The sequence below is a fragment of the Oncorhynchus clarkii genome, chromosome 33, assembly GCF_045791955.1.
Source record: "Oncorhynchus clarkii lewisi isolate Uvic-CL-2024 chromosome 33, UVic_Ocla_1.0, whole genome shotgun sequence".
In the NCBI taxonomy this organism is placed as follows: domain Eukaryota; kingdom Metazoa; phylum Chordata; class Actinopteri; order Salmoniformes; family Salmonidae; genus Oncorhynchus; species Oncorhynchus clarkii.
The window spans coordinates 12,230,466-12,374,644 of NC_092179.1; the positions used below are offsets into that span (position 1 = coordinate 12,230,466).

Sequence of the window (144,179 nt, forward strand, 5' to 3'; positions counted from 1 at the left end):
AATACATGTTAGGATTTCAGCCATTTTCCCAAAGCAAAGTTGTGTAGCCTCTCAGTAGCCTTGTTTTTACCTGCTGCAAACATGCATCCTGTCCTGATCTTGTCAACAGTCACATTTTCAGACATTCTTTCAAAATAATGTGTTTTTATTTATTTTAAGACTCATATTGATGCCATAAGTCAATGCTCCAACTTGTCAAGGATGTTTGAGTGCTGGATAATGATGATTTAAATGGTTTCACTGTCCAGATCTGTCTACACTTGCAAGCCTGACTACCTCCGGAGGTTGTCAGGGAAATCAGATCACAATCAGATCACAATGCGTCTTTTAATCTTCTACACCTGTCTAAAAATGTGGTCACAATCAGAATGTGGACAAGATCAGGACAAAGAATGCATGTTAGCACCAGTCACGGGGCTAGTGACAACACAACTAGCTCCCAGAACTTTGAGGGTATAATATGGATGAGCTGTTGTCTAGATCTTGGTCTCTCTAGATTTAAACCCTGGTTTTATGAGTCAGGTAGGTGTCAGGGTCACTGTAAAAGTCAACAGTCCATTGCAGCAGAGTCATTCAGACCAGTGTCCCGTGAGTGTTTAGCCCTACTTATAAACTGAATGAGCTCTCAGAGAGTTATTTTTTCGACCTGACCTGCTCTTCCCATGGGGAGATCTTGAAGAGTACATCACACTACATGCACTGTACCATGCTGCACAGCTGTGCGGTCTAATGTATGCAGTCTAGTAGAAGTAGCAGTACTATGATAAGGACAATTGACACTATTCAGAGAACATGAATCAGTGTGAAAATAATTGTAGTTATTACAAACATTACAATCACAAGAACACTTGCCATACTTCATATAAGCATGAGTATATGAGCTGATGCATTATTCACGAGAAAGAGCGTAATGTGATTGATCAGTTATGCACAGAACAGGATCACTTTTTGTTCTTCTAAATATGTTTTCATTGATATAGTCCAGTTATGAGTGTGAGGCTTCCGACCCACCATACTCGTCGTACTCCCTGTAGGTGAGGTAGTGTTTGAGTGTCGGGGGAAACGGGACGGTAGCCATGACCTGTGGGTCATTCAGTCTTCTAGGGGTCATCTGTCTCCTAATGACCAAACGACATTGGTGCTGCAGGGACCGAGGGTTGTCTGGGGATACACACACATGGACGGGCACACACACACACACACACACAAAAAGTCAGGTTATTCTGTTCATGATGATGGAGAGTTGATCTGTAAGATATTTCAGTCTGTGCATTCCCACTGTTTTCTGTCCACTACTATTGTTAATTAGCAATGATGCTGCCTTACCCAGAATGTCACAGATGTCTGGCCACTCTTTCTGTTTCTCCAGGACCCGTAGGAGGTTGGGGCAGATACGTGGGTGTCTGACGTAGTCCAGAAGCATCCGTACCACACTCCCCGCCAGGTTGACCACCGCCGACAGGGAGATGATTTCACAGAACTGGAGCAGAGAGCGAACAGGACAGCGAGACTGACATCAGAAGGACACGCAGTGGAACTGGACAAGGTATTAGCTACACTTGCTGTTATGTTCTAATTTAGACCAACACATTCTACATCAGTGGCGGCCAACCCTGGTCATAGAGGACCACAGCGTGCGCAGGCTTTAGCTCCAGCCGAGAACAAAAACACAGAACCTGTCTTCCTCCAGAACCAGGACTTGCCTACTTCCTGTATTCTAAATCAAAGATTGGGGGCCTACTCCTGTTGTACTGGAATAGGCCAGGAATAAGTCTACATGACTTACCGAGGCTCTGTAGTCCTGGTTATAAAATAATGTTCTTCTATGGTTATGTTGGTAGTCGACTCTGGAGTCGCAGTCCATATCCTGTACGTTGCCGTGGTTACACAGGAAGCACTTCTCTATGTCGTAGCCGTTGTTGAGCAGCAGGCGCAGAATCATGTGATCTCTGAGACAGTACTGCAACGCGGTGGGAAACAGTGTGTCACTGATCATTCTGAAGTAGCAGTTGACTTCGGCACCCCTGGACAATAGCAGACGCACCAGCTCATACCTGGGGTGGGATGGGACAGGGTTAGACAGGTGATGTCATAGAAGAGACCAGGAAGTAGGAAATATATGGGAGCTGGGTTGAAGATAAAAGGTTAAGACAACGTCATAATTACAAAAAGGAAGCTTAAAAAAAAAACAAATTCATCGGACCTAGCATGGGAGCCAACAAACTGTTCCAATATATAGAAGTTGGTGATGTCACTGCTGTGTTCCATTCAGTTTCATTTATACAGTGCATCTGAAAAGTATTCAGACTCCTTGACTTTTTCCACATTTTGTTACGTTACAGCCTTATTCTGAAATGTATTAAAATGCCACCCCCCCCCCCTCATCAATCAACACACAATACCCCATAATGACAAAGCAGAAACACTGTAAAATACTTTATTTACATACTGTAAGTATTCATACCCTTTGTTATGAGACTCGAAATTGAGCTCAGGTGCAACCTGTTTCCAATGATCATCCTTGAGATGTTTCTACAACGTGATTGGAGTCCACCTGTGGTAAATTCAATTGATTGGACATGATTTGGAGAGGCAAACACCTGTCTATATAAGTCCCACAGTTGACAGTGCATGTCAGAGCAAAAATCAAGCCATGAGGTCGTAGGAATTGTCCATAGAGCTCTGAGACAGGATTGTGTCAACACACAGAGGAAGTGGTACCAAAACATTTCTGCAGTATTGAAGGTCCCCAAGAACACAGTGGCCTCCATCGTTCTTAAATGGAAGAAGTTTGGAACCACCAAGACTCTTCCTAGAGCTGGCCGCCCAGCCAAACTGAGCAATCGGGGGAGAAGAGCCTTGGAGAGGTGACCATGAACCCAATGGTCACTCTGACTGAGCTCTAGAGTTCCTCTGTGGGGATGGGAGAACCTTCCAGAAGGAAAACCATCTCTGCAGAACTCCACCAATCAGGTCTTTATGGTAGAGTGACCAGACAGAAGCCACTTCTCAGTAAAAGGCACCTGACATCCCGCTTGGAATTTGCCAAAAGGCACTTAAGACTCTCAGACCATGAGAAACAAGATTATCTGGTCTGATGAAACCAAGATTGACCTCTATGGCCTGAATGCCAAGCATCATGTCTGGAGAAAACCTGACACTATCCCTATGGTGAAGCTTGGTGGTGGCAGCATCATGCTGCAGGGATGTTTTTCAGCGGAAGGGACTGGGAGACTAGTCACGGTTGGCGGAAATATGAACAGAGCCAAGTATAGAGAGATACTTGATGAAAACCTGCTCCAGAGCGCTAAGGACCTCAGACTAGGGCAAAGGTTCACCTTCCAAGGGGACAACAACCCTAAACACTCAGCCAAGTCAACGCAGGAGTGGCTTCAGGACATGTCTCTGAATTTCCTTGAGTGGCCCTGCCAGAGCCTGGGCTTGAACCCGATCGAACATCTCTGGAGAGACCTGAAAATAGCTGTACAGCGACACTCCCCATCTAACCTGACAGAGCTTGAGGGGATATGCAGAGAAGAATGGGAGAAACTCCCCAAATACAGGTGTGCCAAGTTTGTAGCGTCATACCCAATAACACTTAAGGCTATAATCGCACCAAAGGTGCTTCAACAAAATACTAAGTAAAGGGTCTGAATACTTTTGTAAATTTGACATTTCAGTTTTTTTTATTTTTAATACATTTGCAAAAATGTCTAAAAAAAGTGTTTGTGCTTTGTCATTATGGGGTATTGTGTGTAGATTAAGGGGCGGGGGGCAATTTAATCAATTTTAGAATAAGGCCGTAACGTAACAAAATGTGGAAAAAGTGAAGGGATCTGAATATTTTCCGAATACACTGTAGCTATTCCAGAGGTAGTTGGTGAAACACGGACTACTCTCAAGTGAGGAATAACCTTCCCCGAGGGAGACATTAAGAATTGCGTTATCCCAAAGCTAACACCTACTGTCGGCTTAGTTCAGTGGTCTAACACGGTCTTGAGTTACCCATACAGATACAGTCTCATACCTCCCAGCGCGTACAGCCACAAGGAAGCAGCGTAGCGGGTCCAGGTCAGTTTTTGCCCCGGCGGCTAGCAGCATCTCTGTGCAGGTGATATCACTGTTGGATACGGTGAAGTAGAGTGGACTCCGCCTCATGTCCCCGTAGCTCTCTGGTAACACAGTAATAACAACATGCTCAATTATCCAAAACATCCTAGGAACTCAGTCGGGGTTGAGAGTTAGAATAGTAGAATACACAATATGCCATTTTGAAATGTGGTTGTACATCGGCAGTTTTTCTCTTGTTATGTCAGTCACTCAATTAGCCCATGTCAACTAACATTTTTTAGATAGTCTAGACAGCATGTAAGTTAAGGGCACGTACCCAGGGGCCTTGATCTCCATTGGCCCACACAGGAATCAACCTCACAACTCTGAAGTTACAAGCACCTTCCTCTTGAGCAGGGCTCCCTTATGAAATAGATTATGTGTCCATGTGTTTGCCCAATTGTACTACCTGGGTTGTGTGTGTCCATGGATTGTACCTGAGATGTGTACGTCCAGCTGAGCGTTGACATCGAAACCTTTCTCTATGAGCAGCTCCAGACAGTCAACATGGCCGCCATCTGCTGCAGAGTGGACTGGGCTCTGGCCTGACAGACGGATGGCCCTCTTAGTGGTGATGGGGATGAAGGTCCTCAGAGCACTGGGACAAACACAGCATCATAGATCAGATTATTGATTATGTTGTTGAAACAGGATCTAGACTATGACCTGAACAACTGCTTCTAGACCCAGGGATGGATAATTCCTCAGGGGTAACACTTTCCAAGAACTGGATCATCAGATAACTCTCTAGCCGATGTCTTGATCAATTGATTTCCACAAAGACCAGCATGCTTTCCAGTAGTTGTTCTTGGCATCCCTGTTCTAGACTGTTAGTAATATATGCCATTTAACAGACGCTTTCACACAAAGCAATTTACAGTCATTATGTGCATACATTTTACATATGGGATCATCTACGTCCTGGGAATCGAAACACAGTTCTGGCGTTGCAAGCGCCATGCTCTACCAGCTGAGCTACAGAGGACCGCGTAGTAAGAGTCAGCCACTCACAGGATGTGTCCCTCATAGGCGGCTCTGTGTATGGGCAGCTGGCAGGCCAGACTGGCAATGTTAGGGTTGGCTCCAGCTTGCAGGAGGAGGTATATGCAGTCCAGGTTCCCTGAGCCGGCTGCATCGTACAGAACACTGTCTCCGTTATACGCCTGGGCGTTCACGTCGCCACCTGGTGGGCAAGGAGGACGATTAACCCTACTGTAGTCCTGTAGACTTGTGTTCAAGCCAAACATTTATGTAAACTGATATGAACAATCAGTTGATATCAACAATTTTTCAGTTCCTTGTAAATGTATTTTTGGCTGTTCTTCGAGAATGTTTATTTGCCTTTTGGTATGACAATACGTTTAAAATGTTTACATTATTCATCAAGGACAATCGAAGGCCTCTGATTGGCTCGTACCGTTCTTTATGAGTATATCCAGGACCTCGGCATGGGCGTACTCCGCTGCGATGCCCAGCGGGGTGACATTGTGCCCATCTACAGCTGTCACCTTAGCCCCATGTCTCAGCAGAAGCACCAGGATGGCACTGCAGCCCACCTGGCAAGATAACACACACACTTTTTAAGGAGAAGGGAATTACAATAAAACATTGTTTTTTATTACATGTTTTGGCATTCCTGGACCTTGATGATAGGGTATACGGCTGAAGAAGAAATATAAACAAGACTACAGGTGTAACTCAAACTCACCTTGGCTGCCTCGTGAATGGCCATCCACTTCTTTAGACACACCTGTTCCACGAAGGCCCCACAATTGATCAGAATGGACACCATGTCATATGATCCCTGTCTCACCGCTAACACACATCAACACAGGACGACACATAACAAAACAGAACTTGCATGCTTGATTGACGACATAGAACAGTGCTTGAATACAGTATTGTGTGTGTGTGTGTGTGTGTGTGTGTGTGTGTGTGTGTGTGTATCTATATATCTATATATATATATGACTGTGCGTGTACCAAGCAGCAGTGGGGACTCATTCAGGCTGTTGGTTTTGTGTGGAGATGCTCCATGCCGCAGTAGAGTCCTGACATTTTCCAGCAGACCCTCCTGAGCAGCCAGAATCAACGCTGTGTCCCCGCCTGCAGTCACATCATCCACAGTCCCATCACAGGAAGCTGCAGGATCACACACACAAAAGTAATGGGAATTAAACACGTGTTATAGAAGCAGTACTGTAAGTGGCTACGGGTATTTCAGGTACTAGTTGTGAGGTACTGCTGGTGGTATGTGGGCCTCTCACCCAGCAGGACCTGATCCAAGACCTGTTCCTGGGACTGCACGGCGGCTCTGTGTAGGGGAAGCCACCCTCTGCTGTCCCTCTCTGTGAAAGCCTGAAACCCAGACAGCTCCTGCAGGGTATACACATCACCTAGGGAGAGACACCACACAGAACCCTACGTTAGGATTATGGCTAGCGTTATGGCTAGGGTTAGAGTTGAACCCTGATGTGGACATAAAGCTAGGGTTAGGGTTGAACCCTGATGTGGACATAAAGCTAGGGTTAGGGTTGAACCCTGATGTGGACATAAATATAGGGTTAGGGTTGAACCCTGATGTGGACATAAAGCTAGGGTTAGGGTTGAACCCTGATGTGGACATAAAGCTAGGGTTAGGGTTAATAGCTTTAGGGCAAGGGTTGGGCTAGGCAGTTTGAAAGGCACGGTCGGTGAGGGGTAGTCCTACCTTGCTCAATGGCAGTCACTATCCTCAGATAGTCACCACTGGCTGTTGGCATGCTGTTGAGATATGGGTAAACAAAGTCAGGGAGCGGTGACAAACGTACTGCGGGATGTGCGAATAATACATGAACGTAATCCTCTCCATTTTCTGAATACCTGTCTATTGATAAGTCTCGAATACTCTCTCGAATGGCGTACTCAATAAGCTCCTCCTCACATCTATCGACGTCTTCCATTCCTACAGAGAAATCAAAAAGAGTAACCAAAAGGTTACCATGACCCTCAATACTATTTTATTGATTTTAACTAGGCAAGTCAGTTAAGAACAAATTCTTATTTCCAATGTCAGCCTACCGGGGAACAGTGGGTTAACTGCCTTGTTCAGAGGTAGAACGACCGATTTTTACCTTCAGCTCAGGGATTCGATCTAGCAACCTACCCACTAGGCTACCTGCTGCCCCCTCGATCTAGCAATCTTTGGGTTAACTGGCCCAACGCTCTAACCACTAGGCTACCAGTCTCCCCCAAATGACTCATGTCACTGCAGTCTGCAGTGATCAACAGACACATCCTAAACTATAGGCATGCAGACAGGAATGTCATTGCAATGACAAATTGAAAGGTTTTAAAGCACCTTGGTCGCTATCAAATATCTGAATGAACGGGCAACTCCAGTCTTACCTGTAAAATCTCCAGTGAAAGTCCCAGTCTCCGAAGGTTTGTTGGCTGCAAACTAACTTTTATGTTGGTGTATGCAGGAGTAATGGGATATTTTTAGACTTGACATGCCTATAATATCAGCCCCACACACTCTGAGAATGCCTGTCACACTGTCACATGCAGTGTTTCGCTATCACACTAAACACAGTTTATCATAATGAGATTTAATTGACTATAGGAGCCATACAGTATAGACAGGCTGTCCGGCTTACAGCACACAAGTCCTACATTATTTTGATATTGCTAGTATGTGTAGTGTACCCACTTCGAATGATTTTAAATTACCATTTGTAATACTTATTTTTCCAATCTAATCATTGAACATGTATGGTAGGATCCATTAATAAATAACATATATTTAGGTTACTGAATAATAGGACTCATGTCTACAGTCGTGGCCAAAAGTTTTGAGAATGACACAAATATTAATTTTCACAAAGTCTGCTCCCTGAGTTTGTATGATGGCAATTTGCATATACTCCAGAATGTTATGAAGAGTGATCAGATGAATTGCAATTAATTGCAAAGTCCCTCTTTGCCATGCAAATGAACTGAATCCCCCAAAAACATTTCCACTGCATTTCAGCCCTGCCACAAAAGGACCAGCTGACATCATGTCAGTGATTCTCTCGTTAACACAGGTGTGAGTGTTGATGAGGACAAGGCTGGAGATCACTCTGTCATGCTGATTGAGTTCGAATAACAGACTGGAAGCTTCAAAAGGAGGGTGGTGCTTGGAATCATTGTTCTTCCTCTGTCAATCATGGTTACCTGCAAGGAAACACGTGCCGTCGTCATTGCTTTGCACAAAAAGGGCATCACAGGCAAGGATATTGCTGCCAGTAAGATTGCACCTAAATCAACCATTTATCAGATCATCAAGATTTTCAAGGACAGCGGTTCAATTGTTGTGAAGAATGCTTCAGGGCGCCCAAGAAAGTCCAGCAAGCGCCAGGACCATCTCCTAAAGTTGATTCAGCTGCGGGATTGGGGCACCACCAGTACAGAGCTTGCTCAGGAATGGCAGCAGGCAGGTGTGAGTGCATCTGCACGCACAGTGAGGCAAAGACGTTTGGAGGATGGCCTGGTGTCAAGAAGGGCAGCAAAGAAGCAAATTCTCTCCAGGAAAAACATCAGTGACAGACTGATATTCTGCAAAAGGTACAGGGATTGGACTGCTGAGGACTGGGGTAACGTCATTTTCTCTGATGAATCCCCTTTCCGATTGTTTTGGGCATCTGGAAAAAAGCTTGTCCCAAGAAGACAAGATGAGAACTACCATCAGTCCTGTGTCATGCCAACAGTAAAGCATCCTGAGACCATTCATGTGTGGGGTTGCTTCTCAGCCAAGGGAGTGGGATCACTCACAATTTTTCCAAAGAACACAGCCATGAATAAAGAATGGTACCAACACATCCTCCGAGAGCAACTCCTCCCAACCATCCAGGAACAGTTTGGTGACGAACAATGCCTTTTCCAGCATGATGGAGCTCCTTGCCATAAGGCATAAGTGGCTCGGGGAACAAAACATCAATATTTTGGGTCCATGGCCAGGAAGCTCCCCAGACCTTAATCCCATTGAGAACTTGTGGTCAATCCTCAAGAGGCGGGTGGACAAACAAAAACTCACAAATTCTAACAAACTTCAAGCATTGCTTACGCAAGAATGGGCCCAGAAGTTAATTAACAACATGTCTGGGCAGATTGCAGAGGTCTTGAAAAAGAAGGGTCAACACTGCAAATATTGACTCTTTGCATCAACTTCATGTAATTGTCAATAAAAGCCTTTGACACGTATGAAATACTTGTAATTATACTTCAGTATTCCATACTAACATCTGACAAAAATATCTAAAGACACAGAAGCAGCAACATTTGTGGAAATTAATATTTGTGTCATTCTCAAAACTTTTGACCACTACTGTACTTACTACACAATCAAACATGCTGAGCTTTTATTTTGAAAAAATGAGGACGTGTTGACGTCATTTTTATTCGACAGAAGTGACCCAGAATCCGTAGCGCCCAAAATCATGGCTGGCGTTCTGAAAAAGGTACGAGTCGAGGTCATATTATGATGATGCTTTTGTGAAAATGTAATGTGCTTTTGTTTATTCAGTTAGTTTACTGTCACTTTACAATCGATATGAGCTTTTGTCGCTTCCTATTGACAAGCATGGGTGTCAGCTAGCTGTTAGGCTGGCTCGTCTCCTAGCTAGCTTGCTCATTTGCTGGAGGGTTCGTGGATATATACTTTGATCTGCTATGTCAGGGTTAGTTATCTAGGCCAAGGGCTTGTCCGTTGTGAAGTAAATATAGCCAATTTAGATGGCTGACACGATACGAACCCAAAGGTACATGACGTTTTATCCATATGTTCTGTAATGTTCCACCTTCCTTCTAAATGCCGTATGACTATTTTACCCAGGAGATTACTAACGTTAGCTATGTAGTCTCGCGTGCTAGCTAGCTATTATGCTCATTGTGTGTCATATTTCCCCCAGACAACAGGCTTGGTGGGACTGGCCGTGTCCCACAACCCTCATGAGGTGAGTCTCCAGTAATGGCCATAAACAGCAGTAGTGGACCACGCCTACTTTGGTATGATAATGTAACGGTCTGTGCGTGTGTCCCCTCAGCGCCTGAGGATCTTGTACAGTAAGATCCTGGCGTCTCTCCAGGTCATCCCTCAGGACGCAGCCTACAGAAAGTACACAGAACAGCTTGTCAATGACCGCTTTGACCTTATCAAAGCCGTAAGTTTACACTCCAACCATCCTCACTCTCACATCTAGGGTCAGGTGAAGTTTAACAGAGTAGACCAGCTCCCCTTGTTGACTTTTATATTTATGATATCATGTTACGAGACATTGTTTGGAATGGCATCTGTGTTTCAATCCATATAGATCATTTCATTATCTTTCTTCATTTCAATTGAAAGGAGCCTGATGTGGAGAAACTAGAGAAGAAAATCAACTGTGGTCAGATCGAGGAGGTCATTCACCAGGTACAGAGAGGAGCGTCACACTCTTTTCATTGCATCTTCCTCCTAAAGTTGCTTTCTCTAGCCACGTTTACACCTGGTTTCTACATGCGTCCGTTGTCCTGATCATGTCCAAATTCTGGTTGTGCCCACATAAGTTGACCGGTGTAGACACATTGTGATCTGATTGTGATTATATCTTCCTGACCACCTCCGGAGGTAGTTGAAGACGCATCTTGTGCGGATATTCTTGAAGTGTAAACAAATCCGGATAACAAAAGCGTATAAATTTGGCCAACGTTATGGTTGTCCCGCCCCCTCAAAAAATAGCAAACAGTTGAATTAAGATCATGGTCTTTAGAAACCAAATGCCAACTGGCACTGTGGTCGGATATGCCACAGTCCAATACCGCGTCCAGCTCTGCTTAAAATTGGCATATAGAAAAATATGTTTAAGAGATATTGCCCCGAATGAGAGAAAAAGGGTTCTCACATCTAATGCCAGGCCAAAATTAAATATTTGAAAACATCATAGGCTACAGAAAGGCCAAGGACTGTAATAGCAGAATTTAAACGTGTTGGGGAAGCATGCAGGGATGGACTATGATGGAGCAGAAGAGAGCAGTGTATAGATAGGCCTAATGTTCCCCCTGTACCTAGCCAGAATGAACGGTGGGCAGGTGGTGAATAGTCCATTTCAGTTGCTGTATCAGATATGAACATAATACAGTGATGTTATAATGCAGTCCTTTTCGGATGTCAATAAAGTGCAGAAGATTTCCAAACTGATGCGTCGAGGCACATAGCTTTCTGTAGCCTAAGCGTGAGCGAGGCTACTGTCCAATAGGCTAGTGTAGGCTTCAATTACGAAGGACTCTTCAGGCTACTTTTAGATTGACTCTGTTCCTTTATAAAGCCTTTGCTTTACATGCTTGCTCCTTTGCACTTTTTATAGATTGCTGCTTTTATCCATGCATTTTCATAATTTGACCACACGTCTTGCTATAGGTTATCATTTTGAGGTACCGTTAGCGAATTATCAATGATTTGGAGGAAACTAAACCACGGTCATTCTCCCAGCATGTTGCTTTTTTATTCCTTTAATACTGTTTAGGCCTATACTAAAGGTTATTTACAATATGTATGTAAACATCGATGCATAATGAACAACCCTATCCTGACTTATTTGGATAATGCGTTGCGCCATTCAGAGATGCACTTTGTAGCCTACTCTAACTTACTGTGCAATAATAGTATTTTTTACACACATCCAGATATTCAAATCGTTTGTGTGGTGATGTTTTTAGGGATTGGAGAGATTCTCTGAATATTGGACAAGTCGAGGTTATCGAAACAGTAGTCTGTTACGCCCAGTCTTAAATCATTGGATAACAAAAGTAGGCTGTAATGATGAGTATAAACTATTGATTATAAAAGCGTGCTGTTTTCTGTCATAACGGTAGGTCAAATTAATTTGCCACCAGGGAGGGACCAGGGAATCTGGTCACAATACGAAGTGGGCAGATAAGAATCCCATTTTATTACCGTGTGTAGACAGACACAACAAATCTCGATCGGATGACGACAGCCATGTTAATGGAAGTTCTAACCACGGCTACAAAAACCACCTTCCTCATTTATCATACATCTCTTGCCTTATCTGACCCACTCATTTCCTCTTCCCTCCAGGCGGAGTGCGAGTTGGCTCTATCCAGGAAGATGGCAGAGTGGAAACCATGGGAACCACTGATTGAAGAGCCTCCTGTCAACCAATGGAAGTGGCCCGTTTAAAGACTACTTGCTGTATTTGTCTGTTTGTGTCAGTGTAATTACTTCATTCCCAATGAAGCATGTACAAATAAAGCTGTGGAAATATTTTCCCTATCCTTGTAAAACTAATCTTGTACCTTTTTGCCTTGTGGGTACTGAGTGATGACAGCTCCATAAAAACACTCAGCCAAACCAAGGAGAATGAATGGACGTTAAATAGCAAGAGTTTGTGCTCATTTGTTGCAAACGGTTTGCATTAATGAATACACCATGTGTAAACCTTGAACAGAGTGATTGGATCATCTTGATCAGATCACGAAAAACACATTTAATTAATGCAAGGTGTAACCAGGGCTATAAATAGACCACCTGCGAGAAAAAGCATCGTCCTATCCTAGTGCACCTCACATAAAGATCATTTAAATGTAAGATTGGACAAAAGTCTGAACTGGCACCCATGTGGGTTGCAACATGCAACCAATACATTTATACTGGACTTCTTCTGGAGGTCAGGAAGATCAGTCATTTTAATCATCATGATACAAGCCTTCACAACTTGTTTAACTTCTCGTTTTATTATAACCACAACCTTAGAGCTTTACATCGACAAGACAACATATTAACAGTTCTATAGACCAGACAGGGGAAAGAGCTATGTGTAATAGACTAAGGGCTTTATTCAACCCAGATAGCACACTCTGAACCGACATCGTTTACCGTGAATGCAGTCTCCACTAACACGGCCTTGAAATTAAAATGACACTTTAATGCGGAATTTCCGCGATACGGATTGAATAGAGCCCTACCATCAATCATTCCTTATAAGTATTGTTCACCATAAAGCATTTAATAGTACAAAATTAGGTTAACCATAATAACTAGCTAGCGTGTATTTCCCATTCACTAGTATGAAGCACAGGTAACTGCCCCCTTGTGCTGCCCTCTGTGGCATAGCCATAGAGTTAGCAGAACAGACTTTTTCATACAATATTGTGGGTAGTTTTCCATTTGAATTGCTGCTCATCACATCCATAGAAACGAGCAACACTGAAAGTAATTTCAATAATGGAAACTCCTGTTGGGTGGCCCATAAAAAAAGCCAAAGGATTTTCATAGCCATGTCCGTTCTACTAATTCTATAGTCATAACATTCCTAATATTGGGATGTGTTCTTCACTGAGCCGTTCTCCATGCCCATGTGAAGTGCAGACAGTTGCATCATGCGAGCTGTAGTTCCCTCAGGTCCTGGAGTCCTGGGCTCCGCTGGTGGCCCTCTGCAGCAGCCGGACCATGATGGGGTACGAACTCCTTCCCCTGACGAGCCCTCACACTCTGCATGTAGGCCTCCAGAGCACCCCTAGCACACACAGAAGGAGAAGGAGATGGCATTACTAAAGACACACTACCCAATAGAACTGATAGGAATTTCATCATTTTACCACAAGAGGGTGCTCACTCACTCCTCTGAGTGATACCAAACAACCCAACAAAGCTGTCTCAAAGGCTGTACGACTTTTGTCGTTCTCCTGCAGTAACCTAATGAGTGTAAGGCGGTCTCTCTCTGAAGGGTGGTCATCCAGCCACTGGGAGTAGCGAGCGATGGACCACTCTGCTCTCTGTAGAAGAGAAAGAATTAATACAAAGTTAAGATAATGATGGTTGGAAGCAGAATAGATAAGTGTGTATAGGAGTGTGTGTAGGTACACTACATGACCAAAAGTATGTGGACACCTGCTCGTCGAACATCTCATTCCAAAATCATGGGCATTAATATGGAGTTGGTCCCCCTTTTGCTGCTATAACAGCCTCCACTCTTCTGGAAAGGCTTTTCACTAGATGTTGGAACATTTCTGTAGGGACCTGCTTCCATTCAGCCACAAGAGAATTAGTGTGACCAGGCACTGAAGTTGGGCGATTAGGCCTGGCTTTCAGTCAGCCTTCCAATTCATCCCGAAGATGTTTGATGGGGTTGAGGTCAGGGCTCTGTGCAGGCCAGTCAAGTTCTTCAACACCGATCTCGACAAACCATTTCTGTATGGACCTCGTTTTGTGTACAGGGACATTGTAATGCTGAAACAGCAAAGAGCCTACCCCAAACTGTTGCCACAAATTTGGAAGCACAGAATCGTCTAGAATGTAATTGTATGCTGTAGCGTTGATTTCTCTTCACTGGAGCTAAAGGGCCTACCCCGAATCATGAAAAACAGCCCCAGACAATTATTCCTCCTCCGCCAAACTTTCTCCTGGCATCCGCCAAACCCAGATTAGTTTGTCAGACTGCCAGATGGTGAACCGTGATTCATCACTCCAGAGAACGTGTTTCTACTGCTCCAGAGTCCTATGGCGGCGAGCTTTACACCACTCCAGCCGGCGCTTGGCATTGCGCATGGTGATCTTAGGCTTGTGTGGTGCTGGTCGGCCATGGAAACCCATTTCATGAAGCTTCCAACGAACAGGTCTTGTGCCGACCTTTCTTCCAGAGGCAGTTTGGAACTCGGTAGTCAGTGTTGCAACCGAGGACAGATGATTTTTACGCGCTATGCACTTCATCACTCGGCAGTCCCGTTCTGTGAGCTTGTGTGGCCTACCATTTTGCGGCTGAGCCATTGCCGCTCCTAGACGTTTCCACTTCACAATAACAGCACTTACAGTTGACCGGGGCAGCTCTAGCAGGGCAGAAATTTGACGAACTGACTTGTTGGAACGGTGGCATCCTATGACGGTGCCACATTGAAAGTCACTGAGCTCTTCAGTAAGGCCATTCTACTGCCAATGATTGTTTATGGAGATTGTAAGGCTGTGTGCTCGATTTTATACACCTGTCAGCAACGGTTGTGGCTGAAATAGCCGAATCCACTCATTTTAAGGGGTGTCCACATACTTTTGTATATATAGTGTGTGTCGGTGTGTTTACCTGGTGAGGTGATTTGAGCTCAGGTGAACAGGAAGTGTAGCAGGGTGCTGTATGGAATCAGATCCCCCACGGCTGGACTGCTGGCTATCAGCTCACTGTTCTGGAACAGCGGGTCCCTAACAACACACACACAAAATGTCTTGTCTACATTGAGGTGTCTAGCCGAAATAACATGTTCATTCTGTTACACCATTAGCCTTTACCCATTATCTTTAAACCATTCTCCTAGCGTCTAAGTAGAGACAGAGTCAGACGGCGGGGAGAATTACAGCTCTCTAACCCTCCAATAATGACTAACATCTTAAGATCCACCCTCACTCGGGAAACGACCGCTGCTGTTGAGGCGTTCCCCATCTCATCAAAGGTGTAACAGGAGTAGGTGTGACATAATAACAGATGTAATACACATACCGGAACGATCTCAGCACCCGGCAGGATTTCCCCCAGCTCAGACACTCTCCAACAGAGAGGAGCGACAGGCCAGGTCCATCTAAAAACACAGAGAAGAAATAGCACCGCGAGAACACGAATAGAGAGCTACTGGGTGAACTTCAAGATGCACAGAACACCCAAGAGACTGGCAAACAGCGAGGGAGAGTCGGAGGCAGACACGGAGAGAGACACTGATAACAACCTCACATACAGCCCTTCTCCTCACCTGAGCGAAGTCAGCCTGCCAGTCTCATCTTGCCTCCCTCCCCTAGGGGGGGGGCGCAGCAGGCTGGCGTGGAGGATGAACAGTGTGATGCAGCGCCGGGCGATGCTCTCCGTGTTGTCGTATGTGAAGTCGACACACTGGAAGTGGCGGAAGTCATCCGCCATCGCGCGGCCCACGAAGCCCTGTAGGTCGCGCATGTACAGGGAGCAGGGCACGTCCGTCTTCCCCGGAGGAGGACATAGACCTGGACACAGAGACATATATAGAACACACACACACCCTATGCTTAGTATAGGTCACAGACTAAGGGCCTGACTCATAACCTTGAACCTCAGGCCATTGACCCACAATGCTTGAGTGACTACACACTAGACCTATGCGTGTTACTGAATGTGTTTGTTTATGCTAATGTGTGTATGTGTGTGCTGCGAGTCGGCTAAGTCCCAGCAGGGCCTTGTCTGTGCAAGATCAGAGAGCGCAGAGCAGGCTAGTTTGTATTCAGAGCGCTGAATGTCAATCTGAGCTCTCGGTCTCTGTATGTATGGCCGTGACAGAATAACCAGCGTGTGCCAGGGGCCGATAACATTTAGCCAGCGGCAGGAGGCTACAGTACTGACGCAGGGACCCTTTGTGTGGCTCTGTCTAACGGGACCCTGCTAGCTGTGTGTGTGTGTGTGTGTGTCGTGACTGCAAAGCCCCAAGACTAACAGAGTCTACAGGTCCATTGGGAGCCTCTCTATTGTACAGAGACGAGTCTGGCTAATATGAATGGAGGGAGAATATCTGAATGCAACTGTAGAGGGTCTAAACCAAGTCTATTTCTATTGGCACAAGCACTGTTCACACCCCTCTTGTTAGCAGGGAGAACATTGCTTGTGCCCCCCGCACAGGCCACGTCGGGGGGGGGTTCCAAAGCTGGAATTGGCACAAGTTTAGAAACCCTTGTTTAGACCCTCTACAGTTGCAGGGAGAACATTCATATTAGCCAGACTCGTCTCTGTACAATAGAGAGGCTCCCAATGGACTATACATTTTGCCATGTCTAATGTGTACTCGTGATATTTGAGTGTCTCGAACTACAAAAAATAAAAATCCATGGGCTAAAAAGACTCAGCTGGAAAACGCTATCCGACATGGGCTTGTAACGAGCTCTCTGAGGTATGTAATGACTGACACGACAAGAGGAACTGATGATGCACTAACCAATTTAGACATGTCACCTTGTGCATTCTACTATTACAACTTTCAGGAGTAGGTAGAAAGCCGGACCCCGCCACCCCACCTAGAGGGCGCGCCCCACAGTTTGGGAACCGCTGGTCTAGACCATAGACATCGTATTAAATTCATTGCTAATTCTATAGTCTAGACTGGTTCTACTTGTGTGTACACACACATACAAGTGAGTTGCTGGTCTCACAGCTAGGTTTCACTGGGCTATTGCCTTGGCTGGCATTGTATGGATGCTTGGTGATTCAGACTTGACCTTTTTACAAAATTAAACCCCTCAGTCTTTTTTTAACACGTCAAATCGCTGCGGTTACTGGGGAGAAAGGGGGCAGGGGTGAGTTCATCCACTTAGCCATATTGTGTTTATCTGACCATGAAAGGCCATTTGGACAGGGGGCTGAAGAGACAACACACACACACACACACACACACACACACACACAGGATAATATACAAAAGCAGAGCGGTGTGTACAGTAGATAGATAGTCTGAGGATGTGTGTATGAGTGTGTAAATGTCATTCTTGTGTTACAACACAAGCTCAGGGGAAAGAGAGAAACACTGTAAATGTAAATTAGCAACAGATGCTGTTTAGAGCCAGGTGGAACACAGACAATCAGATAATAGCTTCACAGATAACTTATTGTCACACATAAAGCTCTGTAGCAGTATGTCACCAAGCCCACCTGTAAACATGACCCTTTATAACAACTTAAACCCCAACCTTACGCCTAGAAACCCCAACCTTACTCCTAGAAACCCCAACCTTACTCCTAGAAACCCCAACCTTACTCCTAGAAACCCCAACCGTACTCCTAGAAACCCCAACCTTACTCCTAGAAACCCCAACCTTACTCCTAGAAACCCCAACCGTACTCCTAGAAACCCCAACCGTACTCCTAGAAACCCCAACCGTACTCCTAGAAACCCCAACCGTACTCCTAGAAACCCCAACCTTACTCCTAGAAACCCCAACCGTAGAAAGGGGGCGACTAGCTTGAGGTGTCTTAAAGTGTGTGTGTATACTGACCCAGAGAAGTCTTCCTGATGCATAGTGATGTTGATGAAGTCACTGACCGAAAGCAGGAGAGGCTGTACTGCACTGGTCATCAGAGCCTGTGCTCCCTAAATGCACACAAGGCAGTGCATCATTTAATAAGGCGTTCACAAGGGTTGTGTCATAACTTTGAAACAACTCAGTCAGACAATGACATCTCAAATATCAGTGGACACATGAACTGAACAAACATTACCATAACTGCTTGCATCTGCAGGCCAGGTGTGTTGCTGAAGGACACCGTCTCCACAGGGACACACCTGACTGGCTTAAGTCTGCCATTGCCAAGCAACCCAAACAGACAGGTGGCTGCTGGTCGTCTTGGCTGAATGTGATTTGCTGATACGCGGACATTTGCAGTGTACTCTAGAAGTGTGTGTGAGACTGGTTGTGTGTTTGGGCATGTGTGTGTGTGTCGGTCGTGGGGTTCGGAGTGGTGCCGCCAGTTTATCGTCCATCTTTAGATCAATCTAAACTCAATAGACCTGACCCAGTGTGTGTGTGTTTGTTTGTGTGTGTTTGTGTGCTAGTCAGCTAAGCCCCTGCCAACAATAGATAACCAGATCTCTGTTCAGATCTCCTCTCTAAAGTTAACAATGTCCCCTCCGTTGTTGTGTGCGTGTGGGATTGGCGGAAAGCAGAGAGAAACAAGCCTCCGACCGTTTTCCCAGTTACCACAAAATAACTTTGTGAGAAAAAGCGAGTGATAGCCAAAGAAGAGTGGACACACTCCACTCAGTGTTTACCCTTTCACCTCCCAGAGGGAGGTGCAGCAGTAATGCCAATAGTTTCCATAACTCAGTTCCAAAAGTGCCCAATCATAATCCACAACCATCTGCACATCAGATAGAATGGAGAGAGAAAGAAGATGAAGTTCTTTTTTTGAATTCAAAAGATGTACGGTGTCCACAACGGAAGACGTTTTCACGTCTTTTTAACCTTATTTTCCTTTTTCGATTCCACAATTCTGACTTTTCCCCCTCCTTTTGGGGGACGAAGGGGGGTGAAAGTCGCGTGTACAATATACTCCTTGTACACGCGAAGGGTAGAGATGAGAGGAGGAGGAGTAGAGAGGGGAAAAGAGAAGATCAGTATGGGAGGAGACGAGCGTGTCTTACCTCTAGGGAAGCAGTGAGAGCATGTTCAGCAGCCGGAGGACATGACCCCAATCCCAATATCACCTGAGAACACGCACGCACGCATGCACGCACGCACACACACACACAGGTCAGCTTACAGTGAAACCTGACAAACCATAATCGTCTCTTTCCTCACATATCCCTCCCGTATTCCTCTAAGGGTTATTACAGCATTTATCCTCCCTCCTTCCTCTCCTATCCTCAACGTCCCTCCTTCCATCCCATCCTTCTTTTCTCCCCCTCCCTCCATCCCTCCCTCTTAAAATAACCAGGCGTTCTTGCTGAAACGGCCTCACTCTGCTTTCAAATTGTACAATTTTGACAATCTCCCAGGCCACTAAATATTTGATGGCAGAGTAATCTATTTTTATGCCACTATTAATCACGCAGGCCCCAGCACTAGGACACATCATACATCTTTAATGGGCCATATTAAGGAATAAGTTTCCCCATCTCTCCCTCTCTCTTTCTCTGCCACTCTCTCGCTCTCTCTCTACATCTGACTCCGTCCCTTCCTTCGTCATCCTTCTCGCCTCTCCTCTCCCCCTCTCGCCACCGCTCCTCTCCCCTCTCGCGCCGCATCTCTCCTTCTCGCGCCGCTTCTCTGCCTCTCGCGCCGCTTCTCTGCCTCTCGCGCAGCTTCTCTCCCTCTCTCCCTGCTTCTCTCCCTCTCTCCCTGCTTCTCTCCTCTCTCCCTGCTTCTCTCCTCTCTCCCTGCTTCTCTCCCTCTCTCCCTGCTTCTCTCCCTCTCTCCCTGATTCTCTCCTCTCTCCCTGCTTCTCTCCTCTCTCCCTGCTTCTCTCCTCTCTCCTCTCTCCCTCCCTGCTTCTCTCCTCTCTCCCTGCTTCTCTCTTCTCTCCTCTCTCCCTGCTTCTCTCTTCTCTCCCTGCTTCTCTCCCTGCTTCTCTCCTCTCTCCCTGCTTCTCTCCTCTCTCCCTGCTTCTCTCCTCTCTCCCTGCTTCTCTCCTCTCTCCCTGCTTCTCTCCTCTCTCCCTGCTTCTCTCCTCTCTCCCTGCTTCTCTCCTCTCTCCCTGCTTCTCTGCCTCTCTCCCTGCTTCTCTCCTCTCTCCCTGCTTCTCTCCCCTCCCCCTGCTTCTCTCCCTGCTTCTCTCCTCTCTCCTTGCTTCTCTCCTCTCTCCCTGCTTCTCTCCCTCTCTCCCTGCTTCTCTCCCTCTCTCCCTGCTTCTCTCCTCTCTCCCTGCTTCTCTCCTCTCTCCCTGCTTCTCTCCTCTCTCCCTGCTTCTCTCCCTCTCCTTGCTTCTCTCCCTCTCCTTGCTTCTCTCCCTCTCCTTGCTTCTCTCCCTCTCGCGCCCCATCTCTCCCTCTCGCCGCATCCCTACCTCGCGCCCCATCCGTCCCTCTCGCGCCCCATCCGTCCCTCTCGCGCCCCATCTCTCCCTCTCGCGCCCCATCTCTCCCTCTCGCGCCCCATCTCTCCCTCTCGCGCCCCATCTCTCCCTCTCGCCTCCATCTCTCCCTCTCGCACCCCATCTCTCCCTCTCGCGCCCCATCTCTCCCTCTCGCGCCCCATCTCTCCCTCTCGCGCCCCATCTCTCCCTCTCTCCTTGCATCTCTCCCTCTCGAGCTGCATCTCTCCCTCTCGCCCTGCTTATCTCCGTGCTTCTCTCCCTCTCTCTGTGCTTCTCTCCCTCTTGCCGCATCTCTCCCTCGCTCCTTGCTTCTCTCACTCTCGCGCTGCATCTCTCCCTCTCGCTGCTTCTCTCCCTCCCCCTCTCGCTGATTCTCTCCCACTCTCGCCGCTTCTCCCTCAACCACTCTCCCCGCTTCTCTCCCACTCTCGCCGCTTCTCCCTCTCCCACTCTCGCCGCTTCTCCCTCTCCCACTCTCGCCGCTTCTCCCTCTCCCACTCTCCCCGCTTCTCTCCCACTCTCGCCGCTTCTCCTTCTCCCCATCTCCCCGCTTCTCTCCCACTCGCCGCTTCTCCCTCTCCCACTCTCCCCGCTTCTCTCCCACTCTCGCCTCTTCTTCCTCTCCCCATCTCCCCGCTTCTCTCCCACTCTCGCCGCTTCTCCCTCTCCCACTCTCCCCGCTTCTCTCCCACTCTCGCCGCTTCTCCCTCTCCCCCTCTTGCCGCTTCTCCCTCTCGCTCGCTTCTCCCTCTCCCCATCTCGCCGCTTCTCCCTCTCCCCATCTCACCGCTTCTCCCTCTCCCCATCTCGCCGCTTCTCCCTCTCCCCATCTCCCCGCTTCTCTCCCACTCTCGCCGCTTCTCCCTCTCCCACTCTCCCCGCTTCTCTCCCACTCTCGCCGCTTCTCCCTCTCGCCGCTTCTCCCTCTCGCCGCTTCTCCCTCTCCCCATCTCGCCGCTTCTCCCTCTCGCCGCTTCTCCCTCTCCCCATCTCGCCGCTTCTCCCTCTCCCCATCTCGCCGCTTCTCCCTCTCCCCATCTCGCCGCTTCTCCCTCTCACCATCTCGCCGCTTCTCCCTCTCCCCATCTCGCCGCTTCTCCCTCTCCCCATCTCACCGCTTCTCCCTCTCCCCCTCTCGCCGCTTCTCTCCCTCTCGCTGCTTCTCTCTCTATCCCCCCCTCTCGCTGCTTCTCTCTCTCTTCCTCTCGCCAAATCTCTCCCTCGCGCCCCATCACTCTCTCTCGCGCCCCATCTCTCCGTCTCGCGCTCCATCTCTCCCTCTCGCGCCCCATCTCTCCCTCTCGCGCCCCATCTCTCCCTCTCGCGCCCCATCTCTCCCTCTCGCGCCCCATCTCTCCCTCTCGCGCTCCATCTCTCCCTCTCGCGCCCCATCTCTCCCTCTCGCGCCCCATCTCTCCCTCTCGCGCCCCATCTCTCCCTCTCTCCTTGCATCTCTCCCTCTCTCCTTGCATCTCTCCCTCTCGCCCTGCTTCTCTCCGTGCTTCTCTCCCTCTCTCTGTGCTTCTCTCCCTCTCGCCGCATCTCTCCCTCGCTCCTTGCTTCTCTCCCTCTCGCGCTGCATCTCTCCCTCTCGCTGCTTCTCTCCCTCCCCCCTCTCACTGCTTATTTCCCACTCTCGCCGCTTCTCTCCCACTCTCGCCGCTTCTCCCTCTCCCCATCTCCCCGCTTCTCTCCCACTCTCGCCGCTTCTCCCTCTCCCCATCTCCCCGCTTCTCTCCCACTCTCGCCGCTTCTCCCTCTCCCACTCTCCCCACTTCTCTCCCACTCTCCCCGCTTCTCCCTCTCCCACTCTCCCCGCTTCTCTCCCACTCTCGCCGCTTCTCCCTCTCCCCATCTCCCCGCTTCTCTCCCACTCGCCGCTTCTCCCTCTCCCACTCTCCCCGCTTCTCTCCCACTCTCGCCGCTTCTCCCTCTCCCCATCTCCCCGCTTCTCTCCCACTCTCGCCGCTTCTCCCTCTCCCACTCTCCCCGCTTCTCTCCCACTCTCCCCGCTTCTCTCCCACTCTCGCTGCTTCTCCCTCTCCCCCTCTCGCCGCTTCTCCCTCTCCCCATCTCGCCGCTTCTCCCTCTCCCCATCTCGCCGCTTCTCCCTCTCCCCATCTCGCCGCTTCTCCCTCTCCCCATCTCGCCGCTTCTCCCTCTCCCCATCTCGCCGCTTCTCCCTCTCTCCATCTCGCGCTTCTCCCTCTCCCCATCTCGCCGCTTCTCCCTCAACCCCTCTCGCCGCTTCTCCCTCTCCCCATCTCGCCGCTTCTCCCTCTCTCCCGCCGCTTCTCCCTCTCCCCATCTCGCCGCTTCTCCCTCTCCCGCCGCTTCTCCCTCTCCCCATCTCGCCGCTTCTCCCTCTCCCCATCTCGCCGCTTCTCCCTCTCCCCATCTCACCGCTTCTCCCTCTCCCCCTCTCGCCGCTTCTCTCCCTCTCGCTGCTTCTCTCTCTATCCCCCCCTCTCGCTGCTTCTCTCTCTCTCCCTCTCGCCAAATCTCTCCCTCGCGCCCCATCACTCTCTCTCGCGCCCCATCTCTCCCTCTCGCGCTCCATCTCTCCCTCTCGCGCCCCATCTCTCCCTCTCGCGCCCCATCTCTCCCTCTCGCGCCCCATCTCTCCCTCTCGCGCCCCATCTCTCCCTCTCGCGCCCCATCTCTCCCTCTCGCGCTCCATCTCTCGCGCCCCATCTCTCTCGCGCCCCATCTCTCCCTCTCGCGCCCCATCTCTCCCTCTCTCCTTGCATCTCTCCCTCTCTCCTTGCATCTCTCCCTCTCGCCCTGCTTCTCTCCGTGCTTCTCTCCCTCTCTCTGTGCTTCTCTCCCTCTCGCCGCATCTCTCCCTCGCTCGTTGCTTCTCTCCCTCTCACGCTGCATCTCTCCCTCTCGCTGCTTCTCTCCCTCCCCCCTCTCACTGCTTATTTCCCACTCTCGCCGCTTCTCTCCCACTCTCGCCGCTTCTCCCTCTCCCCCTCTCCCCGCTTCTCTCCCACTCTCGCCGCTTCTCCCTCTCCCACTCTCCCCGCTTCTCTCCCACTCTCGCCGCTTCTCCCTCTCCCACTCTCCCCACTTCTCTCCCACTCTCCCCGCTTCTCCCATCTCCCCGCTTCTCTCCCACTCTCGCCGCTTCTCCCTCTCCCCATCTCCCCGCTTCTCTCCCACTCGCCGCTTCTCCCTCTCCCACATCTCCCCGCTTCTCTCCCACTCTCGCCGCTTCTCCCTCTCCCCATCTCCCCGCTTCTCTCCCACTCTCGCCGCTTCTCCCTCTCCCACTCTCCCCGCTTCTCTCCCACTCTCGCTGCTTCTCTCCCACTCTCGCTGCTTCTCCCTCTCCCCCTCTCGCCGCTTCTCCCTCTCCCCATCTCGCCGCTTCTCCCTCTCCCCATCTCGCCGCTTCTCCCTCTCCCCATCTCGCCGCTTCTCCCTGTCCCCATCTCGCCGCTTCTCCCTCTCCCCATCTCGCCGCTTCTCCCTCTCCCCATCTCGCGCTTCTCCCTCTCCCCATCTCGCCGCTTCTCCCTCTCCCCATCTCGCCGCTTCTCCCTCTCCCCATCTCGCCGCTTCTCCCTCTCCCCATCTCGCCGCTTCTCCCTCTCCCCATCTCGCCGCTTCTCCCTCAACCCCTCTCGCTGCTTCTCCCTCTCCCCCTCTCGCTGCTTCTCCTCTCTCCCTCTCGCCAAATCTCTCCCTCGCGCCCCATCTCGCCGCTTCTCTCGCGCCCCATCTCACCGCTCTCGCGCCCCATCTCTCCCCTCGCGCCCCATCTCTCCCTCTCGCGCCCCATCTCTCCCTCTCGCGCCCCATCTCTCGCTGCTCGCGCTCCTCTCTCCCTCTCGCGCCCCATCTCTCCCTCTCGCGCCCCATCTCTCCCTCTCGCGCCCCATCTCTCCCTCTCTCCTTGCATCTCTCCCTCTCTCCTTGCATCTCTCCGTGCTTCTCTCCCTCTCTCTGTGCTTCTCTCCCTCTCGCCGCATCTCTCCCTCGCTCCTAGCTTCTCTCCCTCTCGCGCTGCATCTCTCCCTCTCGCTGCTTCTCTCCCTCCCCCCTCTCACTGCTTATTTCCCACTCTCGCCGCTTCTCTCCCACTCTCGCCGCTTCTCCCTCTCTCCCATCTCCCTGCTTCTCTCCCACTCTCGCTGCTTCTCCCTCTCCCCATCTCCCCGCTTCTCTCCCACTCTCGCTGCTTCTCCTCTCTCCCACTCTCGCCACTTCTCTCCCACTCTCCCCGCTTCTCCCTCTCCACTCTCCCCGCTTCTCTCCCACTCTCGCTGTTTCTCCCTCTAATCTCCCTGCTGCTTCTCTCCCACTCGCCGCTTCTCCCTCTCCCACTCTCCCCGCTTCTCTCCCACTCTCGCCTGCTTCTCCCTCTCCCCATCTCCCTGCTTCTCTCCCACTCTCGCCGCTTCTCCCTCTCCCACTCTCCCTGCTTCTCTCCCACTCTCCCCTGCTTCTCTCCCTCTCTCGCTGCTTCTCCCTCTCCCTCTCGCAGCTTCTCCCTCTCCCCATCTCGCAGCTTCTCTCTCTCCCCATCTCGCCGCTTCTCCCTCTCCCCATCTCGCCGCTTCCCTCTCCCCATCTCGCCGCTTCTCCCTCTCCCCATCTCGCCGCTTCTCCCTCTCCCCATCTCGCGCTTCTCCCTCTCCCCATCTCGCCGCTTCTCCCTCAACCCCTCTCGCCGCTTCTCCCTCTCCCCATCTCGCCGCTTCTCCCTCTCCCCATCTCGCCGCTTCTCCCTCTCCCCATCTCGCCGCTTCTCCCTCTCCCCATCTCACCGCTTCTCCCTCTCCCCATCTCGCCGCTTCTCTCCCTCTCGCTGCTTCTCTCTCTATCCCCCCCTCTCGCTGCTTCTCTCTCTCTCCCTCTCGCTGCTTCTCTCCCTCTCACTGCTTCTCTCTCTCTCCCTCTCGCTTCTTCTCTCTCTCCCCCTCTCGCTGCTTCTCTCTCTCTCCCTCTCGCTGCTTTTCTCTCTCTCCCTCTCGCTGCTTCTCTCTCTCTCCCTCTCGCTGCTTCTCTCTCTCTCCCTCTCGCTGCTTCTCTCTCTCACCCTCTCGCTGCTTCTCTCTCTCTCCCTGCTTTTCTCTCTCTCCCTGTTTCGCTCTCTCTCCCTGTTTCGCTGTTTCTCAATTTAATTCTGCTGCTTCTCTCTCTTCCCCTCTCTCTCCCTCTTGCTGCTTCTCTCTCTCTCCCTCTCGCTGCTTCTCTCTCTCTCTCCCTGTTTCGCTCTCTCCCCCTCTCACTGTTTCTCAATTTAATTCTGCTGCTTCTCTCTCTTCCCCCTCTCGCTGCTTCTTTCTCTCTCCCTCTTGCTGCTTCTTTCTCTCTCCCTCTCGCTGCTTCTCTCTCTCTCCCTCTCGCTGCTTCTCTCTCTCGCTGCTTCTCTCTCCCCCCTCGCTGCTTCTCTCTCTCCCTCTCGCTGCTTCTCTCTCTCTCCCTCTCGCTGCTTCTCTCGCTCTCCCTCTCGCAGCTTCTCTCTCTCTCCCTCTCGCTGCTTCTCTCTCTCTCCCTCTCGCTGCTTCTCTCCCTCTCGCTGCTTCTCTCCCTCTCGCTGCTTCTCTCTCTCTCTCCCTCTCGCTGCTTCTCTCTCTCTTACCTCTCGCTGCTTCTCTCTCTCTCCCTCTCGCTGCTTCTCTCTCTCTCCCTCTCGCTGCTTCTCTCTCTCCCCCTCTCGCTGTTTCTCAATTTAATTCAAGGGGCTTTATTGACATGGGAAACACATGTTAACATCGCCAAACCAAGTGAGTAGATAATAACCCAAAGAGAAATAAACAATAAAAATGAACAGTAAACATTACACTCACAGAAGTTCCAAAAGAATAAAGGCATTACAAATGTCATGTTATGTATATATACAGTGTTGTAACGATGTACAAATGGTGTAAAGTACAAAAGGGAAAATAAATAAACATAAATATGGGTTGTATTTACAATGGTGTTTGTCTTTACTGGTTGCCCTTTTCTTGTGGCAACAGGTCACAAATCTTGCTGCTGTGATGGCACACATATCAAAATCGGAAGTGTTTTCAAATTCTTTGTGGATCTGTGTAATCTGAGGGAAATGTGTCTCTAATATGGGCATACATTTGGCAGGAGGTTAGAAAGTGAAGCTCAGTTTCCACATAATTTTGTGGGCAGTGTGCACATAGCCTGTCTTCTCTTGAGAGCCAGGTCTGCCTACAGCGGCCTTTCTCAATAGCAAGGCTATGCTCACTGAGTCTGTACATAGTCAAAGCTTTCCTTAAGTTTGGGTCAGTCATAGTGGTCAGCTATTCTGCCACTGTGTACTCTCTGTTTAGGGCCAAATAGCATTCTAGTTTGCTCTGTTTTTTTGTTAATTCTTTCCAATGTGTCAAGTAATTATCTTTTTGTTTTCTCATGATTTGGTTGGATCTAATTGTGTAGCTGTCCTGGGGCTCTGTGGGGTGTGTTTGTGTTTATGAACAGAGCCCCAGGACCAGCTTTCTAGGGGACTTTTCTCCAGGTTCATCTCTCTGTAGGTGATGGCTTTGTTATGGAAGGTTTGGGAATCGCTTCCTTTTAGGTGGTTGTAGAATTTTAAAACGTCTCTTTTCTGGATTTTCCTTCTGATGGCATAGAAGGTCCTTCTTGCCTTGTCTCTCAGATCGTTCACAGCTTTGTGGAAGTTAACTTGGCCTAAACATCAGCGCCACAGGTATGTATAGTTTTCTGTGTGCTCTAGGGCAACGGTTGTATTTGTGGTCCTTGCGACAGGACCTTTATTGGAACACCATTATTTTGGTCTTACTGAGATTTACTGTCAGGGCCCAGGTCTGGCAGAATCTGTGCAGAAGATCTAGGTGCTGCTGTAGGCCCTCCTTGGTTGGTGACAGAAGCACCAGATCATCAGCAAACAGTAGACATTTGACTTCCCCTACCGCAGATCCTCTCCACCCCTCCCACTGCTCCTCTCCACCCCTCCCACTGCTCCTCTCCCCCCCACGCAGATCCTCTCCACCCCTCCCACTGCTCCTCTCCACCCCTCCCACTGCTCCTCTCCCCCCTACCGCAGATCCTCTCCACCCCTCCCACTGCTCCTCTCCACCCCTCCCACTGCTCCTCTCTCCCCCTCTCCATGCTCCTCTCCCTCCCTCCCTCTCACTGCTTCTCCCCCTCTTGCTCTCCCTCTCGCTGCATCTCTCGCTCTCCCTCTCGCTGCATCTCTCGTAAAATACAATGTTGACGGATCAAGTGGCCCGACAGCGCGCTCTCCTGGAGGTGACCCGCAGTACAGCCACTACTGATGAGCTCACCTGAGGCCAATTGACTGTGCTCTCTTTATGTTTGTGCTCTCTTTAGGACCTGACTAAAGGGGCAGAGTGATAATGAGCTGGAGACTATGGTGAATTCCAGCACAATACGATTCCCTGTTATAGGTTCGGCTCAAGCTGTTGGATTTGCGTTTTGTACCACTTTTTTTGTACGGCCCCGGGGAGAGTTGAAACTCCCAAAACAGTTTCCCAATACAGTCATGTCTCTGCGTCTCATTTCGTGCTGTCCCGCCTAGGATTTCGTCAGTGAATAGGTACGGCCTTTCACAATGTGTAACACATAATACGGACGTGTAAAACACAAGGTGGACGCGTAAAACATAATGTAAAACATAATGCAGACGTGTAAAACATAATGCAGACGTGTAAAACAATGTAAAACATAATGTAAAACATAATGCGGACGTGTAAAACATAATGTAAAACATAATGCAGATGTGTAAAACAATGTAAAACATAATGCAGGCGTGTAAAACATAATGTAGACGTGTAAAACATAATGCAGACGTGTAAAACAATGTAAAACATAATGTAAAACATAATGTAAAACATAATGCAGACGTGTAAAACATAATGCAGACGTGTCAAACATTATTCAGACGTGTAAAACATAATGCAGACGTGTAAAACATAATGCAGATGTGTAAAACATAATGTAAAACATAATACAGACGTGTAAAACATAATGCAGGGTGTAAAACATAATGTAAAACATAATGCGGACGTGTAAAACATAATGCAGATGTGTAAAACATAATGTAAAACATAATACAGACGTGTAAAACATAATGCAGGGTGTAAAACATAGTGTAAAACATAATGCGGACGTGTAAAACATAATGCAGACGTGTAAAACATAATGTAAAACATAATACAGACGTGTAACACATAATGCAGGGTGTAAAACATAATGTAAAACATAATGCAGATGTGTAAAACATCATGTAAAACATAATGCAGACGTGTAAAACATAATGCAGACGTGTAAAACATAATGCAGACGTGTAAAACATAATGTAAAACATAATGCAGACATGTAAAATATAATGTAAAACATAATGTAAAACATAATGCAGACATGTAAAACATAATGTAAAACATAATGTAAAACACAATGCGGACATGTAAAAACATAATGTAAAAATAATGCAGGCGTGTAAAACATAATGTAAAACATAATGCAAACATGTAAAACATAATGTAAAACATAATGTAAAACATAATGCAGACATGTAAAACATAATGTAAAACATAATGTAAAACATAATGCGGACATGTAAAACATAATGTAAAACATAATGCAGATGTGTAAAACATTATGCAGACGTGTAAAACATAATGTAAAACATAATGCAGACATGTAAAACATAATGTAAAACATAATGTAAAACATAATGCAGACATGTAAAACATAATGTAAAACATAATGCGGACGTGTAAAACATAATGCAGACGTGTAAAACATAATGCGGACGTGTAAAACATAATGTAGACGTGTAAAACATAATGCGGACATGTAAAACATAATGTAAAACATAATGTAAAACATAATGCAGACGTGTAAAACATAATGCAGAAGTGTAAAACATAATGCAGACGTGTAAAACATAATGCAGACGTGTAAAACATAATGCAGATGTGTAAAACATAATGTAAAACATAATGCAGACGTGTAAAACATAATGTAAAACATAATGCGGACGTGTAAAACATAATATAGACGTGTAAAACATAATGTAAAACATAATATAGACGTGTAAAACATAATATAGACGTGTAAAACATTATGCAGACGTGTAAAACATAATGCGGACGTGTAAAACATAATGCAGACGTGTAAAACATAATGCAGACGTGTAAAACATGATACAGACGTGAAAAACATAATGTAAAACATAATGCAGACGTGTAAAACAATGTAAAACATAATGCAGACGTGTAAAACATAATGCAGACGTGTAAAACATAATGCAGACGTGTAAAACATAATGCAGACGTGTAAAACATAATGCAGACGTGTAAAACATAATGCGGACGTGTAAAACATAATGTAGACGTGTAAAACATAATGCGGACATGTAAAACATAATGTAAAACATAATGCAGACGTGTAAAACATAATGCAGACGTGTAAAACATAATGCAGACGTGTAAAACATAATGCAAAACATAATGCGGACGTGTAAAACATAATGTAAAACATAATGCAGACGTGTAAAACATAATGCAGACGTGTAAAACATAATGCAGACGTGTAAAACATAATGTAAAACATAATGCAGACGTGTAAAACAATGTAAAACATAATGCAGACGTGTAAAACAATGTAAAACATAATGCAGACGTGTAAAACATAATGCAGACGTGTAAAACAATGTAAAACATAATGCAGACGTGTAAAACATAATGTAAAACATAATGCAGACGTGTAAAACATAATGCAGACATGTAAAACATAATGTAAAACATAATGTAAAACATAATGCAGACATGTAAAACATAATGTAAAACATAATGTAAAACATAATGCAGACATGTAAAACAATGTAAAACATAATGCAGACGTGTAAAACATAATGCAGACGTGTAAAACATAATGCAGACGAGTAAAACATAATGTAAAACATAATGTGAACGTGTAAAACATAATGTAAAACATAATGCAGACGTGTAAAACATAATGCAGACGTGTAAAACATAATGTAAAACATAATGCAGACGTGTAAAACATAATGCAGACGTGTAAAACATAATGTAAAACATAATGCAGACGTGTAAAACATAATGTAAAACATAATGCAGACGTGTAAAACAATGTAAAACATAATGCAGACGTGTAAAACATAATATAGACGTGTAAAACATAATGCATATGTGTAAAACATAATGTAAAACATAATGCAGACGTGTAAAACATAATGCAGACGTGTAAAACATAATGCAGACGTGTAAAACATAATGCAGACGTGTAAAACATAATGTAAAACATAATGCGGACGTGTAAAACATAATGTAAAACATAATGCAGACGTGTAAAACATAATATAGACGTGTAAAACATAATGCATATGTGTAAAACATAATGTAAAACATAATGCAGACGTGTAAAACATAATGCAGACGTGTAAAACATGATACGGACGTGTAAAACATGATACGGACGTGTAAAACATAATGTAAAACATAATGTAAAACATAATGCGGACGTGTAAAACATAATGTAAAACATAATGCAGATGTGTAAAACATAATGCAGACGTGTAAAACATAATGTAAAACATAATACGGATGTGTAAAACATTATGCAGACGTGTAAAACAATGTAAAACATAATGCAGACGTGTAAAACATAATACGGACGTGTAAAACATTATGCAGACATGTAAAACATAATGCAGACGTGTAAAACATAATGCAGACGTGTAAAACATAATGTAAAACATAATGCAGACGTGTAAAACATAATGCAGATGTGTAAAACATAATGCAGATGTGTAAAACATAATGCGGACGTGTAAAACATAATGCAGATGTGTAAAACATAATGCAGATGTGTAAAACATAATGTAGACGTGTAAAACATAATGCAGATGTGTAAAACATAATGCAGACGTGTAAAACATAATGCAGATGTGTAAAACATAATGCAGATGTGTAAAACATAATGCAGACGTGTAAAACATAATGCAGATGTGTAAAACATAATGCAGATGTGTAAAACATAATGTAGACGTGTAAAACATAATGCAGATGTGTAAAACATAATGCAGACGTGTAAAACATAATGCAGATGTGTAAAACATAATGCAGATGTGTAAAACATAATGCAGACGTGTAAAACATAATGCAGATGTGTAAAACATAATGTATAACATAATGCAGACGTGTAAAACATAATGTAAAACATAATGCAGACGTGTAAAACATAATGTAAAACATAATGCAGACGTGTAAAACATAATGCAGACGTGTAAAACATCATGTAAAACATAATGCAGTCGTGTAAAACATAATGTAAAACATAATGTAGACGTGTAAAACATTATGTAAAACATTATGCGGACTTGAAAAACATAATGCAGACGTGTAAAACATAATGCAGACGTGTAAAACATAATGCAGATGTGTAAAACATAATGCAGACGTGTAAAACATAATGTAAAACATTATGCGGACGTGTAAAACATAATGCAGACGTGTAAAACATCATGTAAAACATAATGCAGTCGTGTAAAACATAATGTAAAACATAATGTAGACGTGTAAAACATTATGTAAAACATTATGCGGACTTGAAAAACATAATGCAGACGTGTAAAACATAATGCAGACGTGTAAAACATAATGCAGATGTGTAAAACATAATGCAGATGTGTAAAACATAATGCAGATGTGTAAAACATAATGCAGATGTGTAAAACATAATGTAAAACATAATGCAGACGTATAAAACATAATGCAGATGTGTAAAACATAATGCAAATGTGTAAAACATAATGCAGACGTGTAAAACATAATGTAAAACATAATGCAGACGTGTAAAACATAATGCAGACGTGTAAAACATAATGCAGACGTGTAAAACATAATGCGGACGTGTAAAACATAATGCAGACGTGTAAAACATAATGCAGATGTGTAAAACATAATGCAGACGTGTAAAACATAATGCAGATGTGTAAAACATAATGCAGACGTGTAAAACATAATGCAGATGTGTAAAACATAATGCAGACGTGTAAAACATAATGTAGACGTGTAAAACATAATGCAGACGTGTAAAACATAATGCAGACGTGTAAAACATAATGCAGATGTGTAAAACATAATGCAGACGTGTAAAACATAATGCAGATGTGTAAAACATAATGTAAAACATAATGCGGACGTGTAAAACAAGGTAGACATGTAAAACATAATGTGAACGTGTAAAACATAATGTGGACGTGTAAATCAAGGTAGACATGTAAAACATAATGTGAACGTGTAAAACAAGGTAGACATGTAAAACATAATGCGAACGTGTAAAACAAGGTAGATGTGGAAAAAGAGCACAGTGCAAGCTAAGCGTAATATGTGTGATGGTGTGTGTGTATACGTGTGTGTGAGCGTATTGGTGTGTGTTACCTTAGCAACATCTTGGTGTCGTCTGTAGAGGGAGTTGACCACCTCCTCTGGCCTTCTGTGAGAGGCCCCATCACCTGACTGGCATCCCCCTGGGTAGACAGCCGGAGAGAAAAGAGAGAGTGAGAGAAGAATGAAAGGATGGAGGAAGAGAAATAGAGGAAGAGAGAGAGCGGAAGAGAGAGAGAGACAGAGAAAGGGAGAGGAGGGAGAAAGAGAAATAGGTGGAGGGAAGAGAGAGAGAAAAGTCAGGACACCTGTAGTACTCAGCAGACACACAGCATCAGTGAGAGCAAGGGCCCACAGGAGCCAGACGCCAGCTCCCACTGCTATAGGAGAGCGAGGAGGGGCCACACAGAAATGGGGCAGGAACCAGGATCCAGCTGTAGTAGCAGTTTGTGCTGCTGTCTTCAGGCCATGTTCCACAGGCGGATGGGGACACCTCACCACCACTCATCTCATAGGTGATGACAAGCAGGTCACACACACAATCTAATCCTCATCATACCTACTAGACTTAATCAAATGATTGGAGAGGAGAAAATAGGAGGGAAAAGTCATAGACAAGCTCTGAAAATAACATTGGGAGTGGAATGATCTGGAAGCAATCTGAACCTTCACACCGTAGACATAGTGCTGATTGGATAACATAAATAACAGAAGACAGAGAGAGAGGAATTGGGGCCATCTCAGGAAGACAGAAAGAGAGGAATTGAGGCCATCTCAGGAAGACAGAGAGAGAGGAATTGAGGCCATCTCAGGAAGACAGAGAGAGAGGAATTGGGGCCATTTCAAGAAGACAGAGAGAGGAATTAGGGCCATCTCAGGAAGACAGAGAAAGAGGAATTGGGGCCATCTCAGGAAGACAGAGAGAGAGGAATTGGGGCTCTCTCAAGAAGACAGAGACAGGAATTAGGGCCATCTCAGGAAGACAGAGACAGGAATTAGGGCCATCTCAGGAAGACAGAGAGAGAGAAAAAGCGAGAGTTCAGACAACATGTGCAAAGTGGTGCCATAGCAACGTTAACTATTGCCTCAGAGTGTAGTTGTGTGGATGGCAGACACGCACACACTGGCATTCATGACATGCACGTGCCCACACACACACACACAGAAAGGTGTCAGGGTACCAGCCCTGAAGACGCTTCCTGTTCACACCTGAGTATGTCTGTGTTTGTCAAATCAAATCGTATTTGTCACATGCACCGAATACAACAGGTGTAGGTAGACCTTACAGTGAAATGCTTACTGACAAGAGCTTAACCAACAATGCTTTAAGAAGTTAAGAATAAAAAAATAAATAAGTGTTAAGTAAAAAATAAAAAATAAAAGTAACAAATAATTAAACAGCAGCAGTAAAATAACAAGCAAGGCTATATAGAGGGGGTACCGGTACAGAGTCAATGTGCAGGGGCACCAGTTAGTTGAGGTAACTGAGGTAATATGTATACTACCGGTCAAAAGTTTTAGGACACCTACTCATTCAAGGGTTTTCTTTATTTGTACTAATTTCTACACTGTAGAATAATAGTGAAGACATCAAAACTATGAAATAACACACATATCAAATCATGTAGTAACCAAAAAAGTGTTAAACAAATGGGGCCTATTTGAGATTCTTCAAATAGGCCCCATTTGGCTTGATGACAGCTTGCACACTCTTGGCATTCTCTCAACCAGCTTCACCTGGAATGCTTTTCCAACAGCCTTGAAGGTGTTCCCACATGTGCTGAGCACTTGTTGGCTGCTTTTCTTTCACTCTGGGGTCCGACTCATCCCAAACCATCTCAAGTTGGTTGAGGTCAGGGGATTGTGGAGGCCAGGTCATCTGTTGTAGCACTCAATCACTCTCCTTCTTGGTCAAATAGCCCTTACATAGCCTGGAGGTATGTTGGGTCATTGTCCAGTTGAAAAATAAATGATTGTCCCACTAAGCACAAACCAGATGGGATGGCGTATAGCTGCAGAATGCTGTGATAGCCATGCTGGTTAAGTGTGCATTGAATTCAAAATAAATCACAGACAGTGTCACCAGCAAAGCACCCCCACACCATAACACCTCCATGCTTTACGATGGGAAACACACATGCAGAGATCATCCGTTGACCCACACCACTTCTCACAAAGACACAGCGATAGGAACAAAAAATCTCAAATTTGGACTTTAGACAAAGGACAGATTTACACACCAGTCTAATGTCCATTGCTCGTGTTTCTTGGCCCAAGCAAGTCACTTATTATTATTGTTGTCCTTTAGTAGTGGTTTCTTTGCAGCAATTCGACCATGAAGACCTGACTCACACAGTCTCCTCTGAACAGTTGATGTTGAGATGTGTCTGTTACTTGAACTCTGTGAAGCATTTACTTGGGCTGCAATTTCTGAGGCTGGTAACTCTAATGAACTTATCCTCTGCAGCAGAGGTAACTCTGGGTCTTCCTTTCCTGTGGCGGTCCTCATGAGACCCAGTTTCATCATAGTGCTTGATGGTTTTTGCGACTGCACTTGAAGAAACTTTTAAAGTTCTTGAAATTTTCCGTATTGACTGACCTTCATGTCTTAAAGTAATGATGGACTGTCGTTTCTCTTTACTTATTTGAGCTGTTCTTGCCATAATATGGACTTGGTCTTTTACCAAATAGGGCTATCTTCTGTATACCACCCCTACTTTGTCACAACACAACTAATTGACTCAAACACTTTAAGGAAAGAAATTACACAAATTCACTTTTAACAAGGAAAACCTGTTAATTGAAATGAATTCCAGGCTGACTACTGAAGAATCTCAAATCTCAAATACTGTGCCTTTAAACAGCTTGGAAAATTCCAGAAAATTATATCATGGCTTTAGAAGCTTCTGCTAGGCTAACTTACATAATTTGAGTCAATTGGAGGTGTACCTGTGGATGTATTTCAAGGCCTACCTTTAAACTCAGTGCCTCTTTGCTTGACATTATGGAAAAATCAAAAGAAATCAGACCTCAGAAAAACAATTGTAGACCTCCACAAGTCTGGTTCTTCTTTGGGAGCAATTTCCAAACGCCTGAAGCTCCCACGTTCATTTGTACAAACAATAGTACGAATGTATAAACACCATGGAACCACACAGCCGTCATACCGCTCAGGAAGGTGACGCGTTCTGTCTTCTAGAGATAGACGTACTTAGGTGTGAAAAGTGCAAATCAATCCCAGAACAACAGCAAAGGACCTTGTGAAGATGCCGGATGAAACAGGTACAAAAGTATCTATACCCACAGTAAAACAAGTCCTATATCGACATAACCCGAAAGACCGCTCAGCAAGGAAGAAGCCACTGCTCCAAAACGCCATAAAAATGCCAGACGACAGTTTGCAACTGCACATGGGGACAAAAAGCGTACTTTTTGGAGAAATTTCCTCTGGTCTGATGAAACAAAAATAGAACTGTTTGTCCATAATGACCATTGTTATCTTTGGAGGAAAAAGGGTGAGGCTTGCAAGCCGAAGAACAGGCAGCATCATGTTGGCAGCATCATGTTGTGGGGGTGCTTTGCTGCAGGAGGGACTGGTGCACTTCACAAACAGATGGCATCATGAGGATGGAAAGTTATGTGGATATATTGAAGCAACATCTCAAGACATCAGTCAGGAAGTTAAAGTTTGGTCACAAATGGGTCTTCAAATGAACAATGACCCCAAGGACACTTCCAAAGTTGTGGCAAAATGGCTTAAGGACAACAAAGTCAAAGGTATTGGAGTGGCCATCACAAAGCCCTGACCTCAATTCTATTGAAAATTTGTGGGCAGAACTGAAAAGGCGTGTGCGAGCAAGGAGGCCTACAAACCTGACTCAGTTACACCAGCTCTGTCAGGAGGAATGGGCCAAAATTCATCCAACTTATTGTGGGAAGCTTGTGGAAGGCTACCCAAAATGTTTGACCCAAGTTAAACAATTTAAAGGCAATGCTACCAAATAATAATTGGGTGTATATAAACTTCGAACCCACTGGGAATGTGATGAAAAAAAATAAAAGCTGAAATAAATCATTCTCTCTACTATTATTCTGACATTTCACATTCTTAAAATAAAGTGGTGATCCTAACTGACCTCTGACAGGGAATTTTTACTAGGATTAAATGTCAGGAATTGTGAAAAACTGTGTTTAAATGTATTCGGCTAAGGTGTATGTAAACTTCTGACTTCAACTGTATATACAGTGCCTTGCGAAAGTATTCGGCCCCCTTGAACTTTGCGACCTTTTGCCACATTTCAGGCTTCAAACATAAAGATATAAAACTGTATTTTTTGTGAAGAATCAACAACAAGTGGGACACAATCATGAAGTGGAACTACATTTATTGGATATTTCAAACTTTTTTAACAAATCCAAAACTGAAAAATTGGGCGTGCAAAATTATTCAGCCCCTTTACTTTCAGTGCAGCAAACTCTCTCCAGAAGTTCAGTGAGGATCTCTGAATGATCCAATGTTGACCTAAATGACTAATGATGATAAATACAATTCACCTGTGTGTAATCAAGTCTCCGTATAAATGCACCTGCACTGTGATAGTCTCAGAGGTCCGTTAAAAGCGCAGAGAGCATCATGAAGAACAAGGAACACACCAGGCAGGTCCGAGATACTGTTGTGAAGAAGTTTAAAGCCGGATTTGGATACAAAAAGATTTCCCAAGCTTTAAACATCCCAAGGAGCACTGTGCAAGCGATAATATTGAAATGGAAGGAGTATCAGACCACTGCAAATCTACCAAGACCTGGCCGTCCCTCTAAACTTTCAGCTCATACAAGGAGAAGACTGATCAGAGATGCAGCCAAGAGGCCCATGATCACTCTGGATGAACTGCAGAGATCTACAGCTGAGGTGGGAGACTCTGTCCATAGGACAACAATCAGTCGTATATTGCACAAATCTGGCCTTTATGGAAGAGTGGCAAGAAGAAAGCCATTTCTTAAAGATATCCATAAAAAGTGTCGTTTAAAGTTTGCCACAAGCCACCTGGGAGACACACCAAACATGTGGAAGAAGGTGCTCTGGTCAGATGAAACCAAAATTGAACTTTTTGGCAACAATGCAAAACGTTATGTTTGGCGTAAAAGCAACACAGCTCATCACCCTGAACACACCATCCCCACTGTCAAACATGGTGGTGGCAGCATCATGGTTTGGGCCTGCTTTTCTTCAGCAGGGACAGGGAAGATGGTTAAAATTGATGGGAAGATGGATGGAGCCAAATACAGGACCATTCTGGAAGAAAACCTGATGTAGTCTGCAAAAGACCTGAGACTGGGACGGAGATTTGTCTTCCAACAAGACAATGATCCAAAACATAAAGCAAAATCTACAATGGAATGGTTCAAAAATAAACATATCCAGGTGTTAGAATGGCCAAGTCAAAGTCCAGACCTGAATCCAATCGAGAATCTGTGGAAAGAACTGAAAACTGCTGTTCACAAATGCTCTCCATCCAACCTCACTGAGCTCGAGCTGTTTTGCAAGGAGGAATGGGAAAAAATTTCAGTCTCTCGATGTGCAAAACTGATAGAGACATACCCCAAGCGACTTACAGCTGTAATCGCAGCAAAAGGTGGCGCTACAAAGTATTAACTTAAGGGGGCTGAATAATTTTGCACGCCCAATTTTTCAGTTTTTGATTTGTTAAAAAAGTTTGAAATATCCAATAAATGTCGTTCCACTTCATGATTGTGTCCCACTTGTTGTTGATTCTTCACAAAAAAATACAGTTTTATATCTTTATGTTTGAAGCCTGAAATGTGGCAAAAGGTCGCAAAGTTCAAGGGGGCCGAATACTTTCGCAAGGCACTGTATATATCAAGTCAGAAGTTTACATACACCTTAGCCAAATACATTTAAACACAGTTTTTCACAATTCCTGACATTTAATGCTAGTAAAAATTCCCCGTCAGAGGTCAGTTAGGATCACCACTTTATTTTAAGAATGTGAAATGTAAGAATAATAGTAGAGAGAATGATTTATTTTATATATATATATATATATATTGCTTGAGCGCGATGAGCCAAGTAAAGCCCCCTGGCCAAACCCTCCTCTAACCCAGACGACCCTGGGTCAAACCCTCTCCTAACCCGGACGACGCTGGGCCAAACCCTCCCCTAACCCAGACGACGCTGGGCCAAACCCTCCCCTAACCCGGACGACGCTGGGCCAAACCCTCCCCTAACCCGGACGACGCTGGGCCAAACCCTCCCCTAACCCGGACGACGCTGGGCCAAATCCTCCCCTAACCCGGACGACGCTGGGCCAAACCCTCCCCTAACCCAGACGACGCTGGTCCAAACCCTCCCCTAACCCGGACGACGCTGGGCCAAACCCTCCCCTAACCCGGACGACGCTGGGCCAAACCCTCCCCTAACCCGGACGACGCTGGGCCAAACCCTCCCCTAACCCAGACGACGCTGGGCCAAACCCTCCCCTAACCCAGACGACGCTGGGCCAAACCCTCCCCTAACCCAGACGACGCTGGGCCAAACCCTCCCCTAACCCAGACGACGCTGGGCCAAACCCTCCACTAACCCAGACGACGCTGGGCCAAACCCTCCCCTAACCCAGACGACGCTGGTCCAATTGTGCACCGCCCTATGGGACTACCAGTCATGGCCGGTTGTGACACAGCTTGGGATTGAAACTGGGTCTGTAGTGACGCCTCAAGCACTGCCATGCAGTGCCTTAGACCGCTGCACCACTTGGGAGGCCCCTCACAAAGTGTATTTTTATCTGTTTTTTAAATCTAATTCTACTGCTTGCATCAGTTACCTGATGTGGAATAGAGTTCCATGTAGACATGGCTATATGTAGTAATGTGCGCCTCCCATAGTCTGTTCTGGACTTGGGGACTGGGAAGAAACCTCTTGTGGCATGTCTTGTGGGGTATGCATGTGGCGTATGTCTTGTGGGGTATGCATTCAACATGTCAATACCTCTCACAAATACAAGTAATGATCGCTCCTCCACTTTGAGCCAGGAGAAATTGACATGCATATTATTAATGTTAGCTCTCTGTGTACATCCAAGGGCCAGCCGTGCTGCCCTGTTCTGAGCCAATTGCAATTTTATTATGTCACTTTTTGTGGCACCTGACCACACGACTGAAGAGTACGTCAGGTGCCACAAAACTAGGGCCTGTAGGACCTGACCTGTTGATAGTGCTGTTAAGAATGTAGACCTGCGCTTTATTATGGACAGACTTCTCCCAATCTTAGCTACTGTTGTATCAATATGTTTTGACAGTTTACAATTCAGGGTTACTCCAAGTAGTTTAGTCAACTCAACTTGCTTATTTTCCACATTGTAATAAATACAAGATGTTGGTTTGGTTTGAGGGTTTAGTGAATGATCCCAAATACAAAGCTTTTAGTAAAAATATATTGTTCCTTGCCACCCACTCTGCAGCTCTTTGTTAAGTGTTGCAGTCATTTCAGTCGTTGTTGTCGCTGACGTGCATAGTGTTGAGTCATCCGCATACATAGACACACTGGCTTTACTCAAAGTCGTTAGGAAAGATTGAAAAATCAACAGCAGACTATGATCGACAATGTTAAAAGCTGCACTGAAGTCTAACAAAACAACCCCCCAAATCTTTTTATCATTATTTTCTCTCAGTCAATCATCAGTCATTTGTGTAAGTGTTGTGCTTGTTGAATGTCCTTCCCTATAAGTGTCCTGAATATCTGTTGTCAATTTGTTTACTGTAAAATAGCATTGTATCTGGTCAAACACCATTTTTTCCAAAAGTTTACTGAGGGTTGGTAACAGACTGATTGGTCGGCTATTTGAGCCAATAAAGGGGGCTTTATTATTCTTAGGTAGCGGAATGACTTCAGCTTCCCTCCAGGCCTGAGGGCACACACTTTCTAGTATGCTTAAAAAACATGGCAAATAGGTGTGGCAATATCGTCCACAATTATCCTCAGTAATTTTCCATCCAAGTTGTCAGACCCCGGTGGCTTGTCATTGTTGATTGACAACAATACTTTTTTCACCTCTTCCACGCTTGTCTTTCATCATTTGGTCAGATATAATTGGATGTGTAGTGTCCGCGTTTGTTGCTGGCATGTCATGCCTAAGTTTGCTAATCTTGCCAATGAAAAAAATCATTAAAGTAGTTGGCAAAATCAATATTTTGTGATGAATGAGCCAACTGATTCAATGAATAATGGAGCTGAGTTGCCCAAAAATGTAATTTAAGTTGCTCCAAAGTTTTTTTACTATCATTCTTTATGTAATTTATCTTTGTTTCATAGTGTAGTTCCTTCTTTTTATTCAGTTTAGTAACATGATTTCTCAATTTGCAATACGTTTGCCAATCGGTTGGGCAGCCAGACATTCTGGTCACTGGTCGCCATAGCAACACCCACCCGAGCACACACTCCAGCAGGTATATTTCACTGGTCATCCCCAAAGCCAATTCCTTATTTGGCCGCCTTTCCTTCCAGTTCTCTGCTGCCAATGACTGGAACTAATTGCAAAAATCACTGAAGCTGGAGACTCATATCGCCCTCTCTAACTTTAAGCACCAGCTGTCAGAGCAGCTCACAGATCACTGCACCTGTACATAGCCTATCTGTAAATAGCCCACCCAACTACCTCATCCCCATATTGTAATAATAATTTTTTTCTCCTTTGCACCCCAGTATCTCTACTTGCACATCATCTTCTGCACATCTATCACTCCAGTGTTAATGCTAAATTGTAATTATTTCACCACTATGGCCTATTTATTGCCCAGTATATAGATTTTTCTATTGTTATTGACTGTACGTTTGTTTATCCCATGTGTAACTCTGTGTTGTTTGTGTCACACTACTTTGCCTTATCTTGGCCATGTCGCAGTTGTAAATGAGAACTTGTTCTCAACTGGTCTACCTGGTTGAGAACTAGTTGAGAACTGGTTGAGAACTAAAATAAAACAAATTAAAATAAAATTCCTTTCGCCTCATCCCTCTCAACCACACAATTTTTCAAATCCTCAACAATCAACAGGGATTAAATCGTTTTTACAGTCATTTTCTTAATGGGTGCATGCTTATCTGGCCAAGGCTTTCGACTCTGTCAATCACCACATCCTCATCGGCAGACTCGACAGCCTTGGTTTCTCAAATGATTGCCTCGCCTGGTTCACCAACTACTTCACTGATAGAGTTCAGTGTGTCAAATCGGAGGGTCTGCTGTCCGGACCTCTGGCAGTCTCTATGGGGGTGCCACAGGGTTCAATTCTTGGACCGACTCTCTTCTCTGTATACATCAATGAGGTCGCTCTTGCTGCTGGTGAGTCTCTGATCCACCTCTACGCAGACGACACCATTCTGTATACTTCTGGCCCTTCTTTGGACACTGTGTTAACAACCCTCCAGGCAAGCTTCAATGCCATACAACTCTCCTTCCGTGGCCTCCAATTGCTCTTAAATACAAGTAAAACTAAATGCATGCTCTTCAACCGATCGCTACCTGTACCTACCCGCCTGTCCATCATTACTACTCTGGACGGCTCTGACTTAGAATACGTGGACAACTACAAATACTTAGGTGTCTGGTTAGACTGTAAACTCTCCTTCCAGACCCATATCAAACATCTCCAATCCAAAGTTAAATCTAGAATTGGCTTCCTATTTCGCAACAAAGCATCCTTCACTCATGCTGCCAAACATACCCTTGTAAAACTGACCATCCTACCAATCCTCGACTTTGGCGATGTCATTTACAAAATAGCCTCCAATACCCTACTCAACAAATTGGATGCAGTCTATCACAGTGCAATCCGTTTTGTCACCAAAGCCCCATATACTACCCACCATTGCGACCTGTACGCTCTCGTTGGCTGGCCCTCGCTTCATACTCGTCGCCAAACCCACTGGCTCCATGTCATCTACAAGGCCCTGCTAGGTAAAGTCCCCCCTTATCTCAGCTCGCTGGTCACCATTGCATCTCCCACCTGCAGCACACGCTCCAGCAGGTATATCTCTCTAGTCACCCCCAAAACCAATTCTTTCTTTGGCCGCCTCTCCTTCCAGTTCTCTGCTGCCAATGACTGGAACGAACTACAAAAATCTCTGAAACTGGAAACACTTATCTCCCTCACTAGCTTTAAGCACCAACTGTCAGAGCAGCTCACAGATTACTGCACCTGTACATAGTCCACCTATAATTTAGCCCAAACAACTACCTCTTTCCCTACTGTATTTAATTTATTTATTTATTTTGCTCCTTTGCACCCCATTATTTTTATTTCTACTTTGCACATTCTCCCATTGCAAATCTACCATTCCAGTGTTTTACTTGCTATATTGTATTTACTTTGCCACCATGGCCTTTTTGCCTTTACCTCCCTTATCTCACCTCATTTGCTCACATCGTATATAGACTTGTTTATACGGTATTATTGACTGTATGTTTGTTTTACTCCTTGTGTAACTAACTCTGTGTCGTTGTATGTGTCGAACTGCTTTGCTTTATCTTGGCCAGGTCGCAATTGTAAATGAGAACTTGTTCTCAACTTGCCTACCTGGTTAAATAAAGGTGAAATTATTAGTGACTGAAATAAGCAATTTCATAAATGTGTCAAAGTGCAGCGTTTGTTTGCTCCTCATTACACACCAGAGACCAACAAATATTCTGTACATCAATAACATAGGAATCACTACAAAACTTATTGTATGACCTCTTATACAGTCCCAGCCTTAAGAACTTTGGTCTTCCTAGATATGGCTATTATATTGTGATCACTACATCCTATGGATCTGGATACTGCTCTCAAGCTAATTTCTGCAGCATTAGTAAAGATGTGATCAATACATGTTGATGATTTCATTCCTGTGCTGTTTGTAACTACCCTGGTAGGTTGACCTACCCTGGTAGATGCCTGCACTGGTTACAGTTTGAAGCTTTTTCCTGAGTGGGCAGCTTGATGAAAGCCAGTCAATATTTGAAATCACACAGAAAATATACCTCTGTTGATATCACATACATTATCAAGCATTTCACACATGTTATCCAGATACCGACTGTTAGCACTTGGTGGTGCATAGCAGCTTCTCACCAGAATGTGCTTTAGGTGAGGCAGATGAACCTGTAGCCATGTTACTTCAACAGTATTTAACATGAGATCCTCTCTAAGCTTTACAGGAATGTGTTTCTGAATATAAACAGCAACACCTCCACCATTAGCATTTTATGTATTTTCTGTAGGTGTTATAACCGTGTATTGCTACCACGGTATCAAAGGAATTATCTAAGTGCGCTTCAGAGATAGTCAAAATATGAATGTCATCTGCTACTAGCAAATGATTGATTTCAGGAACTTGTTTCTTAAGTTACATACGTTAACGTGGGCAATTTTGAGCACTTTTCTTCTGGGATGCTTAATTGTTTTCATTGCTTTAATGGGAAGCTTAGCAGCAGCAGATGTGCTCATGTTATTTATGTTAGTGCAGGGTGAGCTGCTCACAGTGGACTTCCTCCTAGGACACACCACCTCAGTGTTAATAGTATAAATCTGGTTCATAGGCCCATGATTACTGCATACAATAGCTGTAGGATCAGCAGAGGCATTCAGGGCAGTTAGAGGGACATAAATGAGGTTATTTACATTGTGTCTACCAACGCTGGGATAATGTACATTTGCTGAAGCATTATGACAACTCAGTCACAATGGTAGGGATTAACTGAGCTGCGCTTGGGTCACTGATAAGTCATTGTCTCAACCCAGCCTTATAACACCGTGAAAGGATCATGAAACCCAAATGACTTGGGAGGATCCCATCCTGCTTATAAAATGTGTCTTGTTTTCAAAAAGGTATAGAAATTGTCAACAAAAGTTACACCCATTCAGCTGCAATAATCACGTAGCCAGAAGAGAAAGAATCCTGCTAAAGTGTTCAATGCCACGATTCAGAGAGGGCACAGGGCCAGATATGATTGTCTAGCAGAGAGTCAATCAGCTCTTTAAAATCCAGTTTCAACCCTTCCGAGCTGCCCTTCATAATGTCATTAAAACCCACATGGACGACGATACAATCGATTTCCATGTCCTGACTTAGTACATTCGGGAGCAGCTTAGTAATGTAATTTACTAGAGCTCCGGGACAGGACATTGTTTTTGCACCAGGTACGCTCAAAGTTCTTACCATAGAGCTGCCCAAAATCACAGCAGGCGAGAAGGACAAGGAAATCAACCCAATTCCACGGGTCACAGGATTTGGAGAACCCTTTATGGATGGCCGAGAGGCAGGATAACTTGAGCCCGTTGCTCCCGTCGCAGGCCTCCGACAGATGGAGAAGCCCCACTCGATCCAGTTTCTGACATAGGCTGGCGACCTGCGTGATCAAGGAAGCCACCTCAAGCCTAAATCCTTGGCAAGCAAACAATTACCGCACTGGAACGCTGAGTTATCCAGTTTGTCCGAAACAAAGCGCAGTAGATACAGCTCCCACATATGTGAAGAGCTGGACGACGGAGGGCTCCTAGGGTTGCAGGGTTGACTTCTAGTCCACTATATAATCAAGAGTGAGAGCCAGGGTGGAGAGATTGTCTCGACACATTTGTTATTTCTTAATGTTCAGGTTAACTCTACCTTTTGAAGACTACATTAGTAGGCAGGAGGAACCACCCAGACACTGTGTGGCTGTGTCCCAAATGAAACCCTATTCCCTATATATTAGTGCACTACTTTTGACCAGAGCCCTATGGGTCACTAACCCAGGCACTAGCCTCCTCAGTAACCCTCCTCATCCGACAAGCCAAGCAGCCCACTTGATGATGACCATCAGGGAAATTCTGAATGAGCTCTGACGACAATGGGCTGAGAGAGACATTCTCTGACCGGTCTGTACTATTCTACCCCCCTCTATTCTCCTGTTCTCTTCTCCTCGTCCCCTCTCATCTCCTCTCCTTGCGCCCACTGACACACAGGGCTGCCACTTAGCCACAGAACAGGGTTTGACTGATGGACAATTGGTTGTTGTGGTGACCTACCAGCTGCTCAGACTTGACGCAGAAGAGCTGGACGGTCTTGGCAGCGTTCTTGACCACCGCCAGAGTCAGACTTGTGTCTACCGACGCCACGTTCAGCTCGCTGTGGAGGACGCACACATAATAATATGACATGTAGGACATCGGAAAGATCAGCAAAAGAAAGTGCGATGAACAACAGATGTAAGAAATCATATTTCAGTTTTCTTCTCGGAGAATGTTGTCTGAGTGGAGAACAGTGTTTGTGTGGGTGTGTACCTGGTGATGGTCTTGATGGTGCTGTCCGTTTCGTCGTGGGAGGGCGGGGGTTACGTCCCCCCATGGGGAACACCAGGTTGACGGGGTCAAACAGACGAGACAGAGACTTGGAGAGGTACGCTGCCTCGTAGGACTGCAGAGAGTCCTTCAAAGCCTTTTCTGGACCACCCACACACACACACACACACACACACACACACACACACACACACACACACACACACGTTATTTATCTCATGAATGTGTTTACATACAATATACATTGATGGTTAATTATTTTCCTGGTTTAAACAAAGTTCTACATTTCGGGAACATGCCTAGAGACCAGATTCTCTGTCTATTTACACGTCTCACACACACTGATCTAGACCCACAGCGAGCGCACAGTGGACTCGTCTGTGCCGCTGGAGCGAGATAAAGACATCAGCAGTGACAGGCACGGCTACCCTCTCTTCCAACTCTCTCTCTCCCTTGCCCTCTCTCTTTTCTCTCACACTGATGAAATGGGAGAAGAGGTAGAGAAACCCAAACAAACAGCAGCCTGTAGGGCCGTCAAGGGACAAGGTTGGATATGGGGTTGCGCACGCACACACACACGCACACGCACTTCTCCAGCAGCGCTCCAAGTATTGGTTCATCTGGCCAGTCATTTATGCACCATAATTCACCAGACAGGGCGCCTATTGATTAATGGTGCTCTCTCGTTAACTGAAAGGTCGCTAAATGAGAATAATGACAATGACGACGAGTGATTTTTCGCACACGAGCAAATGTGCATTCAATGTTTGTTCTCAATCTCATCACCCTCTCCTCTGACTTATCCCTCCGTGTCAACCAGCCGATTCATCCATCTCTTCCCACCCGTCACTTCTCCGTCTGGGCTTCTTCACACTACCTCCTTCCATCCTCCTCCCTCACTTTATCCGTCTGTGCAGTTCTCCTTCAGCTTGTTAGTGGACCTTCTGTCCTTTCTTCACACACACCTCTCCCCCCCCCCTCCATCCCCCTCTCTCTTCAGTGCCCTACCACAGCAACAGGCACCTTGAGTAACAGAGGTAATTTGGCCCACAGCAGCGCCCGTAATTACAAGGTTAAACACTGAGAAACAACACAAAACACACAGGTTGACAGCTCTACATCAGAGAGCAAACAGAGAGACGGAGAGTGAAAGAGGGTATGGGGGTAGAGAGAGACTGGCAAAGCAAGGAAATGAAAGAGGTAGAGAGTGGGACGGAGTGAGGGACCCAAGAGAGAAAAGAGTACTAGAGAGAGGGAGAGAGAGATTTAATGAAGTCAGGGAGATAACCTGGCTCTCATGTACTCTTGGTTAATCAACACTGACTCAGCTTGACTGAGTGCCAGAGGGAAAACCAGCGGGGCCAGGCGCTGTAGCGTAGCCTGAGTACCCAGGGACATGATCTCCTACTGGGAAACAGGGAGCAGCAAGGGCCCCTGGCTTGGCCTGGAGCTTCACACCTTTGGGTTAATGTGTGACTCATATCAGGCTCCAGCAGTTATAGACAGACGCTAGAGTGGACAGGAGCCATTTCCACCTGTCTGGTCACCTAGCCATACCAACGCAATTTAAACAAACACTCAGGTTGTTGCATCTGTCACAAATATAGTTGATAATTCCAGACACCTAAGTTTACCCAGTAGAGAGGGTCTCGGTCCCAAATGGCACCCTATTCTAAAAATCTTGGTTGACGGAGTGGTCAGTTCTTTTGACCAATCGATTGTTCAACATTTTTAAACGTGTATTTTTCCACATATTAAATCAAATAAAATCCAACGTTATTAGTCACATGCGCCAAATCCAACAGGTGTAGTAGACATTACAGTGAAATGCTGAATCCAACAGGTGTAGACATTACAGTGAAATGCTTACTTACAAGCCCTTAACCAACAAGTTAAGGGCAGTTAAGAAAATAGAGTTAAGAAAATATTTACTAAATAAACTAGAGTAAAAAAACAAGAGTAACAAAATAACAATAATGAGGCTACATACAGGGGCTTACCGGTACCGAGTCAATGTGCGGGAGTACAGGTTAGTTGAGGTAATTTGTACATGTAGGTAGGATAGATAATAAACAGCAAGTAGCAGCAGTGTAAAAACAAAGCAATGCAAATAGTCCGGGTGGCCATTTTATTAAACAGCAGTCTTATGGCTTGGGGGTAGAAGCTGTTAAAGAGCCTTTCGGAACTAGACTTGGTGCTCCTGAGAACAGTCTATGACTTGAGTGACTGGAGTCTTTGATTATTTTTTGAGGCCTTCCTCTGACACCGCCTAGTACAGTATATAAGTCCTGAATAGCTTGGCCCCAGTGATGTACTGGGCTGTACTCACTACCGTCACTACCGTCTGCCTTACGGTCGGATGCCGAGCAGTTGCCCTACCTGTCAGGATGCTCTCGAAACTGCAGAACTTTTTGAGTATCTGGGGACCCATGCCAAATCTTTTCAGTCTCCTGAGGGGGTAAAGGTGTTGTCATGCCCTCTTCACGACTCTCTTGTTGTGGTTGGACCATTCTAGTTTGTTGGTGATGTGGACACAAAGAGACATGAAACTATTGACCCGCTCCACTACAGCCTCATCGATGTGAATGGGGGCGTGTTCAGCCCGATTTTTCCTGTAGTCCACGATCATCTTTCTCTTGCTCACGTTGAGGCAGAGGTTGTTGTCCTGGCACCACACTGCCAGTGGTCTGACCTCCTCCCTATAGGCTTTCTCATCTTTATCGGTGATCAGGCCTACCACCGGTGTGTCGTCAGCAAACTTAAAGATGGTGTTGGAGTCGTGCTTGGCCACGCAGTCGTGGGTGAACAGGGAATACAGGAGGGGACTAAGCACGCACCCTTGAGGGGCCCTCGTTTTGAGGATCAGCATGGCAGATGTTGTTGCCTACCCTTACCACCCGTGGTTGACCCGTCAGGAAGTCCAGGATCCAGTTGCAGAGGGAGGTGTTTGGTCCCAGTGCCCTTAGCTTAGTGATGAGTTTGTGGGCACTATGGTGTTGAACACTGAGCTGTAGTCAATGAACGGCATTCTCACATAGGTGTAATATAGACACCCTATGTTTGAATAAAATCAACTATACTAAAATCAGGTGGCAGAATCAGAAAAAAAACCTGTTCCCGACCCTCTTCCTCCCGCTGCCAGCTGACGTTCGCAGATTCTGCCATTAGGTTCCTGAAGTTGCCGGTAATAGGCCACACCAGCGGTCGGCAACCTTTTCCATTTGGAGTGCCAAGTCATCGTACCATTTCTACTGATCCGCGTGCCAGTTATGATTATCATATGCACATTTTCGTGGGTTATATTTAATTTCTGATAAAGTCTTTGTATCTCAAAGTCAATGTCATGTGGTTCATCAAAATGATATCTAAATGAAAATGATACAAATCCAAAAGTAACTTCTATTGCCAATATGTGTATATAGCCTACATATAAAAACATTGCAGCCTGCAGGTAGACCACATCCTGTTAAAAATAAATATCCTATTAATCACATTGGCTATGCATGGCCTGTCTGCAAGGAACTTGAAACATTGTATCAGCTACTAACTTGGATCCAGCCTGAAGCTCACACTAGCAAACTTGCAACGTTGCATAAAGTATGTGAACTCTTGAGAGACAGACACAGCTGTAGGATATTTGCATAAGAAGTTATAAGGTAGGTATTTTTTATGACATTTCCACCGGATCAAGCGGTGCATGACATTTTTTTCCCCTTTCATGCGGAGTGTTTATCGAAAGAGAGAGGCTACGTTGAGGAACTGTTGTCATTCTCAATGGATGTAAAAACAGACTTTGTTTACTTGCTTTTTGAGTCGAAGAAAGAGTATCAGTATCAGTATGAGTATCAGATTTACAAATGGGTACATTTATAAGCCTACATTTGCACGCAGGCCAGGTAGCCTAGTTCTATGCGTAATCTGGTGTCTGTGAGCACTCCAAACAAAAGACAATTAATAACTTGTAAATGGAATGAAATAAACCCAAACTTTTCCTCACAAGTGTAGCCTAGGTTGTGCACTCCTACAATGACAATGGTAAAACTACAATATTAAGAATATTTTGAATTCATCAACAGAAATAACCGTAACAAAATAAACATTGTAGATTAGAAATGATAGGAATTAGCGGTAAATGTACTCCTGTTGATACTGGTGTGGCATCCCCGCAGCCTCTGAAATGGATTAGTCCACTCAGACAGGCGTCTCGTGTGCCATACATGCCACTGTTCGACAAAAAAATTTATAATCTCGGTTTACAGCCTATCGACCAGTCGCCTAAATTAGGTCAGCCCTACCCTTTTCCCTATTTAGTGCACTACTTTTGACCAGGGCGATGGGAGGGTGAGTCTGGTCTAGCAGGATTCGAGAAAACTCTGATGTTGACGTTCCTTTATCAATCGTTTTCTTCAACTGTCCTTCAATCGTTCTCTGTTTTCTCCACTACAAAGCCCTGTCTCTCCTCAGCGAGGTGCTATATAGCTTTCTCTGGTCAGATAGCTACTGTCCTCCATGTCTGCACTCAAAGACTTCTTATACACTCACACTGGAGGCCTTTGGAAAAGCTTTATCTTTCTCCCTTCTTTCACTATTTCTGGCACTCCGCCCACACACACACACTCCTCCGAGCACTCTAAAATATAGCAGGTTTAATGGACGTTTACTTTCTGCTCCATCCATGCATACTAATCAGTGTGCTGGCTGTGACCGGTTCTGTGGCCTGTTTTAATTGCTAGTGGTCTCCCGTGTTTAAATTCTCCTACAGCTTTAGTACTGATGGAGCAGAATATAAAGAGACTTTACATTCTGAGATGAGCCACGCATCACGGAATGTGTGTGGGTGTGTGTGTATGAGAATCTTCATACTGAAATTATTTCTGACTATCACGGCAAGCTGGGCACAATCCCACACTGGTTGGTTGAGGTGAGATAAGGCTCTCTCTGTCTGTCTGTCTGTCTGTCTGTCTGTCTGTCTGTCTGTCTGTCTGTCTGTCTGTCTGTCTGTCTGTCTGTGTGTTTGAGAGAGAGAGACTCATCCCAAACCATTCGATCACTGTGAGTAGGATGTGAAGAGGCAGACTGCATACTGTAACAAGTTAGCTGAGAGAGAGAGAGACATGGAGAGAGGGGGATAAAAAAAAAGAGATAGAGAGAAAGAAGGAGAAAGGGGCGAGAGAGTAGTCTAGTCTCTAAAGTTTCGGAAGATTACATACACCTTAGCCAAATATATTTAAACTACAATTAATCCTAGTAAAAATTCCCCGTCTTAGTTCAGTTAGGATCACCTATTTATTTTAAGAATGTGAAATGTCAGAATAATAGTAGAGAATGATTGATTTCAGCTTTTATTTCTTTCATCACATTCCCAGTGGGTCAGAAGTTACAATACACTCAGTTAGTATTTAGAAGCATTGCCTTTAAATTGTTTAACTTGGGTCAAACGTTTCGGGTAGCCTTCCACAAGCTTCCTACAATAAGTTGGGTGAATTTTGGCCCATTCCTCCTGACAGAGCTGGTGTAACGGAGTCAGGTTTGTAGGCCTCCTTGCTCGCACACACTTTTTCAGTTCTGCCAACAAATTTTATATAGGATCGAGGTCAGGGCTTTGTGATGGCCACTCCAATACTTTGACTTTGTTGTCCTTAAGCCATTTTGCCACAACTTTGGAAGTATGCTTGGGGTCATTGTCCATTTGGAAGACCAATTTGCGACCAAGCTTTAACTTCCTGACTGATATCTTGAGATGTTGCTTCAATATATCTACATCATTTCCAGCCTCATGATGCCATCTATTTTGTGAAGTGCACCAGTCGCTTCTGCAGCAAAGCACCCCCACAACATGATGCTGCCACCACAGTGCTTCATGGTTAGGATGGTGTTCTTCGGCTTGCAAGCCTCCCCCTTTTCCCTCCAAACATAAAGAAGGTCATTATAGCCAAACAGTTATATTTTTGTTTCATCAGACCAGAGGACATTTCTCCAAAAAGTATGCTCTTTGTCCCCATGTACAGTTGCAAAACGTAGTCTGGCTTTTTTATGGCAGTTGTGGAGCTGTGGCTTCTTCCTTGCTGAGCAGCCTTTCAGGTTATGTCGATATAGGACTTGTTTTACTGTGGGTATAGATACTTTTGTACCTGTTTCATCCAGCATCTTCACAAAGTCCTTTGCTGTTGTTCTGGGGTTGATTTGCACTTTTCGCAACAAAGTACTTTCATCTCTAGGAGACAGAACGTGTCTCCTTCCTGAGTGGTATGACGGCTGCATGGTCCCATGGTGTTTATACTTGCGTACTATTGTTTGTACAGATGAATGTGGTACCTTCAGGTGTTTGGAAATTGCTCCCAAGGATGAACCAGACTTGTGGAGGTCTACAATGAAATAATCTGTCTGTAAACAATTGTTGGAAAAATTACTTGTGTCATGCACAAAGTAGATGTCCTAACCGACTTGCCAAACCTATAGTTTGTTAACAAGACATTTGTGGAGTGGTTGAAAAACAAGTTTTAATGACTCCAACCTAAGTGTATGTAAACTTCCGACTTCCACTGTATGTTCACTTACTTGTAGTCGTGTTTGGCATGTGTGAAGAGGTCCTGGTTGTCTGTCTCTGTGGTGGGCAGGTCCATGGCGATGTCCAGCCCTGCGCTGCTCGAAATCACCCCCTGGATGCTGGAGCTGTACTGCAGCAGCCGACGCCGCAGGTCGTTATAAAGACAGAGAAGCTTTTAGGGTACTCTCCCTCTAATGCCTGCTTGAGGAAGGATGAGGCTGGATAGAGAAAGAGACGGCGCGAGAGAGAGGGGTGGGGGGGTGAGAAGGAGGTCACAAAAAGAGAAGATTGAGAAGGAGGACGAGCAGGAGAGTGGAGCCGTAAATGTCACCTTCTGTGTTTTAATGACAGCAAAGGTAAACATCTGCTTTGATGCACACGAACAGTCTTTCTGCTCCCGTGAACTAGAAACATCACATTATCCCCGAGTACCAGACTAGAGCATGGATGAAGGGATGAGACTGAAACAGAAAGACTATCCTGATTAAAAGAACAGAAAATAAACGGTGACATTTACCCGCTCATTATTATGTTAATCCCCTGACTTTGCGAGTGATTAGTTGCTCGTTAAGGGATGATATGCAGATTGTTTTAATGTAGATTGATTTGGTGAATGCATAATATAGCGTTTTAGAATGATTCATACAGGTTTGAACTGAAGTACTTTCAGGCTCTAATGAGGTCTGGAGGGAGCAGCGCAGGCAGGAGGAGAAAGGATATTGTGCATAGATAGCATTCATATACACTACTCTAATTCATATTCTCGTATACAGGAGGAGAAAGGATAATGTGCATACAGCATTTGACATTCAGTATATTTATTCTAATTATCATATTTCCATATGCTAATAGAACCATAGGTTATATTTCACCATAAGAGAAAGAATAAAGATAAAAAAATATTACAATATTTGGAGGAGTGGGGGCCACTGGCACAGAGACAGAGGGAGGAAGGATAGAGAGAGAGTGAGCCAGGGAGACAAAGACAGAGAGAGAGGGAGGAAAAAGAGATATACTGGGCCTGTGCGGATGAACTCTGTATTGACCAGTGAGAGTGAATGAGGAGCATCATTAACAGGTGATAACACTGAACTGTGTTAGAGCAGGGATCAATAGACACCGATTCGTCCAAGGCAGGCTACTGTGGGCTTTACGAAATGGTAAAGACACACACAATTAGTGCAACGGTGACTGGATCATCGCTCGACTGCTCTCTTTCTTTACCCTGCCAAGGGAGCACTTTGTATAGGTTGTGTTGCACACATTTTCCCTTCGTATCTTTTTCATGACATCTGCTATCAGTCAATGTTCTCGAGTCTCTCACCACCAGGGAATTAGATGCAGAACTCGGCAGGAGAAAAGACAATGGCGTCTATAAGAGTTTTTAGAAACAGTTCCATATGCAGTCAAAAGATCCTATAGGTAGGCAGCCCACAGATCGCAGTGTGAAAATAGAGTTAACAGCACCACAGGAGCCAAACACACCTCTCTTTAACTCACCTCTACATCTACTGACATTTATCCCTTCTGCTGAAATGGCACACTTACTGTAAGATAAGGAGGGGGCGGAAACGTTTCTCCGCGGTGTGTGTGTAGGGATGCTGTTGGGTTGTATCTCCCCCTTATATAAGGCCAAGCCCATGGAGGGGTATAAATTCAAGGTGTGTGTGCGAGTGTGTATGTGTTTATAGACCCTGTCCTGTCTGAAAGGTGGGTAATATATCATCAGAGAGGTGTAATCATACCCCGCAGTGGTTGGGATGGGACAGGGACGAGCGTTTAGGGTTTATAGGAGAAGGGAAGAGTGATGGCCCCACCGTCTGTGCTGTACCACTGATACACTCACACAAACGCACGGAAATGCAGGTACAGCATTACTTGCAGGCGACGTGGCATAACGCTATGCCTGAAAGAGAGAAGATGAAGAGAAATGTATGAGGGAGAGAGAGAGAGAGAGACACAGAGAGAGAGAGTAAGCACACACACACACACACACACACTGCTATTAGGGTGCATCAGCGTTACTCTGTGAAACAGACATTACTATGTAGCCTCACCAGCCGTTGCTCTCTGCAACTCCACTGAGAGAGTGTGTGTGACATCACTCCAAAACGTGTAGAGGATATCAGGCTGGCCGTCCTGCAGTGAGAAGAGAGAAACGGGGCCTCCTGGGTGGCGCAGTGGTTAAGGGTGCTGTACTGCAGAGCCAGCTGTGCCACCGGAGACTCTGGGTTCGCGCCCAGGCTCTGTCGCAACCGGCCGCGACCGGGAGGTCCATGGGGCGACGCACAACAGCATCGTCCGGGTTAGGGAGGGCTTGGCCGGTAGGGATATCCTTGACTTGGCGCACCAGCGACTCCTGTGGCGGGCTGACAGGTTTCCTCCGACACATTGGTGCGGCTGGCTTCCAGGTTGGATGAGCGCTGTGTTAAGAAGCAGTGCGGCTTGGTTGGGTTGTGTATCAGAGGACGCAGGACTTTCAACCTTCGTCAACCTTCGTCTCTCCGAGACCGTAGCGATGAGACAGGATAGTAGCTACTAAACAATTTGATGCCACGAAATTGGGGAGAAAAAGGGGTAAAAAATTCAACAACAAAAAAGAGAAGAGAGAGAGAAACAACTGAACAGAGAGGGACACACACACACATGGCTGTGATGAGTGCAGCCTGCACCCCACAGGCAGAAGGGCAGTGTGACTGTCATTAACATCATTATCTACCAGTGTGATCCTGGTAGATAATGCCACACCAGACGCTGCTATCGCCCCACACATTTATCTCACGGCAAATCAGCTAGAACCCCACCCCCACCCCACACACACACAAGTGCGCGTCCACCAAGCTGTGCCATAACCGTCGCCGTGGACAACAATGACAGCTCATCACCATGGTTACAAGTCATAGCTGGGTGTCTTAGGAGGTTAGTGCACACATGAGATCAGACAAATTCTGTCTCCTTGCTTGACATCCTGATTACAGATTAATGTGTCTTTCGGCTCTGTTTAATAGATCTGCATTTCCTCATGCTGTTTGTCTGTAGAGCTGAGCTAGCCCTACACTCATACTAATGACCTGCTCTGATCTGGTCCTAAGATGACAGGAACAGTGGACAGTGGAACAGGAAATGGTGATGATGGCGGTGATGATCTAATGGTGATGATGATGATTTTGATGATCTTAATGATGATGATGATCTTAATGATGAAGGGGTGATGATCTTAATGGTGATGATGATGATTTTAATGGTGATGGTGGTGATGATCTTAATGGTGGTGATGGTGGTGACGGTGTGATCTTAATGATGATGATGATGGTGATGATCTTAATGATGATGATGCTGGTGGTTATGGTAATGATGACTGTGTTGATGAAGATGGTGATGATCTTAATGGTGATTATGAAGATGGTGATGATCTTAATGGTGATTATGAAGACGGTGATGATCTTAATGGTGATGATGATGGTGATGATCTTAATGGTGATGATGGTGGTGATCTTAATGGCGATGATCTTAATGGTGATGATGGTGATGATCTTAATGGTGATGATAATGATGAGGATATTGTGATGTTAATGGTGATGATGATGGCGATGATCTTAATGGTGATGATAATCTTAATGGTGATGATGATGGTGATCTTAATGGCGATGATCTTAATGGCGAGGATGATGATGGTGATGATCTTAATGGTGATGATGATCTTAATGGTGGCGATGGTGGTGACGATGTGATCTTAATGATGATGGTGATGATCTTAATGGTGATGATGCTGCTGGTTATGGTGATGCTGATAATGACTATGATGATGAAGCTGGTGATGATTGTAGTGGTGATAATGAAGATGGTGATGATCTTAATGGTGATGATGAAGATGGTGATGATGACAGTGGTGATGATCTTAATGGTGATGATCTTAATGTTGGTGATGAAGATGGTGATGATGATGGTGATGATCTTAATGGTGATGATAATGATGATGATCTTAATGGTGATGGTGATGATCTTAATGGTGATGATGATGATCTTAATGTGATGTTCTTAATGTGATGATGGTGATGATCTTAATGGCGTTGATCTTAATGTTGATGATGGTGATGATCTTAATGGTGATGTTCTGAACGGTGATGATGATGATGATGATGATGGTGATGATCTTAATGGTGATGATGATGATGGTGAGGATCTTAATGATGATGATGGTGATAATATTAATGGTAATGATGATCTTAATGGTGATGATGATGGTTATGATGATGATCTTAATGGTGGTGATGGTGGTAATGGTATTGATAATGATGGTGTGATTGTATTGATGATGACGGTGTGATGATTCTAATGGTGGTGATGATCTTAATGGTTATGATGATGATCTTAATGGTGATGATGATGGTGATGATCTTAATGGAGGTGATGGTATTGATGTTGATGGTATTGATGATGATGATGATGATGATGATGATGATATTAATGGTGATGATGACAGCTGTGTGAGATGTGCTTCATTTCTAGGTAAACTGCCCCAGAGCCTAAAGACTGGATGATTTCCGCTTACCTTACAGAAACTAAAGTAAACTAGGCCTACTCTGCTTCATGTTCTACATGTCCTACAAAAAGGACACACACACACACAGTCGATCAATGCTAACCTGATAACGTTAAACCAACACAAAATAGACCATACTATGTCCATGTCCTCCTTCTGAACATACGCAAACAGGCATGGACACGCACACACACACACACACACACGCACGCACGCACCACACATAGACAGAACTAGACCTTAATTGGAGCAAGCTGATAATAGGTCCACTGCTCTCCTGAATAGAAAAGGCCAATTATAGGACTGTGGACTTTTATAGAGAATAAAGAGAGATGGAGAGACAGATGAAGAGAGCATGACAACGGAGGGAACGAGAGGGGGACAGAAACAGAGCGAAAGGGAGAGAAAGAGAGGAAGGGAGGGAGCAAATTAAAAGGTCCATGCTCCTCGAAGAAAGAAAATTGGCACAGCTGAATCTCTTTCAGCTTGTATTAGAGAACTTAAGTCCCTGCATGCTGTTCTGCTTAACAGCCCAGCATTCTGCTGATGCCAGCAGAGTCAATAAAGCCTGGGTAGGTCTGGTCCAGGACAGGCCCAGGTAATGGACCGATCAGTATGGAGAGAGGGGAATGGGAGAGGGAGAGGGAAGGGATGGGAAAGAGGTTGGCAGGGGAAGGCAAAAGAGAAGAGAAAGATATTGCCAAGAGCAGAGGGATAGATGTTGTGGAAGGGTGTGCTGATGACAGTCCAGGGGCAAGGACACACAGGCCTTTTACGAGGACATGGCGTCTCACCTTAATGATCTCATTGATGAAGCAGACGTGAGTGACAGGGTCTCTCTTCTTCGTCAAGAACTTCTGGAGGTGTTGCATCTAAACACAGAGAGATTACAGGTTAACTCAGTACTCCCTGACTAGGTACATTACTCTACTTCAGCAGGTAAAAGTGCACCTTTGCTTGGGTAAAGTATCTGTAAAGGTAAAAGCATACCTGTCCGCAAGCGGGCACTGATCTGGTCCATGAGTTTCTCTAGGTTGGTCCAGAGAGCAGCTCGGAACGCTGCCGTGTTGCCTGGGGCTCTGCCGGGCGCACGTCAGACACACACAAACACAACTACACGGGTTAAAAAGTTACACAAGACACGAGTACCTAAACTGAAACACAACTTTCCTCAACCCCTAACTCTCACTCACCCACCACCTACCTCTGTTGTCAGCTCACTGGGTGAGTCCCTTGATATCCAAGGCGGTGGTGACGTTTGTCCTGTATGGTGGTCCGGTAGCCCTCTACCACCAACACTGATGGTCTCCCTCAGACTGCCCAGATTACGTAACACCCGGAGGGACGTGCCCACCTGGGTCGGGTTCTACATGGGGACAGAGAGGAGACGGTCTCAGTCAGTCAACCCCAACACTGTCTAGTCTGAGACAGTCAGCCTCAGAGCACAGTGGAGTCAACCAACTAAATACACTTCAGACAGTTCTAGTAACCGGACAGACACACAGAATGGAGTGTACCTCACACTCTAGAATAGCACAGAGTGAAACACACGTACAGACTGACACACACACACCTCGAAGCTCAGACGATTGACGTCACTATACGCAAGGGAGGGGCTGGTCCCCAAAAATTGGTCATTTTCAACAATTCTCCTGACATTTTTGGGTGTGTGTCCGAGTGTGAATATGTGTGTGGGTGTGTGTGTGAGTAATTACTAACAGGGTTTGATAGCAGCTCTTATTAAGGAACCGGCACTCAGGACTAATCAGAGCTTTGTTCACTATCATCCAGAAACCGCTCACACCTTCCCTCCCCCCTCTCTCCAAACCCCCCCCCGTCTCTCCTTCCCCGCTCTCCTCGCTGTTGCACACGTGAAACTGAGATTGAGGTCAGACCCCAATCTTCTAGCTCCCTCCCTCTCTACCTCATTTCTCCGGCCTAACGAGTTCTTGGAAACACAGTTACAACTCTCTCCATTCCTAACTCAAGGCCATTTAGGAAACTGCCCCTAAAGTCAGCTCCAGCTGGGTCATAATCAGGAAGCCAGCGCCAGAGCTCACGGCCCAGTGAAGTGTCAGCTGGTGGATGTGATACTGTCAAGACCCTGTCATGGAGCCTCGACCCCAGCCGCCTGGAAGACGTGACACTATAAGTCTCGTGTCTGCAGTCCATGGATCAGTCAAATGAGGTGACACAGGTGTTGACTTAACCATGATGCTCTCATGTCCAAAGCCATGATGCAGTACTTCTAACGCCAGAGTTTGCTGTGGATAAAAAGGACGCGTCCGTGTATGACGCACACAGAAAAACACACACTGCCGAGGGGCGAGTTTTGATCAGTTCTTTGCATGCTTGAGCGTGCAGCATCCTTCCGGGTCAGGTGGGTGTGTATGTATGTATGTCATGCACTACATGACCAAAAGTATGTGGACACCTGCTCGTCAAACATCTCATTCCAAAATCATGGGCAATAATATGGAGTTGGTCCCCCCTTTGCTGCTATAACAGCCTCCATCCACTCTTCTGCAAAGGCTTTCCACTAGATGTTGGAACATTTCTGTAGGGACCTGCTTCCATTCAGCCACAAGAGCATTAGTGAGGCCAGGCACTGAAGTTTGGCATTAGGCCTGGCTTGCAGTGGGCGTTCCAATTCATTCCAAAGATGTTCGATGGGGTTGAGGTCAGGGCTCTCTGCAGGCCAGTCAAGTTGTCCCACACCGATCGACAAACCATTTCTGTATGGACCTCGCTTTGTGCACAGGGAACAGGAAAGGCCCTTCCCCAAACTGTTGCCAAAGTTGGAAGCACAGAGTTGTCTAGGACGTCATTGTATGCGGTTGTGTAAAGATTTCCATTCACTGGTACTAAGTGGCCTAGCCCGAACCATGAAAAACAGCCCCAGACCATTATTCCTCCTCCACCAAACTTTACAGTTTGCATTATGCGTAGAGGCAGGTCGCGTTTTCCTGGCATCCACCAAACTCAGAATTGTCCGCCAGACTGCCTGGTGGTGAAGAGTGATTCATAACTCCAGAAAACGCATTTCCACTGCTCCAGAGTCCAATGTCGGCGAGCTTTACACTACTGAAACCCATTTCATGAAGCTCACAACAAACAGTTATTGTGCTGACGTTGCTTCCAGTGGCAGTTTGGAACTCAGTAGTGAGTGTTTCAACCAAGGATATATGATTTTTACACGCTGTGCGCTTCAGCACTCAATGGTCCCGGTCTGTGAGCTGGTGTAGCTTACCACTTCGTGGCTGAGCCGTTGTTGCTCCTAGACGTTTCCAGCTCTAGCAGGGCCGAAATTTCACAAACTGACTGTTGGAAAGGTGTCGTCCTATGACGGTGCCACGTGAAAGTCAGATTTTACACACCTGTCAGCAACGGGTGTGGCTGAAATAGCTGAATCCACTCATTTGAAAGCATGTCCACATACTTTTGAACCACAGCTGTGTCTTTGTGAGCTGCAGAGTGGGTGAACGGATGATCTCCGTATGTGTGGTTCCCACCGTGAAGTATGTGATGGTGTGCAGGTGTTCTAAAACTTTTGACCGGTAGTGTATATACAGTACCGGTTAAAAGTTTGGACACACCTACTCATTCAAGAGTTTTTCTTTATTTGTACAATTTTCTACATTGTAGAATAATAGTGACGACATCAAAACAATTAAATAACCCATGGAATCATGTAGTAACCAAAACAGTGTTCAACAAATCAAAATATATTTTACATTTGAGATTCTTCAAATAGCCACCCGTTGCCTTGATGACAGCTTTGCACACGCTTGGAATTCTCTCAACCAACTTCAACTGGAATGCTTTTTCAACAGTCTTGAAGTTAGTGTGTATGTACACACACACATATACACTACCGTTCAAAAGTCCTTGTTTTCCATGAAAACACACATGGAATGAGTTGCAAAATGAATAGGAAATATAGTCAAGATGTTGACAAGGTGATAAATAATTATTTTTAATTGAAATAATAATTGTGTCCCTCAAACTTTGCTTCCGTCAAAGAATCCTCCATTTGCAGCAATTACAGCCCTGCAGACCTTTGGCATTCAAGTTGTTTGTTGAGGTAATCAGAAGAGATTTCCCCCCATGCTTCCTGAAGCACCTCCCACAAGTTGGATTGGCTTGATGGGCACTTCTTACGTACCATACGGTCAAGCTGCTCCCACAACAGCTCAATAGGGTTGAGATCCGGTGACAGTGCTGGCCACCATTATAAACAGAATATCAGCTGACTGCTTCTTCCCTAAATAGTTCTTGCATAGTTTGGAGCTGTGCTTTGGGTCATTGCCCTGTTGTAGGAGGAAACTGGCTCCAATTAAGCGCCGTCCATAGGGTATGGCATGGTGTTGCAAAATGGAGTGATCGCAAGATCCCTTTTACCCTGTACAAATCTCCCACTTTACCAGCACCGCCAGACCATCACATTGCCTCCACCATGCTTGACAGATGGCGTCAAGCACTCCTCCAGCATCTTTTCATTTTTTCTGCATTTCACAAATGTTCTTCTTTGTGATCTGAAGACCTCAAACTTAGATTGACTGTCCATAACACCTTTTCCAATCTTCATCTGTCTGTGTTCTTTGGCCCATCTTCATTTTTTCGTTTTGTTGGCCAGTCTGAGATATGGCTTTTTCTTTGCAACTTTGCCTAGAAGGCCAGCATCCCGGAGTCGCCTCTTCACTGTGGACGCTGAGACGGGTGTTTGCGGGTCTTATTTATTGAAGCTGCCAGTTGAGGACTTGTGAGGCATCTGTTTCTCAAACTAGACACTCTAATGTACTTGTCCTCTTGCTCAGTTGTGTACTGAGGCCTACCACTCCTCTCTGTTCTGTGAAGGGAGTAGTACACAACGCTGTACGAGCTCTTCAGTTTCTAGGCAATTTATCGCATGGAATAGCCTTCATTTCTCAGAACAAGAATAGACTGACGAGTTTCAGAAGAAAGTCTTTGTTTCTGGCCATTTTGAGCCTGTAATCAAACCCACAAATGCTGATGCTGCAGATACTCAACTAGTCTAAAGAAGGCCAGTTTTATTGCTTCTTTAATCAGAACAACATTTTTCAGCTGTGCTAACAAAGGGTTTTCTAATGATCAATTAGCCTTTTAAAATTATAAACTTGGATTAGCTACGCAACGTGCCAATGGAACACAGGAGTGATGGTTGCTGATAATGGGCCTAGATATTCCATTAAAAAATCTGCCGTTTCCAGCTACAATAGTCATTTACAACATTAACAATGTCAACACTGTATTTCAATTTGATGTTATTTTATTAGACATAAAATGTGCTTTTCTTTAAAAACAAGGACATTTCTAACTGATCCCAAACTTTAGAACGGTAGTGTATATATGCACACACACACACTTGTCCCCAGTGTAGAAGGTACCGAGGGGGATCTTTCTCTTTCGGCAAGACAAAATCAGGTTAATTGGTTTGTCTTGATTGGGCAGGCGCACACGCACACACACACACACACACACACACACACACACACACACACACACACACACACACACACACACACACACACACACACACACACACACACACGCACACACAGAGTAGTGAGACCTTCTCTGTCGGTGGGGAGGTGAGAGGGGCCGTCTAAAAACAGCCCCACTCAGTCTTAACGAGCATGTGCTGCATGTGGCAGTCCCAAATGGCATCTTATTTCCTACAAAAGTAGTGCTCTATGTAGGGAGTAGGGTGCCAATTGGGACACAGCCATACAGTACAGGGGAAGAAACCACCCTTCACAGACCATTACTGTATTGTTGTCGTCAGGCAGGCAGCTGCAACACTAAGCCAAGACTATTACCCATACACCCTGTATCCTTATGGACACCCTGTCAGATAACCTCATTAAACCAGGAAGGGAATGTAATATGCACAATGCTGTGTAACACAAACACCTGTCTAGGCTCTTGGCTTCCTTCACTGCTAGGCCTATACTTTGACATGAAAGTGATGCAATGACTGTGAGGCTGCTGTCATGGTTGCTGGACTTCTAATTTCAAGAGACATCCCGGTTAAATCAAATATTCTGATGTTCATTCTGACCACATGAGTGTAGCCAAGGGCATTTACATTCACTCAGTGTTACATATTCAGCCGGCAGTGCCTGCCTCTTTACAGATGGGCTGGGTCCGCAGTACTAAAATATGCCTGCTGCTAGTACAAGGTTTGGTGTGAACTGGATCCCACACACTCATTGAAGACTTCCAAAAAAGGTACATCATCACACAGAAAACAACCATTTCTCATTAGAAGTGAGGAGGATAGCAGGCCTGGCCATATGTGCAGGCATATTCACATTCACAGCAGGGAGAAAGGCATATTTTCGTGATTCCAGGATTAGAAGTGTTTCTCTAGAGGAAGGTGGGCAACCATGGAGAAGAGGCTTTGCATGCTGCGTCTCTATTTCGTTTCGGAGAGAGGCATGTTTTCATGTTTGCGGTTTTGTTCTCTCTAAAACATTACGGGCATGTTTAAATGTTTGTTTTTTGGTGTGCACGCATGTGTGTGTGAGTGTGTGTGTGTGTGATGGTGGGCTGGGGGGTCTCTTCCTGATAGGAAGTGTAATGTTTGACTGGTAAAAAGCAGCTTACAGGAGCAGTAATGTGAGCAACAGAGGGCCTAGCCATCAACAGTATTAATCCTTGCAACCAGACACATACGTTCACACACACAATTCATTATACAGAATACATACCAATGACCATGACTGACTCAAACTCAGAAACGTTCCTCTTTCATGTACCTCTGATAGAATGAATAATTGAATAAGTAATCTCTAGTGATCTCTTTTATTTTCCAGAGGATTTGAGGTCAGTGGTTTAAGGCACTTCTGGGAGTAGTTACAGTGGCTTCCGTGACAAACCTCTGCTTTCTACTTCATTGGTTCCGTCCTACAGACAGACACCTGTTGGACTGAACCACTACTCACTGTCCATATGCCCTGTTAGCTTTTACCAGAGAGTGGACATTTACTCACCTCACTCACTCACTTGAAGGGTATGACAAGAAATTGGTCAAACAAAGCAAATCGCTGAGAAGAGGATGGGTGAGATGGTTTACACACATGCTGGTGGGTTATGTACCCTCTGACGTTTGCTTTCCTGTAAGTGTGTGTGTGTGTGTGTGTGTGTGTGTGTGTGTGTGTGTGTGTGTGTGTGTGTGTGTGTGTGTGTGTGTGTGTGTGTGTGTGTGTGTGTGTGTGTGTGTGTGTGTGTGTGTGTGTGTGTGTGTGTGTGTGTGTGTGTGTGTGTGTGTGTGTGTGTGTGTGAGAGTGAGTGAGTGAGTGAGTGAGTGAGTGAGTGAGTGAGTGAGTGAGTGAGTGAGTGAGTGGGTGAGTGAGTGAGTGAGTGAGTGAGTGAGTGAGTGTGTGTGTGTGTCTCTCTGTCTCTCTCACGGTTTCATGACAAATGTCCAATCTGCTTTGAGGTAACAATATCAAACAACACAAGTACAAGCCTTTGACATATAAAGGGAACACTTGAGTAAATGAGGGATACAAAGTATATTGAAAGCAGGTGCTTCCAAACAGGTGTGGTTCCTGAGTTAATTAAGCAATTAGCATCCCATCATGTTTCGGGTCATCTATAAAAATGCTGGGCAGGCACAGTTGCCCATTATTTTGCCTACAATGGCTGTGTCCCCATAGAATGACAATGCCTTCATCCACAGTGCACAAGTGGTCACTGAATGGTTTGATGAGCATTAAAACAATGTAAAGCACATGTCATGGCCGTCTCAGTTATCAGATCTCGAGCCAATTTAACACAGCATTTTCCATCACAATCAACAAAACACCAAATTATGGAATTTCTCATGGAAGAATGGAGTTCCAGACACTTGTAGAATCTATGCCAAGGTGCACTAGAGCTGTTCTGGTTTGTGGTGGTCCAACACCCTATTAAGACACGATGTTGGTGTTTCCTTTATTTTGGCAGTTACCTGTATGTTGGTGGGTTAGGTACGCTCTGATGTTTTCCTTCCTGTAGCTGTGTGTGTGTGTGTGTGTGTGTGTGTGTGTGTGTGTGTGTGTGTGTGTGTGTGGTGTGTGGGTGGTGTGTGGGTGTGTGTGTTATGGGAGTAGTTCCAGCTACAGCAGCTTCCAGGTAACATCACCTGCCAGAGAGACTGAGGCAGAGTCACACATATGACAACCCTCTGCTTTCCACTTCATTGGTTCCTTCCTACAGACACCTGTTGGCCTGAACCATTACCCACTAACCATAGCTTTTACCACGGAGTGGACATTTACACACGCATGCACACGCACACACACACGCCGTGTATTTGTCAAACAAGCCAATCGCTGATAAGAGGATGGGTGAGACTGTTCACACACGTTGGTGGGTTATGTACATTCTGATGTTTGCGTTCCTGTAAGTTTGTGTCTGTGTGTGTGTGTCTGTTTGATGACAACAGGTCCAATCTACTTCGAGGTAACAATATCAAACAACACAATAACAAGCCTATGACCTAACTTGACTCTACAGCTGTCAGATTTCCTCACAAAGTAGTATTTCTAAGTTGCTGAGCGGGACATTTGTTTTAACTAAGGTTAACGAGAGGGTTAAATGCACTAAATCATTCAGGAGGAAAGGAGATAATAAAAAGGGCATGAAAGTAGAGCTTCTAAAAGAGAGATGAAGAAAATAGAGGGCTGTTAGGCAGCAGAGCCAGAATTAAGGGAGAAATACATTCTGACTTCTGCCGCGTAACCAAGGCAACCCCACAACAAACATCAGGAAGGCCTATTCAAGTCTTTTAGGGCTGGTTGTGTACATTTAACAGACAGACCCAAAACGACCAGGAGAAAGAACACACTTTTTAGGAGAGGAGGATGGGAAGGAGACAGACGGTGGGGAAACGACAGAGGAATGGAAAAGGTGACAAACAGTCGCATGTAGAGCGGCGTCACACGTGAGTCAATGAGAGAGGACACATTGGAGAAGTGTAAGAAACAAAAATCACTTGGCAAGCAACCCATTTAGTGTCTATTTGGACATCACAGTACGGACTCAAAACTGCACTCAGAAGACTTACAGTGGGGCAAAAAAGTATTTAGTCAGCCACCAATTGTGCAAGTTCTCCGACTTAAAAAGATGAGAGAGGCCTGTAATTTTCATCATAGGTACACATCATAGGATCTGCATGGAGGAATGGGCCAAAATACCAGCAAAAGTGTGTGAAAACCTTGTGAAGACTTACAAAAAACGTTTGAGCTCTGTCATTGCCAACAAAGGATATATAACAAAGTATTGAGATAAACTTTTGTTATTGACCAAATACTTATTTTCCACCATAATTTGCAAAAAAATTCATAAAAAATCCTACAATGTGATTTTATGGATTTTTTTCTTCTCATTTTGTCTGTCATAGTTGAAGTGTACCTATGATGAAAACAGGCCTCTCTCATCTTTTTAAATGGGAGAACTTGCACTATTGGTGGCTGACTAAATACTTTTTTGCCCCACTGTAGGTAATTGGCTCATTTCTTCAAGGTTGGGAGAGATGTAATATCGTCAAATATGGATATAAAATGAGGACTTCATCAATGTGCATGAAGCGCACGCACGCACGCACGCACACAGAGAGAGAGAAATAAAGAGACTAATGAATCTTTGGGGAGACGATAGCTCAGTACTGTCATATTTATGGCAGCTTAAACTTCCTGTTGTTGTTAGATGACAAACCTCTTTCCCTCTGCTAATGTCTTGAGCACGAGGTAACTTGTGTTTCCCCCAACATCACTGGCAATTAGTTTCCCTTGATTTGACATTCAAACTAAAAAAGGTCAACATTTGAATAGATGCTGAAATGCTATTCAATATTCAAGACGTGTAACAATAGCAAATGATGCCCATTAATTATCATACATTTACCACCAACCAGAGTCTTTCTGCTCGATGAACCAGAACTCAAAATAACAGGAAGTGGTCCTGTGGTGCTCAGTTGGAAGAGCATGGTGCTTGCAATGCCAAGATCGTGAGTCGATTCCCACTGTGGCCACCCATGTGAAAATGAACGCACGTACGACTAAGTTGCTTTGGATAAAACCACCTGCTATATCGCATATATCATATACAGTATTATAGAAGGAAGAAGTGTCCGACTCGGTACATCTTCCACAAAACAAGTGTAAAGTGGTTTTTATTGTGGATCAGTATACATCTCCGTAGAGACAATCACCAGGTAAGCACAATGGCTTGTTCTGCTCTCTTTCCACCCAGAGCTCTAACTAGAACACATTTTAACTCGTGGGCCTAGTAATGTAAAACAGAGAGTGAAAGTGTTTTTTCCAGCACAGAACACTTGTCTCCCCTCTGGTACACAGAAGGAGCAGCTTCCACATCCTGACAAATTGGTCCTCACAGAACACTGAGCAACATCAAAGCAAATTACACTGAGGAAACAATATCGCTTTGTTTCAGACAACTTGGCCCGCTGCCAGATATAGCCTGTAGCTGACAGAGTGTGTGTGTGTGTGTGTGTGTGTGTGTGTGTGTGTGTGTGTGGTTGCGTACAAGCATTTGAGCATGTGTGCGTTCTGCCGCGTGTGCGTGTTCTGTCGTATGTGCATGCGTGTTATGTACACGCGAAGACGGTGAGCTAAAGAGCTCATTCCGGGATGATCTCTCCTCATTTACTGACAGGCCACACTAGGAGCTTTGAACAGCTCTGCTCTGTCTCGGTCTGTATGAGGAACAATCCCAAAGTCTCAACAATTAAATCATGAAGGGACTGTAGCATGTCGGTAGGAGGACGGACTCCCCAACTTTCTGAGAACTAGCGAAGAGACCACAGTATGGTAGTAAAATACCTTGGCAAAATGTTCCATAAAAAGACAGTACCCAATCAGTCCTTCTGGGGCAATAGTTATAAACACAAACACCACCACACTGACTCTACTTTATGGTGCCTCAAAGGTCAGCTCACAATAATGATAATGAAACCGTCATTACCATGCCATAAATAACCAGTCAAATGAAGTGTTGTAAGGTTTATGCCGGTCCACACACGATTATCGTCACTCCCGATTTCATTGTTGTCGTTTCAGTCAGTGACCTTTTTTGAAAGACAAGGCCATACTTTTGACCAGAACTTTCCCTCGTGTGGTCTTTGTGCCTTCAAGGAATACAAGTCGGCCTAATACAGATGTGTGAGCGCATTCTCTCGAGTCCTGTCTCTACTTAACCAATCAGCTGGGTGTAGCACCCAATCAGATTGAGGATGTTTTTTTCTAAAGCTCGTTACCTTGTTAGTGTGCCAAACGGGACACTATGTATTTTTTTTTACCTAAACATGCAAACACCATCAGATGGACTGAATAGCAAGCAGTGCACGGGAATGACATTCACTCTCATGGGATGAGAGGTCAAAAATGACTAACTGAAAAGCCACACGCCCCATTACTACCACACAGAGGCATATGTCACTGTGCTTCTATGGCTACACGCATGCACACGCACGCACACATGCACACACACACACACACACACACACACACACACACAAACGCACACACGCACGCACGCACGCACGCACGCACGCACGCACACACACACGCACACGCACACACATAATGCTACTGCCTACTTTGTTTGTTCATTTAGCAAACAAGACAGCTCATAATCCAATGCCGTTGTCACAGTCAGCACACCTATATTTTTGCTCTAATTAGCTTTAAAAATAAAAGCATCTCTCTCAGCATCATGGAAATGTTGAATAGCATCAGATTAGCTATACAACTGGTCATTTTGCTCTCTGCCCCATGACAAAATGTTTAGAGTTGCAGGTAATTAGCTTTAAAAATAACATTTTCTCTCCGGCCTCATGGCAAAATGTGTAGAATAGCATGAGATTAGCTATACAACTGCAAAATGTTTCTCTTTGCCCTATGGCAAAATGTGTAGTTAATTACCCACATTGTGAAGTTAATTACCCACATTTCTGCAGACCCACCCACCAATGAATTTCTGGCTACGGTACTGCAGTGTAGGCTAATGATTTCCTAGAAAACGTCACTGAAGGATAATTTAGCTGTTTAAGGGAGATGTTAAAGCATACAGTATATGCATGGTGACAAGACTTTCAGCCAAGTGTCTGACGGTCACTTGTCAACTGGTGAAGGATAGCGAAGACAAAGTTATGCAAAGGTTATAGGTGTGTGTGTGTGTGTGTGTGTGTGTGTGTGTGTGTGTGTGTGTGTGTGTGTGTGTGTGTGTGTGTGTGTGTCTGTGTGTGCGAAAGCCACGCCTCAAATGATCCCCTATTTCCAATACAGTGCTCCACTTCTTATACAGTGAATAAAGTCATTTGCTATTTGCACACAGTCTTCTGTATGACAAAAACGGGAATATATCCTGGTTGTGATTGCAGGACGGGGTGTTAGGTAAGTGTTCTGTTGATCTAGCTGCAGGCCAATCAGAGCAGTGGGGTGCTGCCATTAAGAGAGGAGAACATAGAAACCCAGCTGGGATTGCACCATCACATAACAGTTCTCCTGTTCATCTCTCTATCCATCCAGAGATGACAGAGGGGAAAGGAGAGAGAGAGAGATGGTTGCAAAAGAAGGAGAGGATCATGGAGAGGGAGGGAGGCAGAGAAGGAACAAGAGAGCGCGTGTGAAGAGAAAATAAAAAGGAGAAAGACACAGAGTAGTGACAGCTGCTGTCACTACAGAGAGCATGCGCTGTAGAATAGAACCTTTTCACACATTCTGTCTGTTCCTCTCACCTTTTCTATCCCTCCCTCCCTGCCTTGCTCTCTCACTCTCTCTCTGCATGTCTTCATGTCTCCTGTGGTTCTCATGACACACGCAGACACAGGCGGTCAGATAGACTCACACAGACACACACTCACGCCCAGGCTGAGGGGCCATCTGCTCCCGAGTCACCTCTGATCACGTCTATCCCACTCTCCATCCTTTAATTCTCCGCCTATTCCCCTCTCATCGTCCCTTCGTCCTCCTCCTGTGTCTCCAGATCCTCTCATCTGCTCTCTCTCAGAGTTCAGGTCAGTAAGAGACAGGTCTAGGAATGATGCTGGTAATGGCTGGCTGACATTTCAGGACTGTAATTCTAGACCATTAACAGGCTCTGGGTTTGGATAGAAGCTCATGAAATGTCAATTTCTTGATTGTGCTAATGAACTCCAATGAGGATAAAACTGTGTCTACAGGTACAATGGGAGAGGGCTGCAAGCACATTTCTTCCTGTTGTGCTGACAGTGTACTTGTTTATGCCTTTTAATACAGAGGTTTCATACCAGTTCCCAGTGTAACCACAGCAGAAAGACAGAATTAAGGTGCAACCAGCGTGAAACTAGCTTTCATCTTCTCGGTTTCTGGTGATTATATAACAGCTATAAATAAGTTGAGTACTGCGCTGAGCCACAGGCAACAAAATAGACACATAATAATATGAGGGAGAGAATTGGGGGAGGGGGGGGGTGACTGAACATAAACGCTTCTTCCAACCTATTCCCCCCCCCATTCTTCACCCACGGCAACAGAAGCAGAATAGCACCTTTTTTGTTGTTGTATTTTCTGAGTGAGCTAAGTGAGAGAAACAAGTTGACACTGATTTCCTTCAGGTTTAGCTGGAGGGATACACAGTCAACGGCCATTTGTAGCATCAGACAACGACACTTCAGTAACATCAGAATGGATTTAGATTAGGGCTATTCAACTGGGCCTCCAGGACCACAGCTCTGCTGTTTTTCAACTGGCCCCTGATTCAGCCCTGGGGACACCAGGTGAGTGGGCCTCTCTGGGCAATCAATGATAATACATCTATGGGGATTGAACGATAATGCATCTATATAATAGCATCTAGTATGATTAGGCTCTGATCTAGACAACACACTATTAAAAGCGTAGGTAGGTAATCGTGTGTGTGTGTGTGTGTGTGTGTGTGTGTGTGTGTGTGTGTGGGGGGGAGTTATACACTGCTCAAAAAAATAAAGGGAACACTAAAATAACACATCCTAGATCTGAATGAATGAAATATTCTTATTAAATACTTTTTTCTTTACATAGTTGAATGTGCTGACAACAAAATCACACAAAAATTATCAATGGAAATCAAATTTATCAACCCATGGAGGTCTGGATTTGGAGTCACACTCAAAATTAAAGTGGAAAACCACACTACAGGCTGATCCAACTTTGACGTAATGTCCTTAAAACAAGTCAAAATGAGGCTCAGTAGTGCGTGTGGCCTCCACGTGCCTGTATGACCTCCCTACAACGCCTGGGCATGCTCCTGATGAGGTGGCGGATGGTCTCCTCAGGGATCTCCGACCTGGACTAAAGCATCCACCAACTCCTGGACAGTCTGTGGTGCAACGTGGTGTTGGTGGATGGAGCGAGCGAGACATGATGTCCCAGATGTGCTCAATTGGATTCAGGTCTGGGGAACGGGCTGGCCAGTCCATAGCATCAATGCCTTCCTCTTGCAGGAACTGTTGACACACTCCAGCCACATGAGGTCTAGCATTGTCTTGCATTAGGAGGAACCCAGGGCCAACCGCACCAGCATATGGTCTCACAAAGGGGTCTGAGGATCTCATCTCGGTACCTAATGGCAGTTAGGCTACCTCTGGCGAGCACATGGAGGGCTGTGCGGCCCCCCAAAGAAATGCCACCCCACACCATGACTGACCCAACGCCAAACTGGTCATGCTGGAGGATGTTGCAGGCAGCAGAACATTCTCCACGGCGTCTCCAGACTCTGTCACGTCTGTCACATGTGCTCAGTGTGAACCTGCTTTCATCTGTGAAGAGCACAGGGCGCCAGTGGTGAATTTGCCAATCTTGGTGTTCTCTGGCAAATGCCAAACGTCCTGCACGGTGTTGGGCTGTAAGCACAACCCCCACCTGTGGACGTCGGGCCCTCATACCACCCTCATGGAGTCTGTTTCTGACCTTTTGAGCAGACACATGCACATTTGTGGCCTGCTGGAGGTCATTTTGCAGGGCTCTGGCAGTGCTCCTCCTGCTCCTCCTTGCACAAAGGCGGAGGTAGCGGTCCTGCTGCTGGGTTGTTGCCCTCCTACGGCCTCCTCCACGTCTCCTGATGTACTGGCCTGTCTCCTGGTAGCGCCTCTGGACACTACGCTGACAGACACAGCAAACCTTCTTGCCACAGCTCGCATTGATGTGCCATCCTGGATGAACTGCACTACCTGAGCCACTTGTGTGGATTGTAGACTCCGCCTCATGCTACCACTAGAGTGAAAGCACCGCCAGCATTCAAAAGTGACCAAAACATCAGCCAGGAAGAAACAGGAATTGAACTCTGGGTCTGTATTTCCCTGTTCCTCAAATGAGACTCAGCGTGGTGGTGTTTGTGTCAGGAGTCATGGCGCGCGCGCGCGCACACACACACACACACACACACACACACACACACACACACACACACACACACACACACACACACACACACACACACACACACACACACACACACACACAAACTAATTAAGGGGAATTACAACCTACACAGATGCATGTTAACATGGTAAAAATGTATGACCTGGACGGTGCACATTGGTAGCCTTGGGCAGATTCACTCTAATGAAGGAGAGGTGGTCCCTTACAGAGACCTGAGATACCGTGCATAGCCTCAACCTATACACAGACACACTTCTATCTTTATCATGGTGGGCCGAACAGAACGTGGCCCATTACAGACTACGGAGAACAGACACAGGCCCAGATTGTTCTATTATGTTCTCACCTGGGCTTTACAGGCACAGTTCTTTATTATGGTCAAAATCATTCCATTCTGGTCCCCGGGTGAGACTGAGCAGACTGCCTATAAGCATCCCCCCTAATCTCTTCTCTCCTGACCTCCTCTCACCCCCCCGAGTCTCTGAAACAGGACACCGTTCCCCTGAGAATACAGCTTTCTGGGTCACGGACAGGATTTACACACTCTGCTCTGCGTGTGTGTGTGTGTGTGTGTGTGTGTGTGTGTGTGTGTGTGTGTGTGTGTTTGAGAAAGAGGAGGTAGCGAGACACACTACAGTTCAGAGAAACAGAGGAGTTTGTAATGAATAAGAAACTCACTTCAGACTAAAGATGAGGAGATTAAGCATTTAAAACGCTCTCTACCTCCATCTCTCCCACACTGCCGCCGTCTTTCTCCCTGCCCGTCTCTCTCTCCCATTCTTGTCTGAGCTGCAGTTTTGAGAAGCCTGTCTGTCTGCCTGTCTGTCTGCTGTACTGCATAAGTGAATATCTCAGAGGGAGAGAGAGGCCTGCTGCCTGTCTGATAGCAATCTGACCCTGACACGTTCACCTTGAATTCCCCTCTCAAAACAACCCTCCACCCTCCTCTGTCAGCTACCCTACCCTCTTCTCTGGTGAATAACAAGTAGAGCACTTTACTCCATTCTCAACATCAAACCATAATAATGCTTGATGAATTAAACAAATTACCATGTGCGGGGAGAATGTAACAGTACAAAAGAAAACAAAACTGGAAGCAGAGTTTGACTGTTTCAAGGGCACCCACGCACTGCACTCCGGACGGACGGACAGACAGACAGGTTCCTAACTTCCTACTCCTTCAGAATAATACCTCTGTAGAACTATATCAGTCACCGACACACAGGTACAGGTACTCAAGCAGTTGGAGGTGGCTGTTCTCCATTCCTGCCAGCATCGGTCTACTGTGATCGCTATATAGTGCACTACTGTTGACCATATATAGGGAATAGGGTGACATTTGGAACGTAGCCTTAGTCTTCTATCTGAGCTGCTTTGATAAGAACCAGGGACTGCGCAATATAGCGTGCCACAGTGATGCTCTGACCATGCAGACACACATCTATGTGCCTCACTCTCAAATTGCCAAGCCAGGCCTGAAATTGCAGGAGTCGTCGATATAAATATTAGATGATTTATTAAGCAGTAGAAACAAAAAGACAAACAAAGTCCTTGAGGGTTTGACTATTCTCCAGAGGAGTTTTCATCTCTAGTATAGGAGGAAGGAAGGAACAAGAGGATAGTGTTTTTATGGGTAGGACGAAACAAAAGAGGGCAATAATTGGAGGACTATAAATAAATGTCTCATAAAATGTTTACACACACAGGTGAGAGGCCACAAGGAATCATGATAGGACTAGAAAAGTTTTCCTGGATTTCAGAGCATCCGGCAATAGGAGTCAGTTTGTTTAGCCTTGCAGCACGATCACATTCCAGGTCACGATGTAAAAACATTTTTACTTAATAAATCATTTTGAAAGTAACCCTCCAAAAAGTAACCTTTTTCATTTCTATATGCACTAGAAAGCTAAGTGTTTGTTTCTTGGGCTTCAGGAATGTGACTGAAAAAAATTGCCCCAGGTCTTGAAAAATAAAACAATTCAACTGATTGAAAGTATAAGGGGGATATCGACTAACAAACCCTGTGGTCAAGGCTAGGAGGGAGCCAGAGGAATGAGTGGAACTTACTCAGGTGTTCAAAAGCTCTTATCAGACCGAGAGCCTAATTGTTCTTATGTAGTTATTTTTTGGAGTTTCAGTTTAGAACACTATCTATTTGCAGAAGTGACAGTTACAGGGATGATAAAAACAGCTTGGTTGCCGTAGCAACGTCAAGGAAACTGTGCATCAAATACAGCAGTTCTGTAGCATCTTTAATTGAGCCTCTCATTCTCCTTAATTTCCGGCTACAACACGTTATGGAAAGAGATCTCTGGGGACAGGTCGTCAGGATACTTGACAACCAATAAATTGCCAGATGCAAACAGATGATTCTATTTAGCGGACAACAGTTCTTGAGGGCTTGAACAGAAAGGGAAAGGGGGATGCCCAGTCAGTTGTACAACTGAATGCCTTCAACTGAAACGTGTCTTCCGCATTTAACCCAACCCCTCTGAATCAGAGAGGTGCGGGTGCTGCCTTAATTGACATCCATGTCTTCGGCGCCCGGGGAACAGTGGATTAACTGCCTTGCTCAGGTGCAGAACAACAGATTTTCACCTTGTCAGCTCGGAGATTCAATCCAGCAACCTTCTGGTTAGTGGCCCAAAGCTCTAACCACTAAAAAGAGGTTAGTGATCTTTGTTCATACTGGTGAACCGGTGTTTGAGTTGTGTGGTTGCAATATCAACAGTCCCTGATCTCTGGTGTATCTTTGCATGCATCAAAATGAGTTTCAATTGTTTGAAGCTAATTTAAATTAGGCCAAATTAAAAATATATTTAGACCAAATTTAATTTGGATTTAGGCCTAAATTATTTTACCTTGAATATTGCAGCACATTTGTGTATACTAGCCAGACAAAACCCGCTGAGTTCAACAATAGTGGCAGAATGTATCCTCAAGCCTACTACTTTCTTCCTCATTGTTAGGCTGATGTGTAATTTTCATAAAATGTTTATAAATAGCACATACATCGCAGATAGTACACTGCATAATGAACCAATCCCTTGTGAGTTGGTGTTTTGAGGGTGGACTGACTATTATTGGCATTGATGCAGAGAAACTGCGCTCCGCCAGTGTTCCAGGTATGATAGAAATACAGGGCTGAGGCCAATCGAGGTCGGACCAGGCGAGGACAGTGTTATTTTAGCTGCCGAGCGGTGCTGTGAGGGTCAGTATCAGAGATGTGTTACATTCAGAGCCTTGACCGACTGCAGGGCGTGTTTCCCCGATAGCCGTACAGGGGGGGTGGACCCTGGCCTCCAACTCAAGGCTTCCTGTCTAATATAATGTGAGTTTCCTGCCAATCATTTTTTATTAATAGTTCTGTGGCCAACCTGCTCGCTGGGGTATGGGTTGACAAATTACACTTAACCTTGGAGAACTCCTAACATTTCCAGTAATACATTTTTAATAGAAGGTTAATATTGATTCAACTCTATTGAAAAAGCATTCTCTCCAGTATCCGTTCTGTGAATCTAAAAGTAGATTTTAAATCTGAAACTGTACACTGACCAACAGAATGAGAGAGAGAGAGAGAGAGAGAAAATAACAGAATTCTTTAACCAGGGGCGGAGCCTTCGCCAGGGTTGCAATCTGAGCCCTGCACTCTTCAATATTTACATCAACAAATTGTCCACTATTCTAGAAAATCCTCAGCCCCTGGTGTTAGTCTCCAGAATTCAGAGGTTAAATGCCTGCTCTTTGCAGATGACATATGCCTGCTGTCACCCACAGCACATGGCCTACAGCAGAGCCTGGACCTGCTAGACCAGCACTGCCAGACCTGGGGCCCTGGCAGTAAAACCCCAAAAGACTAAAATAATGATTTTCCAGAGAAGATCCAGATCTCAGGGAATTAAACCAAAGTTTTCAATTGGTGCAAAATATATAGAGTACTGCACACACCACAATTACTTAGGTTTAAAAATAATCTCAACTGGACACCTTAATGATGCAGTGAATGAACTGAGGGAGAAAGCACGCAGGGCATTCTACGCCATTAAAAAACTCATTCAAATTGAAAAACCTATTAGAATTGTGTCATTGAACCAATTGCACTGAACCAATTGCACTTCATGGCAGTGCAAGACACGATTTGGGACAAATGGGACAAACACCCCCATTGAAACCCTGCATGAAGAGTTATGTAAGATTTTCCTACATGTCCAGAGGAAAACTACAAACAATGCATGCAGGGCAGAATTAGGCCAAAATGCACTAATAATACAACTCAAAAAAGAGCAATTAAGTTTTGGAAACATCTCAAATACAGTGACCCCCTCTCATATTATTACCAAGCCCTGCAATGACAAGAGCTGAGACCCCAAAAATCTAAAATAAATAAAGAGTCCCATCATCCAGCTGTTCCTGAGGCTGAGTTCACAAACCTGTTCTACTAACACACTGAAGGATCAGGACCAGAACAACCAATCAATCAGAATAAACCAAATTACAACACAGACCAAACAAAACGATATTGCAGTGCTATCTGGCCCAAAATGCAGTGCTATCTGGCCCTAGCTCGACAGTACACCGTGGCTAACTATTTGACCATGGTTACTGATCAAAACCTTAGAAAAACCTTGACAAAGTACAGGCTCAGTGAGCACAGCCTTTCCTCTACAGGGAGTCAGGTTTTCCTGTGTCTACCCTTCTCAATGGCAAGGCTGTGCTCACTGAGCCTGTACTTTGTCAAGGTTTCTCTAAGGTGTGAAACCACTACACCACAGCAGAACCTGAGACAGAGCTGCATTTCCTGACAAAATGTCAAAAATACATTTTAAACCCTTATTGAAGGTTTCAAAGACCTCTCTGATGGGGGAGGATGCAGAGAGCTGTGGGTTGGCAGCGCATTACATTGCTGCCTGCCATAAGATGAGGGACAGTGTCTGACAGGCCAACCAACCTGCACATGTCCTCTACATTGCTATTGTTAAATAGTTATTTTGACCCTTGGTGATTGTTGTTACTGTTGTCCCGTTGACAATATTGATTATTATTATTTTAATACTGTAAATATCCAAAGTAAGCTTTGGCAAAATGTACATTGTTACGTCATGCCAATAAAGCAAATGTAATTAATTGAATTGAAATTGAGAGAGAGAGAGCGAGAGAGGTGGGGGAGTAGAGCAAAACAGAGGGGGAAGAGAGAAAGAGATCGAGAGAGAGAAAGTTTGAGGGGGAAGAGATAGGGGGGAGGTATAGAGAGCAGGAAGAGTGGTAGAGAGAAAAAGAGGGGGAAGAGAGGCAGAGGGGGTAGAGTGAGAGATAGAGAGAGGGGGTAGAGAAGTAGAGGTAGAGAGAGGGGGTAGAGAAGTAGAGGGCGAGAGGGGGAAGAGAGGCAGAGGGGGTAGAGTGAAAGATAGAGAGAGGGGGTAGAGAAGTAGAGGTAGAGAGAGGGGTAGAGTGAGAGATAGAGAGGGGGTAGAGAAGTAGAGGTAGAGAGAGGGGGGGATTGAGAGAGAGAGAGATAGAGAGAGATAGTGAGAGGGGGTAGAGTGAGAGATAGAGAGAGGGGGTAGAGAAGTAGAGGTAGAGAGAGGGGGGATTGAGAGAGAGAGATAGAGGGGGAAATTGAGCGAGAGAGAGGAAGAGAGAGAGATGGAGGGGAAGAGAGAGAGAGAGAGAGAGAGAGAGAGAGAGAGAGAGAGAGGGGGGAAGAGAAAGAGGGAGAGAGAGAGAGAGAGAGAAAGAGGGGGAAATTGAGCGAGAGAGGGGAAGAGAGAGAGATGGAGGGGAAGAGAGAGAGAGAGAGAGAGAGAGATGGAGGGGAAGAGAGAGAGAGAGAGAGAGAGAGAGAGAGAGAGAGATAGGGGAAAGAGGAAGAGAGAGAGAGAGAGAGAGAGAGAGAGAGAGAGAGAGAGAGAGAGAGATTGAGAGTGGGAGATGGGGGGGAGAGAGAGAGAGAGGTAGAGGTAGATCAGTGATGACCATCTGGTCCTCACAGTGAGTGTGCTACAGGCCAAGGCATCTCAGTGGGAGTCGTCACTGGAACTCAGCGTCAGCTGGGCCACACCGGGTCATATATTACCCAACGGAAACCCATCTTGAGCCTGCTTGTTTAAGGCTACAGTGAATTCTCGTTTTGGCCAAATGGCAAAAAATATGTGAAAACTATTTTGCATTTTCTTTGTAGACTAATCCGGACACTTAAAAGAAATCGCGCTGTGCCCTCAGACGAACAATCAAACAAGCAAAGCGTCAATACAGTATTAGGATTGAATCCTACTACATCGGCACTGACGCTCGCCGGAAGTGGCAGGGCTTGAAAACGATTACGGACAACAAAGGGAGCAGGCGCAAGCTGCCCAGTGAAGCAAGCCTACCAGACGAGCTAAATGGCTTTTATGCTCCCTTTGAGGCAAGCAACACTGAAGCATGCACGAGAGCACCAGCTGTTCTAGATGACGGTGTGATAACGCTCTTGGTAGCCGATGTGAACAAAACCTTTAAACAAGTCAACATTCAAAGTCGCTGGGCCAGACGGATTACCAGGACGTGTACTCAAAGCATGCGCGGACCAACTGTCAAGTGTCTTCACTGACATTTTCAACCTTTCCCTGACCGCATGTAATACCTACATGTTTCAAGCAGACCACCATAGTACCTGTGCCCAAGGAAGCAAAGATAACCTGCCTAAATGATTACCGCCCCGTGGCACTCACGTCGGTAGCCATGAAGTGCATTAAAAGGGTGGTCATGGCTCACATCAACAGCATCCTCCCGGGAACCCTGGACCCACTCCAATTCGCATACAGCCCCAACAGATCCACAGATGAAGCAATCCTCAATCGCACTCCACACTGCCCTTTCTCACCTGGACAAAAGGAACACCTATGTGAGAATGCTGTTCATTGACTACAGATCAGCGTTCAACACCATAGTGCCCTCAAAGCTCATCACTAAGCTAAGGACTCAGTGACTAAACACCTCCCTCTGCAACTGGATCTTGGACGTCCTGACGGGCCGCCCCCAGGTGGTAAGAGTAGGCAACAACATTTCCGCCACGCTGATCCTTAACACTGGGGCCCCTCAGAGGTGTGTACTTAGTCCCCTCCTTTATTCCCTGTTCACTCACGACTGCGTGGCCAAACACGACTCCAACACCATTATTAAGTTTGCTGACGACACAACAGTGGGGGAAGAGCCAGACTGATCACCGACAATGATGAGACAGGGTATAGGGAGGAGGTCAGAGAACTGGCAGTATGGTGCCAGGACAACAACATCTCCCTCAATGTGAGCAAGACAAAGGAGCTGATCGTGGACAACAGTAAAAGACGTGCTAAACAGGCACTCATTAACATCGATTGCCTGTAGTGGCGCGGGTTGAGAAATTCAAATTCCTTGGTGTCCACATCACCAACGAACTATCATGGTACAAACATACAAAGACAGTTGTGAAGAGGGCTTGACAAAACCTTTTCCCCCTCAGGAGACTGAAAAGATTTGGCATGGGTCCTCAGATCCTCAAATGGTTCTATGGTTGGTTGTATCATCGCCTGGTATGGCAACTGCTTGGTAAGGCGCTACAGAGGGTAGTGCGTACAGCCCAGTACATCATTGGGGCCAAGCTTCCTGCCATCCAGGACCTACATAATAGGCGGTGTCAGAGGAAAGCCCATAAAATTGTCAGAGACTCCAGTCACCCAAGTCATAGACTGCTCTCTCTGCTACCGCACGGCAAGCGATACCGGAGCGCCAAGTCTAGGACCAAAAGGCTCCTCAACAGCTTCTACCCCCAAGCCATAAGACTGCTGAACAAGTCATAAAATCGCCACCGAACAATTTACATTGAACCCCCTCCCTTTTTGTGCACTGCTGCTACTCTCTGTTTATTATCTATGTAGTCACTTCACCCCCACCTACATGTACAGATTACCTCAACTAACCTGTACCCCCGCACACTGACTCGGTACTAGTGCCCCCTGTATACAGCCTCGTTACTTTTATTCTTACTTTTTATTTTAATCTACTTGGTAAATATTTTCTTAACTTTTCTTGAACTGCACTGTTGGTTAAGGGCTTGTAAGTAAGCATTTCACGATAAAGGCTACACTTGTTGTATTCGGCGCATGTGACAAATACAATTTGATTTGACTGTGTGTGTCCCCTACCTGTGTCTCCATGCCCTGCTCCAGTAGTCTCCTGGCCTGGTTCTCCACCTCCAGTCTGGCTCTGCTGATCAGACAGATCCACCCCCTGCTCCAGTAGTCTCCTGGCCTGGTTCTCCACCTCCAGTCTGGCTCTGCTGATCAGACAGATCCACCCCCTGGGACAGGTAGTCTGCAGAGAGAGACAGGAGAACAGGGTGTTAGAAGTGTGTGTGTGTGTGTGTGTGTGTGTGCGCGCGCATGCATATGTACACCTTCAGACATTTGCCTGAGATCTAGAAAAACACCCTCCGACATTTGACAATATGACATTCAGCGTGATTTATTGTTCATTTCGATAGAAAACCACAGCCTCCTACAATACAGTCTTCTACAGTATTGATTTGAGAAGAGAGGAAGCGAGAGGAGAGTGAAAGTCAAGGGGAAAACACGACAGGAAGAAGCACACAGCTGTTTACATCGAAAACAGGTGGAACTGCAGTCAATAGGAAAAGCAGCAGTACATGAGGACTTTTAAACATGTGTGTGTATATTAGTGTGTGTGTGTGTGTCAGCCAGATGTTCTATGCAGATGAGTTGATCCAATTAACCCCTCGGTAACATTCATTAAGACTCATTAAGACCCACACAAACACCTTCAGTCCCTTCTACAACCCATTGTGTTAAAAAACAATATACAGTTGTATCTTTCAAAACCCCGTTACAAAAGTTCATGTGAACCAGCGACAAAGGTGGGGAAAGCTTAAGCTACCATTTTAGTCCAAAAGGAGAGAGCAGGCAGGCAGATATAAAAGCTATTTCGGTTGTTATTAATTGTCTGTTTGTCTAGACTCCCTGCTCTGCGCTGAGCGCTGTGCTCCCCAGTGTGAGAAGTCAGTTAGCAGACTGGCCAGGGAGAAGAGATTGGACAGCAGAATATCTAATCCAAAGACAATCCACTCACAGACACAACTAACATACAAATCCATAGTATGCCGGGCCCTGTGTGTGTGTGTGTGTGTGTGTGTATGTGTTTCAGGCAAGAAGTGTGCGTGGGGCAGCCCCCAGGGCCAGCCCTGGGCATAAGCGTCATAGGCGGTCGACCACCCCAAAAAAAAAACGTATATATTATTACATTTTGGGGGGGGCTAAAAGTGAAAAGTGATAGTCGATTGATCAATAACCTAAAAATACTTTTAGCAACAACAAAACATTTTAGAATCTGTAGAAACTACGAGAATAGAAAGATTGCGAACTTTTGTGAAACATCACAGCACTGTTGGAAAATACATGGCAAATATGAATCCAATATGGATGGTGTTAAGAGGTAGATGGGAGGGGTTGAATGGAGCTGAAGGGTGGGACCAATAACAACAAGATAACTCATGTCCGTAAAATGTATACACGTTAAGAACTTTAGTGAAACAGCACAAATAAAGATATATGGCAAATAGATACAAAACTGAATGGACATCCGAAATAGATGGGAGAGGTTGAGGGTAGAAGAAGGACAGGAGTAAAAACAAACTAAATATAGTTTGCGTCCTTAAAATGTATATAGTATGTATAAGCTGGAAGTAGAAGCCTAAGTGTTGTTGTCCATTAGTTTACTCCAATTAGGGGAGGGGTGGTAGGTTTAGGAGAAAATAATAAAGGAACACATATTTTAAAACGATATATGTGTATTTATATGTATGCATATTTATGTACAGTATCAGTCAAAGGTTTGGACACACCTACCCATTCAACGTTTTTTCCAATGTACAATGTAGAATAATAGTGAAGACATCAAACGATTAAATAACACATATGGAATGTAGTACCAAAAGGGTATTTTATATATCTGAGATTCTATAAAGTAGCCACCCTTTGTCTTGACGACAGCGTTGCATACTCTTGGCATTCTCTCAACCAGCTTCATGAGGTAGTCAGTCACCTGGAATGCATTTCAATTAACAGGTTTGCTTTGTTAAAAAGTTATTTTGTGGAATTTCTTTCCTTCTCAATGCGTTTGAGCCAATCAGTTGTGTTGAGACAAGGTAGGGGTGGTATACAGAAGATAGCCCTATTTGGTAAAAGATAGCCCTTATTATGGCAAGAATAGCTCCAATAAGCAAAGAGAAATGACAGTCCAGCATTACTTTAAGACATGAAGGTCAGTCAATCTGGGAAATGTCAAGAACTTTGAACGTTTCTTCAAGTGCATTCGCAAAAACCACCAAGCGCTATGATGAAACTGGCTCAAATCAAATCAAATCAAATCTAATTTTATTTGTCACATACACATGGTTAGCAGATGTTAATGCGAGTGTAGCGAAATGCTTGTGCTTCTAGTTCCGACAATGCAGTAATAACCAACAAGTAATCTAACTAACAATTCCAAAACTACTGTCTTGTACACAGTGTGAGGGGATAAAGAATATGTACATAAGGATATATGAATGAGTGATGGTACAGAGCAGCATAGGCAGATACAGTAGATTGTATTGAGTACAGTATATACATATGAGATGAGTATGTAAACAAAGTGGCATAGTTAAAGTGGCTAGTGATACATGTATTACATAAGGATACAGTCGATGATATAGAGTACAGTATATACGTATGCCTATGAGATGAATAATGTAGGGTAAGTAACATTATATAAGGTAGCATTGTTTAAAGTGGCTAGTGATATATTTACATCATTTCCCATCAATTCCCATTATTAAAGTGGCTGGAGTTGAGTCGGTGTCAGTGTGTTGGCAGCAGCCACTCAATGTTAGTGGTGGCTGTTTAACAGTCTGATAGCCTTGAGATAGAAGCTGTTTTTCAGTCTCTCGGTCCCAGCTTTGATGCACCTGTACTGACCTCGCCTTCTGGATGATAGCGGGGTGAATAGGCAGTGGCTCGGGTGGTTGATGTCCTTGATGATCTTTATGGCCTTCCTGTGACATCGGGTGGTGTAGGTGTCCTGGAGGGCAGGTAGTTTGCCCCCGGTGATGCGTTGTGCAGACCTCACTACCCTCTGGAGAGCCTTACGGTTGAGGGCGGAGCAGTTGCCGTACCAGGCGGTGATACAGCCCGCCAGGATGCTCTCGATTGTGCATCTGTAGAAGTTTGTGAGTGCTTTTGGTGACAAGCCGAATTTCTTCAGCCTCCTTCTTCACAATGCTGTCTGTGTGAGTGGACCAATTCAGTTTGTCTGTGATGTGTATGCCGAGGAACTTAAAACTTGCTACCCTCTCCACTACTGTTCCATCGATGTGGATAGGGGGGTGTTCCCTCTGCTGTTTCCTGAAGTCCACAATCATCTCCTTAGTTTTGTTGACGTTGAGTGTGAGGTTATTTTCCTGACACCACACTCCGAGGGCCCTCACCTCCTCCCTGTAGGCCGTCTCGTCGTTGTTGGTAATCAAGCCTACCACTGTTGTGTCGTCCGCAAACTTGATGATTGAGTTGGAGGCGTGCGTGGCCACGCAGTCGTGGGTGAACAGGGAGTACAGGAGAGGGCTCAGAACGCACCCTTGTGGGGCCCCAGTGTTGAGGATCAGCGGGGAGGAGATGTTGTTGCCTACCCTCACCACCTGGGGGCGGCCCGTCAGGAAGTCCAGTACCCAGTTGCACAGGGCGGGGTCGAGACCCAGGGTCTCGAGCTTGATGACGAGCTTGGAGGGTACTATGGTGTTGAATGCCGAGCTGTAGTCAATGAACAGCATTCTCACATAGGTATTCCTCTTGTCCAGATGGGTTAGGGCAGTGTGCAGTGTGGTTGAGATTGCATCGTCTGTGGACCTATTTGGGCGGTAAGCAAATTGGAGTGGGTCTAGGGTGTCAGGTAGGGTGGAGGTGATATGGTCCTTGACTAGTCTCTCAAAGCACTTCATGATGGCTCTGATGAGGACCGCCAGAGGGAAGGGGGGGGCACCTTCCAGGCAAAACTTTTTCGTACCCCAAATAAATGGTGGCTTAGGGCCCACAAAAGGCTATGGCCCAGGTAGGCTAAGGGATTTCTAATTTGTTGTTGAGGTTAGAAAATGCTGTATTTCAAGCCTTTCCAGCTTGGCCACTGGCCAGGTAGTGACGTCTAGCAAGGTCCTCAGTGGGCTCTTTGGCATTGACATGGCACTGCGGGCACCATGATGTGCATGTTGTTGGCTTCTTGTGGTGCTTCTACACTGGGAACTGGGTCTGTGGTGTGCCATTGCTCTGGGCAGCTGTTACCTCACAGGCAGTGGAGGCTACTGGTTCCACATCAATCAGCCTGCCTCATCGTCGGCCATATTTATCAGCACTGAGCAGACACTTCTCAACACAGCCTGGGAAACGGAGGCAATACACTGAAAATAACTCCAACTGTCACCCTGGAAACACAATTTAGCCATTACAACGGGAGAAAGGGACTTCTGATAAGAAACATTAGCTGTAATTCAATATGGCCGACTGGAAGCTCACTAGGAGGGGAGAGGATGCTGAAACAATTTCACAAAAACCTGCAATTCACTTCACAGCTGATAAGAAGGAGGCGCCAAATAGAGAGAGAGATTGTTCTTGTCCTGAGAACCTCCATTTTTAAATTAGAAGGGAGGAATGAGAAAGAGAGAGCGAGAGAGTGAGGAGACCATTTCTTGGGATAGCTTATTTAGCACAAATTGGAAGGCTATCTAAATTCACTTCTGCTATATATGCATCAGCTCTCTGGCTCCATCAATATGTGAACCTCTTAAAAAAAGGTCTTCACAAGAACACAATGCAGCAGGAGCAACGATGATTCCTCGTTTCACTTTCAAAGGGAAAGGAGGAAGCCTGCAAGTAACATCAATAGCGATGACAGAGAGAGCGTGAAATGACATTGGATTGTCCACATTTCCAGAGAAAATGCAACCATCCAGGACACCACAGCGTGACAGCGAGCGTGTAGGCTACTACTACAGTACTACAGGTGTGAAAGCCATTTAGAGAGAGAGAGTCAATGTTACCATAAAGCATCCAGTAAATGTCAGTGTGGATGGCTGGCAAAGACAAATCACAGCCCACGGTTTTAAGTGCATAGATAACGCTGAAGAGAATAGCTCTAACACTGGTGCAGTCAGAGTCATTATTGTGACAGTGTCACACTCACTCAGATAAAAACAAATGTTTCCTTATGTTGACCAGAGAAAGGGTTAAAACTAGTGCACTGTTTAACGACGAGAGGCAAATTATCATTGTTGTCTCTGCCCGCCTGTGATTGGACAGACTGTAGCAACTGTACCATGAGTTCTCATTGGTTCCATACACAGAGCTTCCCTTCTATTGTCTCACTGTCAGATGGACGAGAGGATAGAGAATGTGTTTGTTACTCAAAGGGCCGGGAACGCCAAAAAAATCCACACACAAGGGGACACAAGGATTAGGGAAAAGAAAGGGCAGATAGAGACTAGACAGGGACTGGGTACAGTTGGAGTCAGCCTCTCTCCTAATGGCTATTTTTTAACCCAGGTTTCTGAGAACCAGTTTCAGAGTGGAGGGCTAAAATAGCTCTGTAGTCATTATATCTGGACACCAGGGACACAGGGACGACACAGAACCCGTTTCCACACTTGTTTGTGTGTAACTGCTAACATAAACCTCAGTGTGAATTTGCTGCCAAAGCAGAGGTGTGAAATAGACAAAGAGGAATAAGATAGAGATGTTTAGATGTTTCTTTGCCCAGCAGAGCACGTATGTGTGTTTGTGTGTACATGTGACTTCCGCACTGCTTGAAGGTCACCCCCAGTGTTTCTTGGCACTCAGTCCTTTCCCATGGCTTCCCAACACCGCTCAGACAGCAACACATAAACACATGCTCCCTCCACAGCAACAGGAAGTGTGTGTGTGAGGGGTGGCTTGGACACCCTCCCAGTGGGACAGTGAACAACAGGAAGAGACAGGAGGCTCCAGCTCCAGGGTCTAAAGAAGGGCCTAAGTGCATTAGATCTCACCAGCCAGATTATCACACTATCTCCATGTTTTATTAAGAGGGAAATACACTATTTTGTTTCACATGTCTTTCAGTGAAGAGATTTCAACTGTGTTCAGCTTGGCCAAATATATGCACGTGCGGAGACACAGCCAGCCAGCTGCAGTGGGTTGCACTCAGCCTTCTACCGGATGACCCCTGAACTCAGATGACCACACGCAGAACACACTAAAATATCAGCTCTCTCAGTATGGGGCCATGAGTGAGGGGGAGAAGAGAGGGATGAAACGAAAGGAGAGAAAAGACACTCAGAGGTCAAAGGGACATGAGGCACTGTGATTAACACAGAGTGACATAATATAAGAACACTCTGCAATCCTGTCCGTCATCAGTAAACAGGCAGACTGGGTGAGGTCATCAAAGAGGGTCAGTCAATGAGGTCATCACAGGGGTAATCCGTGTTGTTGCCAGTGATGTGACCTCAGTGAGGTTTAATGATTCAGAATGGAGTAATGCTGGGGTGTGTGTGTACGCGTTTGTGTGTCTGTCAAAAAAGGGTTTCGATTTTCCCACTTTGGTTGACTTTTTTAACGTTCTTGATTTTTCGTTCATTTTTAGGCTCATGTTAAGCTGGCAGTTATGGTGCACAGGTGTTTTTTTTTTTTTTATATCGATGCTTCATTAGGGAATTTAAGGTCATAAGTCTCAATGTAAACGGACTGGGGAGTGCCATCAAGAGAAGGTAATAGCAAAGATGAAACGGGAGAGAGTTGACATACTATTCTGTCAGGAAACTCACTTATCCACACCTGAACATGAGAAACTCAAGAAAATGGGATATAGGAATACTTTTTTTTACTTCTTACAAAATGGATAGAAGGGGAGTTGCAATCTTGATCCCAAATTCAGTTTACAAGGAGGGTAGATGTATAGCTGTTAAATGTAAACTGGATAACAAGGAAGTTACATTATTTCATGTATACCCGCCCCCAGGGAGTGACATGGTCTTCTACGGGAAGGTGTTTGATTTAATTGCCACAGAAACCTCTGGCACGCTTATCTGAGGGGAATTTAACATGATTTTAAACTCAAAAAAATCGCACAGCACATATCAAAATAGGAAAATTAACCTAGTTGCTAAAAAGTGAGATAGGATATTACAGGATTCAGGACTGCTTGATGTATGGCGTGACATCCACATGACAGATAGGGAATATACTATTTACTCAGCCATACATTGTCATGTACAATGCAGATGGACACAGGCCTAAGGATTGTAGGATCGGGCCAGAGCGACTTATCAGGTCATAGTTTACCTTACTCTACACCTTGATAGCAAACCAATAAATACTATATGGAGGTTTAATACAAGCATGCTGAATGATCCAGCATTCATGGAATCAATAAAGACAGAATTGAACATCTATCTGGAGAATAACGATAACGGGGATGTGTCTCCTGCTACATTGTGGGATGCAGCTACGGCGGTTATTAGAGGGAAGATCGACGCCACATCATCTCTCAAGAAAAAGATTAAAACACAGAAACTGCTGAAATTACAGGAAACATTAAGAAACTTGGAACGATTTAGTCATTGCAAAGACCCTCTTATATTACGAGAGATTCAAAAGGTAAAACAGGAAATTGACCAGATGTATAGTGAAGAAGTAGAGAAAAAGCTCAGGCTCCTGAAGCAATGATATTATGAAGCAGGCTCAAAAGGCAACAGAATGACTAGCAGAGAGACTCAGGAAACAACAAGCACAGAAAACCATTGTCAAAATAAAAGAGCCCAAAACAAAGAAGATCACATGCAAATTGGATGAGATACAGAATGCATTTGAATCCTATTACACAAATCTGTACAAGCAACCAGAGAAGGCAGATGCACAGACAATAGAGCATCTTTTTGAACTCCCTTGATCTCCCCTCGATTGGCACAGAGCAAAATGATAGACTTACTTCAGAAATAACTACTGAGGAAAATAACAATGCAATATCTCATCTAAAAGCAAAGAAATCTCCAGGCACTGATGGCTTCCCTTCAGAATGGTTCAAAGCCTTCAATGAACAACTAACACCTCTACTTCAGGCCTGTTTTAACTGGACTCTGCGGGGGGGGGGGGTCTACCACCATCGTGGAGAGAAGCTATCATATCTGTAATCCCAAAGGAGTGTAAAGATAAGAAGGAATGCAGTTCCTATAGACCTATTGCAATTCTTAAAACGGATTATAAACTATATGCATCAATAACAGCCAAATGAAGTGCTATACAAGTGCTACATTAATCAGTCTAGATGCAGAAAAGGCATTTAAATTCAGTGGGATGGGATTATCTATTCCAAGGTATAGAAAGATTTGGTTTCAACAAGAAGTGATACAGTGCATCAAAACACTGTATTCATGTCCGACCGCTAGAGTAAAGATAAATGGACATTTGTCACAAACTATAAAATTAGAGCGAGGGGCAAGACAAGGCTGTAATCTTTCACCCACGCTCTTCTTGTACATCGAGCCATTAGCACAGGCAATAAGACAGGACATCTTTAGAGGGAATAACAATAAGAGGTAGTGAACATAAGATATGCATGTATGCTGATGATGTTGTTACTCCTTAAAGACCCAGGCTCAAGTGTACCTAGATTGATAGATGTTTTACAAACATTTGGAACATATTCAGGATATGTGCTTAACGTACACAAGACCCAAGCCCTAGTATATAATTATACCTCACAGGAAGTGCTGAAGAGTAGGTATAACTTCCACTGGACCTCTTCATTCATTAAACACACTCTCTTTTCAATGGATTTTCATTGTGAATCCAGATTTCTAAGGGACCTTCTTGCAGTTCCTACCGCTTCCACTGGATATCACCAGTCTTTAGAAATTGGTTGAGGTTTTTCCTTGGTGTAATGAAGAAGTAGCCCTGTTCAAAATGAGGGTCACTTCAAGTGTACTGTTAGATAGAGGCGTGTGACCAGAAAGGTAGCGTCAGTTTGTTTTCTTCCTGTATTGAACACAGATCATCCTGTCTTCAATTTGATTGATTATTTACTTTAAAAAATTCCTAAAGTTGTATTACAAAAGTAGTTTGAAATGTTTTGGCATTACAGTTACAGGTAACTTTTGAGATATTTTGTAGTCACGTTGCGCAACTTGGAACATGTGTTTTTCAGGATCAAAAGCGCCAAATAAATTGACATTTTGGATATATATCAACGGAATTAATCGAACAAAAGGACCATTTGTGATATTTATGGGACATATTGGAGTGCCAACAGAAGAAGCCTGTCAAAGGTAAGGCATTATTTATATTTTCATTTCTGCGTTTTGTGTCGTGCCTGCAGGGTAGAAATATGTTTTCTCTCTTTGTTTACTATGGTGCTATCCTCAGATAATAGCATCGTTTGCTTTCACCGAAAAGCCTTTTTGAAATCTGACATGTTGGCTGGATTCACAACACGTGTAGCTTTAATTTGCTATCTTACATGTGTGATTTCATGAAAGTTTGATTTTTATAGTAATTTATTTGAATTTGGCGCTCTGCATTTTCTCTGGCTTTTGGCCAGGTGGGACGCTAGCTTCCCACATATCCCAGAGAGGTTACTAACCTCTCTAGGATAGGGGACGCAAGCATCCCACTTGGCCAAAAAGGCTTTTCGGCGAAAGCATAAGAAGCTACTATCTGATGATAGCACAACAGTAAACAAAGAGAGTAGCATATTTCAACACTGCAGTCGCTACACAAAACACATAAATAAAATATTGGCACTCCAATATGTCCCATAAACATCATAATTGGTCCTTTTGAAAGGCGGCCAAATGAGGAATTGGCTTTGGGGATGACCAGTGAAATATACCTGCTGGAGCGCGTGCTATGGGTGGGTGCTGCTAAAGTGACCAGTGAGCTAAGGCAGGGCTTTACCTAGCAAAGATTTATAGATGACCTGGAGCCAGTGTGTTTGGCAACGAGTATGAAGTGAGGGCCAGCCAACGAGAGCATACAGGTCGCAGTGATAGACTGCATCCAATTTGCTGAGTAGAGTGTTGAAGGCTATTTTGTAAATTACATTGCTGAAGTCAAGGATCGGTAGGATAGTCAGTGATGCTAGATGGGCAGGCGGATGCGGGCAGCGATCGGTTGAAGAGCATGCATTTAGTTTTACTTGCATTTAAGAGCAGTTGGAGGCCATGGAATGAGTGTTGTATGGCATTGAAGCTATTCTGGAGGTTTGCTAACACAATATCCAAAGAAGGGCCAGAACTTTACAGAATGATGTCGTCTGTGTAGAGGTGGATCAGAGAATCACCAGTAGCAAGAGCGACAATAATTGATGAGAAAAGATTCGGCCCAATAATTGAACCCTGTGGCACCCCCATAGAGACTGCCAGAGGTACGGACAACAGGCCCTCCAATTTGACACACTGAACTCTATCTGAGAAGTAGTTGGTGAACCAGGCGAGGCAGTCATTTGAGAAACCAAGGCTGTTGAGTCTACCGATAAGAATGCGGTGATTGACAGAACACTCATTTAACATCTGTTTTTATAGCTTCCTCCATTTGTTCGTTTGCATGCTGTTCTGTTAGGTCAAATGCAGTCAACGGATTGTACAAAGCAAGAACGATGCTGCTTTTCACTTTGTTTCTTAATATAAATCATTCAATTTCTATGATTCCAACAGATGACTAAGTGTTTTGATCTATATCGCAAGTGAAATGGCCAACGCAATATTTGGCAAAAAAAAATTTGCAATTAAATTTTCTGCACATATCGTGCAACCTATGTGTGTTTGCAATGTTTGCAGTCTTCTTGGGTAGGATGCTACAAGCTTGGCACACTGCTATTGGGGAGTTTCTCCCATTCTTCTCTGCACATCCTCTCAAGCTCTGTCAGGATGGATGGGGAGCGTTCCTGCACAGCTATTTTCAGGTCTCTCCAAAGATGTTAGACCGGGTTCAAGTCCGGGCTCTGGGTGGTCCACTCAAGGACATTGAGACATGTCCCAAAGCCACTCCTGTGTTGTCTTGGCGTTGTGGTTTTCCTGTTGCAAGGTGAACCTTCGCCCCTGTCTGAGGTCCTGAGCACTCTGGAGCAGGTTTTCATCAAGAATATCTCTGTACTTTGCTTTGTTCAAAACATCCCCGCAGCATGATGCTGCCACCACCATGCTTCACCGTAGGGATGATGCCAGGTTTCCTCCAGATGTGACATGGGCTGTTATTGTGACCGTATTAAACGCCACACCAGTAGTCACGAATCATGATGGCAGTCAAATTCCACGTGGCCGTTTAGTCACGGTAATTAGGCTTCTCCACGCTGTGATCCTGCTGATGGTCATTAGTAGTCCACAAAACTTGTGGCATGGAGCATTGTCCTGCTGGACAAACCAATCCTCAGGGTCAGGGAACATTGTCAGAGCAGAAGGAAGCAAGTTTTCTTCCAGGACAACCTTGTACGTGGCTTAATTCAGGCGTCCTTCACAAAGACAAATCTGCCTGATGTGAGACCTGGAGAGGCCTACAAGCCACAGTGTCACGCACCCACTGTGAAATTTGGTGGAGGATCGGTGATGATCTTGGGGGTGCTTCAGCAAGGCTGGAATATTTTTTTTCCAGCAGGACAATGCTCCATGCCACACAGCCACTTCAATCAAGGTGTGGATGGAGGACCACCAGATCAAGACCCTGTCATGGCCAGCCCAATCTCCAGACCTGAACCCCATTGAAAACCTCTGGAATGTGATCAAGAGGAAGATGGGATGGTCACAAGCCATGAAACAAAGCTGAGCTGCTTGAATTTTTACACTCAGGAGTGGCATAAAGTCACCCAACATCAATGTGGAAGACTGGTGGAGAGCATGCCAAGACGCAATTGATTTCTGAACTCTTCCTAAGTTAACACATTAGTGTTGTGTTGTTTAAAAATGAATATGAACTTATTTTCTTTGCATTATTCGAGGTCTGACAACACTGCATCTTTTGTTATTTTGACCAGTTGTCATTTACTGCAAATAAATGTTCTAAATGACAATACTTTTATTTTTAATTAGGGTGAAATGTTGTCAGTAGTTTATAAATAAAACAAAAATGTAAATTATACCCAAAAACATACCTATAAATAGTACAACCATAGAAATGGATCATTTTGCAGTGGTCTCTTACATTTTTTCCAGAGCTGTATATTCCCTACAGGCTGCATCCAATCTAACCTGGTCATGTTGCCAGATATTCTTCATAAATTAGCCAACTCCATTGTCATTCACAGTGTCATTTGGCATTCAAATCAACAAAAGAGTTAGATAAAACAGTCGGATCTGGCAACCAGGCTAGTGTGACTAATGGATTGAGGGTAATTATGTCTGTCCTATCAGACAGGTGTATAACAACCGATGATTGGCCAAAAGTCCCCTAGGGTTCAAGTACCATTACAATCGCCACAGTTGCCGAGCCCGGTCTTCTAGAGAGTGCAAACACACAGACTGGCATGGCGACAAAGAGAGGGAGAAAGACACAAAGAATGAGAGAGAGGGGGAGGGGGAGAAAGAAAGCGACAGAGATAATTTTGAAAAAAAAAAAAAAAATTGACCTTTGGCACAATTCCGAGATGTCTTCCTTCAATCTAGTGACACCGGCACCAGCGGAAAACACCCTCTGAAGAAAACAGTATGTGCTCTGAAGCCTCGGAGTTGAGACAGAGACAGCTCCTCTTTAATGTTTCCATTTCCTGCCAAAATATGACATCATTATCCTCTGCCTGACATTGACATCCCAATTTCAGTACTGAAACCGGGCCAATCTGTGGAATGTGAATCCTAATGACTGTGTTCCAGAGCTTACGTGGAGAAAATAGCCATTACTGAACAACACAGGCTTGATAGGTGTCATGTCTGGAGCTAGTGCCACTTAGGCTACAGACACACAAGAGCAGTGGGCCTACAGACCTCCCAAAACTGGCCCACGACTGAATATTTTTTGGGTAAAAAAATATATACTGTAAAATCATCAAGATTTCAACAAAAAACGATTTTAATATAGGAAACTTAAAATTATTCCCACAAATAAAAAAAAGAGACGTGATCGTGTCTCAATGTAATCAAGGAATTAAATTGTTATTTTCAAATACAATTTCTTGGGCTTAGTTATGGTCAATTTTCAGTGTACATTATAATTGCAGTGTACATAATAATATAATTATATTATTATAATAATAATGTTCCGGCCCCCGACCATCCGCTCCGACAAAAATCGCCCCCAGGCTAAATCTACTTGCCTACCCCTACACTAGACACTATACTACACTGAACTAAAGACTGCTCAAAGCTAACGAAAGGATGAAATGAGGGACCTGTTACATGAGACCAATCAGAGGAAAGAGGAGATGTAGAGAGGGGAAGAGAGAATAGGGAAAGAGAGGGGGTTGATAGAGAGAGAGAAGGGAGAGGGTGAGAGAGAGAGGGAAAATGTTGAGCGCGAAAGGATGATACAGAGAGAAATAGAAAGTGTGAGAGACGCTGCCAGAGAAGGGAGGGAGGGTGGGCGAGGTGAGTAGGAAGGGCTATTAGTGCTCCGAGACGGAGCGAGTGAGAGTGGGAGAAGGAGAGGAGAGCGCAGAACAGCCAGAGAGCAGAACAGTGATCTCTCTACTCCAGCCTGGATCCTTACACACCCTGAGGACTTAACTACACCATCTTACCTGTCACGCACAGCCAGAAACCGCCTCAGCGGCTTCAGGTCCTTTTCTTTCGCTCTCTCGTCCTCCTTCACTCTACCTGGGAGGGAGTGTTCCACCCGGTTATCTATGCTGACAGTGCTGTGAGGTAGAGGACGGAGACACACACACGCGACTACCTCAGAGGACAAGGTAAACATCTATCACTGCACTGATTTCTCCATTCTCTGTTACAATAGCCCGCTTGATAATGAATGTCAGTGTGTACACTGAAGCAAATAAATGCATTTCAGATGCGTTCAAAAACAAACTCAAAATGACAACAGTAATGACTTCTTGCCAAAAGCACTCATTTTCTACCTCTGCTGAACCGTGAGGAACGGTTGTCAAAACACAAAACGCCACCATAATGTACAGTACGTGCACACTATCAGCAGAGTTCAAAAGAACAACTGGAGCAAAAAGCCTGCAAACTTCTCACTCGTATTGTACCAACAGACAAAGAACCACCAGCCGTGTGCACTCACTGCATGTACAGAACCATAGCGCTCTAGCACAGTCTCTGCCTGTCTGCTCCGTCAGCCTACAGTCACACAGTAGAGACATAACTCGACCAATACAGCACACAGTCTCATCCAAAGGGATTATATTTCTGCTCCTTCTCTTGCCTGCCCACTTACTCAACACTGATAATGTTAAGCATCACTTATGAGCGCGGTGTCTCTGAAGCCTTGCTCTTAGCGTGGAGCGGAGCACGGGGGCTTTTGTGCAAACACACCGTTCTCATAACAGCCTGAGCCTTCCATTCATCTCACACACACACACCCACCCACCCACCTTCTCAGAGTGCACTGTGAGCTGTCATGCGTGCAAGTGAATAACTGAAAGCCAGTGGCTTAACCTCTGTGTGCAGTGCCACTGTGTGAAATTACAGAAACAAAACCATATGCTCTGTGTCATACGGATCATACACTGTCATATGCTCTGTGTCATACGGATCATACACTGTCATATGCTCTGTGTCATACGGATCATACGCTGTCATATGCTCTGTGTCATACGGATCATACACTGTCATATGCTCTGTGTCATACGGATCATACGCTGTCATATGCTCTGTGTCATACGGATCATACACTGTCATATGCTCTGTGTCATACGGATCATACACTGTCATATGCTCTGTGTCATACGGATCATATGCTGTCATATGCTCTGTGACATACGGATCATACACTGTCATATGCTCTGTGTCATACGGATCATACACTGTCATATGCTCTGTGTCATATGCTCTGTGTCATACGGATCATATGCTGTCATATGCTCTGTATGAAACGGATCATACGCAGTTATATGCTTTGTTTCAAACGGATCATACGCAGTTACATGCTTTGTTTCAAACGGATCATACGCTGTCATATGCTCTGTGTCATACGGATCAAACACTGTCATATGCTCTGTGTCATACGGATCATACGCAGTTACATGCTTTGTGTCATATGGATCATACGCAGTTACATGCTTTGTGTCATATGGATCATACGCTGTCACATGCTCTGTGTCATATGGATCATACGCAGTTACATGCTTTGTGTCATACGCTGTCATATGCTCTGTGACATACGGATCATACACTGTCATATGCTCTGTGTCATACGGATCATACACTGTCATATGCTCTGTGTCATACGGATCATACACTGTCATATGCTCTGTGTCATACGGATCATACACTGTCATATGCTCTGTGACATACGAGCTTGTCTCTTCTCCCAGTAGCACTGCTAGTCTCTGGCCCTCTTAAGCTTCTGTTCACACACAGACAGACAGCAAAAGATGGAGACAGAGAGAGAGATGAAGAGAGAAAGAAAGAGAGAGAGCGAGATGACAGAGGGAGGGAGCCTGCACAAAAAACCAGTTCAAAGGCTGAGGGCTCACAAACGCATGACAGGCCTTGAATAGCCAAAGGTATAATAAGTAAGACATCCACTAGGAATCAAAAAGAGTCAGATCACCTTTCTCTGTGTCTCTCCATCTCTCTCCATCCCCTTTTCTAGGGGGGGGAATGAATTCAATACAAACCCGATTAGAGGTTATTAACAAAACACACAATGACAACAGACAGGCAGATCTTTCACTGGGTTGATTTAACGTACTGATACAGCTCAGACTGTCTGGACAATGATCATTTGGGGCTGAAATATCATGACACACTTTCTTCTCATTCATTATCCTCCTTTCATTTACGTCTCTTCCTCTCTCCATCTTTTTGTTCTCCAGGACGACGATTGAGGGAGGAAAAATAAACGTAAGGATGATGTCATCCCCTGATTTGTCCCACTCTCCTACTCTGTGACAGAAAGAGAGAGAGAGAGCGCGCACCAAATGCCACATAGCTGATGGCCCAGTGTTGTAATATATTCTCCTCTCTCTCTCAAAAGCAGCTAATGACCTTCCTCCCAGCCTGGTCTGACTTTGAATAAGGTGCCACAGCACTGAGGTGATCCTGCCTCACCCCAGTGGAATTACAAAGTGTGAGGAGACGGAAACGCCATTGACCTTTACTCTCCTCTCTGGAAGGTGATGGAGGGGTGTTTCTGAAGGGTGTCGGAGGGAATACGTACAGAAGGAAGAGGGGAGGACAGTTGAGTATCAGCCAGGCACTGCTCTGCCTCTGTTAAGATCCGAGGAGGACTACAGATCAAATAACAAAAGCACGCCAAGCAGCTGCCTAAAAGAAACCATTCAGTTAGTAAAACCACGTGGCTGGATGCTACGATGCACATCCTCTCCCTGCCCACCGCAGACGACAAGTGCGTGTGTTCCTGCGTTTAATGAATCCTCAGCGCTTTCCCCAAACCGGAATACAGTGTTTTTTTATTGGATGTACGAGAGTATAGGGCAGTCCTCTGTGATCCATCACTGTTGTATACAGCCTCTGGGTAAAGTAAATGGAGAAATGTTTTGAAGGTGGACTGGTCTTTCTCTCGTGGTGGAGCTGAGTTTGTATCCGTGGAAATAGAAAAGGAAGGATCCAAAGAAACGCAGTTTCAGTTGGCCCCGACTGCACTCATCTGCATCATAACACTCCCATTATTTAGACAAAAGGCTGCACCATCAGGAATAAAAGTGCGCCAAGTGGAGATTTACTGCATTGGTATTACTACTACTACAAAAGCATTACTACTACAGAACTATGGTTGGTTCTTGTGATTTCCTGTCGGGGCCTCAGCAAGTCGGCTCCGGCTGGTTCATGGACTCTTGAAGGGGAGACGGCACACGAGGGAGAGGTGAGTACAGTGTGTCTGCAATATAAATGCCTATTGAGCCACAAAAGGACTGTCTGGTTTCTGGATAGTTTCTCTGGACATGACCAGCCTCTGGGCAGATCACACGGGAAACTGTGTTATATCTAGACATGAAAGCAAAGCAAGGATGAAGCGAAATACCTAAAGAACATGGACACATTGATCAAAAGTAACCACAAACACAACTCTAAGCCTAGCGTAACAACAAAACACTGACACGACTGACTAAAGTGAAGCACTATTAGTTCGAGTCAGCTAACAACGTAACACTAGATAAAAGGTGTCAGCAATGAAGGGATAAAGGGAGAGTACTCATTTTCACTCTTTCCACAAAGCGAAAATCTTATTATCACACACGGCAGAACACCATTTTTTTAAAGTACAGCGGAAAACTGTGGAAATTGGCTTTTTGATTTTTAATTGCCACCTTTTGAAAGATTCCATCAAGATGACATCACAAAATCAGTTTGAGATTGAAACTTCCACACTTGAAAAGGTTCACACATTGGCCACATTTCACACTAAATGGAATCCCATTGAGGTAAAAATACACTCAGACAAAGTCACAAAGACAGCCAGACAGATAGATAGACAGATCAGCTAGATGAGATTTAAAAGGAATAGAAATAGCCTCTTCTACACTGTTGTATGCTCCCATATAACCTAGTTCATCAGGAAATGACAATGAGACACGTAAGACATAGATGAGAGGCGGTCAGTAGTCATGCATACGATACACTTCTGTGGTGAAACACAACACCTTTCTCTCCCACTATACATAAGTTAATGCAATCAGTCTCTGGCCTGATCTTTCTCTCCTCCTCTCTCTGTGTGTCACCATGTCTCTCTAGGATAATGCATACCCCTCCTGTGCTGATCTCAGAAGCCACCATGAGCAACGTGACTGTCCTCGACACCTCGGAACCCTCTGACCTTGATATGACCCAGTCTGCCGCCCCCTACCCCGTCAGCTTCCAGGTACATGCTTACATGTATACCACTTCCACTTTAATTAAGAGGGTAAATGTAGTTCAACGTCAGTTATCGTGAAAGCAGATAGCACGATTAAAGCATATCGCAATGAAAGCCGATATCACGATTAAAGCATATCGCAATGAAAGCAGATAACCAATTTCATACTGATATCTCGACACAAGCAATTATTACAATACTATTATTGTGATACTATGATTATCGTAAAACAAAATGCTATTACCCTCCGGATTTCCAGGTGTCGCTGACAGGGTTCCTGCTGCTAGAGATCGTGCTGGGCCTAAGCAGCAACCTGACAGTGCTGGTCCTTTACTGCATGAAGCAGAACCTCATCACCTCCGTGTCCAACATCGTCACCATGAATCTGCACGTCCTAGACGTACTAGTGAGTGTCAGTCTTTGATGTTTCCATTAGGCACAGACCTCGGATCAGTTAATACATTGAAAATACAAACTTTAACCATTGTGAGGGAAAACACAAAACTGACCTTAAATCAATGTTTAGGGACAATTCCAGTGAGTGTCTAGAATGAGATGATTGCAGTGCAATTATTCTGTGACAAATCTCAAGATTCTTCAGGAAGCAGGCTTATATCTGCTGTAGAAGGAGGCACATTTAACTAATGATAATCTTAATCCTTATTTATCTCTCTGGTTCCAGGTTTGTGTGTCTTGCATCCCTCTGACTGCCGTGGTAATACTCCTCCCCCTAGAGGCTGATACGGCGCTGGTCTGCTGCTTCCACGAGGCCTGTGTCTCCTTCGCTAGCGTAGCCACTGCCTCGAACGTGCTAGCCATCACCGTCGACCGCTACGACATCTCAGTGCGTCCAGCCAACCGCATGCTAACCATGGGCCGCGCCGTGGCTCTGCTGGGCTTGATTTGGGCTATGTCCTTCTTCAGTTTCCTGGTCCCCTTCATGGAGGTGGGCTTCTTCAGCGATTTTGGCTCGGAGTCTGTCAACCAGACTGCAGTCGCCTCTGTGGTCCATACTAACGAGTACTACACAGAGCTGGGGCTGTATTACCACCTCCTGGCTCAGATCCCCATCTTTTTCTTCACAGCCGTAGTCATGCTGGTGACCTACTACAAGATACTCCAGGCCCTGAACATCCGCATCGGGACCCGCTTCCAACACAACCAGCCCAAGAAGAAGCCCCGCAAGAAGAAGACCATCTCCTTGACCACCGCAACGCAGGTGGAATCTACAGATGCGTCCCAGGGCAGCGGGGCAGTCAGAGGGGGCGGAAACCCACCTGCTGTCCTGTCCATGCGGACCTCCGTCTCTGTCCTCATGGCTCTGCGCAGGGCTGTTAAACGCCACCGGGAACGGCGGGAGAGGCAGAAACGCGTCTTCAGGATGTCCCTACTCATCATCTCCACCTTCCTGCTCTGCTGGACGCCCATCACAGTCCTCAACACGGTCATCCTCAGCGCAGGGCCCTCAGACTTCACGGTCAAGTTGCGGTTGGGTTTCCTGGTCATGGCCTACGGGACGACCATCTTTCACCCACTGCTCTACGCCTTCACCAGGCAAAAGTTCCAGAAGGTGTTGAAGAGCAAGATGAAGAAGAGGGTGGTGTCCGTGGTGGAGGCTGAGCCCATGCCCAACAACGTGGTCATTCACAACTCCTGGATCGACCCCAAGAGGAACAACAAGAAAGTCACCTTCGAGGAGACTGAGGTCAGGCAGAAGTGTCTATCTTCCCAGGACCTGGAACAAAACAACATTGTCTGTCAACCATGATAAGGCGGCAGGGTAGCCTAGTGGTTAGAGCGTTGGACTAGTAACTGGAAGTTGCAAGTTCAAATCCCCGAGATGACAAGGTACAAATCTGTCGTTCTGCCCCTGAACAGGCAGTTAACCCACTGTTCCCAGGCCGTCATTGAAAATAAGAATTTGTTCTTAACTGACTTGCCTAGTTAAATAAAAATACAAATTTAAAAAAAAAAAAAGCAGATTGTGAAGATCGGCTTGGAGGCACTTGTTAGGCCGACAGAGGTCAACAGGGGTGGCAGAGTGGGATAATGGGATGTCCATCTTCAGAGAAAGTTGAATAAAGACCATTTCTGAGAAGCCATTGAATATCTGCATGGCTCGAGGGAGTTGGTAGACATGCGTCTGAGCCAAGGTCAAGATAGAACAGCTTTTGTTCAGAAGATGTAGAATAAGACAATGTGGATTATGAGGACGTGAAATAAGAATAAAATGGAATAAGCAATGGACACTCATACAAGGTGACAAAACATTATCAGGAACCAACTCATTTAAAAAGGGGAAACCACTTATCCAAAGCAGTAATGTAAATGAAAGTGTTTTACCTGTATAGTTACCCTAAAGGGGATCATGTTTATTGTAAGAGGTTGATGTGGCGTCAAGGACAATTTAAACTAAGTACCGTACTGCATGGTGTTGTTATAAAACGTAACATAATTATTGTGTATAGTCATGTACAGTGTATAGAATAAATATATGTTTACAACACATAAAGATTCGCCCATTTTTAATATTATATGAAATTTGTGCATCTCTGAGCTATGAGCAAAATGCATCATTCCAGCTGTGTTTCTGCTTGCTTGAATGGCTAATAGCTCAGATAAACAGGAAAACATGAAATGACCCCTGGATAGAACCCAGCTCAGAGATAGACAAATATGATAGAACATTTAAAATGGGTGACTCTTTCCGTTAAGCCCTAAGTATTTGTCCTTTTATAATAAATAACGTGAAAAAAGTTTAGAGGGGATTCTACTGGGTATTCTGGTTAAAGGGTCTTCTGTCACATATACTGCACTTTATTACGCTTTCGTAAACTTGTCGACTTAGGCACTGAGGACATCTAGCCAGTGTAAAGCCACAAATACTTACATGTGAAATTCCACTTCCCATTTCCTGTCCTCTGAGAGTGTCTTTCCATGTGCCTGTTATATGTGTGATTTAGTGTAAGATGGGGGGATAGAAAGAGGCCAGCAGCACTTTGCAACCTCAGCGAGAGTCTGCAATCTGAAAACTAATCACAGCATTACTAAGACGTGACCTTGTGATTTCAACACATAATCAGCGCCTGTAGCCTAACCATCCTGAGGTGACTCCAGCTGCTCTACCGGCCATTACACAGCTGTTATGTTGCTTCTCTTATTATCTAGCCATCTAGCCACAGGTCGGGGTGAAGAGAACAACATGGCTGCCAAAACTGGAGCCTGCTTCTTTTCATAATCACACTGAGGCCAACTGGCAAATCAATCTGTATTTTCTGGTTGGAGTTGGAGGACACTGAGTGAGTGAGTGAGTGAGTGAGTGAGGGAGGACTCGGACCTACTGCGGGCCATAGCGCTTAGCAAGGATGGGGCAAGTGGGGGGGGGGGGGTGATTGTGAAGGGGTCTGGTCACGGGCTATGAGGTACTGATACAAAACACTCGACACAACACTTGCCTTTGCCTCTCTCCCCTCTCTCCCACGCTTGATGCCTTGTGATTACCAAGGCTAGGACTGCTTGCTAGATAATAACGGGTGGCTGTGGCAGGCGACGCATCACAATCACTCTCCCTTCCCGCCACCATCGTGACTCGGCAAGGTCATGGTGGTTTTCCCTCTTCTGTGTCGGAGAGATGCTGTCACCGTCACACAATACCTATGCACTATACCTAGCAATCTATTCAGCTGAAAGAGGGCATATAGAAGCTAGGAAGGGGAGGGGATGTGAGAAAGTTAAACACTTGGCTTTATTATACCATTGAATGACTCATATTGCCTCATATACTGTAATGCATTCACGGCTAAACACATTCTGCCATTCAATGTCCTTGCAATGTTTGTATTGGGCAAGTGTGTGTAAAAATGAACATCCCTCTCATATCTCTCGGCCAATGAGATAACAGGATACATTTCCTTTGAGAAATAATTTTTTGATGAGGGGCTGTTGACAACTTGTGGGGTGTGGTCATGTGCCACATCAGTCGAGGCACCATGTGAGGTCAGGAAGAGACCGGGGTGCAAAAAATAAACTGTGTGGAACAGTTTGGCGGAGCGTCATACAGCCACTCTGTAGAGATCATAGAGTGGCTGTATGCTTTGGGTATGGAATGCAGCCAGGCTTTCCGTTTTCGAACCCTCATCGAACGGCCCCCTGAGTCTCCTAAAAAATCACTCCGTCTCCATGTGCATTTTAAGAGACAATAATAAGCTGGGGTACTTGGTTGGCTGTTTGCCAGCAAGCAGCACTAAAGGCAGGTTGGCGAAGTTGATTGAAGAGCCATCTAACTGTTCATTACAGGTTGGCTCGCTCCTCAGGCGCCATTACTAAATGAAGGCAAGAACCACTTGTCTATATGAAGTAGATGAGTAACGCATAGACAAACCAACACTGTCCCACATTATTCACAACTTGACTGATTTTCTATGCCTACATAGAGGATGTGCACACCGCACAGGTTTACAAAGGTTAGATTCCAGGCTACATTTCATTGGTCGGAAACATCAAGCCTATTCTTTATATAGGCCTCGGCTATCGGTCTACATGAGTAGAGTGCCGAGGAGGATACATTGAACCGCTATCCTCTCTGAAGTAGCAGAGTAATCTCGCCTGTCTAAGCGTTCAGTCTCATAGAACTCTGAGTCACCAGACCGGAGAGGAGCAGAATTCGATTCTAGAATGATATGAAGAAAGATGAGCCGAGACAGAGATGTCAAAATCACCAACATTCTTCAGGAAATACAGACCTATCAGCATTACCAGCTGCGGAGCCGAATGGAACTTAAGTGATAAGATTGGAAGAATTTGTTTAACTTCTCATGAATACTTTCGAGGGTGTTTGGTGACATCATCTTAATCATTTACGTCATCTCGGGTGCTACCTGGAAAAGTACTCGGAGTAGGCCTATCTGACTGAAATATCCACCTCTGGTACTTGGACCACAACATTTCCCAGCTTCTTAGCTCACTTACTGCACACCAGGCCACCGCTCTCTCTTTCCATCTCTCACTCTCTCTATACAGTATCTCTCTCTCCTCTGTTCCCTCTCCCTCTCACCCAACACTCAGCCCAGGGTCGCACATGGCTGATAAGAGGAGGGCTTTTGATTCCTGAGGCCATGCGTGTTCTGGAGTGTTCTGTGTGCCAGGGTTGTTATGTAAAAGGTTGTTGTGCATTTGTCGTGTATGACCAAAAAGGGTCTAGCTCATTTGAGGAGAGTTGTGGTGTGGTGCTGGGCCTCTCAATGGCTTAGCCAACTGCCACTCACACTTTGCAAATAAATTGAACACAATGAATTGCCTTTCCATCCCCATTCTTTCTTCAATCTTCCCTCTCTTCTCTCTTATCCCTCCTTCCTTCCCCCCCTCTCCCATGGGAGTAGCCGCTGTCTGACTGACATTCAGGACCATTGTGTCATTATAGCTGGTCTCTAGGGCTGGCTGCTGTGACTGACGGTTACCACAGTGACTGACACTTCATCTGCTCTGACTGACACACAGGGGCTGTGGTCCAAAAGTGGAGGAAAACAATAAAGCCGAGATATGAGAGGAAGACGACATTGACACGGGTGGATTAAAATAAGTCAAAGATATTGAGTCAAACGAGACAATGCAATACCACCGGGTTATTGCTCGATAATAAAGTCCCATGCAGGCTCATTGAAAATAAAATGACCAAAAATATAAACGCAACATGTAAAGTGTTGGTCCCATGTTTCATGAGCTGAAAAAAAAGATCCCCGAAATGTTAAACACGTACAAAAAGCTTCTTTCTCAAATTCTGTGCACACATTCATTTACATCCTTGTTAGTGAGCATTTCTCCTTTGCCAAGATAATCAATCCAACTGACGATGAGGCATTTCAAGAAGCTGACTAAACAGCATGATCTCTACACACGTGCACCTTGTGCTGGGACAATAAAAGGCCATTCTAAAATGTGCAGTTTTGTCACACAACACAATGTGACAGATGTCTCATTCCTTCATGCTGACTGCAGGAAAACCAGAGCTGTTGCCAGAGAATTTAATGTTAATGTCTCTACCATAAACCGCCTACGACTTCTCTTTAGATTATTTGGCAGTACGTCCAACCGACCTCACAACAGCAGATCACGTGTAGTCGCGTGGGCAGCAGTTTGCTGATGTCAACGTAGTGAGAACAGAGTACCCCATGGTGACGGTGGGGTTATAGTATGTGCAGGCATAAGCTACGGACAACAAACACAATTGCATTTTATGGATGGCAATTTGAATGCACAGAGATACCGTGACAAAAACCTTGAGGTCCATTCCTCCACCGCCATCACCTAATGCTTCAGCATGATAATGCACGGCGGCATGTCAAAGGATCTGTACACAATTCCTGGAAGCTGAACATGTCCCAGTTCTTCCATGGCCTGCATACTCACCAGACATCTCACCCAATGAGCAGGTTTGGGATGCTCTGGATCGACGTGTACGACAGAGTGTTCCAGTTCCTGACAATACTCCGCAACGTCGCACAGCCATTGAAGGGGATTTGGACAACATTCCTCAGGCCACAAACACCAGCCTGATCTCGTTCCTTATATGAACTGTAACTCAGTAAACTATTTGAAATTGTTGCATGTTGCGTTTATATTTTGGTTTTATAGTTTGTTTTCCATAATAAGTAGCAGATTCACGTAGCAGATATTGAACACTGTAGTAAGTTTGATCCAAGCCAAAGCCAATCCTACAATAGATGGCTACGCTACACAGTCCAACATCAATGCAAATAAAGGGAATAGCAGCTTCTGATTCCGTCCTCAACAACAGCAGGCTGCTCTCTCTCTCTCTCTGTATGTGTGTGTGTGTGTCCCCTCCACCCCGCCACTGCATCCACTTCAATCACTTTATTACATTCACCCCCCCCCCCCCCCCCAGTCACCTCCATCCCTGCATCCATCCCTGCATCCATCCCTTTTTTACTCACTCTTGTTCTTTCTCCACCACCACCCATCCCCCATCTGACCTCCTCTCCCTCTTCGTCTCCTCCTATTCACGCTCTCCCTCCGTCTCTACTACCTGCCCAGTGCTACAGGCTGACAGAAGAAAGCACTCCAAATCACATTAGGCTGTGCTGTGCTGTACTGTGTGATTGTATTAGGCCGGCAGCAGTATCAGGCCTGTAACTCAGGCCGATTATGATGTCCTGGCAGTAGAAGAAAGGGGGCTGAGAGTGGACTGAAGACCGAACGGCCGGGGCGGAAAATGACTGGCTGGAGATTGATTTCTGGCTCCGTTGAAAAGCTTGCTAAAAACAAAACAGGGAAAGGGAGGTGTCTTGAGTCAAGAAAGAGGGAGAGGAGGAGGAGAGACAGCATGATGCCAACAAGAGAACAGTGACTCAACCGGCTTCCGGCTCCCATTCAGGCAGCAGTCTGTGTCGAGGTGGCCAGTCATTGTGCTTTGCCAGTCTCATTGTACAGTAGATCATTGGCTAGTTCAACAGGTAGGCCTAAAAGTAGCCTACCGCCACCTCTCACCCTTAAAAACAATTGTATAGTTGTAACCAGATTGGACAGGATTGGTCCTGAAACCCTTCTAACCCTGGCGACTTGACTGGTAAACTCATGGGTACACTCGCAATGGTAGCCTGGTATTGTGATGCAATCATTTCCATGGTAACGTAGCATGCTAATGCAAATGATGTTAACTGGTTCATACAATGGAATGTATATTTTGTAATGTCAGTTGAGTTGAATCAACAAATCACAGCACATATTGATAGGTACGCTCTTGCTTTTGCTTCCTGCTTCGCTCCTAAGTGTACACTCGCAATGTTGTGGTATTTTTGCTGCTGCCGATTAGCAGACACTCTTATCCAGAGTGAGTACATACGTTTTCACACTTTTCCACACATTTTTGGTCCCCCGTTGTAATCAAACTCACAATCCTGGCGTTTCAAGTGCCATTCTCTATCAACTGAGCCACATGGGATCATGTGGGCCGCCAATCCACCTATTCTGCCATTATTGATTTCAATGGGGACGCCTGTTCTATTCATTCATTCTGGCAGCACATGCAGTCAGGAGCGGAGGAGAGGTGAAAATGGGCATAATATATATATATATATTTCTTTGCTATTTAAACAGTTATTACAGAGAGAGGGGTCATTTGGCTGGTGTGTGTGTGTGTGTGTGTGTGTACTAGCTCTTATAAAAGCCACATGCATGGAGAAACAGGAGTAGAACTAATAAATATTTACAATGTGATTTCTGAAAGGGACATTGATTTTCTCTACCACCTCTCTTTCCCTGCATTGGTTCAATGCAATTAGACGCTTTCTGAGAAATTCACTGGAATCCCTGTCAAGGTACTGCAGTATAATGAAGACTACTGTTAATGTTAAATGTCCCTCCAACCACAGCATATAAACACATTTGCATAGTGCTTTGCTCTGCACTTGGCAGACAGAGTACTAGATTCAGTGTTGAGTCACCAGCACAGAGTGTAGAAAACCGGGACAGAACGCATCATTGTTCTGTTAGCCTACTTGGCTTGCGTCTGGTACAATCAGTGATAACTGAATATGCGTTCCAAATGACACCCTATTCCCTATGTAGTGCACTAGATTTGACCAGGGCCCATAGGGCTCTCACTGGGTTCCAATAGGGACCTGGTCAAAGGTAGCGCACTACATAGGGAATAGGGTGCCATTTGGGAGACGTACAGAGATAATCACACTGCGCAATTTTAATAAACAAGATCTTATTTTGTGGTTAATTTCATACCAAAATCAATAGCAATCTATACAGAGACTATACCATGGCCTGGTGATCCTACCATACACAATCCCTTATCCATACACTGAATGGTAAATTGTATCCCTGAATGACTTTATAGCTAACTAGCTAAATGTAAAGTATTGAGCACAAGCACATCAACCCCAAGCTCTTGAAAACCCTTCTTCTCAGTATGTAGGGTTTTCAGCCATTACATTCGTCTACATTTGGCTCCGTGTAAACTACAATTCCGACAACGTGAATTAACGTTTACGAAACTTCAACCATCGCTTTCGCAACGGTTTTCGAAAGATATGCTAATATGCCCCTTATCTTTCATGTCAGCGAGAAAGAATCTTTCAAATGAAAAAAAGATACTTCCTGAAGCAGTTTTGCAGAGATCCATACACTGTGGCCCTCCAGTTGACAAACTACACCTCCTCCCCAGTTAGCTTACACACAGGTGTTCAGAGCATGCTAGACAGACCGCCACCTGTGCTAATTAGCTGTCTTCCGTGAACAAGCGCTGTAACATGGAGATATGGCCGTGTGGAAACACTAACCCTAAACCCTATAAAAAAAAGGTGTGTATTAATTTGCCTTTTGTTTTTTGAAAATGACTTCTTGTTGATATGAAACATGCGTTCCTTGTGTTTCCAAAACAGTACCACAAGTGATGTACACTGCTCAAAAAAATAAAGGGAACACTTAAACAACACAATGTAACTCCAAGTCAATCACACTTCTGTGAAATCAAACTGTCCACTTAGGAAGCAACACTGATTGACAATACATTTCACATGCTGTTGTGCAAATGGAATAGACAACATGTGGAAATTATAGGCAATTAGCAAGACACCCCCAATAAAGGAGTGGTTCTGCAGGTGGTGACCACAGACCACTTCTCAGTTCCTATGCTTCCTGGCTGATGTTTTGGTCACTTTTGAATGCTGGCGGTGCTTTCACTCTAGTGGTAGCATGAGACGGAGTCTACAACCCACACAAGTGGCTCAGGTAGTGCAGCTCATCCAGGATGGCACATCAATGCGAGCTGTGGCAAGAAGGTTTGCTGTGTCTGTCAGCGTAGTGTCCAGAGCATGGAGGTGCTACCAGGAGACAGACTCCATGAGGGTGGTATGAGGGCCCGACGTCCACAGGTGGGGGTTGGGCTTACAGCCCAACACCGTGCAGGACGTTTGGCATTTGCCAGAGAACACCAAGATTGGCAAATTCGCCACTGGCGCCCTGTGCTCTTCACAGATGAAAGCAGGTTCACACTGAGCACATGTGACAGAGTCTGGAGACGCCGTGGAGAACGTTCTGCTGCCTGCAACATCCTCCAGCATGACCGGTTTGGCGGTAAGTCAGTCATGGTGTGGGGTGGCATTTCTTTGGGGGGCCGCACAGCCCTCCATGTACTCGCCAGAGGTAGCCTGACTGCAATTAGGTACCGAGATGAGATCCTCAGACCCCTTGTGAGACCATATGCTGGTGCGGTTGGCACTGGGTTCCTCATAATGCAAGACCTCATATGGCTGGAGTGTGTCAGCAGTTCCTGCAAGAGGAAGGCATTGATGCTATGGACTGGCCCGCCCGTTCCCCAGACCTGAATCCAATTGAGCACATCTGGGACATTGTCTCGCTCTATCCACCAACGCCACGTTGCACACAGACTGTCCATGGGTTGATAAATTTGATTTCCATTGATAATTTTTGTGTGATTTTGTTGTCAGCACATTCAACTATGTAAAGAAAAAAGTATTTAATAAGAATATTTCATTCATTCAGATCTAGGATGTGTTATTTTAGTGTTCACTTTATTTTTTTGAACAGTGTATATTGAATGTTTAGAGTAAGCATTGGGGCTCTTAACAAAACTCCTCCGGTCAGAAGTTACTATCGTCAATAGACGCTAAAGTAGTTAGCGTCTATGAATTGGGTAATGACGGCTTACACCGGCCAAACCCGGACGACGCTGGGCCAATTGTGCGCCGCCCTATGGGACTCCCAATCACGGCCGGGTTGTGATACAGCCTAGATTCGAGGGTGTCAAGAGTGTCTGTAGTGACGCCTCAAGCACTGAGATGCAGTGCCTTAGACCTCTGCGCCACTCGGGAGTCAAAGTTGGCTCGGGAGCTCTTTCAGTTGGCTGTGCGAGTAAGATTTGTTTTAGGTGGTCGCATTGGTGCGAGCTGCACATTCTACATGGTCACTCAAAAACACCCTATTTCTTTAGGATGCTAAAACCAGGATTTGGTCAAACAGTAAAGTGCATTATCCTCATGATTCCTGTAAAGAAAGTGTCTGCCTGCCCCTGTGACTGTTTCGCTGGGGCCTGCTGTGGTGTCCAGCGAGACTCTCTCCCCTTTCCAGGGGAAAAAGACTCCAGGAGAAGAAAAAACGTTTCCGATTGTATAACATTTTAAAATCCATTTGCGGAGAAAACACAGCTATCTTGTTGTCACAGATAAAGAGAGAAGGGTAATATATTTACATATATTTACAGAATATAGCCTGGCCTATAGGTCAGGTATTAATCAAGCCCTGTGCATTGCTTAGCCAACACTGCACTCCAAAAACACCTTAAAGTAAATACCAGGACATCCGCACTGTGGGATATCATCTTGTTCCTGTGCAGCAGAAATGAATAATGAGTTTGGGATCTACTTCCTGCAGTAAAGTTATTTATCAAACTATTAGTAGTTAAAAAGGTGCTGTTTCTTTATACAATCAAGGAAAATTGGGTTTCTTTGAACATGGGGTCTGTCTGTCTGTCTGTCAATCATAGGTTTGATTGAAGCCAAATCCAGCCTGAGTAACCATACATACTTGGGAGCCTTACATGGCTCCCGAGTGGCGCAGCGGTCTAAGGCACTGCATCTCAGTGCAAGAGGCATCACTGCAGTCCCTGGTTCGAATCCAGGCTGCATCACATCTGTCCGTGATTGGGAGTCCCACAGGGCGGCGCACAATTGCGTCCGGGGTAGGCCGTCATTGTAAATAAGAATTTGTTCTTAACCGACTTGCCTAGTTAAATAAAGGTTAAATAAAATGTACAAAAATTAAAAAACAGTGACCTTCAAGTGACTACCCCAATCAGTGAAGAGTACGTCAGCATTTACCAAGTAGAGGCTATAGTGAGACATAAGCAGTGTCCCAGTGTCAAATCAGAATGCTCTTAAAAGAACACGGAGGACAAAGGCACTCTTCATATAATTAAAATGCCTTTATTATCAACAGCACGTTCAATATAACAAAATCTTGCCCCAAAAAAGTAATTATATGAAGAGCACTCCGTGTTTCTTTGATTACCTTTCACCAAAGAGCACCTTCAACCTACAGTACAAACATTCTTCTACAAGTCACTCACCCAGCTCTTTGAGGCTCCGAGTAGCTTTGGTGATCTCAGCACCACCTACACCTTCTACAGTAGGCATAAATGAGTGGAGTTTCACTTTAGTGTCAATAGTATTAGAGTGAATGAGCAGGGTCACTCACCCAGTTTGCTGAGGCTGATCTGGGCACCCTTGGTGATCTCATCACCATCTACACCAGGGGGAAGACAACCCTGTCCCTGGAGTGCCACAGGTACTGCAGGATTTTTGTTCCAACTACACCTGATCAACTAAGCGAATTGATCAGTTCAATGATTGCCTAAATTCAACACACCTGGCATTCCAGGTCGGTTAAATCAAAAACAGCGATGCCTATCCCTGATCTACACTCTCTTTACAGTAGGCCCAAATGCAGTGAGTTAACCATGTCAGTATTACAGTACCCAGTTCGTTGAGGCTTGGAGCAGCCCTGTCAGTAGTACAGTGCAGTGTATCAGAGGTGAACAGGCAACGGTCACTCACCCAGTTCGTTGAGGCTCTGGGCAGCCTTGGTAATGTCCCTGCTTCCCCCCTGGAGCTGGCCCTGCAGACGCTTGGACAGGTACAGGTTTCTGATGATCCTTCGCAGCAGGTCACACGCCACCTGGGAAAAATAGGAAAAAATATAACCAAACAATATAGAATCCCATGTGAACCAGTCTTTCTGAATATTTTTGACAAGATGTGAGTGAACGTCAAATCTAATCCTGATCCTCTTTTTTGGCATAATTGATTGAAGATCACTCATTGGAAATGATCTCTAATCAAATCACTGTTGACATTTCCAAGTATTTATTTTCCTATTGTAGCCTATAAATAAACAATGACGCCAACCATGGGCATAGTAATAGTGGTAATAATAACCGTGTGTCTAGCAGCATTGTGGAGCTGTGTCTGGGGCTGAAGGACACAGAGAGGTCAGCAGTGTGTTTGGGCTAAGTAAACGATGCAGCTGAGACCTAGAGGTCTGTCCCCTGAGCCTCTGTGAATGTCTGAATGCTTTATCTGTGCGTGGCCGAGAAGCTGCCATTTTGTGAGCGAACACTAGACTAAAATATAAACAAAGCACTCTCCTATTCCCCCTGGATTTATAGTCTGATCATTACCGGTCTCCTTCAGACCCAGACAGACAGAAACACACACACACACACAGATAGAAACATACACAGACAGACAGACAGAATACAAACACATACCTTAAAATCAAATCAAATTGTGTTGGTCACATACACATGGTTAGCAGATGTTAATGCGAGTGTAGCGAAATGCTTGTGCTTCTAGTTCCGACCATGCGGTAATATCTAACAAGTAATCTAACAATTTCACAACAACTACCTTTTACACACAAGTGTAAAGGAATGAATAATGTATATGTACATATAAATATATGGATGAGCAATGGCCAAAAGGCATAGGCAAGATGCAGTAGATGGTATAGAGTACAGTATATACAGTCATGGCCAAAAGTTTTGAAAATGACAGAAATATTAATTTCCACAAAGTTTGCTGCTTCAGTGTCTTTAGATAATTTTGTCAGTTTGTTTGTCCACCCGTCTCTTGAGGATTGACCACAAGTTCTCAATGGGATTAAGGTCTGGTGAGCTTCTTGGCCATGGACCCAAAATATCAATGTTTTGTTCCCCGAGCCACTTAGTTATCACTTTTGCCTTATGGCAAGGTGCTCCATCATGCTAGAAAAGGCATTGTTCGTCACCAAACTGTTCCTGGATGGTTGGGAGAAGTTGCTCTCGGAGGATGTGTTGGTACCATTCTTTATTCATGGCTGTGTTCTTAGGCAAAATTGTGAGTGAGTCCACTCCCTTGGCTGAGAAATAACCCCACACATGAATAGTCTCAGGATGCTTTACTGTTGGCATGACACAGGACTGATGGTAGCGCTCAACTTGTCTTCTCCGTACAAGCTTTTTTTCCAGATGCCCAAAACAATCGGAAAGGGGATTCATCAGAGAAAATTATGTTAACCCAGTCCTCAGCAGTCCAATCTCTGTACCTTTTACAGAATATCAGTCTGTCCCTGATGTTATTCATGGAGAGAAGTGGCTTCTTTGCTGCCCTTCTTGACACCAGGCTATCCTCCAAAAGTCTTCACCTCACTGTACGTGCAGATGCACTCACACCTGCCTGCTGCCATTCCTGAGCAAGCTATGTACTGGTACTGTACTGGTGGTGCCCCGATCCCGCAGCTGAATCAACTTGCGCTTGCTGGACTTTCTTGGGCGCCCTGATGCCTTCTTCACAACAATTGAACAGCTCTCCTTGAAGTTCTTGATGATCCGATAAATGGTTGATTTAGGTGCAATCTTACTGGCAGCAATATCCTTGCCTGTGAAGCCCTTTTTGTGCAAAGCAATGATGACGGCACATGTTTCCTTGCAGGTAACCATGATTGACAGAGGAAGAACAATGATTCCAAGCACCACCCTCCTTTTGAAGCTTCCAGTCTGTTATTCGAACTCAATCAGCATGACAGAGTGATCTCCAGCCTTGTCCTCATCAACACTCACACCTGTGTTAACGAGAGAATCACTGACATGATGTCAGCTGGTCCTTTTGTGGCAGGGCTGAAATGCAGTGGAAATGTTTTTGGGGGATTCAGTTATTTTGCATGGTAAAGAGGGACTTTGCAAATAATTGCAATTCATCTGATTACTCTTCATAACATTTTATTTGATTTTACCTTTATTTAACTAGGCAAGTCAGTTAAGAACAAATTCTTCATTTCAATGACGGCCTAGGAACAGTGGGTTAACTGCCTGTTCAGGGGCAGAACGGCAGATTTGTACTTTGTCAGCTCAGGGATATGAACTTGCAACCTTTCGGTTACTAGTCCAACGCTCTAAACACTAGGCTACCCTGCCGCCCCAATTCTGGAGTACATGCAAATTGCCATCATACAAACTGGAGGCAGCAGACTGTGAAAATTAATATTTGTGTTGTCGTGTCTTTGGCTATGCCGGATTAAGTGATATGACATGCTGTTCTATAAAATCCTTTCTCTGTAATTAATATTATCTGATTGAGCTAATCATGTAACTGTAATTAACTAGAAAGTCGGGGCACCACTTAAGAATATTTATAGATCTGTTATCTTCCGAATAAACTCTTAAAGACCTAGTAATATTTTACATCAATAGCAGTCAATATTAATCGTCACCTTAATTCAGTCTCATCTGAAAGTTGTAAATTCTTGGTTATCTTCACGAACACTGGCTAACAAGTTGAATCAGCAATACAAAATTGGGTTTAATTATTTATTTACTAAATACCTAACTAATCGCACAGAATTACATATAGACAGAATGAATCATACATTCATTACAAATTATGTTATAAAGGAAAACGTCCCTGGCGGACGGAACAGATATGACAGCTGTTTACACAAAGAACGGGGGTTGGGATTGAGTGAAAGAGCAGGAAGACTGAAGAACAAAGGGAGAAGCGATGTCTCTATCAATGTTAGTTAAGTGGCTAAAACCAAGGACATGACAGTCCCTGGGAGTTAAAAGTGGAAAAAGAGGAGTCCCACAGCACCACGGTCTGTCGGTCTATCGAAAATAATATAAAACTTTGCAACTATTCTATTCAGAAATCACAAACCAGGCCCGTGTTCATCCTAAGACCTTACCAGCCTGGCATGCCTGCCTGCTACTAGTATCTTCTCTGCAGGATACATGTCTGTGGTGCAGAACAATGATAACACTCCACACACACACACACACACGATGACAAAGCTGAGAGAGGGAGCATCAGTAGACAGACAGAGCTAACACAGAGCCAGAGCCATGGGAGAGGAAGGAGCCAGTTAGAATCACAGTAACCTTTTGGACTGAAGCCAAATTCCATCCATTTTTAAAAACTCCACAGACGACGGAGCTGCAGTGTGTAGGCAGTGTGCATGTGTGGACAGAGCCTGTAAACCTACAGTGTCTATTTCGCTCTATCGAGATGTGGCTACCCAGCCTCAGACAGGACAGGCTCAGTTTGCTCACAAGAAGAAGTCTTATTTTAACAGGGGTAGAAATTCAACCTTTTAAAACACCCGATTGCTTTTTATTGATTTCTTCTAAACGGGGGGCCACTGATAGCGTAGTGGATTAAAAACCACAACGGTGATGTCATGGGTTAAGATTGCAGACGCTATCTGAGAACAGGATCAAAGTAATGCTGTTTGAAAGGTTGAGATAATATTGTTTGTAAACCTTTAATGTGGCCTATATGTATTATTTAGTGGAGGACTTACCAAGAAAAAGAGATGCATTTTACATAACAGATAGGAGTCCTGGTATGAAGAATGCTCAGCCTCCAAAAGCAGTTTGTCACGCCCTGACCTTAGAGATCCTTTTAATGTCTCTATTTTGGTTTGGTCAGGGCGTGAGTTGGGGTGGGTATTCTATGTTTTCTATTTCTGTGTGTTTGGCCGGGTGTGGTTCTCAATCAGAGGCAGCTGTCTATCGTTGTCTCTGATTGAGAACCATACTTAGGGAGCCTTTTCCCACCTGTGTCTTGTGGGTAGTTATTTTCTGTTTAGTGTTTTCTGCACCTTACAGGACTGTTTCGGTTTCATTTATTCACGTTGTTGTTTTAGTGTTCAGTCAAATAAAAATCATGAACACGTACCACGCTGCGCTTTGGTCCACACCTTCTTCCACAGACGATCATTACAGAACTACCCACCACAAACGGACCAAGCAGCATGGTAACAGGGAGCAGAGGGTTCAAGACTCCTGGACTTGGGAGGAGATATTGGAAGGACAGGGACCCTGGAGACAGGCTGGGGAATATCGCCGCTCCCTAAAGAAGAACTGGAGGCAGCTAAAGCTGAGCGGCAGCGATATGAGGCAAGGCAGCACAGCAGGCATGAGAGGCAGCCCCAAACATTTTTTGGGGGGGGGGGCACACGGGGAGATTGGCGGAGTCAGGCAATAGACCTGAGCCAACTCCCCGTGCTTACCGGAAGCAGCGTGGTACTGGTCAGGCACCGTGTTATGCGGTGAAGTGCACAGTCTCTCCAGTGCGCGCTCATAGCCCGGAGCGCTACATGACAGCCCCTCGCAAGTGCCATGCGAGAGTGGACATCTAGCCAGGGCGAAATTTGCCAGCTCAGCGCGTTTGGTCTCCGGTGCGCTGTTTTGGCCCAGGGTATTCTGCGCCGGCTCTGCGTACTGTGTCTCCGGGACGCTGGGAGGGCTCAGTTTGCCCTAAGCCTGCGCTCCGACCGTGCCGAGCGAAAGTGAGCATTGAGCCTAAGGGAGAGGTGCGAGTGGTAAGCACCAGATCTCCAGTGCTCCCCCACAGCCCGGTTCGACCTGTGCCTGCACTCTGGAGGGGCCAGGCTAAAGTGGGCATTCAGCCTGGAAGAGTGGTGCCAAGGCTGCGCACCAGAGCTCCCCCACAGCCCGGTTCATCCGGTGCCTCCTCCACGCACCAGGCCTCCTGTAGGTCTCCCAAGCCTGGTAGGCCCCGTGGCCCCACGCACCAGGCTGTCCGGAGCTGCCAGAGTCGCCCTCCTGTCCGGAGCTGCCAGAGTCGCCCTCCTGTCCGGAGCTGCCAGAGTCGCCCTCCTGTCCGGAGCTGCCAGGCCCTCCTGTCCGGAGCTGCCAGAGTCGCCCTCCTGTCCGGAGCTGCCAGAGTCGCCCTCCTGTCCGGAGCTGCCAGAGTCGCCCTCCTGTCCGGAGCTGCCAGAGTCGCCCTCCTGTCCGGAGCTGCCAGAGTCGCCCTCCTGTCCGGAGCTGCCAGAGTCGCCCTCCTGTCCGGGGCCCGCTGCGATGGTCCCCTGTCTGGGGTCGGCGGCGAGGGTCCCCGCTCCAGAGGCGCCACCTAAGTGGGCCAAGCCTAAGGTGGAGCGGGGTTCACGTCCTGCACCAGAGCCGCCACCGCGGACAGATGCCCACCCAGACCCTCCCCTTAGGTTTTGCAGCCGGAGTCCGCACCTTTGGAGGGGGGTACTGTCACGCCCTGACCTTAGCGATCCTTTTTATGTCTCTATTTTGGTTTGGTCAGGGCGTGAGTTGGGGTGGGCATTCTATGTTTTCTATTTCTGTGTGTTTGGCTCGGTGTGGTTCTCAATCAGAGGCAACTGTCTATCGTTGTCTCTGATCGAGAACCATATTTAGGTAGCCTTTTCCCACCTGTGTCTTGTGGGTAGTTATTTTCTGTTTAGTGCTTTCTGCATCTTACTGTTTTGTTTATTCACGTTGTTGTTTTGTGTTTTCGTGTTCAGTCAACAAAAAAAACATGAACACGTGCTGCGCTTTGGTCCACACCTTCTTCCACAGACGATCGTTACACAGTTCCATAAATCACCTTTATAAATATGCCTTTCTCCAAAGTGGTGAGGAGTAATTCCATAATGGCAGGCATGTGCAACAAGAGTAAAAGGGGTCATATAATATTTGTGTTGTTTAACGGTCAATAAAAACACACAGAATCTTTGTTGTAAACCATTGAGTACAGAGCACTCATATCAGTACGGCATGAGACACCGACACCTTCTATAGTTACATTGTATTGACAGGGCAGAAGAGGACATCCTAGAGCCATATACAGGTATATAGACCTCTATATGACTCTGGGTTATTGTCATCTTTACAATTTAAAACAGGAGGATCCTGGAAACTGTCCAGGAGACATTAGGCGACCTTGACAATGTGTACAGCACCTAACTTGAAGTACCCATCTTGAAAATGGGCAGAGAGACAATAAAAACCCAAGAAAATGCTGTGGGTCCATTTCTCTACCTCAGATGTCTTTCCAATAAACATGGAAATCAAGTCCAGTGCAGAAGTAGAGATGCTGTCAGAGTGCTGATAATAATGAACACTAGAGAGGCAATCTTCCCCCTGCTATTGAGCCTCAGTCCCAGACCATATAATAATACAACAACACCATCAACACAACAGATAGTATTATGCCTCTCAAATCACAAGGAGATGGATGGATACCTGCAATCTGGCGAGCTGGGCAGTCCTAGTTACAATCTTATTGTAGGGGTCAACGATCTTTGTCCTTATCCTACGAGAGAAAACAAATAGGTTGAGTGCTGTTACTAGAGGTCGGATTTATTGAGGGTCTCTGAACACAAGTGGCGCAGCACTCTAAGGCACCGCATCTCAGTGCTAGAGGAGTCACTGCAGACCCTGGTTCGATTCCAGGCTGTATCACAACCGGCCGTGATTGGGAGTCCCGTAGAGCGGCACACAATTGGCCCAGCGTCGTCTGAGTCAGGATGTCATTGTAAATAAGAATTCGTTTTTAACTGACTTGCCTAGTTAAATAAAGGTGAAATAAAAAAACAAAAAAAGTTATATTTTGCCTTGATCATTCCCTGTGATGATGTGTTACGGTCTTATAGGCTTGGAGTAGGTAGATAATGCACCTAACCACTGATACAGGGTAAGATGTTTTTTCAATACTGAGAGACGCACTGATGATTATATCCAATTGTGTGACAGCAGCGCCCCCTATGGAATGTCTACAGCACTACAATGACAGCATATATTCCAACAGAGAGAGTGGAGAGTCAATGTGCCAATGTGCGGGGGCACCGGTGTCAAGGTAATTGAGTAACATGTACATGAAGGTAGAGTTATTAAAGTGACTATGCAAAGATAATAAAGAGTAGCAGCAGTGTAAAAGAGGGTGGGGGGAAATAGTCTGTGTTGCCATTTGATTAGCTGTTCAGGAGTCTTATGTCTTGGGGATAAAAGTTGTTTAGAAGCCTCTTGGAAGTAGACTTGGTGCTCCGGTACCGCTTGCTGTGTGGTAGCAGAGAGAACAGTCTATGACTACGGTGGCTGGAGTCTATGACAATTTTTAGGGCCTTCCTCTGACACCGCCTGGTATATATGTCCTGGTAGGCAGGAAGCTTGGCCCCGGTGATGTACTGGGCTGCTCGCACTACCCTCTGTAGTGCCTTGCGGTCAGAGGTCGAACTTTGCCGTACCGATCAGTGATGCTCTCGATGGTGCAGCTGTAAAACCTTTTGAGGATTGAGGACCCATGCCAAATCTTTTCAGTTTCCTGAGGAGGAATAGGCTTTCTCGTGCCCTCTTCATGACTGTCTTCGTATGCTTGGACCATGTTAGTTTGTTGGTGATGTGGACGCCAAGGAACTTGAAGCTCTCAACCTGCTCCACTACAGCCCTATCGATGAGAATGGGAGTGTGCTCTGTCCTATTTTTCCTGTAGTCCACGAACATCTTCTTTGTCTTAAATCACGTTGAGGGAGAGGTTGTTGTCCTTGCACCACACGGTCAGGTCTCTGACCTCCTCCCTATAGGCTGTCTCATCTTTGTGTCATCACATAATGATGGTGTTGGAGTTATGAATGAACAGGGAGTACAGGAAGGGCCTGAGCACGCATTCCTGAGGGGCCCCTGTGTTGAGGATCAGCGTGGCGAATGTGTTGTTGCCTACCCTTACCACCTGGGGGCAGCCCGTCAGCAAGTCCAGGATTCAGTTGCAGAGGGAGGTGTTTAGTCCCAGGGTCCTTAGCTTAGTGATCACTATGGTGTTGAAAGCTGAGCTGTAGTCAATGAATAGCATTCTCACATAGGAGTTCCTTTTGTCCAGGTGTGTTAATTCCATGTGCAACTCTGTGTTGTTGTTTCTGTCTCACTGCTCTGCTTTATCTTGGCCAGGTTGCAGTTAAATGAGAACTTGTTCTCAACTAGCTTACCAAGTTAAATAAATGTTTTAAAAAGGCAGTGTGGAGTGCAATAGAGATTGCATCATCTGTGGATCTGTTGGTGAGGTATGCAAATTAGAGTGGGTCTTGGGTTTCTGGGTTAATGGTGTTGATGTGAGCCATGACCAGCCTTTCAAAGCATTTCATGACTATAGACATGAGTGCTACGGGTCAGTAGTCATTTAGGCAGGTTACCTTAGTGTTCTTGGGCACAGGGACTGTAGAAAGGCCAATGGAGATGGTGGAATTGTCCTTTAATTCATGGCCACTTGCTCAGCCGGGCCAGGGGTGCTTTAATTAGGTCAGGTGGAAATGTCTGACAGATCTCAAATCAGTAAAAGGAGGACATCGCCACTGCCCAACTTCACTGCTTTCTCTTCCTCAACTCCGTCTAATCCAGACATTCTGTGCGTCCATGAATCAACGTAACTCCACCGAATCTGTTACCTTTCATCTGAACTATGCTGCAATCGGGAGAGCGGGCCATCAGTTATTGTTTATAGTTATTACTGCGGAGCGAGGCTTGGAGCGCACGCTTCAAACCTGTTGTATTATGTATATGCCCAATGATCACAGCCCTACAGACATTGATATATGGTTAAAATGTAATGAAATTACATGTACATATGAAGACTAACCTAGAAGGATGAAATATGAAACTTAATGATTTACTGACTTGATAAATTCTTATATCAAATTTATGGAGATTATAGATTGTATAAATTAACAATGTATTTGCATTAATCCTTCTCTGGATTAACATGATGGTTAACATGGTTATGATCATAAAGGACTCCATTCTGCTTCATATTGAATTCCTATGGAACCTTATTGCTGAATTATTCTGTTAATAATGACAATGATTGTTATCATTTGACTTTCTGATTTGAATTTTTATTGGGTACATGTTATTCTGTTTCTTTTGTTATACAGCACAGACAAACTAACCAGTACATATACCACTTTGTGGTTAAAGGAATTCCTGCCTCAGTCTCATCCATTCCTCTGTCACCTGACCATCTGTTCACCTTCACTATTGCCAGTCATCCTACCTGTCCAGCTACCCACACAGATTCCAATAATCTTTCAGGGACTATGGTGGTCTGCTTGAAACATGTTGGAATTACAGACTCAGACAGGGAGAGGTTGAAAATGTCAGTGAAGACACTTGCCAGTTGGTCAGCACATGCTCGTAGTACACGTCCTGGTAATCCATCTGACTCTGCAGCCTTGCGAATGTTGACCTGTTTAAAGGCCTTACTCACATCGGCTGTGGAGAGCGTGATCAATTGGTGGAGTACTGTGGATACCAATATCCCTGTGAGCCTCCCAGGCCCATGTTGTTCAGGGTTAAGAAGATACATTTTAGATGCATAATATTACATTGTATCCACAGTACTTGTATTGTATTACACAGGGATCCGTGGCTTTTGGACATGGCTCTCTTGGCCAAAAGCCCAGAGGGGTCCGCAGACCCCACTTTGAGAACCCCTGTTCCAGCAAGTCCGAAGTGCCACGATGACAAAAACAAATATGTGCTAAAGGTGTATTACCTTCCAAAGACTCAATCCCAGTAGCTTGAGCAAGTAGCTCCTCATGCCTGGCTAAGTCATTCAACACCTGAAGGAAAAGTGTCTTTCCTACAGAAAATGTATACATACCAGCCATCAGTATAGAACAAACTGACTGTCTGATTAAACTAATAGATAAAGATACAGGGCTAAAGGTCTCACATGAATGAGACAGTTTTAGGTGACAGGTATACCTGGCTGTGGAGCTCCTTGTCCAGCTGACTGATACCCTGAGCCAGCTTGGCCAGCTGTTCTAAGATGACAGCATGGTGGATGGCCTGGGCTGTGTACGTCTTCACGTCAACGTCCTCTGTGAGAAAATCAGCATAGCATTCTAGAGAAGAGATTGATAAATAGGAAAAATAGATTAGCTAGCTAAATCACTTCCTGGATTATTTCTTACCCATGGTAAAGCAACAATATGGCCACACACATACCACTCCAAACGTATTTCCAGAGACACTTTATTTTTATTTTTATCACAAGCAAAGAAAAGTATTGTAAACAGAAACGATTACGGTGCCTTGCTGTAAGTTGTCAATGATGGACTGCAGTCAACTCGGTAGCTCTCATTCCTAAACGACTACGTGGCTGATACACCTAGTTAAATAGAACAAAACATACACCTACGTGAAGTAAAGCTGACTGACAGAAAAGTACTTAAAATAAATGTTAAAATATAGCATTTTACCATCATTTAGCAGTGAATTCGTTAATGCTTCTCTACTACCCTCCATATTCGCCACTTCATCACACGATGACGTAGAATTTCAGCGACATGAAATGAACCAAACCAAACATTTAATTATTTTTAATAAAATATCAAATTATCTGTATTTGTATCAACGTGCATTGTTATAACGTTACTTATCAAATAAATCCAAAAATAAAAAATATTTAAATCCTTTTTAGGTTCAAAGGTAAAACATGAAAGGTTGTTCAGAGGACACGCCCACTAACATACCGCGTGTTATTGTTTGCATTCGGGTGTTTGTCATCTTTAGCTAACTAGCTAGCTTAATTACATTAAATATGAACGTTATCTAGTCACACCAACGTTAGAATAGGTCATAAACTGCATGCAACAAACAGTTTCGACTGTGGAAAGAAAATAATTGCCATGCCAATCTAGCTAGCTGGCTAGCTAGCTAACTGACTAGCTCACTTTAGTGATTAAAACGTACTGTACGGTCTATGAAAATGACGACCACCAACATGATGGACATGTTTGAGGAAGGGAAAGTTCTGAAAATCTGTGCTCCTATGGTCCGGTATTCAAAGTAAGATTATCTGATATTCGTACATGACTTGTTCAGCGGTTTTGTGCAGATAGCTGAAATAGGTTGAGCAATAGCTATAACTCATCGTTTATTTTCAACTTTTCCAGGTTGGCATTCAGGTCACTGGTGAGGAAATTTGACTGTGACATTTGCTTCACTCCAATGATAGTTGCTCCTGACTTTATGCGTTCTGTCAAAGCCAGAGACAGTGAATTTACAACTAATGAAGGTAATATGAGATCACTTTTTTTCTTCAAGGAAATATTAGATGCCTCTCAAACTATAGGGATTTGGTGTCTGTTGTCATTGATGTGTGGAGACTGTCAATTTGGTGTCAATTAAATCCAACTTTAATGCTCTCTGTCTCTCTCATCAGCTGACCGTCCTCTGATCGTGCAGTTTGCTGCTAGTGATGCCCAGACTCTGGCTGATGCAGCCTGTGTGGTCGCACCCTTCTCTGATGGAGTGGACCTCAACTGTGGCTGTCCCCAGCGATGGGCCATGTCAGATGGCTACGGGGCATGCCTTATCAACAAACCTGAGCTGGTCAAAGACATGGTTCGACATGTCAGGAACCAAGTTGACAATCCTAACTACACAGCCTCCATCAAAATACGGTAAGAGTGATCATATCAACAAATATAATTGTTTCACTTTTACTTCAATGACAAAAGAGCTTGTTAAAGCTTTATTTAGCAAATAACCTAAGTGTCATGAAGTTCCTTTTGTAGTTGTTGTTTCCTCTCTCTTTTCTCAGAATTCACAAGGACCTGCGACGTACGGTGGACCTGTGTCAGAAGGCAGAGGCGGCAGGGGTGTCCTGGATAACGGTCCATGGTCGAACCGCAGAAGAGCGCCACCAGCCGGTCCACTTTGATGCCATCAAGACCATCAAGGACAGCCTGTCAGTCCCTGTCGTCGCCAACGGAGACATAAAGACCCTCCGAGATGTGGAGACCACTCACCAGCTCACTGGAGTTGATGGTCAGTTCAATTTGTGCAAATCGCAATTGATTCTTTATTCCCAATATTGTGCACTACTTGTGACCAGAGACTCCAAAGGCAGTCACACGGGACTCTGGTCAAAAATAGTGCACTCTGTACTCATGAGACAGATCCTTAGTAACTACACATGTGTAGTTATTTCAATAGAAAAGACACTCTTGAAATAGCTTCATATTAAATTCCCTTATATAGGCCAAAGTGATCCACAATGAAAATAAACCACAACATGGGGGGTTTCTGGGTGGGGAGCCACTATCATGGTTTATTTTCAAAGAACTGCATAGTCCACTGTTTACTCGTTATCATAAACACTTTATCTGCTTTTCATTTGCATTTATTCTGTAACCTCTCATTCCCTCCAGGGAAATAATTTTCTGTTTATTGTGCCATCTTAACATATATTCATTGTAAGTACATAAATGGGTAGCTAGAGGTTCCATTCACAGAAATAATTTGAGAAAGATGGAATATATCAATACAGGATATTTATTGTTAAATGGCTCACTCAAGACACTTCCCACCCCACGTGCCCTGTCCTGTAGGTGTGATGGCAGCCCGGGGGCTGTTGTCCAACCCGGCCATGTTCGCTGGCTACAACGAGACCCCTCTTGAGTGTGTGTGGGACTGGGTGGACCTCGCCACGAACCAGGGGACCCCCTTCACCTGCTTCCACCAGCACCTCATTTACATGCTGGAGAGGGTCAGCTCCCAGCCCGAGAGGAAGGTGTTCAACTCCCTGCAAAGCACCGCCGCAGTCATAGACTACCTCCACAACACATATGGATCCCCAGACACACAGACAGTAGGCCTATCATGAACACTGGCTGGGTATAATTTATTGTATGTTATTAATGATATTTACAATGGAATAAAAGCTTTTATTTACTATATTACCTTTTTTTAAATCTCATTCTGATAGAGGAGTGCAGTGTGTCAGCATGTGACCCTCTACCTGCAATAAAATCAGATTCACTTCAACATGTCCAGTCAGAAATGGTCAAAAGGTACAAACAAAACCAAACACATTACACCGAATTTCAACATATTTGTAATTTCCATGTGTACAGTATGGTATTAACAATATATGGCAGAACCTTATTGGTTCTCAGTAGAGGATAAAACCGTAAACGAACAGCTACTGTAAAACGTTGTGTATGACGTCGTTCCAATGAGACGAAATAGGAGGAGTGAAACAACTGTCTCCAAAGTTTGCTTTTCTCTTTTCAACCTCCGGTTTCTTTGTTCGGGTGCCGCAGAGTAAGTTACATACTTTGCATAATTATTACGATATTGAACTTGATCATATGTGTAGTTACTGTGTATTTCATAAAAGTGCTAACGTTAGCTAGTACCAGTTAACTAGATAGCTATCGTGTCCTGCCTTAGAAAAATATTGCCAGCTATAGTACCTGGCAGATGTCACTGCATGAGGCAAAGTCTTTAGCAATATATAGCTAGCTACTATTTCTATGAGGCACAGCTACTATTTCTATGATATAAGGACGTATGTTACACACTGAATGAAACCGCATACATTTAGTACTACTGGCTGTTATTTACCAAGCATGTGAACTTTGTAACATTACGTATCTAGCTAGGATAAGAGGCTTATCACTGAAACAGGAACAGCACTGTTCGCAATACATTTGCATTGGTGGTTTCACAGTTAGCTGAAATATATCCATAGGAAACTAGCTAGCTACATAGCCAGTTAATTGTTTCTGTTGTTGACATCAACTATTAAACCAGTCCGTTTCCATTCTGGCAAAATAACCTACTGCCAGACTGTAAAAAGGACCTCTGTTGCTTAAAATGTTTAATCTTTTACAGACTGTATTTTTAGAGATGACTTTGCAATGGACTGCAGTTGCCCTCTTCCTCTATGTGGAAATAGGTGTACTCCTTATCCTCTGTCTACCCTTCATCTCAGCCACCAGGTAGGAATGAGCCCTAGGCAGTCCTGATACTGCAACAAGCCAGTAAGCAAAATTAAGTTGAAATCATGTCTAAAATACGTATTTTCCAGACATTGAGGTCAGGTTAATTTTCAGTTCTGAATGAAAGTTAAAGACGTCATTTACAGACGTTTTTTTGTTGTTGTCATTGACGGATTACCAGGACACGTACTCGGAGCATGTGCCGACCAGATGGCAAGTGTCTACATTCACATTTTTAACATCTCCCTGACCCAGTCTGTAATACCCACGTTTCAAGCAGACCACCATAGTCCCTGTGCCAATGAACGCCAAGGTAACCTGACAAAATGATTTCGGCCCCTTGCACTCACATCTGTAGCCATGAAAAGCATGGAGAGGCTGGTCATGGCTCACATCAACACCATCATCCCAGAACCCTGGACCCACTCCAATTCGCATACCGCCCAACAGATCCACAGGTGACGCAATCTCTATTGCACTCCACACTGCCCTTTCTCACCTGGACAAAAGGGACACCTACATGAGAATGTTATTCATTGACTACAGCTTAGCGTTCAATACCATAGTGCCCTCCAAGCTCATCACTAAGCTAAGGACCCTGGGACTGAACACCTCCTTCTGCAACTGGATCCTGGACTTCCTGACGGGCTACCCCCAGCTGGTGAGGGTAGGCAACTAACATATCACGCTGACCCTCAACACGGGGGCCCCTCAGGGGTGTGTGGCTAGTCCTCTCCAGTACTCCCTGTTCACCCACAACTGCGTGGCAATGCATGACTCAACACCGTCATTAAGTTTGCAGACTACACGATGGGGGTAGCCTGATCACCAACAGTAATGAGACCGCCTATAGGGATGAGGTCAGAGACTGCCAGGACAACGACCTCTCCCTCAAGGTGAGCAAGACAAAGGAGATGATCGTGGACTACAGGAAAATGAGGGCCAAGCACACCCCCATTCACATTGACAGCGCTGTATGGAGCGGGTCGAGAGCTTTAAGTTTCTTGGTGTCTATATCACTAAGAACCTATCATGGTCCAAACACACCAACACAGTCATGAAGCAGGTACGACAATGGCTCTTCCCCCCCAGGAGGCTGAAAAGATTTGGCATGGGACCTCAAATTCTCAAAAAGTTCTACAACTGAACCATCGAGAGCATCCTGACTGGTTGCAACACAACTTGGTATGGCAACTGCTTTGCATCTGACCGCAAGGCGCTACAAAGGGTGGTGCGGACAGCGCAGTACTTCACTGGGGCCAAGCTTCCTGCCATCCAGGACCTCTATACCAGGTGGTGTCAGAGGAAGGCCCTAAAAGTGGTCAAACTCAAGCCACCCAAGTCGTATACTGCTCTCTCTGCTACTGCATGGCAAGCGGTACCGGAGCGCCATGTCTGGGACCAAAATGCACCTTAAAAGCTTCTACCCCCAATACATAAGACTGCTGAACAGTTAATGAAATGGCTATCTGGACTATTTGCATTGACCCCCTTATTTTAATCTTATTTGTTCTTACCTTTTGCTATGACTCTCTTGCACAGGCTCAGTGTACACCCACTGGACTCTAACCACTCACTCACTCACACATACTACACTGGCACTCCAACACACACACACACACACACACACACACACACACACACACATTGACGTCACACACATACATTCACACTCTTCACATACGCTGCTGCTACTCTGTTTATTATTTATGCATAGTCACTTTACCCCTAGCCACGTGAACAAATTACTTGAATTACCTCAACTAACCTGTACCCCTGCACATTGACTCGGTACCAGTACCTCTTGTATATAGCCTCGTTATTGTTATTTTGTTACTTTTTTCCTTTAGTTTATTTAGCAAATGTCTTACTTTTTAAAAACTCTGCATTGTTGGTTAAGGGCTCACAAGTAAGCATTTCACAGTAAGGTCTACCTACACCTTTTTGTATTTGGCGCATGTGACAAATACAATTTTATTTGATTCTATGGCCAAGTTTCAACTGCGCATGCACTACATCACCAAAAGTATGTAAGTATGTGGACATCTGCTCGTCGAACATCTCATTCCAAAATCATGGGCATTAATATGGAGTTGGTCCCCCCTTTGCTGCCATAACTGCCTCCACTCTTCTGGGAAGGCTTTCCACTAGATTTTGGAACATTGCTGTGGGAAGTTGCTTCCATTCAACCACGAGCATTAGTGAGGTCGGGCACTGATGTTGGGCGATTAGGCCTGGCTCGCAGTCTGCGTTCCAATTAATCCCAAAGTTGTTTGATGGGGTTGAGGTTAGGGCTCTGTCCTGGCCAGTCAAGTTCTTCCACACCGATCTCGACAAACAATTTCTGTTTGGACCTCACTTTGTGCATGGGGTCATTGTCATGCTGAAACAGGAAAGGGCCTTCCCCAAACTGTTGCCACAAAGTTGGAAGCATAGAATCGTCTCGAATGAAAAACAGCCGTAGACCATTATTCCTCCTCCACCAATCTTTACAGTTGGCAATATGCTTTCGGGCAGGTAGTGTTCTCCTGGCATCTGCTAAACCCAGATTTGTCCGTCGGACTGCCAGATGGTGAAGCATGATTCGTCACTCCAGAGAACGCGTTTCCACGGCTCCAGAGTCCAGTGAGCTTTACACCACTCCAGCCGACGCTTGGCATTGCACATGGTGATCTTAGGCTTGTGTGCGGCTGCTCAGCAATGGAAACCCATTTCATGAAGCCCCCTGACGAAAAGTTATTGTGCTGACGTTGTTTCCAGAGCAGTATGGAACTCGTTGGTGAGTGTTGCAATGGAGGACAGATGATTTTTACGCACTACGTGCTTCAGCCTCGGCGATCACGTTCTGTGAGCTTGTGTGGCCTACCACTTTGCGGCTGAGCCGTTGTTGCTCCTAGACCTTTCCACTTCACAGTAACGGCACTTACATTTGACTGGGGCAGCTCTAGCAGGGCAGAAATGTATCGAACTGACTTGTTGGAAAGGTGGGCTGTGACGCTGTCACTAAGCTCTCCAGTAAGGCCATTATACTCCCAATGTTTGTCTATGGAGATTGCTTTGGTTTTATACACCTATCAGCAATGGGTGTGGCTGAAGTAACCGAATCCGCTAACTTGAATGGGTGTCCACATACTTTTTGTATATATACTTTGCTCAAAAAAATAAAGGGAACACTAAAATTACACATCCTAGATCTGAATGAATGAAATATTCTCAGTTCCTATGCTTCCTGGTTGATGTTTTGGTCACTTTTGAATGCTGGGGGTGCTTTCACTCTAGTGGTAGCATGAGACGGAGTCTACAACCCACACAAGTGGCTCAGGTAGTGCAGCTCATCCAGGATGGCACATCAATGCGAGCTGTGGCAAGAAGGTTTGCTGTGTCTGTCAGCGTAGTGTCCAGAGCATTTAGGCGCTACCAGGAGACAGGCCAGTACATCAGGAGACGTGGAGGAGGCCGTAGGAGGACAACAACCCAGCAGCAGGAACGCTACCTCCACCTTTGTGCAATGAGGGGCAGGAGGAGCACTGCCAGAGCCCTGCAAAATGACCTCCAGCAGGCCACAAATGTGCATGTCTGCTCAAACGGTCAGAAACAGACTCTATGAGGGTGGTATGAGGGCCCGACATCCACAGGTGGGGGTTGTGCTTACAGCCCAACACCGTGCAGGACGTTTGGCATTTGCCAGAGAACACCAAGATTGGCAAATTCGCCACTGGCGTCCTGTGCTCTTCACAGATGAAAGCAGGTTCACACTGAGCAGATGTGACAGTGTCTGGAGACGCCGTGGAGAACGTTCTGCTGCAACATCCTCCAGCATGACCGGTTTGGTTGTGGGTCAGTCATGGTGTGGGGTGGCATTTCTTTGGGGGGGGCCGCACAGCCCTCCATGTGCTCGCCAGAGGTAGCCTGACTGCCATTAGGTACCGAGATGAGATCCTCAGACCCCTTGTGAGACCATATGCTGGTGCGGTTGGCCCTGGGTTCCTCCTAATGCAAGACAATGCTAGACCTCATGTGGCTGGAGTGTGTCAGCAGTTCCTGCAGGAGGAAGGCATCCAAAGAAGAAAAAGAAGCCTGAAGGAAGGAGGAGAGATGAGAAACTAATTTGGTTTACCGTTTTATCTGTGGATTAATTGTCGGAGTAGTGGACCTTGTGCATTTCATGTAAAATAACAACCCAATGTCTATATCCCAGGACAAATGAGCTAGCAACAGCAAGCTAGCTAACAAAATTGCCATAAATGTTTAATGCTTTTTGACTTGTCCCCTAATTAATATAATTGGTTCAGAGTTTGTTTTTGATATTTCTACCTGTGTTTACTGATCGCTTCTGGTGCGTGTGAACAAAATCAACATGCTCAGGCATCCAGTTTGGTCAGCATATAAGTTGCTCTGGATAGGAGCGTCTGCTGAATGGCCAAAATGTAAAAACAAATACTTGCATAGCATGCTGGGGAATTTTCTAATGACCCTGAACAAGTTCATATTTGGTCAGTCCGGACCAGACCAAATGTGAATGAGTCATAGACATCTAGGCCAGTGGTTCCCAACCGAAGTGCACACTTGTGTGCCTTCAAGAACTCTCAGCTGTGCTGCAAAACCTTTCATAATCTTGATTATTATTTTAGATGACTAATTTATAAACCTGTGGAATGCACATTACTTTTTGACTTGGGAGTGCTAATTCCGGTCATATAATACATTAAATAGCACAAGGTTACATCTGTCTAGTGCACTCACACTGTTATTAAAGTTATGTCACACGTTTCACGAGCGAAGTAATTTGCATAATTTTACTTCATCTGTGAAAACAGGCAGGTCTGATTAGGATTAGCCAGAGTAATTTATTTCTTAATTATATGCCTCTGGGCTTAGCTATACCTTCCATAGAAACAACGGGTCTCCCATTCTTTTCTGCAGATCCTCTCAACCTCTGTCCGGTTGGATGGAAGCGTCGCTGCACAGCTAAATCCGGGGTCTGACTAGGCAACTCAAGGACATTCGGAGACTTGTCAACGAAGCCACTCCGGTGTTGTTTTGGCTGTGTGCTTAGGGTCGTTGTCCTGTTGGAAGGTTAACCTTTACTCCAGTCTGAGGTTCTGAGCGCGCTGAAGCAGTTTTTCATCAAGGATCTTTCTGTACTTTGCTCCGTTCATCTTTCCTTCAATCCTGACTAGTCTCCCAGTCCCTGCCGCTGAAAAACATCCCCACATCATGATGCTGCCACCACCATGCTTCACCGTAGGGATGGTGCCAGGTTTCTTCCAGATGTGACGCTTGGCATTCAGGCTCGAGTTCAATCTTGGTTTCATCAGACCAGAGGATCTTGTTTCTCATGGTCAGAGAGTCCTTTAAGTGCCTTTTGGCAAACTCCAAGTGGGCTGTTGTGCCTTTTTTACTGAGGAGTGGCTGTCTGGCCACTACCATAAAGGCTTGATTGGTGGAATGCTGCAGAGATGGTTGTCCTTCTGGAAGGTTCTCCCATCTCCACAGAGGAACTCTAGAGCTCTGTCTGAGTAATCACCGTGGTCTTGGTCACCTCCCTGACCAAGGCCCTTCTCCCCCGATGGCTCAGTTTGGCCAGACGGCCAGCTCTAGGAAAGTCTTGGTGGTTCCAAACTTCTTCCATTTAAGAATGATGGAGGCCACGGTGTTCTTGGGGACCTTCAATGCTGCTCAAATTTTGTGGTACCCTTCCCCAGATCTGTTCCTTGACACGCTTGGAGCTCTACGGACAATTTCTTTGACCTTATGGCTTGGTTTTTACTCTGACATGGACTGTCAACTGTGGGACTTTATATAGACCGGTGTGTGCCTTTCCAAATCCCGTCCAATCAATTGAATTTACTACAGGTGGACTCCAAGTTGTAGAAACATCTCATCTCTCATAGCAAAAGGTCTAAATACTTTATGTAAATTAGGTATTTCTGTTTTATTTTTTATATATTTGCAAAAAGACCTAAACCTGTTTTGGCATAGTTTTTTAGGGTATTGTGTGTAGATTGATTAGGGGTGGAGTATTTAATCAATTTTAATCCATTTTAGAATAAGGTAGTGTCTTTGGACTATCATTAGACTGTTATATTATCAAATTCTCTGTGTAATTATTACGTGATTAAACCATTCTTGTAAAGATGAATTAACTAGGAAGTCGGGGCACCACGGAAAATGTTGTTGAAGAGTTACTATTTCCCGACTATAACTCTCTTCAGATATTTTCTTATCAATTACAGTCACTTATTAATCTATTATTACCTCAGTCTTATTCTGAATGTTGCAAACTCTTGGATATCTACACAAACCCTAGCATAAATGATGAGTCAGCGATATACAAATTGACGTAATTTATTTACCAACTAACTAAATAATCACACAGAATTACATAAACACACACAGGATAGGTTACACATTGAGTACTACATAATGCAATGAGAAGTCCTTAGTGGACTAAACCGATATGACGGCTTGTTACACAAAATTAAAGGGGAGGGCATGTAAGAAAGAGCAGGACAAAAGACATAGGAATTCACTATCGTACACACAGCTGATAACTAGGCTCATTGAAATGCTAATACTTTGCACATGAACACCCGCTCTTTCGAAAGGAAGTGCAATTTATATATTTACGACTGTATGTCTTGTTGTTTCTCTGTTGAAATCGCTGGTCCATCTGCTGGAGAGTCAGCGACAGAAAGTCTCTGGTTTGTCCACCAGAGATCAGTCTTTCGTAGTTGTAGCTCTGTTATAATGGATACGTCAGATGTACCAAGGGAAATGTTCTCCAGAATGGATCTTTCAGAGGACCAATCGGTAGTTCGATATGGAAGTGTTCTCTTGTCTTCGGTCGAGTTTACTAGACTATTTTACATATACAGCTGCAGACTGTGAATGTGTAGTCTTGTAGTTTTCTTAACCAGCTCCATGCTCTCTGGTCTTTAGAGTAGAAGCCATTTCAACATGGGGACTCCCGTCCCTGCGTTTTCTTGACTAAATGTAAATTTTGTCACGAGTGCTATTTACATCTTCTCACAAATAGTTTCATATTTAATCATATCAGTTTCCCAACATTTGGGTGTGACCCTGGTCACTGGGAAATATACACATTCAGAGACACAGTTATGTTGTTATACTGTCCTTCATGGGATCCCAAAACACAACTGATCTAACATAATTGTTATTTAAGTGCCCACGGATCATTCCCAACCGTTTGGGGAATTAAAAAATATTTATCTTTGTCCAATCTGTTGTAGTTTTTGGCGGGAGGACTCCCTTTGTTCCACAGAGGTTTCTTTCCCTCAATATTGCATGACAAGGAGGAGCGAGTTTCTGTAAGGTATTTACGACCATCATAAAATGGCCAACTTCACCCCTCTCCCCCTCTGTAGAGCGAACCCACTGTAACCTGATCCTTCGGATCCTCACAGGAGTCATGACACTGTAATGTGTGAAAAGGGAAGGGGGGGTGGCCTTAGCCCTCACCCTCTGATCCAACAGTTCCCAGACCTGCTCAATGGGATTGAGATCTGGGCTCTTCGCTGGACATGGCACACTGGCATTCCTGTGTTGCAGGAAATCACACACAGAACGAGCAGTATGGCTGGTGGCATTGTTATGCTGGAGGGTCGTGTCAGGATAAGCCTGCAGGAAGGGTACCACATGCGGGAGGAAGATGTCTTCCCTGTAACGCACAGCGTTGAGATTGCCTGCAATGACAACAAGCTCAGTCCGATGATGCTGTGACACACTGCCCCAAACCATGACGGACCCTCCACCTTCAAATCGATCCCGCTCCAGAATACAGGCCTCGGTGTAACACTCATTCTTTCGACGATAAACGCGAATCCGACCATCACCCCTGGTGAGACAAAACAGCAACTCGTCAGTGAAGATAACTTTTTGACAGTCCTGCCTGGTCCAGTGACGGTGGGTTTGTGCCCATAGGCGACGTTGTTTCCGGTGATGTCTGGCGAGGACCTGCCTTACAACAGGCCTACAAGGCCTCGGTCCAGCCTCTCAGCCTATTGCGGACAGTCGGAGCACTGTTGGAGGGATTGTGCGTTCCTGGTGTAACTCGGGCAGTTGCCATCCTGTACTTGTCCCGCAGGTGTGATGTTCAGATGTACCGATCCTGTGCAGGTGTCGTTACACATGGTCTGCCACTGCGAGGATGATCAGCTGTCCGTCCTGTCTTCCTGTAGCGCTGTCTTAGGCGTCTCACAGTACAGACATTGCAATTTATTGCCCTGGCCACATCTGCAGTCCTCATCATGCCTCCTTGCAGCATGACTAAGGCACATTCACACAGATGAGCAGGGACCCTGGGCATCTTTCTTTTGGTGTTTTTCAGTAGAAAGGCCTCTTTAGTGACCTAATGTTCATTATTTGTTTATGGTTCATTGAACAAGCATGGGAAACAGTGTTGAAACCCTTTACAATGAGGATCTGTGATTTTATTTGGATTTTTACGAGTTCTCTTTGAAAGACAGGGTCCTGAAAAGGGGACATTTGTTTTTTTGCCGAGTTTATACATCTGTGCGTGCGTGCATTCTGATCCCTTGACTTTTTCAACATTTTGATACGTTACAGCCTTATTCTAAAATGTATTAAATAAAATAAAAAGCATCAGCAATCTACACCCAATACCCCATAATGACAACGTGAAAACAAGTTTTTAGACATTTTTGAAAATGAATTCAAAATGAAAAAAACATACCTTATTTACATACGTTTTCAGACCCTTTGCTATGAGACTCGAAATTGAGCGCAGCTGCATTCTGTTTCCAATGATCATCCTTGAGATGTTTCTACAACTTGATTGGTGTCTACCTGTGGTAAATTCACACACCAGTCTATATAAGGTCCCACCGTTGACAGTACATGTCAGAGCAAAAACCAAGCCATGAGATCGAAGGAATTGTCCGTAGAGCTCCGAGACCAGATTGTGTTGAGGCACAGTTCTGGGGAAGGGTACCAAAAGAATTCAGCAGTATTGAAGGTTCCAAGAACACAGTGGCCTCCATCATTCTTAAATGGAATAAGTTTGGAACCACCTATACTCTTCCTAGAGGTGACCGCCCCCCCAAACTGAGCAATCGGGGGAGGGGGGCCGTGGTCAGGGAGGTGACCAAGAACCCGATGGTCACTCTGACAGAGCTCTAGAGTTCCTTTGTGGGGAAGGCAGAAACTTCCAGAAGGACAACCATCTCTGCAGCACTCCACCAATCAGGCCTTTATGGTAGTGGCCATCCATTTAAAACACTGTCTCACCATCCATTTAAAACATCTCAAACATGTCCATAATTCTGCGTGCCCAGTTTAAAACCAAATTGAAAAGACCCCACACAATAAATCAAACATGGAATTAACACCAATAACAATTATTCATAACTGGTGTGCGTGCGTGTGGTAAACCATAGGACAAAAACACACAAATGTTCAGGCATTCCTTATCTGGAAGCTCCATTTACGGCCTAATCCAGATGTCTTTATACTTATAAAACTGCAGAATTTCACTAACTGCTCTCCCAAGACCACAGTTTTGGGAACATTGCAAAGAGCGAGATACTGACACCCCATCCTCTCCTGGAGGAGAGAGTGTACATTTCTTTAGCGAAAGTCCACTGTCCTCCCTCCAATCATTAAGCGTTTGTTTTAATCCACCCCAACGTTTATGTACCCTTTATTTAGCATATACTACCCATAGACACGGTGACTTTTATCTGGCCACTGAGTCTAACCATTTACTCCCGTATATGACTGGTCTCTCTTTTCCCCATGATTTTCCATAACCACCCGAACAAACATTTTAAAAATTCATTTTAGGTTTGGTAACCCCAACTCTAATTTCTCGTGACCCCTCCTCCCTTTCGTTCATTCTATAAATCTATTTCATCATTATTTTTTTAGACATTGTCTTTAATTCTCGCAGGGATTATCCGACCCCAAAATCATCTCCACTTCCTCCAATGTAAAATTATCCGGGTCTTCGTTACTGGTCCTATGTTTAAAGACGGGTAGTAATCGTATCGCTTTCGATGCTGCCCCTGTTACTTTGCTCAATGTAACGCTTTTCCCTGTCGTAAATGTAGCATATTTCTTATTGTAAGGAATCGGCGATATTTGATCCCAGGCATCTATTAGAAAGTTGTGTGAGACGTGGCCTCCAACGTCTCCCTTCACATAGAAACTGCCCTACACTTTGATGTTTTTTCGCTACATTTCCCTCCTTGTTTTTTTGTCTTACCTTGGCCATTGAAACCACTGTTATTGACTTTCATTGTGACTGACTATATTAACTAACCCCTTGCACAACTGCGAACTGAGCGGAGTTAGAGTGTGATGCTTTTATAGTGGAATCTATTTCATCCAGATTCGAGCTGATTTGGTAGAATGCTTGTGCGCCTCTTTCAGCGCCTCTATAGCTTTTTTAAACTGTTCTTCCTCTAGCCCCGCTTTACAGGGAGAATCGGGACCGCTGGTCGCAAATACAATATTTATTATTCCGAAACCTCTCCCGATGGTGTCCAGAGTGTATCGATTTCTTCACTCCCGGCTCTAATACACGCCTTTTTTATTAACTATTTCCCAAGGTAGCGATACCCACTTCCCCGGAGAGTAATTATGGTATTTGTGCCTATTAATTGGTCACGGCACCTAATACCTTGTATTAGAACCAATGCTATAGTGTCTGCAAATGTATTACTGGAGAATACTGGTGACCTGTCTTATTCCAGGGTTATGCCTCATATCACTGTTGTTGATAACACACATTACCAAAATGATTCACAGTTGTCTTCCTATTTCCACATAATCTGTCACAGTTCCCTGCCCCAGTAGGGCATTAACCAACCTCTCTCCTTATTGCTACTGCTAATACACTCAAATCATGTTCAAACATAATTTTTATATATTTTTTTCTTTATTTTCTAACCATGGATGAGGCTCTCCTCCAGAACTTACAGGCATCCTTTTATTACTATCCACATACACTCTTCTGCCTCACTGCCACTGTGGCTGGCACTTTCATCCCCCTTCCAGATCTCACAGAGGAATACCCCCACTAGGGACCTATCCTATACGGAACCTACCCTACACTGTAATGTCACTCATGGATCTCGGGACCTAACCTTATGGAACCTACCCTACACCATAATGTCATTCATGGATCTCGGGACCTATCCTTAAAGGAACCGACCGTACTAGTACACAAGCATAACAATTTGTCCATACACACTCTCTGCGGCCTTACGATCACCACGGCTGGGACTTTCATTCCCCCTTTACGGGTCTAGTAGGGAACCAACCCCACTCGGGATTTACCCCCTAGGACTTACCCTCTGCTGGTACCAGCCTGCAGGTACCAGCCTGGCTTACCTTCCGTGACTTAGCTTACAGCTATGACCGGTCGTAATACAATGGGACTACTGAATATGCTCAGGCTTTCTAGGTCCGTATCCTATAATTGGTTCAGCCTACGGCAACTTCAGGAGAGTAGAAAGCCAGCGGGAGGGGGATGGTCAGGTTAATGTTTTATTTTTCTTCTGGTTATCTTGATCTCTTGCTCCCTCTTGAGTCATTAGTGTCTTATTTAATCAAACAGTTCACTTAAATCGTCAGACAAGCATCTTAGATTATTTTATTAAAACACGTGTCTATATATGAAAATGTAGACAAATCTATTAGTTCGAAAGAACAGACGACTTTCGGTCTACTAGGATTTGTTTTAGTCTGAAACAGTCCTAAGCTGCATCCAGTGCTATTTTATTAGACATTGACTTGCTGTTGCAGTGTTCTGAGTCTCAACATTATGTTTTTGTGCTCTTTTGCAGATGGCAGTGTATCTTCCAGCTGAGAATATGGAACAAAATGGCCAGGTTTTGGAATAAATTCTTCCTCGCTATGATCATAATCCTTATAGTCCTCTTCCTTGGTAAGCTGATGTCAAAAAGTGTCATGTTTTAATTTACTCACAGATCATAATGACAATCTCTCACCAGAGATCTTACAATCTCATGTAATACTTTTGCAATCTCAATGTTTTACCATGTTTACCGATGTCGTACCACACCTGCACGCCCTCCTGTAGATGCTTTGCGTGAGGTGAGGAAGTATTCGGGCGTGGGAAACGGCAAGGATGCTAATCTGCATCCCAACATGTTTGACCACCTCCACATGAAGCTGTTCAGAGCCCAGAGGAACCTCTACATCTCTGGCTTTACCCTCTTCCTCTGGCTGTAAGTACTGGATCGGTCTGTCCATCACTCACCCATCGACATACTGAGTCCTCGCTGTGTCGTCATCACATTGGGATGGATACTGGTGAAAAGATAGCCAGTGCATGGATCGTCGTAGTCATAGAGATGTCTTAATTCATTACAATGACCATAACACTCTGGTCGTTTTCAGTAGGGCACACCGTAGCAAAATGTTTATCAACGGAAAACAAAAAATGTGTTCGGAAGGACAAGTTCAGGTGGCAGCTGAAGTATTGAACACAATCTATGTGTGTTTTTTCCCTACAGAGTTCTGAGGCGGGTGATCACTCTGATCAACCAGCTGGCGACGGAGTCTGGCACCACGGCCTCTCTGCAGATCAAGGCAGAGTGTGCCAACCAAACTGCCAAGAAATACATGGAGGACAATGAGTTATTGAAGCAGGTAAGATCATACCCAGTATCACTGCCCTTTCTGCACCTGAGCCCGTATTTAAAAGGGTCTCGAAAAGAAGAGGAGCGCTGATCTAAGATAATGCCCCCCTTGTCCATGAAAGCGTATTCATTTTGATCTAAAAGGCGTAACTGATGCTATATCAGAATTCCTACTCTGAGATGTGGGCCTTCATCCACACTAAAAGAAACTAAAGTTATTTTGGTACTGCATATGGTTGAGAAGTGTGGTAAGTGGTTCATGTTTGTTATTCTTCCTCGCCATGACCTGTGTTTGTTTCAGACTCTGATGTATGGGAAGGAGGACAAGGCCACAGCGGAGGGAAACGAGCTGCTGAGGTCAGAGATGGAGAAACTGAGAGGAGAACTGAAAGGCTCAGAGGAAGGTAAGGAAGAAACACACAATAATTTTGTGACAGACTGAATAATAGAACCACAAATCCAATAATATTTCAATAAAGTGAAAATGTACATCTACAATAACCAACCAAATGAAATCAGACTATAATGACCATAAAACAAACATGGGCTTCAATTTCTGTTCGAGAATGTGCACTCTGACCCATAGCATGTCACCTTGTAGATAGATTGGAGGATATGCATGGGAATTGGATGATAATGGGAATGCTTTGTGGTTAATGTTTTCCCTAGCCTTGGAAAAGTCCCAATCCGAGATGGAAGCTATGAAGAAACAATCCGATGGACTGACCAAAGAATACGACCGACTGCTGAAAGAACACCAGGTAACCCCAGACTTGCTCGTACATACAGTATCTACACTTAGCCTACAAAAGTATTCACATCCCTTGACTTCATCCAAATCTTGTTACATTTCGCCAATGGTCAACACACACTACCCCATAATGTCAAAGTGGAATCATGTTTTTTGAAAATTGCTGAAATGTCTTGAGTCGAAGTATTCAACCCCTTTCTTATGGCAAGCCTAAATGATTTCAGGGGTAGTGATAATAAATGTTCCTGAGCGGCCAAGTTAGTTTTGACTTAAATCTACTTGAAAATCTATCTATGGCAAGACCTGAAAATGATCAACAACAAATTTGACAGAGCTTTAAGAGTTTCGAAAAGCATAATGGGGAAAATACTTCTCAATCCAGGTGTGGACAACTCTTAGATTTACCCATAAAGACACTCCGCTGTAATCGCTACCAAAGGTGCTTCTACAAAGTATTGACTCAGGGGTGTGAATACTCATGTAAATTAGATATTTCTGTATTTAATTTTCAACAAATAGTGCCAAAAAATTCAACTTTTTTATCACTTTGTCTTTATGGGGTATTGTGTATAGATGGGAGAGAATATTTTTTTTATTTAATCCATTTTGAATTCAGGCTGTAACACAACAATGTGAAATTAATGAAGAGGGATGAATAGTTTCTGAAGGCACTGTATATATTTGATATTACTGCTCACCCTGCCTTGTTCAAAGCTGTATATTATTACCCTGCTCAAATGTAGACGGAGAACTACAGCTCTGACTTTAGTACTACTATTGTACATTTACTTGTGCCACTTCAGATATACTGTATATATTCTTTATTTTTCCAGGATCTTCAAGAGAGTGGAGATAAAAAGGATGATTGATCGGGCTTATGACCACAGCGGTCAGAATGTTTACAGATCGTACCAAGAAACCAGAAATACTGTCAGGCACGCTGTCACTTTCCTTTGACATACTGAAGCACTGTGCATGATGTCACAAATACTCTTCCAAGGCCTCACTGAGCCGCCAAACCTCAGATAAAAAGCACCTGAGCACGTTTGTAATAGAATAGCTACTAGACCAGCCTAGAAATAGTGTTTCTATAATTTGCTGACTTTTGGAGAATGGATGGCAGTACAAGCTTCAGATTACAGTGGTCGTCTACTGTGAATATATTTTTGATGTAATGTGCTTGCTATGTCGTTTTTTTCCCCCTGTATATCGCAAGAGCACCACCATTGCATTCATCCTTCTTTTCTTTTTTTTACCTTAGCAGCAATGCATATTACAGATTGAGTTGTGTGTGTTTTGTAAAACAAAATTAGCATCGAATAGGGGTAGAGAAGTATATTGAGTCATTTTTGTTGTTGAATATTTGATATCAATGTTCTTCATTCCTCTTAGATGTCGAGGGTTTGTGAAAATTACACACGGTCACGGTCATGATTTTCTGTTTTGTAATAAGGATACTGAAATGGAAAAGTCTGGGGAAATTCATCTTTCCTCTTCTCACCCTGACTCCCTGTATTGACTGTCGTAGCCCAGGGTTTGGGTTGGGTAGACTGGGTCAGCACTTGGAGTGGGATTGATAAGCGACCAACAAATCTTCCTCTAGCCTCCATCCCCTAAGTACTTATCTCTTCGGGCCCCAGTACTGTACATCCCCCAGTACTGTACATTCCAAAACTAGCGGACAGTAGCATCGCTGACAGAATAAGTGCCTTTCAGATGATTGTAGATATATTTTCAAGTACAAAAATCTGGTTGGAGTAATATGTCAGTATGGCTCATTATTAAAGTTGGTTTTGCGGCTAAATCTGTTATTTTTTACTTTGGAAAAATTGTCTCCACATACCAACATGTTATCCCATATTAAAAATGTTTTATTATTGTAGATATTCTCTTTGTTTAATCGAAGAAATACAACTATATACATTCAGATGTTTTAAGGGTGTGAGAAATGCCATCCATTTCATTTGTTTAAAAAAAAAACCCGAAGGTATTCAATTAAAAATGTTCCTTGGTATCACTAGCCAAATCAACATATATTTGGCCCACGAACCCCAGTGATTGAAATAATCACCTGTATAATATTTAGTGTTTATTCACTAAATGTAGGTCCAAACTTCATTCAACCTGAGAATTGGCTATGATGTTTTTGTTCTGATATTTTGGCACATTATGAACTCTATTCAATTCGTATCGTGGAAATTCAGCACGCGTGTGATTTGATTAAAATATAAAGGCAGATTCCAACGTCAGCGGAGACTGCATTCACGGTAAACGCGGCATACAGTGCATTCGGAAAGTAGTCAGATCCCTTGACACTTTCCACGTTATGTTACAGCCTTATTCTAAAATGTATTAAATACAGTTTCTCAGCAAACGACACACAATACCGCATGGCAAAGCGAAAACAGAAATACCTTATTTCCACAAGTATTAAGACCTTTTGCTATGAGACTCGAAATTGAGCTCAGGTCCATCCTGTTTCCATTGATCATCCTTGAGATGTTTCAACAACTTGATTGGTGTCCACCTGTGGTAAATTCGATTGATTGGACATGATTTGGAAAAACACACACCTGTCTATATAAGGTCCCATGTTATCAGTGCATGTCAGAGCAAAAACCAAGCCATGAGGTGGAAGGAGTTATCCGTAGAGCACCGAGACAGGATTGTGACGAGGCCCAGATCTGGTGTAGGATACCAAAAAATGTCTGCAGCTTTGAAGGACCCCAAGAACACAATGTCCTCCATCATTCTTAAATGGAAGAAGTTTGGAACCACCAAGATTCTTCCTAGAGCTGGCCGCCTGGCCAAACTGAGCAATCGGGGGAGTCAGGGAGTTGACCAAGAACCCGATGTTCTCTCTGACAGCTCTAGATTTCCTCTGTGGAGATGGGAAAACCTTCCAGAAGGACAACCATCTCTGCAGCACTCCACCAATCAGCCCTTTAAGGTAGAGTGGCCAGAAGGAAGCCACTCCTCAGTAAAGGGCACATGACAGCCCACTTGGACTCTCAGACCATGAGAAACAAGATTGAACTCTTTGGCCTGAATGCCAAGCGTCACATCTGGAAGAAACCTACCACCTACTGTGAAGCATGGTGGTGGCAGCATCATGCTGTGGGGATGTTTTCAGTGGCTAGACTGGGAGACTAGTCAGGATCGAGGGGAAGATGAACAGAGCAAAGTACAGAGAGATCCTTGATGAAAACCTGTTCCAGAGCGCTCAGGACCTCAGACTGGCGTGAAGGTTCACCTGCCAACAGGACAACGACCCTAAGCACACAGCCAAAACAACGCAGGAGTGGCTTCGGGACAAGACTCTGAATGTCGTTGAGTGGCCCAGCCAGAGCCCGGATTTTAACCTGATCAAATATCTCCGGAGTGACCTGAAAATAGCTGTGCAGCGACGCTTCCCATCCAACCTGACAGAGCTTGAGAGGATCTTCAGAAAGGAATGGGAGAAACTTCCCAAATACAAGCCTGTAGCGTCATACCCAAGAAGACTTTAGGCTATAATCGCTGCCAAAAGTTCTTCAACAAAGTACTGCGTAAAGGGTCTGAATACATATGTAAATATGGTATTTCAGTTTATGTTTTATAAACTTTCTATGTCTGAAAACCTGTTTTTGCTTTGTCATTATGGGGTATTGTGTGTAGATCGATGGGGGGGGGGGGGGATTAATAAATTATAGAATAAGGCTGTAACGTAACTAAATGTGGAAAAAGTCAAGGGGACTGAATACTTTCCCGAAGGCACTGTATGTGGGATCAATTGGAAATTGCCTTTACATTTCTATCCCGCAATCGTAATGCTTCAGCGATAAGGATTGAATAGAGCCCTAAAACGTTCAAACGTACATACACAACCTATACACATTGACACGCAGACTGATTGACCAATAAATTACGCACATTTTCTTTACTTCTCATAATGAATGACACCTACAGTGGATAGTCACTGATGGTAGAACTATAAAACAGTGTAATGGTTCAGTGGATGTGCATTTGATATCTATAATGATCTTTGCGTTGTTAATTGTATGTATCACAATTCATTGTGATTTTACTGTAACTTTCTAGACAGAGATTCATTTACTACCAGTATACAATACTTCCACCTAGTGGATTTGATCAGAATTGAAATAAGAAAGCTCCTGCTGCACAACAAAGGCAGAGAACAGCTATGGTAAGCTGGCACAGTGGCATCCTGTGGCACAACACAGTCACACAGACATGATGAACAGTAGCCCTGTTTATACTTGGTGCTAACATGTGTCCATTGTCCTCATTCTGATTGTGCCCACATTTTTAGATAGGTGCATTGTGATGTGATTGTGATCAGATCTTACACAGCAAATTCTCCAGTGTTAAATCAATACTGAGTGTTACATTTAACACTGGTCCTTGTCTATACTGGTCTACACTTTTCAGTGATAAATTAACACACTGCTTAGTGTAAAGACTTAATTGAATATTTCCCAGAGTACCTTGCCTTTCGAGTGAATTGTGGAGTTACCACCCATGACTGTATTTGTTAGTGACAAAGATATGGTTGTTGCATTCATCCAAGTTTGGTCCTTTGGCCTTCACCAAGTGAGAACTTAGGTGAATATGTTATCATTAAAATAAAATTATATACGAGAGTACAACACAACTCATGACTCCTTATTTTGAGTTTGAACCCTAATACAGTGGCCAGAAACTCACAGGCAAAATCAAAACAAATCAAACTTTTTGTCACATGAGCCGAATACAACAGGTGTAGACTTTACCGTGAAATGCTTACTTACAAGCCCTTAACCAACAATGCAGTTCAAAAAGAGTTAAGAAAATATAACACAATAAGTAACACAATAACAATAACGAGGCTATAAACAGGGGGCACCAGGGCCGAGTCAGTAGGCGGGTGTACAGGTTAGTTAAGGTAATCTGTACATGTAGGTGGGGGTGAAGTGACTATTATATAGGTCCTGGATGGTAGGAAGCTTGGCCCCAGTGTTCTATTGGGCCGTTCGCACCACCCTCTGTACCGCCAAATGCCGAGCAGTTGCCATACCAGGCAGCGATGCAACCGGTCAGGATGCTCTCGATGGTGCAACTGTAGAACCTTTTGAGGGTCTGGGGACCCATGCCAAATATTTTCAGTCTCCTGAGGGGGAAAAGGTTTGGTCGTGCCCTCTTCATGACTGACTTGGTATGTGTGGACCATGCTAGTTCGTTGGGGATTTGGACACCAAGGAATTTGGATCTCTCGACCCGCTCCACTATTGCCCTGTCGATGTTAATGGGG

General features: G+C 45.0%; 4 protein-coding genes, 1 long non-coding RNA gene and 1 pseudogene across 8 annotated transcripts in view; 3 read left to right on the plus strand and 3 right to left on the minus strand.

Annotated features, from left to right (window-relative positions):
- Nucleotides 1-7,578, minus strand: part of LOC139392767 (ankyrin repeat and SOCS box protein 15-like) — a 10,768-nt gene extending 3,190 nt beyond the window's left edge. Inside the window, exons 1-13 of the mRNA XM_071141013.1 lie at nt 7,498-7,578; nt 6,973-7,054; nt 6,821-6,873; nt 6,378-6,506; nt 6,094-6,252; nt 5,819-5,925; nt 5,528-5,666; nt 5,122-5,293; nt 4,548-4,708; nt 4,028-4,172; nt 1,787-2,054; nt 1,327-1,480; nt 1-1,161 (exon numbers count right to left, since the gene is read on the minus strand). The exon at nt 1-1,161 is cut by the window's left edge and continues 3,190 nt beyond it. Of these exons, the coding sequence (XP_070997114.1) occupies nt 986-1,161; nt 1,327-1,480; nt 1,787-2,054; nt 4,028-4,172; nt 4,548-4,708; nt 5,122-5,293; nt 5,528-5,666; nt 5,819-5,925; nt 6,094-6,252; nt 6,378-6,506; nt 6,821-6,873; nt 6,973-7,052 (1,743 nt within the window). The 5' untranslated portion in view covers nt 7,053-7,054; nt 7,498-7,578 and the 3' untranslated portion in view covers nt 1-985. The remainder of the gene's footprint in view (nt 1,162-1,326; nt 1,481-1,786; nt 2,055-4,027; nt 4,173-4,547; nt 4,709-5,121; nt 5,294-5,527; nt 5,667-5,818; nt 5,926-6,093; nt 6,253-6,377; nt 6,507-6,820; nt 6,874-6,972; nt 7,055-7,497) is intronic.
- A 1,957-nt stretch (nt 7,579-9,535) lies between these two features.
- Nucleotides 9,536-12,418, plus strand: LOC139392899 (NADH dehydrogenase [ubiquinone] 1 alpha subcomplex subunit 5-like). The gene is made up of 5 exons (XM_071141222.1): nt 9,536-9,590; nt 10,041-10,085; nt 10,176-10,292; nt 10,478-10,543; nt 12,209-12,418. The coding sequence occupies exons 1-5, from the start codon at nt 9,570-9,572 to the stop codon at nt 12,308-12,310; spliced, it is 351 nt and encodes a 116-aa protein (XP_070997323.1). The 5' UTR covers nt 9,536-9,569; the 3' UTR covers nt 12,311-12,418.
- Nucleotides 12,419-13,456: 1,038 nt separating this feature from the next.
- Nucleotides 13,457-95,865, minus strand: LOC139392914 (conserved oligomeric Golgi complex subunit 5-like; annotated as a pseudogene).
- Nucleotides 94,303-100,849, plus strand: LOC139393205 (G-protein coupled receptor 22-like). Of its 4 annotated transcripts, none has more exons than XM_071141641.1 (6): nt 94,490-94,781; nt 96,873-96,900; nt 97,037-97,882; nt 98,752-98,878; nt 99,132-99,278; nt 99,555-100,849. In XM_071141641.1, the coding sequence occupies exons 4-6, from the start codon at nt 98,756-98,758 to the stop codon at nt 100,638-100,640; spliced, it is 1,356 nt and encodes a 451-aa protein (XP_070997742.1). In that variant the 5' UTR covers nt 94,490-94,781; nt 96,873-96,900; nt 97,037-97,882; nt 98,752-98,755; the 3' UTR covers nt 100,641-100,849. The 4 variants fall into 4 exon arrangements, with proteins under 4 accessions (XP_070997741.1, XP_070997743.1, XP_070997742.1 ...); XM_071141643.1 differs by having other exon boundaries at nt 94,491-94,781; nt 97,034-97,882; XM_071141640.1 differs by having other exon boundaries at nt 94,303-94,781; nt 96,873-97,882.
- A 20,677-nt stretch (nt 100,850-121,526) lies between these two features.
- On the minus strand, nt 121,527-122,018 carry LOC139393206 (uncharacterized). The gene is made up of 3 exons (XR_011629753.1): nt 121,958-122,018; nt 121,790-121,866; nt 121,527-121,600 (listed from the first exon to the last, which is right to left on the minus strand). It is a non-coding gene; the product is annotated as an uncharacterized lncRNA (long non-coding RNA).
- Nucleotides 122,019-122,193: 175 nt separating this feature from the next.
- On the plus strand, nt 122,194-140,001 carry LOC139392915 (dihydrouridine synthase 4-like (S. cerevisiae)). Its single transcript, XM_071141240.1, has 14 exons — nt 122,194-122,546; nt 122,654-122,775; nt 122,923-123,163; nt 123,304-123,530; nt 124,094-124,357; nt 124,619-124,622; nt 124,760-124,808; nt 125,382-125,488; nt 137,320-137,420; nt 137,577-137,724; nt 138,013-138,148; nt 138,440-138,542; nt 138,808-138,899; nt 139,723-140,001. Exons 1-14 carry the CDS (start codon nt 122,461-122,463, stop codon nt 139,756-139,758), a joined length of 1,716 nt encoding a protein of 571 aa, XP_070997341.1. The 5' UTR covers nt 122,194-122,460; the 3' UTR covers nt 139,759-140,001.
- The last annotated feature ends 4,178 nt before the right edge of the window (nt 140,002-144,179 follow it).

Coding starts and splice junctions, on each gene's coding strand:
- LOC139392899 (XM_071141222.1), top strand. CDS start 9,570: ATGGCTGGCGTTCTGAAAAAG. Junction 9,591..10,040: donor TGGCTGGCGTTCTGAAAAAG/GTACGAGTCGAG, acceptor TATTTCCCCCAG/ACAACAGGCTTGGTGGGACT. Junction 10,544..12,208: donor TCGAGGAGGTCATTCACCAG/GTACAGAGAGGA, acceptor TCTTCCCTCCAG/GCGGAGTGCGAGTTGGCTCT.
- LOC139393205 (XM_071141640.1), top strand. CDS start 98,756: ATGCATACCCCTCCTGTGCTGATCTCAGAAGCCACCATGAGCAACGTG. Junction 98,879..99,131: donor CCTACCCCGTCAGCTTCCAG/GTACATGCTTAC, acceptor CCGGATTTCCAG/GTGTCGCTGACAGGGTTCCT. Junction 99,279..99,554: donor TGCACGTCCTAGACGTACTA/GTGAGTGTCAGT, acceptor CTCTGGTTCCAG/GTTTGTGTGTCTTGCATCCC.
- LOC139392915 (XM_071141240.1), top strand. CDS start 122,461: ATGAAAATGACGACCACCAACATGATGGACATGTTTGAGGAAGGGAAA. Junction 124,809..125,381: donor CTTTGTTCGGGTGCCGCAGA/GTAAGTTACATA, acceptor AATCTTTTACAG/ACTGTATTTTTAGAGATGAC. Junction 125,489..137,319: donor CCCTTCATCTCAGCCACCAG/GTAGGAATGAGC, acceptor GCTCTTTTGCAG/ATGGCAGTGTATCTTCCAGC.